Source organism: Manihot esculenta, chromosome 8 (genome assembly GCF_001659605.2).
Source record: "Manihot esculenta cultivar AM560-2 chromosome 8, M.esculenta_v8, whole genome shotgun sequence".
Lineage (NCBI taxonomy): Eukaryota > Viridiplantae > Streptophyta > Magnoliopsida > Malpighiales > Euphorbiaceae > Manihot > Manihot esculenta.
Genome location: NC_035168.2, coordinates 2,280,241 through 2,386,404, shown reverse-complemented (window position 1 = coordinate 2,386,404; position 106,164 = coordinate 2,280,241). Strand labels below are relative to the sequence as shown.

Below are 106,164 nucleotides of genomic sequence, written 5' to 3'. Positions count from 1 at the left end.
GAACATTTGCATGGATGCGGAGGCACATTCAGCCCCCGAACGTGGCCTGGCCAGCCACTATATAAGGGGCACTTAGCCGAAATGGGCGAGCTTTCTCCCATTTTCGGCCACAGCAAGCTTCCGACTTTCCCTTTGCAAACCTAGTGTTCTTCCTCCAAATCCCCACCATTTTTCTTGAGTTTTAAGTTTGCATTGAAGGTTTTGAACTTTTGAAACAAGTTTTGGAGCTTTGGGAACTCAGGAGCTCATCTTCTTGGATCTCCAAGTTTAGGTCGTCTCCCTCTCGATCTTCAAGAGGTAAGAGCCGATCTTAAGCTCCTTATGTGTTTTCAATAAGTTTTATGCTAGATCGATGGGTAGAAATGCATGTTAGGTTATATGTGGAGTTATGGGTTAACCTTGATGTCTTGGACAATGTATGTTGTTTTTGTGTGTTTGAAGTGTTGTAGTTGGGGTATTTGATGTTTTGAGGCCCCTAGGAACTTGTATGCATGTTTTAACTGAGGTATATGCATGATTGGTGAGTTTGGAGGCAAAAATGCATTTGGGAGCCAAGTTTCTGCCCTTCGGCAGAAACCAGGTTCGGCAGCCGAAGGCACTTTCGGCCGCCGAACATGGCTAGTGAGGCAGGCCTTTCGGCTGCCGAAGTTGCCCCCGAAGGGAGACTTTCGTCTCTGTCTGGGACTTTCGGCCGCCGAAGGTGCCGCCGAACATGCATGAGTTTCGTCTCTGTCTGGGAGTTTCGGCCGCCGAAGGTGCCGCCGAACCTGCCTGACTTTCGGCTCTGGAGGGACTTTCGGCCGCCGAACCTGCCGCCGAAAGTGCCCTGTCCAGCCATTTCTTGCATGTTGTTATGTGATTGTTTCATGATGTTTTAGGGGGTTTTTGGGGAGTATATTAGAGTTATGTTTATGTATGTTTGGTCCCTCATTGGAGTCCACCTGTGTAGGTTCGGACCCGAGGAACCGAGGACCCCAGCAGTGAGCCAGCTGCTACAGAGTTTGTCAGAGCTAGCCAGAGGTGAGTGGAATAAACCTTAAGTTTTAAATAAATGAAATATGAATTTTGAGCATGATCCATGCATCATGAATGCCATGAGATATAATAGGTTGCTTGCATTAGTATTCACGAATATGTTGCATTGCATTTATGATGTTAATGTTGATGTGGATTGGTTATTGGATGATCCTTTAGTCCTCATATGATATGATTGATGTTATGGCATGTTATGGTATGGAAGTCCATGTTGTACCCATTCTACGTCCCTGGCACGATGTAAGAGAAAGTCCAGGTTGTACCCATTCTACGTCCCTGGCACAGTTGGTCCATATGATGTGTTATGATAAGGGAAAGACCGGTTGACCCATTCTACGTCCCGGCACAGTTGGACCTATGTAGAGGACTATAGGTGACAATACCATCCGAGATGTGATTTGTTGTGATGTGTTGCATTCCATGAAAGCATAAAATTTTAATATATTGTTTTATACTATTCTGCTCACTGGGCTTTGTAGCTCACCCCTCTCCCCTAACCCCAGATGTGCAGGTACAGGGTAGATCAGAAGGTTAGCCAGAGTTTTGAAGTATGTCTTATGTATGTAATAGTTAGTTTGTGGACATGACAATTGTTGAAATGTAAAAATATTCAGAATGTTATGTAATGAGGTTATTGAGGATAGAGTTGTGCTTGACCATAATATATTGTTAATCCCTTTTGTCTATACATGATCTTATGTTATGATGTTTATGTAAACTAACTCAACACAGGCTGTTTTGCCTTTAAGGCATGATGAGATCCCACAGAGGGACTATGTTATGTATATGTTCAGGGTATGCACAGATTGAGTTAGTTGATGACAGTACGTATGAGGAAAAGTTTTAAATTTTTATGTATGACTGTTGATCATGTATGGGATTAAACAGGTTTACAGGTTACATGTCAGGCTTGCTACGGGTCCCGGCGGCCTTAAGTCGACCCGGATCCTAGCGCCGGTAACGGTCCGATTTTCGGGTCGTTACACACTTTACCTTTCGACCCATAACGAATCACCTCTTTATTGGAGACACCAAGCAATACCCAACCTTCTCCTGAAACTCAACGCGCTTCCACTGCGCTACTCTAATCCTTTCTCTTCTCCCTTCTTCTCTACTAAACTATATTATCTCTAACTCTCAACAGGTAGTACCCGGATCTCAGGTCTATCTTGGAAAACAACCAACTCCTACGAGCTGGTCCAATAGATCACAAATCCGAGGTAAGGGATACCTGCTCTTGGTAGCAACCTTGTTCAACTGTTCTGAGGTCGATACAAAGTCTCGGGGATCCATCCTTCTTTTTCCCAACCACCCTGAAGCAACCCCAAGGTGAGGTACTAAGTCGGATGAAACCCTTACCTACCAACTCCTACAACTCTGCAGGTGCCATCCTGTAGAGAAGAATAGAGATGAACCTGATGCTAGGCATCAATTATATTTCCAAACTCTATCTCTCTAGCAGGTGGTAACCTGATAGCTCGCCTGGGAAAACTTCTAAGAACTCTCTAAACTGAGACTGGTTCCCCGACCTGACTGCTAAACTCTCAACAAGAACTCGAACCCTCTAACAACCCCTCCTACGCACCCTACGAACCTGACAGGCTGATATCGAACCTCTAGGTATCCCTACACTGTCCCCTCAACAAACTACCTCTGACCCATCCTGTCCTCTGAACTTGACTACCTTGTCTCTACAGACCCGGTAGTGCCACGAGTAGAAAAACCCAGTTCATCCCTAGAATGACGTCCAGACAGTCAAGTCTAAGACCTCAAGGTCGGGTGGACGACATCTACCCTCAACTGACACTGAACTGGACCGACAGACTGACTCTGCCACAGATGGATCACACTTGGGTCTACTAACCCAAAGAGGACACTCTAGCCCAGAAGTTATCAACTCAACCCCTCGACGGCTCCTAGAGCAACTAAAGAAAGAGAAATACCAGGGTTCACAAAAACATATACATCAGAACATTCAAAGTGAGCGTACTTGACACTACCGTGTTCGATGTGTTTGCCTCCTGTTGAGCTTGGGTGAAGATCCGAGCTGAAGCTGACGGACCTTCTCCACGGGAACCTTCAGAAAGAAAGGCTGACCCTCTCCCTCTACCTCGACTACTGACCTGCAACATGGCTGGAGCTGCTGGCTGAACCGCTCTACCTGAAGTTGTCCGATGGGACTGTGCCAATCAGGGTGCAGTAGGACACTCACATGCTATGTGCCCCTCCTGTCCGCACCTATAACAGCGATGGGTCCCATCCCGACAAACTCCTTTGTGTGGCCTTCCACACCTCATGCATTTTGAACTGCCTGAGCCAGAGCTTGAGCCACCACTAAAACCCAGACTAGCCTTCAAATTCTTCCAAAACTTCTTCCTCTTCCCCCTCAGGGTCCTCCCTCACTTCTTACTTCTTGTGGCGGCTGTACTCAAAGTGGAGGGATCAATCCCTCCTGAACCCGAGATTCTGGAATCCTGAGTCTGAGCATCCTCCTGAGAATCTCCCATACCTTCTTCTGGCACTCTGATTCCCAAACTGATATCCCTTCTCTAAACATCCAACTCTACTTCCCTTATACTAGCTGACATCCTTCTTGGAGCCATTCCTTCTCTGTTCACATCAAAAGACCTTCCAGGGTCTCTTGATGTTCCCCATCTGCTGACTCCCCACAACTGCGCTCTTGGCAGAGCAGGGGGAAAGGTGTCCATACCTTCCCTCTCAGATGGAACTCCAGTCGATTCCACAGATTGACGAGTGCCTCGCATTCTGGCTCCTCAGAAGAACAACACACAAGCATACAAACAATCATTAGCATCATACAGTTCAGGTGGAAACACATGAACCTACATACATATCATATCATACATATCATAATATTAATGCACATGCATAGAATCATGACATTTCACATCATCAATCAAGACAGGACTCAACATCCTATCCTAGTGGATATGATTTTGCCTATTGTGCTTGCCCTTCTATAACATCTATGAGCCCGACACACTATAGGTCCGACCATATGAACCTAGGGCTCTGATACCACTCTGTAACGACCCGAGAATCCGGACCGCTACCGGCGCTAGGATCCAGATCGGCTTAAGGCCGCCGGGACCCGTAGCAAGCCTAACATACATCCTGTTACCTGGTAAAATCCCATACATGATCAAACATTAACATAAAAACTTAAACATCTGATGTATATACCGAGCTTGACCTGTATGCTACATAACTGGAAACATAAAGAACCCCCTACTAGAGCCCTCAACAAAAGCTCTAGCTGGGTCAACATAACATACGTCAAGCTAGGATCACATCCGATGAACCAAAACCTAACTTGTGCATGCATCAAACCATAAGCATAAGACCTCCACTAGAGTCCTCATCAAATACTCTAGCGTGGTAAACAACATATGTCATCAGTTTGGTTCAAACTCAACTCAACATTTAAACATTACATACATCATGTACTAAAAAGGGATTAACCAAGCCTTAGGGCCAAGCACAATACTAATCCATAACATAACTCTGCTTTACGTTAAATTACATTACATTTCATTATCTTACAATACATTATATCAATTTACATTACATGTCCACACTAAAACACTAATCTATTACATAAGCATAACATTACCCTTGACGTCTTCCTGGACTAACTCTGACCTGCAAACCTGGGGTTAGGGGAGATGGGTGAGCTAAAAAGCCCAGTGAGTAGAAACAATAAAAACAGTTCATTAATTACATGTTGTCATGAAATGCGTCACAGCACAGACAATTCACATCACGGATTGGACATGACCTCAAAACTCCCTCTGTCGGCGCCCGGCCCCCAAAGGAGCTCACACAGGACTTTCAATCACATAACATGGTGCCCGACCCTAAAAGGGCTCACACAGGACTTACCCAACATAGTGCCCGGCCCCCCTAAAGGAGCTCACACAGGACTTTCAATCATGACAGATCTATGGGCTATTGAAGTCGCCTTGGTCCATCCACATCAACAGTAAATAATGCAATGTGTCATATTCGTGAAACTAGTGCAATCAACCTATTACATAAAAACATGATGCATGAACATACTTTAGGCATTTGATTTAATTTAAAAACATAAGGTTCAGTTCTACTCACCTCTGGCAAACGCTGGACTGACTCTGCAACAGCTAACACTGCTGGCCTCCTCGGTCCCTCGGGTCCGATCCTACACAGGTGGACTCGAATGAGGTGCCAAACACACTCTAAACAACTCATAAACAACTCCCCAAAAACTCCCCCTCAAACATCCTCAAAACATGCATAGAAAACAACCATGAAAGGGCTGGACAGGGCACTTTCGGCGGTCGAAGGTCCCTTCCAGAACCGAAAGCCATGCAGGTTCGGGGGCACTTTCGACGGCCGAAAGTCCTTCCAGAGCCGAAAGTCTGGCACCTTCGGCGGTAGGTTCAGCGGCCGAAGCCTCTCAAAGATCCGAAAGTCCTGGCCTTCGAGGGCACGTTAGGCGGCCAAAGCTGCCTTCCATTCAGGTTTCGGCGGCCGAACATACTTTCGGCGGCCGAACCTGATCCCCTCTGAACAGCAGGTCCGAATCTGTCACAAGCTAAACCAACCTCCAAACCACCCAAAACCTCACATGCTCTCACCCAAACATGCAAACACACTCCCACATGCATATAGGGGCATAAACCAACTTAAACCCCCAACACAAACATCACATAACATACATTGGGCATAAAACCCACATAAACCCTAACATGCATATCTACCCATACTCAAGCATTAAAAATTCTTTAAACTTACTTAAAACTTCATTAAACTTAAAGGGAAGCAAAGATCTACACTTACCTCTTGAAGATCGAGGGTTGGTGCGATCCCTAACTTGAAGATATGGAGAATCCAAGCTCCAAGGATCTCCAAGCTCCAAAACTTTGATCTAAGCTTTAAAACTCTTCAAAACAACCATAAAACTTATAAAAACCTTGGGAGATTGAAAGAAATACATGAAATCGACCAAAGGAGGACATGAACACACCTGAGCTCGAGAATGGGGAGAAAACTCGCCCATTTTCGGTCTGAGGGCCTTTTATAGGTGGCCGGTTAAACTTCCTTCGGCGGCCAAAGCTACTGCCAAAACTTCACCACGTTCAGCGGCCGAACTTGGGGTTCGGCGGCCGAAAGGAAGCTACCTTCGGAAGCCTAACGTGCCTCCTAAACTCTCCCATGTTCGGCGGCCAAACTTAAGGTTCGGCAGCCGAACCTGGTTTCTGCCCTCAAGACTTTCAGAGGCCTAAAACACTCCCAAAACAGCCTTATGTTCGGCTCGGCGGCCGAACCTGGGTCCTTCCTCCTTGGCCTATTTTTTTTCAAAACTCAATTCCTTTTTCATTTAAAACCATAAAATCATGTGAAAACATTTTAAAAACACATTTTACCCCTCTAGAAGACCCTGGCATCTTCAAAAATTTCAGATTCCAACGGAGATTCCGTCGGAAGGTAGGGATTCTGATGCCGGAATCTAGCCGGGTATTACAGAGGTAGTGTAAATGAAGCCATTGACTAACTCTTTGGATATAGAGTTCAAAATCCAGGATGTGATAATGAAGTCACATCACTTCTAGTATTCATAGGAATCAGATCCTCTATCGAGCAAAGTAATAGTGCCTTCTATGAATTCTAGTTTCTATTTGGCCCCTAGGACTATCCTAATGGCTCTATACCAAGATCTAAAATTAGTTCCTACTAGAGGAGCATATACTAAAACCATACCTGGATGGTCTGAAGATTGGAAGAGTTAGAGGATCTCCAAGATTTTGAGTCTCGATCTGAGCTTTGTCCTTCACCTCCGTGTTTTTGCCCTCTTTATTGGTATTTCCTCGTTTCGCCATCATCGACAAAATCTACTTATTTTAAAGGCAAAGACTTTAGATCTGGTAAAGAGACAACCGATTTGAGGAGAAGGAAGAACGTCAACAAGATCTGCTTGACATTCAAGCCAGATTTAGCGTGCAATCAGCAATGAGATCTGCTTAGCGTATAAGCCAGATCTTGGTGTAAAAGCGTTAATTTTGAAGGAAAGATGGTCGAAGATCAGCGGAGGAAATGGGAAAGAATAGAAACTCTAACCCGCTCTGATACCATGAAGAGAGAATGAGAAAGAAACATGTCTGGTTTTATTCAAGATTGTAATGAAAATACAAGAGTTGGTTCGAGAGCCGTTCAAGAAGGACTTATATAATCCTACAGCGCACACGTGAAGTAAGACACATGAAAACTAAGATAAAATACAAAACAGTTCCTGCTTATTTGGTTCAAAAAGACAAACATGTCCATGAGATACATAAATACAAAATACAATAAAAAAATATTATTTAGTATATATTCTCTACAGAATCCTCCTATCCTAATTAGTTCAGTTTGATCTATCTCTTAAAATAATTTTGATTAGTTTTGTTTTTTTAAAATTTAAAATATTACTATAAAAACAGGTTTAAAATAGCGGCAATAAATTATTATCTTATATACTTTAATTGTAGTTATAGATTAATAATAACAGTGTGAAAACAACACATCTACTACCGCTGATGAATATACGATTGCATATTTTTTTTGATAAAAATATGACTAAATTATAATTTTATTAAAATATATTATTATATATAATAAAAAAATTAATTTTCTTTATTATAATTTTAAATTGCTATGTAATGATCGCTCTTTTCCTACCTGCAGTCTCCCGTTGCAGCAATTTTTTCCCCTGAAGAGGGAAGAAGAAGAAGAAGCAGAAGAATTATCATAAGTCATTTGAGTAAAGATCCAAAAACCAGGCCACCAAACTCTCAATCTTATAACAGACACTGACAAATGTTCCTCTCTAAAATTCTATTCTATTGCCACCTTTTGCGCCTAGTGAGACTCAAGAGCTCATATCTCCACTCTCTCCATATATATTTAAAGCAGACTGTCACTTGTTTCACAGCTCAGAACAAAAAAAAAACAACAAAATGACAATGTCACAGAATCTGCTAGTGCTGTGCTTCAGTCTCTGCCTTGTAGTTTCACTTGCTCATGTCTATAGTGACACTGAAAGAAAGGTACCATTATATTCAGTTTCATGGAAATGTCTTGTCTTTTAGGATTTGATTGAGGTTTAATATTTTTTTGTAAGTCATGTATTTTGATGCATGGACTTCTTACGATGAACTTTCAGCCATACATTGTCTATATGGGAGACCTGCCTGGTGCCGGAATTTCAGTCGCCGAGGAACACCACAACTTGCTTTTGTCGGCAATCGGAGAGTATTGACCATATTCTTTTATCATCACCTCAATATATTATTAGTTTGAGTTTGACATCATAAACATTCGACTCTTATAAAACCTTAACAATAAAAAATGAAGATAAGTTTTTTTGCTCCGCAATTTTTCTAATAAAGGTATTTTCAGTTGATTTCATAATTGAAACAACTGAATTTTTTATTCATTAATATATATTAGCCATAATTAAATTTTTTAATCATATGTTCTGGCTTGTATGTTTTTTTCTCCCCAAAGCAGAGCGTACAAGTTTTTTCCATTAAACGACATCGTGAAGCTTTCCACCAATATTTATATATATGTATATATGAATTTCTACCCATCTTTTTTCATGACAAAAACAATTCACAGAAACAAGTCTAAATTGGATATGCTATCAATATTCTTCTTTTTTTTTTCTTTTGTTTCCAGTGAGTCTATAGCCAGAGAATCCAAAATACACAGCTATGGAAAGAGCTTCAATGGGTTTGCAGCCAGACTATTACCTCATGAAGTGGAAAGACTACAAGGTATGTGTGTGTTTATATGTATAATTTTACAAAAAACATATTCTTTTTTTTGGTTCAATCACTCTGAGGAAACTCGAACTTGAGACCACACAGCTTTTTGATAACTCGGACACTAAAAATACACTTCAAATGTTAATGGCCTTGGTATGCACATGCAGAGGAAGAGAGTGTGGTGTCGGTGTTTAAAAACGCTAGGAACAAACTTCACACGACAAGATCATGGGATTTTCTAGGAATGAAACAAACAATAAACAGAAGACACAAAACGGAGAGCAGCATCATCGTGGGTTTGCTGGATACTGGTAAGAAAATTGCACTCTTCCTGTAATGGTGGAAGAATACAAGAATTCCTGACAGCATCTGATAGATTCACCATTTTTTTTATTAACCCTTTCATTTCTTTTGCTTCAGGAATTTATGTGGAGTCTCCCAGCTTCAATGATCACGGCTATGGACCTCCCCCTAGTAAATGGAAAGGAAAATGTGCAGTAGGAGCAAACTTCACAGGCTGCAATAAGTATTAACCTTTTTCTATTTTGACATAAACATTTAGGAATATTTCTCTTCCGGTGAAAAGGGTTCAAGAATTATAGTTTGTATCTTACTAAAAAAATTAATTCCAAACATACCCTTTCAAACATACCAATATATCTTAAGTAAATTGCAACGTATTTTTGTTTTTGGATGAGAGATTTGGAGTTTGAATCCAGTCGAATCCAATTGTTCTTTAAAAAACTATCAATTGGTTTTGGCTCAATGTTTCATGCCTAAGTAATTATAGGTACTTAAGATTGAAGAAAAACCTACAACAGTAGGACTCGTCCTCTAAGGCTTACAGAAATTACAGGAACAAGTTTTGAGTAATTCCCTAAGAATAACAACTTTCAATTTCTCTATCATGGGATTTTAATGGTGAACCCTTAAATTTCTGATATGAGCAGCAAGGTAATTGGTGCAAAATACTACCACCTGGAAAAAACGGATCCAGGACAACAAAGTCCAGCAGATGATGACGGCCATGGCACGCACACTTCCTCCATCGCAGCTGGTGTTGCCGTGAATGGTGCAAGCTTATATGGTATAGCAAACGGAACAGCCCGCGGCGGCGTCCCATCAGCCCGCATTGCCATGTACAAAGTCTGCTGGGAAGGAGGCTGTTCAGACATGGACTTATTAGCTGGTTTTGATGATGCAATTGCTGATGGAGTAGACATATTATCAGTTTCAATTGGAGGATTTAGCAGGAATTATTTTGAGGACCCGATTAGCATTGGATCATTTCATGCCATGAAGAAGGGGATATTGACTTCATGTTCAGCTGGGAACAACGGGCCTCAGTTATCAACTGTGGAAAATGTTGCACCATGGATCATGACAGTGGCTGCTTCTAGCATAGATAGGCAGTTCATTACTTCACTCAAACTTGGCAATGGCATGAAAGCTTCTGTAAGTTGTTTCATTTGTATGTAAATTTGCAGACATAGTCTGTACTAATATATATATATATATATATATATATATAACTGGGTTTTGGTTGGTAGGGAAAACTTGCAATCAACACATTTTCACCAAAGAAGAAGATTTACCCTTTAACCAATGGCGCTCATGCAACTAATGTTACTTTTGGTTTCTATGGGAATATCAGGTATTTGCATACTTCAACAAATTTTAAGAGTACCTCTAACTTATGCAAATTGTAGATATTCTTATGTTTTCTCTCTTCGTTCCATACTTTTATCTCTATTAATTATGTGACTTCAATTGATTTTAAATATATTTATAATTAAAAAGTTTCATTCTGCGATCCAAATGATACATAAAATTTGAGTTACCGGTACATAAAATTTGAGTTACCGTTTGAATCTTGTATTGTAAGAGAATATAAATAATTGTATTTTTTAATTTTATATTATATGAGATTTCGAAAAACAGACTGAAAGCGGTATTTTGAAATCATACTAAAATTAGGACTTTAATAGTTTTAAGAGATTGTATTATATTTTTTCATTATAGTAAAATTTTAATTCTTTTTACATACGGCGATAGAGAGAATGTGCGCCTAATATTATGCGTTTGTTTGGAACACATTCTTTTTAAGGAGAAATTTTATATAATTTGAGTGTTACCCACTTGTTTCTTTCCCATATTTTCACTTGGAGTTCCTAATTGAATGCTGATGACATTGGTGGTATAGTGCTTGTGCTTCCGGGACGCTAGGAATGGACAAAGTGAAGGGAAGAATTGTGTACTGTCGTGGGGACAATGGCCAAGATTACACCATTAGACAGCTAAACGGAGCTGGACTAATCATATCTGTAGATTCACAAACAGACATCGCTTTCAGCACTCTAGTACCAGCTACTAGTGTCAACCTCAAGGAAGGCCACAAGATAGATCACTACATTAACACAACCAAGTATGTTCTTGATTCACCCCTAATCACATTCTTCTCAATGAATTACATGTTTTTTTAATTGAAATCTATGGTTGTAATGAATCAATATTTGCAGGAATCCTCAGGCTGTTATCTACAAGACCAAAACTGCCAAAATTCGTGCTCCTGCTTTGGCATCTTTCTCATCCAGAGGACCTCAATTACTCAGCCTCAACATCCTCAAGGTTGGTCATATTATCTTTTTTTTAAATAAAGAAAAAATTTTATTCATATATCAGAGTAAACAGACCCAGACCAAGGTACTTACATGCTAAGAGAAGAAATCTGATCTGATACAGCTAAAATAAGACCAAAATAGAGCAATCCAGTTTAAAGAGAAGAAAGAAACCATAGCAACTATAACAAACCCAAAACCATAAACAAAACTGGAGGTCGAAATAACAATATAAACAAAACAAGAGACCCAAGATATCCATGCCACAAAGTGATTCTTTCTCATGATTCCTTTCTTTGCCAGAGCATTAGCTACCCAATTAGTTTCACATGGAATCTACTTGCTTCATTAAAAGCCCAAATATCTCTCATGGACGCCAGAATGCTCAGTGCCTTTTCTATGGCTAGAAATTCAGCCACATTAGAATCCACCTGCACAATAAAACAAGAGAAAATGCAAAGAAAAACACCATTACTATCTCTTAAGACTCCTCCATTTGCAGCATGTCCAGGTTTGTCTTTGACCGATCCATTTACATTCCATTAGAACCTCACAGTTCCATTGCTTGAGATTCTACCAAAGAAGTTTAATTACCATTGTTAACTGCAAATTATCTTCCTCTAGTATTGCATGTATAACGGTGATATCATACAATTTCTCAACATGAGGCTAAAAGTTTGTATTGGACAGCCTGATCTGACTGCGCCAGGGCTAGACATATTAGCTGCCTACTCTAAATTGGTAACAATAACGGGGGAGCCAGGTGACGATAGATACTCCACATTCAACATTATATCAGGAACATCTATGTCTTGCCCTCATGCTTCTGCAGCTGCAGCCTATGTCAAGAGCTTCCACCCTGACTGGTCGCCAGCTGCAATCAAGTCAGCTCTAATGACTACAGCCACGCCCTTGAAAATCAAAGATGAATTTTCAGACTTGGGATCAGGATCAGGCCAAATTAACCCAATAAAGGCAGTTCATCCAGGCCTCATCTATGACAATTCACTAAGTTTCTACCTTAGTTTCCTATGCAAGGAAGGCTACAATGCCACAACCATTGGTCTACTAATTGGTGGCAAGAAAAAGTACAATTGCTCAGACTATAAACCTGCACGAGGCACCGATGGCCTCAACTACCCAACCATGCATGCACAGCTCAAAACTGCTGACTCCAGTATTTCGGCGGTATTCTATCGGACGGTGACTGAAGTGGGGCCTGGAAAATCAGTGTATAAAGCAACTGTGACAGCTCCAAATGGCCTTTCAGTCAAAGTTATACCAGAGACTTTAACATTCACTAGAGTGCACGAAAAGCAAAATTTCAAGGTTATAGTGAAGGGTGGTCCTATGGCAGAGGGAACAGATGTCCTATCAGCTTCGCTTGAGTGGAAGGATTCTGAGCACAGTGTCAAGAGCCCTATTATTGTCTGTAAACCCACATATCTTTAGGTTTCTTTGTTTTTTCAGTGATTTCCAGTAGGCTCAATTTATGACTTTGCGAACTAGCTAGATTGCCAAATTTCCAAGTAGTATCTGTTAGGCGTAATAACATTTTTCTTAACATTTCTCCAGTGCCAAAGTTTATATATACACGTTGCCAATTTAATGTTCCTTTTTTGAAATGAATCTTGAAGAAGAGAGAAAAGATAGTGTTCTAGGCACAAGGATAGTTTATCCGGTCTAAATTGATTCAAATAACTTTTGAACTTACCCTTTAAAAGCGCAAAATGATTAACTCAAATTATTTAGTAATATTATACTAGCTATTATATATAATTTGAATTTTTCGTATCTGTCGATGTAGTATTCTTTCTGCAAGTGATGAGTTTCACACAAATAAGAATATTATATAGTTTATTTTAGAGATTGGTGACTCACTCAGTAGTAACTTAAGCATTGGATGTTAATCAGTAATGAAAATACCAAGATTCGACCTTCTGGTCTCTTCCTTCCATGTGATTACAGTTTTGGATAGCTAATAGAGGTTTCATAAATTGCGGCAATTTTAAAAAGAAATTGCAAAATTAAATCCCTTTACAATTAAGTGCTGCTATTTAAAAAAAATGTTGCTTTACCCATATTTCAATAATGTTGATCTTATTCTTATATTTAATTTTTATTTATTTCAATAATAAAATAAATTAGTATATAAAACCAGTTATACATTCAAATGTAGATAAAAAAAAATTAGTATTTTTTTATTAGTAAGATAAGATTATATCAATTTTAACTTGTATCCAAATAAGAGTTATAGCTAGAAATTGATGGGTTAGCATCTCTATCTTATATGTTTGCAATGTTAATATTAAAGTTCAAAAAAATCTTATTATGAAAAAAATAAGATATTTCTGAATTTAACTAAAAACACTTGCCATCAAATCAAATGGTGACTAATTAGAAGAGATGCTGACTAACAGAAAAAAATGATGAGTCATGAGTCTTGAGGGACCCATAGGCAATGTATAGTCTCAAGTGTGACCCACATGTACATTTGATGGTGCTTAAGTATAGATGGTGAAGGACAAGGCAGCATTTGTAAATTGATTTCTAGGTCGACAGGGAACCATAAGACATGGCTGTGATCCATCTCCATGATGTGGTTTTGTCTTTGTGGTTTGTATACTTTCAAAAGGAAAATAAGAAAAGTCTTATCGGCACCCATTTCATTATAAACTCAAGAAATATACAGATGATTTATATTTTTTATAAAAGTATATTCTATTGACAATTAATACTAGCTCATTTGAAAAATAAAAACATGTTAAGGGAATTTTTAGCAAGAAAATTATGCTAAAGTTCAAATTAAAGTTATATGATCTCAATAAAATTATTTTTAAATGATATTATTTAAATTGCAATTATCTCACACTTTATGAATTTTTTTATAATTAATGATTATAAATTATTAATAAGAATTAATAATGTTAAACGTGTAGATTATGAAAATTGAATTTCATCTTATAATATAGCCAAAATAATTAAAATTCCTGTTTAGGATAAATTTTCTTTACAAGTTTAATTGGGGCTAAAAAGGAAGAGAATTTAAAAGGAAATTATGTAAATATACAGAGAAAAGGAAAACGAAAGAATTGCTATTTTATTCACTAAATTTCTAAAATTATACCATTATTTTTATTTTCAGTTTTATTTTTTAAATTTATCATTTAAATTTTTTTGCAAAAAATAAGAATAAAAAAGGCAAACTTTATTTAATAGGGGGCAATTTTTTTTTTCTTCAAAGTTAAAGCAAAAGTAAGGGGGAAATTGCCCCATATCTATGATATGACTTCACCACTGTAAATTACAATTTTTTAAAAAAATAATAATAAAATTGAGAAGGGGGCTATATTGGGAATTGGGATTTATAACACCCACTCTTCAGATTAATTTAATATTATTTAAATAGAAATATATTAATTTAATATACAATATTTTAAAAAATAAAATATTATTTTAAAAATGATACTTTTTATTTTTACTTTTTAATTTCAATTTTAATTTTTTTCAAACGGGAAGGGGACAAGGCAACTCCAATGGAGTACTTTTTTTTTTTTTTTAATTTATGTTCTTTTACTTTCTTTTTCTTTTCTTTAATGAAATCTTAGAACCCACTTGATGCTCACATGAATCTTCATGTGTTATGTGCATCTCTATATATCTCATTGCATCCCATGTAAAACACATCCCCACTTGATCAACCTCTCTCTCAATTCCCTCTTCAAAACTTTGAAAAATTAATCTATGGCATTGCCTGCTCTCAAAGCACAGCTCCAATACTCTGTACAATCCATGTTTGATGAGGTATTTATACACATTTATCCTTTTTTATTTATTTTAGTTTCTGGATTTTTGTTAAATTTTGTTTTATGGGTTTATTATTGTAGGGATTATTGGATGGTCAGTTTGCTCAAATTCAAGCCTTGCAAGATGAATCCAATCCCAATTTTATTTCTGAAGTTATCACCTCCTTCTGCAATGATGCTGAAAAGATCATCACAGAATTGAACAAACATCTGTAATCTCCAAATTAGGGTTTTAGTAAAATCGTTTTTTTTTATTTTGTCATGAGTACATCTTGTCATTTATATTTTCAGGACTAATGAGCAAAATGTGGACTTTTTCAAGCTAGAATCCCGTGTTCATCAGCTAAAAGGAAGTAGCTCAAGGTAATTAATTAATTACTGAATTTGTGCATTTGCTTGATCATTGGTTGAATTTTGCATTGAATATTTAATTTCTGTTGTTTGATCTCCCAGCATTGGAGCACGAAGATTGAAACTTGCTTGTGCTGATCTTCTACAGGCTTTCGATTGCAAAAACAAGGGAGGGTAAGAATTAAGAGTTATGAGTATTACAGTTATTTTTAAAACTGTGAGATTTTAAATTCAGACAAAATTAAATAATAAGACCAAATTTCCTTGTAGGTGCCTGGAAGCTTTAAACATAATCACCCGAGAATATTGCCTCATTGGAGCCAAATTTCAGACATTAATTCAGGTAATAGAGACTTTTAATAAATTAAGGAAAATTTGCGTCAAACATCATAAGTGCATATTGCTTTTTGTCTCAGATTTTTAGTTTAGCAAAAAGTAATTAAGAAAAAGTAAAGTTTCAGTATTTTAAGTTCTTTTTCTTTTTCTGTGATGCATAATTAGTGTATTACCTAGATACCCTACATGCACTGATAAGAGAAAACATAGCTCCACATCATAAATTATAATTATTAGGTGCTCATGGGTCTCAGTCTCAAGGAACATGAGACACACCTGTCGGGATCCATCAGTATGAATATTGTGGAGCACAGCGAATAATTTTCCCAGAGAAGAGAAGAGTGATCCGCCAATTTCTTGGGGCAATTTGTTCTTGTTTTCTTTCTATTTGGAGATATATTACTAAATAACAAGAGTTTTCTATGTGGGTTTTATGCCTTGTATTGGTGATGCAGCTAGAGAAGAGAATCTTAGCCATTGAGAGCAACCAACAGCAACAGGATAGCTACCAGGCCACTGGATCCATATAAGGAATCTCATAAACATCGTCAACTTAATTTTGTGATATGAGTGATGTTTTGGTTTTGATTTTACAGTGATTTGATTCTTATTTTTGCAATAAATATTACAGGAATGATATATAGTTGTGAGATGTTTTTTCTGAGTATTCAATATAATCAAATTTTATTTGTGATATATGTATATTAAATTCGAGTAGAGTTTGATACCTATAACCAAGTTTAGTTTTGATACACTCCCAACTAGATTAGTTAATGAAGTGTGCATGCATCAGTTTTAATATCTTTGTCGAATTTAAACCTTAAAAAGATAAAGTTTATAAACAAAAAAATATTAAATTTAAGTAATCTTGTCGTAAATCAATTAAATAAAAGATATTAAATTCTACCAAAGTTTATAAAAAGTAATGAGAGAGAGTTTTGTGGAAAGTGTAACTATATAAACCAACTTATGTAAGATATAAAGAAAAATTATAATTTTTATTAAGATGTATTAAAGTGTGATAGAAACGAAGCAATGCGATGCCATGTCTTAATAGAGTATTACACTTTTTTTTTAATTTTATAGAGTGCAAAATCATTGAGAACATATTATGTGGGGCATTTAAGCTATAGCTTCGGTTGAATTTTTTTCTTTTTTGTTACAGGATTTAATTAATTATTATCATTACAAGATTTTTGTTGCGACTTAAGCCGGACAATTGGCATTATGACTCGACAGAGTAAAACCATATTGTCTACCTCGGAACCAAAATCTTGATTATTGACAACCATGACAAGACGGTTGTGCCAATGAAATTTAATAATTTTCAATGCAGTGGATTAGAACAGCAATTTAGTAACAATGAAACGCAAGCGGATGCAACCAAGATGATGTTACTACTTATTTAGCATTCCAGAAAGGCTGAAGTGACAAAGAACATACTAGCTACTTACATCCATTGAGCATCCACTAGGCAAAAAGCATTGTAAGGAAATTTAACACTTCTCATCGCCAGTAGGGATATCTGCTGTGGATTGTGTTGTAGGTGATGCCAGACCCGCGATCAGCCTGTAGGAAGACGGCGTAGGTGGATTTCTTGGAGATAGGTTAACAAATTCTAAAGCTTGTTGTCTAAGTTCTACCGGGTAGTCAGCAACGCACCCGATTCTTGGTCCAGCTCCTGTTGACCATTTGAGTGAAAGCTGATGGCCCAGTTGGTAAGATTTTGCTGCCTTCTTAGAATTGATTCTATGCAAGATAGCCTTCTGTGGTACTTCAGCTCTTGGGCTTCGAAGACCACCAGATAAAGTCCTTTTGTATTCTCCTTTGGTTTCATTTTGTCCAATTTGAGATACTTCTGTTGCAGAATCTTTCTCTTCGCTGACAATATCAGGTTCAGGAGGCTTTAACTTGCTTAAAACTTCAAGCATCATCCCACTTGCAACGGATTTGCCATCAACATAGACATCAGAATCTTCATTGGCCTTGTTTATCTGAAAAAATAGATCCAATGGCGTACGGTCAGGAAAATGCTAGTGGTTTGCTTTTCAATAATGAATAATTAAGCCACTATTGGGGAAATGCCACTGAGATAACATCAAAAGCTTATGGTCCAAGCACAACAAAGACAACCAACATGACCTTGACCGATCACCTTGAGAACAGTGGGATATGTGGTGTTCCGATAGCCAGAATTTCCCTTGATTTTTAAGTCCTCAAATTTCAGACTACACAGGGACAAGAGAGTTACCTGGACCTCATCAAGGTTCACGCCATTATCCTGGAGAAGGGATAAAAATCTGTCAAAGCTATCTTCTGTTGGCCGGTAGTGTCCACTGTATGGAGAAATGGACTGCAAAGCCAAAAGTGTCAATTCAGATGCTACAGATCAAGTTTATTTACTAAAACCTTTAACTGAAATACACACGAGATAGAAAATCAGATCCTCCATCTAGTGAACATGAAGTGTTTGTTAGTAATGAAAACATGAAGTCCATCGGCTGAGCATATATGGACAGATCATGGAAATTATAGGGCATCTAATTTAGCTCATGCAAAATTCAACTCCCTAAGATAGTTCCAGGCCTATTCACATTCAATGTAGTATCACTATAGCACCAACAGATATAATTATTCTCCAACCGTTTAGAAAGTGAAAAAAGCATGCCAAAATAAGCCACTGGGCTGTCACTATTGAAAAACAGCATCCTGCCAGTATGTCAGAGTTTCATTCCACATGAACCCCACTATACCATCTGCAACAAAGTGGAGTTTAGATTACTCATCAACTTCTGGTGAGGATTAATCTGAAATTGGGAAATTACATTTTATTGTTCTACAAACTCAAGAATCAATTCCCAACAAGAAATGAACTAGCATATATGATCTATAGAAGTTTTAAGAAGGATAGATTGGATAGATTCTTGAAGTAGGAATCAATAGTAATCCATGTTATACTGGAAGAATTAAGTTGAAAGCAATCCAATGTCCATACAGTACAGCTATTGGATCTAAGTACTTATCCATAGTAATCCATTTGACTTAAGTACTTATCCATCCACTGATCCCTTGTAAACCATACCTTAAGAATTCCATTCTCTACCATTAATCTTCCAGCAGCTAATGTAGAACCCCCTGCCAAGAAGCTTGAATGATGGAAAAGTCCTTTCTTTTTCTGGAAGAAATTGGAAACACATTAATTTTTCAGGAATAAGCAACATTGTGCAATTAAAAGAGAAATGCATGACAAGGCATGTTCCTGTTTTTAACCCCTTACCTCACCAGCATACACCCTCTTAGATGTGCTCATAACAAATATCCACTTAGTTCCTTTTGATCCCTTGGATGTATCAAGGAGATCCCCAGTTTGCTTGTGTGTAATTTTTCCTTCGACAACAATATACTCATAATGTACTCTCTCTTGCTGGTTTGCAACCAAGTTGAAAAGGAACAGAAGTAAAAAGAAGATAAAAGACAGCAAGTTAGGAACTAATTTCAGCAATGTCATAATAAGATAAATGTTTGAGAATTGCAGTTGACTGGCAACACATACAGGTCCTAGATACTTAATGCATTGTTGCCGAAGCTTAGATCTTGGGCATTCTTTGAGATCAAGTTCTTTACCATCTCCTATGTCCAACCTGCATAGAGTAACAGAAAACAACACCTTCAGCAACTGTTTGTCAACATTAAAATAAGTTATAATTGCAAAAAAATCAATCTCTTCTTTTTTTCTTTTTTTTTTTTTTTTTGAGCAGACACAAATAAATCAATTTAATATAAAAAGAAATTGAGCAAAATGGGAGATTTTGTCTGGTTTGGGTGCAAAGTTTGGGGCTTATCAATTATCCTTGAACTTGTTTTATAAGCGGTAAGCCTTCAAACACCTTGGAGGCCAGCTTCACGCTATGCCTCACCCACCATAAAAGGGGGGAAATGAAACTCAAATTCATTTTACCAAGAAAACAAGAAAGAAAATTGTAAGTTTCACTGTCTAGAAAGAAAGCAAGATCTGCCTACCAGTAAAAAAATGGTTGACCAGAATTTGTATTACACCACTCTTCGTAGTATATATGCAAGCTATGCCCATAACGATGCCTTGGATCAATCTACACATGGCATATTCCGGAAAAAGTGGAAAGAAAACATCAGGGTTCAGAAAAAAATATTGCAGATTCAAACTTCATTCCAAGAAGAATATAATAATATATTCAACATAAATAACTCAAAAAAAAAAAAAAGTGGGTAAAAGGCGTATAATTACAGCTTCAATCCAATGCTGAAAAGCCAATTTTTGCGCTTTAGCATCTTTCGATAGTCCCTTGCCCACCTGCCAACGATAAGTTCAGTCTTCACAAATAGTACCCATCTCATATCAAAGACAAAACTTGCTTTTCTTTACTTATATCATGTCTATAAAGGTTTCAGACCTTTATGCGAACAAATAAGAAACCAAAAAAAAAAAAAAAACAAGAACAGCTACCTTGGAAGCATTCAAAGTAACACGATTCCACCTAGAAGCTGCAGTTTCTGGTTTAAAGAAATTGAAAAACGAAATTGTGCTGTGGTTCAATCTCGCAAAGTCTATCGCTTGCCACCTTTGAATTCACCACAAACACTAATTAATCTGATAAAATCTATTTAAAAAAACCACTAATTAATCTGATAAAAAATAAATAAAAAGAGGACATTTGGTCACGTACCAGAGCTCTTCCACCACCACTGCGGAGTCGGCTAACCTGCGCCTGGTGCGATAACTGCGGTACACCTTCTGCAGCTTCACAGCCGCACTATCAGTGCATGGGCCTTCTGACACTTTCGCCACTGGCAAATTTCCGGTGGGATCCTTCAGGACACCACCCTCATCAGTCAACACCGGCATTTCAAATTCCTTGCATTCCCGATCACCGGACTCCATAGACTGATGACCATCGATTTTTAGAGAATCCACCGCCAGCGGCAGGTCAGGAGAATCGGTGACTAGGAAATCAGTAGAAATGTCCATTTTATAATGGAAAGGAGAAGCTAAAGCATGGGTTTCAACCTCCATATTTGAAGAACACGAGACTATATAGTCTAGTATTGGCTGGCTTTGCAAGAATGAGAGAGAACCCAAGATTTCGAAACGATAAACAGAAAAGAGAGTGAAAATTAGAGAGACAAAAAAGGGGAATCGAGAAGAGGAGAGAGAGTTCAGAGTTGTTTGCTGGGTTGGATTCTGGGAATTCGATACATATATATGGTAGTATTGGTTGCTCGTTTCCTACTCGTGAGTTTCCCGGGAAATTTTTATTTTATTTTATTTTATTTATTTCCACAGAGTAGGAAGAGACGCGCTTTTGAAAGAAAATAGCTTCACTCGCTGCTTTTTGCCATGCGAGCAAGTACCGAAGTCTGTCCGTTCAGCCAATTATTTATTTTTTAGTTAAAATTACTTTTTAGTCCCTGAAGTTTAACGTAATTAATACTTCTGTCTCTCTATTTTAGCAACCCAACACTTAAGTCCCTCACTTTCTCTTCTGTCCAAATTCGTAGTCCCTCCGTCCATTTAAACCGTTTAGTCGAAGAAGAAAAAGAAGTTGCAGAAAGGGTAGGAAGAAGAAGAAGTTGCAGAAAGGGTAGGAAGAAGAAGAAGTTGCAGAAAGAGTAGGAAAAAGAAGAAGTTGCAGAAAGGGTAGGAAGAAGAAGAAGAAAAAGTTGCAGAAATGGTAAAAAGAAGAAAAAGAAAAAGAAAAAGAAGAAAAAGAGGCATTTGGGTTTGAGTTTTATGATTTTGAAATAGCGAAATTTTTAGTGAGGGTTAATTTTATCAATTCACGTATCCCAAAAGACTATTTTAAACGGAATAACTACGAATTTGGACGGAAGAGAAAGTGAGGGACTTAAGTGTTAGGTCGTTAAAATAGAGAGACAGAAGTATTAATTACGTTAAATTTCAAAAATTAAAAAGTAATTTTTTCTATTTTTTACGTGTTACAAAATTTATTTACTTCTCTTCCGAGTGAATCTGGCCAGTAATAAATTAAGGGTTTACTGTTTCCTTCTCTTGTATTCAATGAAGGTAGAGTTGTCATCCTCAAAAGTGTTGATGGTGTTGAAAAGCTAGTTTCTTCTCTTGACATGGTGTCGAGGGAAGCTTCTGGGTGGATTTCTTGACTCAACTGGAGAATTTTTTTTCTTTTTTCTTTTTTCATACAGGCCTGGTTTATACGAGAGTTTTGGTTTTTATCTCAAATAGTGTAATTTTGTCAGCCAATGAAAAATATATATAGTAATAGATGTGATTGTTGTTGACTTTGGTTTGTGGCTACTATCCACTGCTTCAGTTTGCAATTTGAATTTGAGTCCTTAAACTTGGCATATTGAATTTTGTTAATTTACCTTTGAAATAAATTAATATTTAAAATTTATTTTAGCTTTAATTTCACTACTTTATTAATTAAATTAATCATTGCTTAAATAAAATTACGATAATATAAAATAGTATTTAAATAAATTTAATTAATTTTCTATATGTAATTATTAATATTTTGTAAATTATTATGATATAAGAAAAGTAACTTTGTTTATGCAAATTAAATCTTGTCTATTACATAATATTTAACCAATTAGTTTTTTTACATTTAAATTTATTTATTTAAATTTGAATCTTTAATAAAGGAAATAAAAGAAACCGAATCTTTATTAAGTTGAGTTTTGAATAGTTTTTTTTTAAAAAATATTTATAATTTTAATTATTCATGATTTATATTCATATATTTAATCTAGTAGGATTTAAATAAATTTGAAAAGTTTCAGATTCTACTCTTCCAATCTCCGATCTCTATTTTTTAAAAAAAATAATTTATGATTTAAAAATAATAAATTTAAAATTAAAATTTTAATTAAACTAATAAATTCATTCATAAACTTATAAATAAATAAAATTTCAAATTTTAACATGATAAATATTTATAAATTTAAATTTAACTCAATTAAATGAGTTCAAGAATAATTTAAATTGACTTATTTAAAAAATAAATTGAATGAAATTAAATTTTATCAAACTCAACCTCAAATATCTTAAGCAGCAACTTGATTCATTTGTCAATGTAGTGTGATATTGGCAGAAGCTTCGAAAAAAAAAACTTGTTTAATAAAAAAAAAAGAAATTAAGATATTGGTAGAAGGTAAATGAGGGGGCACATAGACAAGAGCTAGAATTCAATTTTGGCAGGTGGCTTCGTGAATCACATGTGAGGCGCTTTTTGAATGGCATGGCTATGAGAAGCGGTTTTCTTTTATTCTTTTTTTGTTTTTTCCTCGTTTCTTTGCGAATTTCTTTTATGCTATGTTTGAATGTGTGAAAGAATATAGAAGAATCGAGATGATCATGGTAAAAATAAAAAAAAATTAAGATTATTATTTTAAAAAATACAAAATAAAAGAATAATTTATTTTACCTTTTTTTTAAGAAGTTGGAGAAAAATAAAACAATTAATTGATGAATTATCAAAATGAAACATCTCTCATGTATGTGATGGAGAAAAAAACAGCATTAAGCACACCGGTGCGTGGAGCACTGAATAGCCTCTCGTGTATGTGATGGAGAAAAAAAAAAAGCATTAAGCACACGCGCCGGTACGTGCGAATTGTTGTGTGTACATAAAGTCATGCCTGACAGTTACCAGGTCTCTCCACGTATGCGTCCACCTCACGCGCGAATTTTTCAAGCACTTGCAAAAAAACGAAGTGATCCTGTCTTTTTTGAGTCAATAAGATATTAAAATATCTTATTGACTTGCTAATATTTAAATTTAAAATGTATATTGAGTCAATAAATCAATATTATTTAATTATAATATAGTTATTGAAGAAACAAAGTGTTTCTATTTTAATTTATATAATATATTATAACACAGTTATTGTTTTATAAATAATTTTTTCTTTTAATTTCAAGCATTATCTATACATATTAACATGAAGTGATAATATTTATTATTTTTATACAAAAATACTATAAAGATATATGTAACTGTAATCTAATAAATACTAAAAAATAATTTTACATATAAAAGATAATTAATTGAATATAAAAGATAATCATAAAATAAATAAAGTATAATTTAGAAATAAATTTAATTTTTTTAAGCTGTATTTTAAATTTTAATGAAATAAAACATTGTAAAAAACAAAGAGGAATATGAGTGAGAAATGGGAAGAAGTGAATCCCGCATCGTTTGCGGTCCGAGGCAAAAATGCCTCCTTGGTAGCAGGCATTTCACTCCTCAGTATTCTACTCATCGCCCCGAGGTCAATACCACGTTGCTTTCATGGGCGGAATTTGGAAGAAGAGAAATTACCGCGTACCATCTTCGATCCTATCGAGAAATTATAGAATTATTTTTCAACACAAATAGCTATGTAAAATAATAAATTAATAATATAAGTTTAATATTATAATAATTAAATAATTTTTTACAAAATTAAAAAGAATAAATTATCATCATATCCATATTTTCAAATAATCTATTTTTTCTGCAGATTTGTTAGCTTCTCATACTAATGCGGTTACTTGGGATTTGATGCTGGACAGTCTCTTATATAAAAGAAAAAAAATTAAAAAAATATTGCAACAGTGGCTATCCAAAAATTGAATGTTTTAAAATATGAATTTATGCAAAGTGTTTATGCGTTTTTGACTCATTACGTATGATTTTTTAAAAATATTAATTATCAATTGATTAATTTTTTTAATATGAATTGTCTGTGTTTACATATAAAACATTTTCGTATGGAAACTTGTGGAAAATTATGGCCTTCATGATTTTCCAAGAGCTCAATAGTGTAAGATACAAAGTCCCCACACAGAATAGACAGGAAATCTCACGTGATTTGGTCTTCCTTCTTAAGTCTTTTTTTTTTTTTTTTTTTAGTAAAAAAATGATTTTGTTTTTAATAATTTTGAATATTAACTTATTAAAGTTGTCAGTGTTGACTGAAAACTGAAGGAATTGCAAAAGCAAGGAAAGCATAATTATTTATTAGCCGGTGAAAGTTCCATTAAAAAGGACTCAACCCATAAGTATACATATTATAATCTAAATTAAATCTGAAAGTCGAAAACTCTTAAACACTCTACTTATATTTCATATACAAAAATTTTAGAAACAAATAAAATAAAAATTATATTTACTTAAGTCACTGTTGCTTTCTCTTTTAAAATGATATTAAATTATTTTCATATTTCATTAAAAAATAATGACATATAAAATAAAAAAAAAAGTCTAAAAACAACCGAATAACCTTAAATCTCAAATAAAATATGAATTATCGTTATTTACATCATTGTTGCTTAATTTTTTTAGAATGAAATTGAACTATTTTCATATTTCCTGAAAAATAACAACGTATAAAATCAAGAGAGAAAATTTAAAAAAAATATAATAGCTCCAAATTTCGATAAGGTGAAAATTTTAGAAACACATCCACAACGCTTCATCATCTCTTGTGTTACATGCAAATAAATCAACGAAGAATCAGATAAATTCATCATATAGAAAACAAGTCACGATTAAATCGCTGAGTTTGAGCGTATGGATATACAAAGCTAAAATTTAATAAACAAATATCATTATGGCTAAGAGAAGAATTAACAACATCATAAACAATCGAAAAGGGGTGATGAGCCAACTCATTAGCAGATTTAAGCCTTAATTAGAGTCACCATTGATAATGTAAAAATCTAGTAAAAGATCTCAAGAGATATCCATCCTTAAAAAAATAGATCCTTTGCAGAATTACAAAACACTATATAAAGGATCTGATCATCATTTATCGGTGGTTAAACAGACACAATCAGTCAATTTGTTATCTATATGCAAAAAGGTTAAAATCAAGAAAAATAAAGAAAACGAAAAAAAAAACAATTGATTTAACCAAAATCTTATGATCTCCACTAAATCTACTAAAAAACAAAATAAAAAAAATGAAAATGGGAGAGAGGAATTCACTCTTTGGACAATCAAAAGGAGAGGTTTTGGTTTTGACATGATTCATTCAATTTAATAAAAAAATCATTGTATAAGTTTTCATTTATTAATGTTTAAAGTGAAGAATTTCGCTTTCATCCAAAATTAAATTAATTAAAACTAATCTAATTCAATTCTAACTGCTGTTATCTAAATCTTAATTTAATAATTTGTAATTTAATTTTAATTTAAACTAATTAATACTTGGCCATACCTTATGATTTTTTTTATAAATTGTAAAATTATTTATGAGAATAAAAAATAAATCAACGTATTTTAAAATTTGTCTTATCACTTCGTATTCTTCGTATTTCTTATATATTAAATGAAAAACAAGTTTCACAAGCCTTTATTTTTTTATTACAAGTATTGTTCCAAAAACGACAACAAAATTGGTAATTTATGACACCATTACGCTAGCAAGTTTGTTGCCACTCGTTGTTTTCGTTTTCCACTATTCCCTTTCAGATGAGTCTCATTTAATTTTTTTTATAGAAAAATTCATTTTTAAGTATATAATAAATTGGGTGGAGATAAAATTTTCTCATATTAAAAGTTCAGTATTTGTTTTTTAATAAATTTAAATTATTAGTAAGTGTACGAATAATTGAATAAGTGTAAATGTTTTCAAAATCAAATGATGCGTTAAGATTTCTTTTTTAAATAAAAAATATTGTCTGTAAATAGAAACTTAAAATTAATTAAAAATATTAACTTAACTACTGGCTGAACATATCATATAATTTTGAGTGTATTCTTTTAATATTTTACTAAGAATATGTGAACAATATTAACTAAATTGAATAAAATTAAAAATTTTTTGATTTGGTTTAATTTAATTTATCAGTTTTATTTTTTTGAATTTTGAATTTTTTATTATTATCAGTAGAAATGGTATAATTTTATTATTTTTTCTGTTATATATCTGCTAGACAGCAGACCTAAGAGGTCCTCTTAAATTTTAAATGTCGTGTTAATGAATATATAAAAAAAATGTAAATTTTGTCTCTCTAAATTAAATATTAAATATTAAATATTACGTCCCTCGTTGTTCGCAGATCACATTTTATAAATGTTTATAAAATTAGTAAAAATTAGTTATCAATCAATTGAATTGGGTGGTTAAAAAAATTGATTTAATTTGATTTTTCAATTATAACTATTTATTTCTTTGTCTTTTTTTTCTTATGTTTTAAATGTTTTTTATGTTCTTGAATGGATAAATATTTTATTTTAAAATAATCGGAAAATACCAAGTCCATGATCATCATGTGCATGCAAGATTTGGTAGTTGATTGATGGATAGAGTCAACAAAGACCATTTCATTTATTTATTTTTTTAAAAAAGTGATGATCAAATGATAAGCATGGAATATAAATATAAACAACAGAATTTGTAGCATTTAACATTTTCAGATAAAAGCAAACTTAAAAAGGGAAGTAACTAATTTAGTTTATTTGATTTAAAATTAAATAAATTAAAAATTAAAATTTTAGTGTTTATAAAAATTAAATTAAAATAATTTTAATTAAAAATTAAATTGAATTAAATCGATTTAATTTAATTTAATTTGATTCTATTCAATGTAATTGATTTGAATTTTTATAAATTTTTATTTTTTATAATTTATTTTTAATATTTTAAAATTTAATTAAAATATTTTAATTTTAATATAATATAATCTCTCTATATTATTGAAAATAATAAATTAATTGATTTAATTTATTTTTTTAAATTTTTTTATCAAAATCAAACCGAATTAAAATAATTAAAATTTTTAAAATTAAAAATAAAATTAAAATAAATAAAAATTTAAACTGAATTTTTAAATTAATTTAATTTGATATTTTTTTAATTTGAGTAGAATAGCACACAATCCTACCAAAAGGACACATCATGACTTTGTGCAATGGCCATATACAGTAGCAAAGCATAGGGCCATGAAAGAAAGCTCTTTGAACTAAATGAAGCCTTAAGTTGGGTTGATTCCTGATGATCTGAGATCCAAATGAATAGGATTTTACAAGGGTTTTGTATTACTGAATAAGGCTTGAGTTTCCTGAGGAGGGGACTCCTCTTTTATACATTGTCTTGCTTGCGGGTGACGTGTAAAGGTCTCTCCAGAATTGGGCCACGCGTCTCTGCCATGCGGATTCGGAGGTACTAGGGTATCAGCCGCCTGCTCCATGTGTAACGGCCTCTGATTCTCCTCGTGCGTATGTTCAAGCGGATCTGCCAGGCTGTCTGGTGAATATTATTCCGGATCCTGGGCTGGGCTGAGAGTTGGGCCGGATGCTAAGCCTGGGTGGAGAGGGTCTGCTTCGTCCGGGCCGGGCCAGCTTGAGTGAGGAAGATGGGCCGAGCCCGGCCTTGAAGGTTGGATGAGCCAGGCTTGTTATGCATATCAGGTGTGTGGACCCCTACATCGTGGGCCTCGGGCTGTGGTCAAGCCCCTGGTCCGGGGTGAAGGAATCCAGCGGTCATCAATTGCCCCTTCACCTTCTCGGCAGTTATTGCTCCAACTGCCGAGGGGGTGAATACCAAGAACTATTATGATCGCGTCTGTTCGGGTTCAGGTACCTTAATAACATCCTTTCATCTTTCAGTCGTTGCGCAGTTTCTGAATTCTATCTGCTCTTTCCTCTTTCTGTCTTTTCTCTATTTTTCTTGTCCTCTGCCGCCTTTACTTTCTTGTCATCATTATCTGGACATCTCCTTTCTTTCCTTTTCTGTGAATATCTTTTAAAAATCTGACGCCATTAGCTTAGAGTCTAGTGTAGCTCTGTCCCGTGCTAAGTCTTCAGGCTCCGAGTATATATCAGCGCCAGCTTTTATTCATTCTTGAGCCTTCTGTTGAGGCGAGAAATTTTTGTTTTATCTGTGGCAGGTTTATCCGACGCCTTCTTCAAACAGATTGCCTTGTGCCCTAGAGGTTTGCCTTGATTGTGCTCTTATCATCTCAAGAGAGAACTGTTTCTGACTTGTCCCTGTTTTGAAACTTTTTGCCGTTCCTGAGATAAATATGGGTCAGTTCAAAATTCTTGAAAATTTGATGTTACCTCTAAGGCGTCTGAAGGGTGCATTGAAGATCCTTCGGGTATGGCAAGCGAAGGGCGGGACCATCCAGCAAGCTGTTGAAACTGCTTTACCCAGGTCGTCTGGCCGGCCTCCTCCTCTGCTTGTTGTCCGGGCTCCAGAGAAGTTCTGGACTGTTGAGGGGTTGGATCTAACTTCGCCTTTTTCCATAGAGAAACAGGGAATTTCCTCGATGCCCCTGTTGTCCTCTTTTGATATAAATGGGAGTGGCGCCGGCGCTCAGCTTGTTGTTCTTTTTGGTGTGAAGTACCAGTATTATTATTCCCTTTGGTGTGAAGTACCAGTATTACGTGAGACTGGGATCTGCTGCACTCAGTCAGGTCTCCAGCGATTTTTTTGAATGTGTACTTCGCGATCTCTTCGGGATCATAGCCTCGAAGACTTATGTTTTTCATGTGTGGTGCACGGCCGGCATACCATATCTGAGCTTGTTCGAATGTACCGTGCATCACATTTGGGTAACCGGACGTTCGCCCGGGGGAACAGTGAGAAATGCTTATGGGAATCAACTTGTTCAGTTCCCCTGTAATAGCGAGACAGATCTTGGCCTTTTCTGAAAAACTCTCATTCCGAGCTACGAGAAGTCCTCCGAGCTGAAGACTAGAATAGTAGGGTAGGTGATAGTCGTAGATGAGGAAGTATCTGGATATGTAAATTCTTTAAGGATAGTCTTTCATCCCGTAGTGTAGGCCTTTGTAACGTGCTGTAATGTGCTTTTCTTTTAATGAAGCTCTTGTTCTGCTCTTATGCTTAAGCTGTTCTTCTTTTATCATGTGTGAAATACTTTAGATTGCTCGCCTTATAATTTTAACCAACTGAGCTCTGTCCTGCTTTTTCCCGAGCTAATCTAACCTATCTGCGAGCTCTGATGAGTTGAACTCCGGATCCACTTAGTCAACTAGGCTTCCAAGTTTTCAAACTGGACTGTCTGACCGACCTGTGAGCTCAGTCTTTACTTCGATGAATTGAGCTTTGAGTCTCCTTCATCCGTCCGGGCTCTCAGGTCATGTTGTCCGAGCTGAACTGACCGACCTGAGAGTTCTGTCTTTGCTTAGTGAAATGAGCTCTGAGTTTCCTTTAGCTGGCCGAGCTCTCAAGTCATGCTGTCTGAGCTGGACTAATCCGACCTCTGAGCTCGGCTTCTGATGAGTTGAACTCTAAGCTCTCAGTTTTGTATGACTCCGAGGTGCTTTTGGCGCTTCTTTCCGATCTCCCACCCTTTGTTTAGTAGCGGTAAATCAAATCTTATAACTTTTTAAGTGATGCGCAAGTCTGACCTTTATCATGCTCCCATTTGCTTGTACTTTTGAGTCTTTTCATAACTTGCCCCTCTGTTTCCTCGGCATTTATCATAGGGATGGTAAAGTAGTAGGCTAAGTTGCTCTGACTGATGAGTTGGGCCTGTATTATGTGGGTGGCGAATGGGCTTTTAAATGATGGACTGTCATTATATACTTGGCCCTTGATAGATGTAGAGAAGCCCAGCGATCATCCTTTTGCCCCTTTACCGTCTCGCCGGTTATTTCCTAACCGTCGAGAGGGTAAATTTCGAGAACAATTAATGATCGCACCGCTCCAAGACAAAACTGTTCAGTATCAACGCTTTGCCTCGTAATAGCCTTTCTTTCTTTCTTTTTGAATTCCTTCTGTCCTTTGAAGAACTAGCTCTTGGTTGCTCTCTGTCTTCCTGCAATTCCTTCTACGTCTCTTTTTTCATCCCATCGTGTTCTCAGGTACGCTTCCTTGTTCTTCTATGGCAAGTTTAAAGCTTCCTGATGTTTTTGACCTTGAGTCGCATATTACCCCTTCCAACATAACTAATCACATTTCCCGGAGGCTTTTAGATACTCCGTTGTATCTTATTCGAGCACCTCTTCCAAATGAGAGGATAGTTCTTCCTTACCCTCGCCCTCCTGGTTTAGTGGATCCTCAAGAGGTTCGTAGCATAGTGTTTTTCCTGAAGCAGAGAGAATTTGGTCTACCGCTTCCTTTTACCCCTTTCTTTGTTGAGGTTTTTGAATATTTTGGGGTAACTCCTCGAATGTTATCCCCAAATTCCATTTTATTCATGTCCTGTTTCGAGTCTATCTGTCTGGGTTGGGGTTTCGCCCCTACGGCCTGTCTGTTTGTCACTTTTTTTCGCCTGGTTAGGGCGAAGCAAAACTTCTATTACTTTTCCCCCCGTAATGGGTTGTCTCTTCTTACGGGCTACAAGGATTCTATAAAGGGATGGGTAGAGAATTTCCTTGTGGCGGAGTTGAAATTAGGGTCCTGCCGATCGTGGGATGTGGACCTGAGGTGGGGGGAGATCTTTCCGGGCTGCAATGATCTGCCCGAATTGAGTCCTATTGAGCAGGTCGGGCTGCTTCGACTGACTTCCGTTGAGAGGAAGTATGATGTCGAGAAGTGTATGTTTGCATCAAACCTTAGGGATATCCAGGACACGGGTATAGTACTTTGTCCGGTTATTCTGTTTTTTTCTTTGCTCATAATATCAGGAAGTATGCTGACTCTTTATAACTTCTTGTTTTTTGCAGCTTCTGAGGTTAGAATGGAGGGCATCAAATTCCCCAAGAATTTTGACCTGTCTCGGGAGAACATGCATGCAATTTTTGACGCCTTTGGGGATGGGCGTTCTGTAACTCAGACTAATGGCCAAACGGAAGTCACTAATAGAGCTATCCTTCGAGGATTAAAGAAGCGGTTGGATGGCGCAAAGGAAAATTGGGCAGAAAAACTCAATAGCACTCTATGGGCACTCCGAACTACTCCCAGAGCGCCCACTCAAGAAACCCCGTTTGCACTTGCTTACGGCACAGAGGCTGTAGTCCCAGTTGAGTTGCAGATCCCCACTCATCGAGTTCAATTCGTTAGTGAGAACGCTAATGGGGACAAATTAAGGAGCAACCTAGATGCTCTTGAGGAAGTTAGGGAAGAAGCCCAAGTCCGAACTGCTGCTTATCAACAACGAGCGGCAAGATATTACAATCAAAAGGTCAGAGAAAGAAGCTTGAAGGTGGGAGACCTGACTTTAAGAAACCTGGAAGCTACAGGAAAAAGAGCAGCCGCAGGCAAGCTAGCACCAACCTGGGAAGGTCCATTCAAGGTGACAAAAGTGGTTAAGCCCGGGGTATACCGAATCGAAGATATGCAAGGAAACCCCGAGCCCCACGCTTGGAACATCCAGCACCTAAAAAGGTATTTCCCCTGAAATATTTGTAAAGAAAAACATTGTATTTTGACAAAAATGAATAAATGAAAATTGTTTATACAATGTGATTATCTTTATAAAAAAACATTTTCCATGAAAAAGAAAAAACAGGGCTCAAAAAGACCCCTTGAAAACAAGACCTCAGTAAGGCACAAAAACCAGCTGAGATGACGAAGCCAATGAGCCTGAATCTTACAAAAACAACCGGCGAGGCCCCGAGGTCGTCCCAGAAATTCAAAGAAAACCAGGATCCCGTAAGATCTCCTGCAAAAACAACCGGCGAGGCCGCGAGGTCGTCCCGGAAATTCAAAGAAAACCAAGATCCCGTAAGATCTCCTGCAAAAATAACCGGCGAGGCCCCGAGGTCGTCCCGGAAATTCAAAGAAAAATAGGATCCCGTAAGATCTCCTGCAGACAAAAATAACCGGCGAGGCCCCGAGGTCGTCCCGGAAATTCAAAGAAAACCAGGATCCCATAAGATCTCCTGCAAAAACAACCGGCGAGGCCCCGAGGTCGTCCCGGAAATTCAAAGAAAAACAGGATCCCGTAAGATCTCCTGCAGACAAAAACAACCGGCGAGGCCCCGAGGTCGTCCCGGAAATTCAAAGAAAAACAGGATCCCGTAAGATCTCCTGAAGTCAGAAACAACCGGCGAGGCCCCGAGGTCGTCCCGGAAATTCAAAGAAAAACAGGATCCCGTAAGATCTCCTGCAGACAAAAATAACCGGCGAGGCCCCGAGGTCGTCCCGGAAATTCAAAGAAAAACAGGATCCCGTAAGATCTCCTGAAGTCAGAAACAACCGGCGAGGCCCCGAGGTCGTCCCGAAAATTCAAAGAAAAACAGGATCCCGTAAGATCTCCTGCAGACAAAAACAACCGGCGAGGCCCCGAGGTCGTCCCGGAAATTCAAAGAAAAACAGGATCCCGTAAGATCTCCTGAAGTCAAAAACAACCGGCGAGGCCCCGAGGTCGTCCCGAAAATTCAAAGCAAAACAGGATCCCGTAAGATCTCCTGGAAACACAAAACAACCGGCAAGGCCTTGAGGCCACCCCGACTCAGCCAGGATCTCGTAAGATCTCTGAAAAACGAACACGGCTGGTGAAGGACTTAAGAGCCTCCTAAAAATATAAAATTTTTTCCATACAAGGACAACTCACAAAAACATAGTTCCGACCTCATAAAAACAGAGAGGCCCGGAGCTAAGGTTCCGACCTACTATAAAAGGCGCGAGGTGTAATAGCTATCGAAGTGCCGAGGACGAGCTCCCAGCTCGGATAAACTCATCTCCGCAAAAATTCAAAGTGCGAAAGAAAAAGGCCGAGTTTCCAGTTCGGATAGTCAGGTTTCGACCTATGGAAAAGGTACAAGGCCTAATAAGCTAAAGAAGCCCCGACCTCGAAAAAAAAAAAAAAAAAGGGGGGGGGGGGCCGAGCTCCCAGCTCGGAAAGACTTATATTCTTACGACACTCAAGGTCGAGCTCCCAGCTCGGGCTGATGTTAGCAAAGGCCCAAGACCGAGCTCTCAACTCGGGTAGACTTATATCCTTAAAGGATCCAGATACGAAGGCCAAAGAGAACGGCCGAGCTCCCTCCATAACAGGACTCATAAATGAAGATATCCTTAGAAGGATAAAAAAGGCTATAATCAAAGCCTAAATCAGTTTATCTGAAACAAATATACGAAGTCACAGCGCAGAAAGCAGGACTAAAAGCCAAAAACTGACATGATAGTTGTCATTAAAAAGGTACGAGACTTGATCTCCCAAATCATCAGCTAAGAGCTGAGCTCGCAACTTAAGCTTAATTCAGAGCTTCTGAAGGAAAATATATAGTTTACATCACAAATACGAAGAGTAGAGATAAATATCAAGAAATATGAAAAATAAGAAAGAAACCAATATTGCATTACTGACTATTACAATTTATTTCTCTGGCGAGGAAGGAGGATAAATAGTCCTTAAAGGACTTACATCAGTAAGTACACCCTCGCCTGCATTATCTCTATTTACAGCCATCCCCGAAGGAAGCTCGGTGTCCCTGGGGCCAGAGCTCTCAACATTAATAGTAGGGGCCACTTCTGACCTAGGGTGGAGGCCGTCTTTCTCAGAATCAAGATCATCTTCCTCCGACCCTACCTCAGATTCCTCTGACGAAGACTCAGATGGCCGGTCTATGTTCCTCCGAGAATCTCCTCGGGGCAAAGGGCAATCATCCTCCCCGTATAGCACTGACTCGCCATCTGAGTCCACTTCGCGCCTCCGAAGCTCGGCCAAAGGAACATCAGGAGCCTGTCTAGCTTCTCTTAAACCGCGATTGTAGCCAGTTACATACATGCGGTAGGCCTTATCAAGGATAGCCTTTTTCATCTCACCAGAAGCTTTATACTCATCAAGGTGTTCTTCACAAGCCTCAGCCACAAATTCCTTAAACTCAGAAGAGTCTTTGTAGTCCTGAAGATGAGCTTCACAGGCCTGATCAATTTTAACCTTCAGCTCATCAGACTCCTGATACTCCGCTATATACTGTTCACGCTTCAGCTGAGCCTTCCCTTCCGCATACTTTACCACCTCAAGCAGGGCTAAACATTTACGTTCCAAAGCCCTGACTTCATTCTTCAGCTGTTGTTGGCGAAGGTTGAACTCTTCAGCCGATGAAGACAGATCTTTGATACGTTCAGAACTTGTGCCCAATTCCTGCTCAAGGACCTCCACCCGGGCTAGGGCACTTTCCTTCTGAGCCTTCACCTCACTCAGGTGAGCTCGAAGCCCCTCAAAATCAGCCTTTAAGGCCTCATGTTGGCACTGGACCTCAGCCCTTTGGCTTACAGCCTCATCCCTCTCCTGAAGGGCCGTCGTCATAGAGGACAGCTGTTTTACAACCTCTACACAACGAGTTTCCACTTCAGCGGCCCTCTCATCAGACTCCTGGAGAACTCTGCGAGTACGAGATAGCTCTGACTCCAGGGATTTGCTATGCTCTGCCGCCTCAACTGCTTTGTCCTCAGCTCTTTTAGAGGCCTCCAGGGCAGAATGCAACTCCACTCGGAGAGACTAGATCTGCTCCCGGGCGGCTGCCAGGTGGCCCCTCGCGTCGCTGGTGGCAGTCAGGTTCTCATCACGACGCGCTTCCTCGATCCGGCGGTCCACGGACTCCCGGAGAGAGAGATCACGGGCATCCACCTCCATAACCAGGCCTAACACCTAGTACGGAAGAACAATTGTCAAGAAAAGAAACAAAGCAAACTCACAGAAAGGTGAAAAAATAACTTACCATCAGCAGCATTTCTCCAATCGTGGATCCGAGCTCCTCACGAGAGCGAGATTGGAAGGACACCTGCTCCTTGGTAGAACTGGCCAAGTGACCAGTCAGGGCCAGAAGACGAGGATCCGAACCCTCTGTTATCCCGCCGAACATCCGTTCCCGGAGAAGTGCGGCAACAGCGGAGGCCGGAGACTCCGAGGAAATGCTTGACAGGTCCAGAATGTTGTCAGTAGGGGACGACGAAGGAACAGCAGAAACACCCTTCCCTTTCCCAATGGGAGGAAGAGGTGGGGAAGGACCCACAGCAGTCCGGGATTTTTTCCGAGCAGGAGATGGGACAGGCGTTCCAGAAGGGGTCGGACGCTTGCCCCCAGTCTTTGAGGGGACACCCTCAGATCCCTCAGGCTCAGTCCTCACAGGGGCAGGGGCACCTTCACCAGAAACCTCCGGGCTTTGATCCTCCAGGAGGACGATCTCCATCCCTGTCCTAGAGATCTCCTTATCTTCAACAGGGGACTTAAATTTCCCCCCTAACACCTCCTCAGTAGAATGGACAGCACCCTGCCCCACTTGTTCAGTAGCTTGGGTCTGCTCCACAACAGCTAGGGAAGTTTCCCTCACGACCTCTGAGGAGGCTGGAACGGACCTAGACCCTTCAGCAGGCGTCGAGGTTGAGCTCGACCCACCATGACTAGATGGCCGAGCTGATTTAATGCTGCGAGAGCTCGGCTTGGAAGTCCGAGAAGAGGCTTTGACAGGAGGTCGGCTGATCTTCTTGGAAGAAGCGGCCTGTGCCAGCTCTGCAGCAATCTCAGTTACAGAACGCCCATCCCCAAAGGCGTCGCCAATTGATGATCTGAGATCCAAATGAATAGGGTTTTACAAGGGTTTTGTATTACTGAATAAGGCTTGAGTTTCCTGAGGAGGGGACTCCTCTTTTATACATTGTCTTGCTTGCTGGTGACGTGTAAAGGTCTCTCCAGGATTGGGCCACGCGTCTCTGCCATGCGGATTCGGAGGTACTAGGGTATCAGTCGCCTGCTCCATGCGTAACGGCCTCTGATTCTCCTCGTGCGTACGTTCAAGCGGATCTGCCAGGCTGTCTGGTGAATATTATTCCGGATCCTGGGTTGGGCTGAGAGTTGGGCCGGATGCTAAGCCTGGGTGGAGAGGGTCTGCTTCGTGCGGACCGGGCCAGCTTGAGTGAGGAAGATGGGCCGAGCCCGGCCTTGAAGGTTGGATGAGCCAGGCTTGTTATGCATATCAGGTGTGTGGACCCCTACATCGTGGGCCTCGGGCTGTGGTCAAGCCCCTGGTCCGGGGTGAAGGAATCCAGCGGTCATCAATTCCAATTTTCTTAATAAAGACTTGACAGGACAAGAAAAGAAAAGAAAAGAAAAGAGGGAGCATGAATAAACAAGATAAAGGAAAAAAGACAAAGCCAGAAAAGCTGCAAGAGGCAACATATAATAATAATGTTATCTAACAGTCTCTTTAAAAGAGCATTTAATACAGGGAAAAGGATTGTTGTTTATGAAATAGGACATAATAGTGAGTCACTCCCAGTGTGATTCAAACCATTTATTAATGTAAATTAGGTAAAGAAAGAAAAATTATTTGGCATCAACTCTTTTTTTTTTTAATGCACAAGATATCTCCTGGAGATTATCCATATGGGTATAAGAAGAGAGAGAAAATTTTAAAAAGAAAATAAAAAACTTTGGGAAATTGTCATATTCACTTTGAAAAAGGGTTACAAGTGGTCATGACAAGCATATATCTCCATGAGATATATTAAAAAATTTAAAAAAATTGTGAAGGTACATTAAAAATAATTAATTAATTTTATGTAAAAAATAATTATAGAGGGCAAGTCTGGTCAATGCATAAATGCACAACAAGGCAGATGCAGCTCATAAATATGAATTTAATGAGATCAAACATATGTCTTCTCCTTGTTTCATTCGGTCACTAACTCATTTATGATGAATCAAAGAGTTTGTGGTTCTCAATTGCTCTTCCTCATTTCACCAAAATTTTCCTTTTTTTTTTAAAAAAAAAAAAGAGAAAATTTCTGAAAATTCCAATTTAATGTCGGTATGCCCACAAATTTATAAATCTCAGTCCACAAAATGTGAAAGGGCAGAATAAAGGGACTGATGCTCTGCTTGAACATTCCACATATGGGCCAGCTATCTATTAGACTCATTTTAGCCCAACCCATAGTGTTAGCCAGCTATCTAATAGACCCACAAATTTATAAATCTCAGTCCACAAAAAGAAAAAACTTGAATTTTGCTCCAACCGACCGCTAACCCGTTTTTGCACATTTCGCCGGTCCAACCAAAAACCCTAACTCTTTATATGCATTGCCTTCTCCTACTTCAGTTCCACTACTGGTGCAATTCGTTGTTGACCTCTCCTCCTTCCAGTGCTGCAGATCCAGAGCCTCCACTGTACTCTCTCTCCCTCTCAATCTCTCTCTCACCATATGAATTTATGGTTTATTGAATCTTATTTGGGATATATGCAGGCAGAGATGAAGGTGGTTGCTGCATATTTGCTGGCCTTGCTGGGAGGAAACCTCCCCCTCCGCCGAGCATATCAAAGATATCCTCAGTTCTGGTACCTTATTTCCTTAATTTAAATTCACATGCATTGGTATCTACTTGTATGTAGGAACAATTTATTGTACTCGGCACCTTTAAAGGTTCATGTTTTACTTAATTTTTGCTTTGCAGCGTAGTAGGTAATGAATTGGATTCAGCTCTTGTTTTGTGATTTTGCTCTTCAAAACTCTCTTTTATGGCTATGTTATTTTTGGGAATTCCACTAGCAAATTCTCTATGATTTGGTGACTGGTAGCCAGCGTGTTTAGTCTATCTTTTGTTTAGTGCTAATCTATAGAATATTTTGAACCCAACTTTAAGTTGCATAACTTGTGAATGATTATTGCAATGGCAAGAACATAAGGCTATGTTGTGTACACCGTAAAATTGAATCAAAATTTTTTACTAAAATTTAATATATTACATTGTATTACGGCATTGTAAAATAAGTTTTTTTTTTTTTTTTACTTTGGTCATTGCAAGAACCCACAAGAGCAATACTTATTCATATGACAAAAACTGATCTTTATTGAATTTTAGAAACTGCGTGTAGGTTTAATTCACTAATGGTTTATGATTTAAGGATGTTGCACATGGCAAAGTATGTTGGAACTATGTTCATTATTTGTTCTGCTCTTGTGCTGACAACCATTTTTTATAGAAAGAAATATGGTTGAATTATTTTTAGTATGTTAAAATGTCTCATTTGGATGCAGTTGAAGCTGATCTTGATGACGATAGGATTAAATTTCTTCTTTCAGAAGTTAAGGGTAAGGATATAACAGAACTTATTGCTGCTGGTCGGAAGCAGTTGGCATCAGTGCCTTCTGCTGGTGGTGTTGCTGTTGCCTCTGCAGCACCTGGTGGTGCTGCTGCTGCTGCCGCTGCTCCAGCTGCAGCTGAGGCAAAGAAGGAAGAAAAAGTGGAGGAGAAAGAGGAGTCAGATGAGGTGAGCCTTTGCTTTGCAGATCCATATTAAAATAGTAGTCTAGTTTTTCCTAGGATTGAACTGCTTGTTTCAAGTTTCCCTTAAAGTATGTGCATTTCATTAAATGATTACCTGGAGGTTGATTTCTTCCATTTGGAGATTTAATAGCATTTACAGCAAAAAGAATGAATCGTCTAATTTGATTTTTTTTCCCCTGATTTGTAGGATATGGGCTTCAGTCTGTTCGACTAAATAGTTTATTTGATTTTATAACAATGCAGATCACTTTCTTCCTGATTTGGAGATTTTAGCTAGGCATTTAATTGCTTCTCATTTTGGTGTAATGCTTGAATCATATGTTTTGATAGATGAAATTTTCCATGAATCTATAACGAAGTGGAATTTTGTTGGGCGAATGATATTGTTTTAACTTTGCTATAAATGGGATTCAATTATATGCTTGAAGATAATATTTTGCCAAGATGTGATTAAGAGGATAATTGGGAAGATCTCACTTGGGATTACTGTTTTAAGTCCCTGAAATGGCTATAGTGCAGTTTTTCATCCAGTTGGCGGAGCCAACGGCGGATGAGTTAAGGGCATTAGGATCCTGTCTGTTGGTAAAGCATATTTCAGTTTTGATTGAAAAATCAAGTTGATGCGATTTAATTTAATTTTTTTCAGTTCAATTTTTTTAAAAAAATAAATTGGCACAGTTTTGGTTGGTATTTTTTAGAGTTTCAGTTTTTTTTTATGGGGTTTTATAATTAAAATTAGAATGTTAAAAGTAATTGGATCAAATGGAAGCTATATATACACAGTGATCCTTTATAAATTTCAGTGTCACATTCCTACTGACCTAATCTTTTCACGACTACTCACCTAATCTAGATTTGATTAATCATTGAAATTGCTAGATTTTGCCTGAACAATTAACTTGTGTTGATTTATTTCATTTGATGGATTTTGTATTATTTGTTAAAATTATTAGTTTCTATTTTGATTATTGAAATTGCTTTTGAAGAGATTTGATCTTATTACAAGTCAAGGGTGGTTTTATTTGTTCTGTTTGTGTTATGTTGGATTGGGGAGAATTTCTTATTCTGCAAGCTACTTGATTATTGAAATTGAAATGGATGAATCGAACGAAATCAAATTAATTTATTTGAATTTGATTAAATTCTTAAATTAATTTGATTTTTAACTAACCTAACCCATCTGACAGTCAAAAAAAGAAATACGCAACATGCGTCTAGGCTTTCAAAGTCTCTTGTATGAAAAAACAAAGCCCACTATCATCATTAAGGCCCACACTCACATCGCTCCTATTTTAAGGATTTTTTTTTTAACTAAATAAAATCGATTGGTAATTATTATTTACGTATAGAATAAGAAAATGAAACATTATTTTAAAAAATTTGCAACATTTCAGAGCTTATAATATTTTAAGCAGCATAAAGGCTTCCGTATCCCTTCTAAAAAGAAAAAGGAAAAGAAAAAGAGACTTCCAAAGTCGAATCGGACAATGGGGAAAAAAAAATTATTGACAACATTTTGCAAAAATTCGCAATTGTAAAGAATAATTACCATTCCAAACCTTGGAAATAAAAAATAAAACAAATAACCATCCCAGAAAGGCAATCCTGCGTTCTGTACATAGCCACTAAAAGCAGAATGACAACAGCAAGAATATCCTCAAAAGTAAATTACAGAATTGAAATGGAAAAACACGCAGCAGTGCCACAACGTAGACTCATAGGGAGATGTTGCGCAAGGAAATAATCAAATGTTACAGGCAAAGGAAAGACCTTCCTTTGTGAGCTGATCCAAATTCTGAATTGAAGGCTGGACTCTCGCAACTTTAGCAATAGCCTTGTTTTCATCAGGACTTCCACCTTCCAGAAATGCTCCAACAACCTTTCCGTCTTTGATCCAGTATGATCCAAACTTTGGCTTTGGTGCTTTTGGATCACTGTCCCCAAAGAACACCGACTCACCAACATTGTCACCATAGAATTGCCAGGACAGCTCAAAGGCACGAGAGTAGAAGTATGGAAGGTAGTCATACTCATCAATTGTTTTCCCTTCCTCGCTTGATTTAATGGCCTACAGGAAAACAGAAAATGCAATAAACACCTTAGTGATGCAGATACCGATACCCCAAAAAAAAAGAGAGTAAGAATTATTTTCATATTTACAGAAAGGTTAGGGACAATTTCAGTGTTAATTGGGGGAAACGAAACACACCTTCACAGCCTGCTCAGCTGATTTGCGGGCATGGTCAACGTGTTCAACTCTTCTCAGCTCATTGTACAATTTCAAAGGAAAAGTAGCAACATCACCAACGGCATACACATCAGGAACACTTGTTCTGAAAAATGCATCGGTCTGCAAGCAAGCAAGTTGTTTAATACGTTATTGTAGAGTTTGGTCACTAACCCATGAACCAAATGAGGGGTCCAAAGTTGTACTAACCTTTATTCCACCTTTCTCCTCTTCAACCTGCCCTTTGTATAATGCTGTAAGTGGCCTTCCACCAACACCAACAACGACAATGTCAGCTTCCAATACTCTACCATCCTTAAGTTTCACCTCCTTTACCTGACAAAAGCGCAGCAAAACTTCAACTCACTTCTAGTCCAATAAATATATCACTGCCAAGATTACCAGCTGATCTTATGGTTGACTTCTTACCTCCCCATTTGAATCGGCAGTAAACCCAGCAGCAACTGTTCCCTTGATAATGTTGATTCCTTTATTAGCATAATAACCCTCATAGAAAGCAGCTAATTCGGCAGTAAAAAGACGAGGCACTGCGTGGACAATATTTATATTAGCAGACCGCGGATGTACTCTAAACAACCAAAAAGAGACAGCATTTCACTGATTATGTTGTATTAATTAGTAGAGAATAAAGTAAATCAACTTACTGCACCATGGTTCAGGATAAACCATTGTGACATCAATATTATTAATTCTCAGTGCTGCACTAAGCTCAAGACCGATGTATCCTCCTCCCACGATTACAGCTTTCCCATCTTTCTTTGCCTTAATTACTTCTACAAGCTTATCAGCATCATCAATTTCTCTCAAGTAGAATATATTCTTGGAATCAGCTCCTTGGACGCCAAAATCTGTCAATCTTATAACCTACAACAAAGCAATAAAGTAAACCAACGTTCACAGGAAGCTTGCGCAAAAGATGGCGAGTGATTAAAGGGATAATCCATCGAACATGAAACTTACAGTGGAACCTGTTGCAATAATCAAAATCTGATACTTGAAGGTTTCTCCTGCTGCACTTGTTAGAGTCTTGGTAGCAAGATCTGCTTTGACTATTTCTGTGCTAAGGATCAACTCTATTCCTGCGATTATCAAGCCCAGAGAGCAATGTTACAGAAAATAAATAGGAAGCAGCAAAAATAAATGAGTAACACAAAATTGGGAATTATCATTTCAGCTACTTTTCTGTCTGGTGGACAAAATTTATCATACATATTATGCAAGATGAGTAATCACCTTTCTCTTTGTACCACTCAGGAGCCAGCCTCTCCCCTCCACTTCCAACACAGACATGGAATCCTGGAAGCCTTGCAGTTCCTACATGAAAATTCTCATGATCAAAATCTATATTATGCACAAAATAGGAAAATTCAGTTGGACCAGTTCAATATCAACAGAAATCTATTGGAGGGGTTACAGGAACTATAATTCTTAATTGGACAATATACATAAACAGGCAAAATGATTTACCTTCAGGGAAAAGATATGCCTTGCTAAGTGCAGGACGTTCATAAGGAGCCACCTGCAGCAACAGAAAAATTATGTCCATTGATAAATAACATAGCAGAAATAACATCATTAAAGCTATAAATACTAATCGCAATAGCAGAACCATGAATAGGTAAAAAAGAATCCAGTAAACTTAATAGCTGTGTCTATGGATGGCTTTTGACTTCTCTTCCTCGAAAATGACTATAATCAAAATGCAACCATCAGTAGCTTGTGCCCACTTAAAAAACACAAAGTCTTGTATAACTATTAAAATTATTTTCTTAAAAAAAAAAAAAGTTGAAATAATTTTTCATTTTAACCATGAAGGAGATCAAACATTACCGCTACACTGTCCTTGAACAATTTTTGCAAATTGATGAATTAATTAACAGAAACTCAAGTTCTGGGTACAAAAAACCAAATGAAAAATCTACGGATTGTTTGACTTTCCAAAATACCAAGTCATTAACAGAACAATTTGCATCCGAATTTTAAAATCATCTGGTTTCATTCTTGTAGAAATAATTAAAAAACCAAATCAAGCCACATGAATGCAATGATCCGATATGATTTCAATTGAATGCAGTAAAGAGCATACCGCTTCCTTGGAGATGATTGCCAATTCACCTGACTTAACCCCCTGGTTGCCAAACTCCCTTGCTGCATATCCCTACAGTGTCGAAGTATTAATGCTCATAAGAAAAAGGAGCTAGTGATTCATTTCCAGCGAATAAATGACTCTTATTGAATAGCGTACTGCATCTTCGCTAGTCAGTCTGGAGCAATTATTCAGTGCATTTCATATATTAAAAAATAATGCACTTTGCTCTTAAACACAGCGGTCCACTTTAAATTGTGGATGGTGGACCCACATGAGAGAGTGGATTACATTCTAATGTACCCAGTATATTATGTAATTCACATCCATTATATTTAGAAAGATTCCTTGCTTTAATCTTTTAATTAAATTATCGAAGCACAATAACAGAAGTTCAAGAGGTTCAAATTTCCTTCTCCCTTCTCCTCTTCGGCTTCTCACCAGCTAGATCAACTCAACAACGCTTTGATAATCTGAATTATGATTAATTCTAAGACGATCTAACTTGTAACTGAAGCTCAAAACGAAACAAATTTCAATGTTAACACTTGTCAAGTCAATCCATAAACAAACAAAGATTCAGTTGGATCGTCATCATATAACCGAAACAAGATATACGTTTCAGTAGATCAACGAGCAGAAAATCAACAGCAACATCAACAAGCAAGCAAACAATCAACAGTAGATCACACCAGAATCACATCGTTAACAAAAATTTCAACAAACAAACTGAAAAGGATAAGAGAACTGATCGAACTAGAGACTCACAGCGGCTACGCCACCACCAACGATCACGTACTTGAAGCTCTTCTCCGCCATTAGATTAGTTGGTCCTCTACTCTCTTTCTCTCTCTGGTGCTTTCACTGCGCGTCCTGTAACTGAAATAATATAAAGCAGAAGCTTAGTGATTGGTTAGATATATTTATAGGGCGATTAATTCCCGATTGGTTGACCATCTGGACGCGTGGATTATTTGTTACGTTTAACGTTATGGTGCACCCTATGAGACACGTGGCGAGTCATTCGCGGTCCTTCACGTGCCATTGTTTATCTGCTACTGCACCGGATCGCGAGACAGGTCAATGTCCTTAGTTTCCTTGCTTTTTTTAAAAAAATAAATATGTTTTCAAAATAATTTTCATGCGCTAAAGTTATTCTTTTTCGTTTTCAGTGATCTCTCGTAAATTACATTAAATTTACTAAATGATTAACTAGTTTATTTTATTGATTTATAAATTAAAAGTATATTTTAATTATTAAAAAAATAGAGCAGCAATATATTGACCAAAGTATGCGCTTACGTCTTTATTAGAACTAAATTGCAAGGATTATGAAAAATAAAATAAAATTCGAATAAAAGTGTTTTGTGAAATGAATCTGGACACCTTAACCAGGTTCAAACACTTTTAATCCACTATTCTTGTTAATTATAATATATAGCTTAATACTTTTTTATTTTTAATTTTGGGATTTTTTAAATAAATCACATTTAATATATGATTACAATATTATACTGTTTTTATTTTTTAATTTATCTTTGAATGAGCAAAATATTTTTAAAATATTAATTAAATTTATCGTATTTATATAACTATTTTTTTTAAGAGTAAAATTAACAAAATTTCTATATTGTATAAATTATAATTCTTTAATTTTTTTTATTAAGAAATTCGTTAGTTGACTTAAAATATTTATATAATTTAATTCATCTAATTAAAATTAAAATATGTTAATTAATCGTTTATTTAATAGAGAAAATTAAAAAAATTTAATTTTATATAATATCAAAATGTTATAATTAACTAATTTTAAAATAGAAATAAATTAATAAATTTTTAAATAATTTAAATATCTGATAATAATTGTTTCTTTAATTAATATTTTCAGGTTGATGATTTTCGAATAGTTAATTCATAATAATTTTTTTTAAAAGTCAATTGATCTATTTTCTTATGTCAACTGGCTCCATTATGGACGAAAAACGATCTGTTCACATTGCACCTAATTATTCGATTCACATGCGGCCCATGTTAATTTGTTTATATTGACGAGAGAAAAGAAGAGAAGGAATAAAGTTTTCATTTTTTTTTTTAATGTGTTATTTGAATGTGGGGAAATTTGAAAAATGAAAGAGTAAATTTTTTATTATTAAAAATTTTAAATTTATAAAAAGGACGAAATGTTGCATCTTAAGTTATAATTATAATTTATTTAAAGGAATAATTTTATAAAATAATTTATTTAAAAATTAAAATATCAAATTAAATTAAATTAAATTAAATTCGAATTATCAATTATAATTTTCGTTAAAAAAATTGTAACTGGTATGTAATTCAAAGTTTCAATTCAATTAGAGAATTAGGATCGATTAATTGATCCGGTTTCGAATTTGACGGTCCAAAGTGAACCATGGCTGAGTCAAAGTCGGTATGCTTCCAACTTTATTGTATGTTCGATAAATTAAAAACCAAACAGTTTTTTGTCTTTTTTAGGTTAATTTAAAAAAAAAAAATACTTGTTTTATTTTTATAGGGGCCAGCTCGATGTTCGCATAACTACGACGCTTAGGTAAAGGCTGACGTCATCACGATAGCAAGCTACATTATTATTTAAACCTGCCATATATTTAAATATCTGAATTTTAATTAAAAAAATATATATCTTAAATTTTAAAACGTTTTATCAGATATTTAAATTTTTTTAAATAAAAATTTTTATAAGTTAATATTATTTATTTTAAATAAGAAAATTAATAGAAAATAATTAAATTAAAATAAAATTTTAAAATTTTTTTATTTCAAATAAAGGTAAAGAAAAAAATAATTAACATTATTTAATATCTTAAAAACACTAAATTATATTTTATTGAAGTTTAAAATTTAAAAGAACAAATAGGAGTGAGTATTCGGTCGGTTCGATTTTAAATCGAACCGAATCGAATAAATCGAAAACCAAAATTTTAGTGTTTATGAAAATCGAATCGAATTGATTTTAATCAGAACCCAAATTGAATCGAACCGGTCTGATTCGATTCGATTCGGTTTGATTTCGATTTTTAATAATTTTTTATTTTTTATACTTTATTTTTAATATTTTAAAATTTAATTAAAATATTTTAATTTTAATATGATTTAATTTCTCTATATTATTGAAAAAATATATTATTATCACTAATCGATTCGGTTCGATTTTTTCAATTTTTTTCTGATCAAAATCAAATCGAATAGAAATAACTGAAATTTTTGAAATTAAAAACCAAACCGAACCGAAATATTAAAATTATTTTGATAAAAATAAATAATAAAAAAAAAAACCAAACCCAACCACTCTTAAATATCGTATCCTAAGAAAATGATGATAGTCAAAATTGGTCGCACTTTGAAAAGTGACGTGACAAATAATCAAAATAATTGGTGCAAATTTGACTCCGATTCATATATGACTGTAAAAGTCGTCAAAAAACCTAAAATCTCCTTGATGATTAAGAATGCATCAATGAATTTTAAGACAATAAAACTTAAATTTTGTTTTTTCATATTACAATTTCACATGATTGAACTTTAGAAAGTTTCAATTTTATTGTCTCAATTTCCTATCTTCTATAAAATTAAAAAAAAAAAAACATTTTAAACATAACATTGAATTAAATTTAGCTTTTCGATTTCAGTTCGGCCTTTTTCATCCGTAATTTGACCAATCCCATTATTCAATCCCTAACATGCCCAAGATATAATTTCAACGCTAGAAACTTGAAACTTTACTTTCAAATATTGAGTTTATGCATACAAAATGTTTGATAAAAGTAAAATAATTTGAATATTGACTTTAATAATAAATTTGCAATATTTTTTATACCAAAACTTTTTATGTTGGAACATGATTAAAAAATTCATTTATTTATTTTTATAAATATATATTCATATTTTTTAAAAATTATTTTGATTTAATCTCTATAGATTTATGGAAAATAATTTATATTTAAAAAATAAGATCACTTATTTATTATTATTTTTTAATTTAAAAAATAAAATTTATTAATAAATTTATATATATAAATTTAAAAATCTAAAAAATAATTTTTTTCCTTTAGTTAAATTTTTTCAGTGGCCCAAAATTAGAAAATATAAAAAATATTTTTCTAAAAAATACTTTTCATGAAATAATTTCATTTATTTACAGAAAATAACTTATATTTGAAAAATATTTTTAATAGAAAATATTTTTTCAAAAATATTTTATGTGAAAAATATTTTTTAATAAAATAACTTATTTTTTATTATTTAATTTTAATTTAAAAAATAAAATTTATTAAAAATTTATATATAAAAATTTTAATAAAAATATAAAAGGATAAAAGATGAAATCATTTTGTTTAAAATGGTTTATTTTTTTAATTAAAAAAATATTTTTTATTAATTAATTTTTGTTAAGATTTTAAACACTAAAAAATATAAAAAAAAATTTTTTTTAAATAAATGGAATCTTAATTGTAAAATTATATAAAAAAGAATTGTATGATTCAATTTTACTATACGATTTTACCAACTTCATTCATTTTAGTGATTTTAAAATCAAGTGGAAGGTTGATTTCGAACCAGATTAGTTTTGGGCTTGGATTTATAGTGGATCCAATCCCAATCCTGGCCCGCATGTTTGGACTTAAATTTTGTGTTGAAAACACACAAGAATTAAAGAAACCCAACTAAACACGAGGGCAGTGACCCAAAATCAATAAATAAACAGATTCCAATTCTATTATTTTAAACCAAAGTATCATAATTAAAGAGATAAAATAACAATTAATATCATAAATATTTTTTATTTAATAGAATAAAAAGTGATAGAAAATAATTTAAAAAAGTGGAATGTTTTCACTTTTAATGTGTAGGATTTAGTGAAATTTCGAGTTTCCGTCTATTATTTTTAAAATATTCACTTTCATAATTTTATGACTAATAGATTGCTTTTTAATGAAAAAATATTTTTGAATGCAATTTAATATATAAAAATAAATCCTTAGATTAGATTTGGTAGCAGGCATAACGTCGTGTCGTTCACGTTTTCTTTGTAATTTTCCTGGACGGCATTATTCTATTGCAACTCTAAATAATAATTTCCACGCGCATAAAACCGTAGGAAGAACAACGAGTGTCCATAACGCAGCATGTGAGTGCCGACGATAGAATTTTTTTAAAATGGTCCAACAAAATTCTTTCACAATATAACATGTTTTTTTATTTGTTTTTTAAAAAATATTTTTAAATTAAAAAATAGATTATTCTAATTTATTAAAAAGCCTGTAAAGCTGCAAATATAAATTCATAAGCTGAAAAAGAAAAAGAATTAAAATTTCCTTCGGTTATTTTCCCTTGTACGTAATAAGCTGAAGAAATGGCTTTTGCACATTTACTTTTATAACCTCCCCTCAAAATAAAATAAAATATCTTTATTTTTAATTTGAAATAAAATTTTAATTTCAGAATTAGATTAAATTTGATGATCTGAAATCAAGAAAAATAAGGTTTTACAAGAGTTCTGTAAGTTTAAGGAAAAATTTAGATCTAGAGGGGAGTATTTCTCCTTTTATCTATTTCCTTTTGTCCGTTAGCGACATGTAACAGAATGTATTTCATTGGGTCACATGTCCCTGTCACGTTGATATGGATGTACGAGAAAATCATATCGTTGCCCCATGCATAACGGCCCCTGATTCTCCCGGACGCGCGTGCGAGTGGTCCCACGTGAAGGATGGATAGGTCTCCTTCCTGATTCCGAGCTGGACCGGAAGATATGATATGGGCTGAACCCAGAGATAATTTGTTCGTCGGACTCAAAGAGTTAGGCCGGCCTGATTGAGGAGATTGATGGGAGTCTGGTCTCCAGACTGAGTGGACCGGACTTGATGCATGTACGAGGCTTGAGAGTCTCTAAATAATGGGCTGGTATCGTGGATCTGGCCCCAGATCGAAATAGAAAAATCCAGCGGTCATCAAAATTCAACAACAACAAAAAACTACTGATTGAAAAAAAAAAAATTTCACTTTATAAAAAAAGTAATTTTCAGTCATGAAATTAAATCTGTAATAATAGAGATAAATTATGTATAAATGAGGAAAATAAAATACGTAAATAAATAAATAATTTTGTGAATAACGACACATAGAGCAACTATCCCTTTCGGTTTTGGATATTGAAGTGTGGTGGTGACTGCTATCACATGCATGATGCATCCTTTTGATTATGACAGCCCTCTCCCCGTCTCTCTATTTATTTTTTATACTTTATAAATACAATACAAGATCGGTGGCCCAATCTTGTATTTTCTATTTATTCTCCATTCATCCTAGCCATCGATTTCATTTTTATTCTCTACCCACTCCTCCAATATCCCTCACGTAGCTTCAAACAGAATAAAATGTTTCCATCAAATCAAAATTTTTATCACCACAATAAATATTATAATTTTATTAATACAAAAACTAATATACAGTAACTACTGCTAATAATATATAAAAAAATAGTAATAACAAAAATTAATTATATATATTATTAAAAAATATTTTAAACATTACTGATAATAATTATTTTTAGCAGCAAATATAATTTTATTATAAAATATTTAGATTATAATTTTATAATAGTAATATATAATAATTATATATTTTTAGTAATAAAAACTTTTTGCTATTAATTTTTAGTATTTTTTATTGTTATTAATTTTATTGATAAAAAATAAAAAATACAATTTTTATGATTGAAAGATATATATTATTTTTAAATTTTTTTTACAGTGATTTTTTTTATTTCTAAAAAAAACATTGCACGAGTTAAAGTAATAAAAAAACATTTATGTAGCAGACTCAACTAATTGAGATTAATGATTCGTTGTTATTTGAATTTGCATGATAAACATTTATGTTCTTTTATTTTTATTTAAATTAAATTTCTAAATGGAATGATTTTAAAAAAAAAAACCTTTTTTGTTCATTATAGTCAATTAATTAGAATGAAATTATTGGACATGGCCACATGCAAATAATATAAAGGCCAAACACAAAATTCACATGACAAAGAAGTTTTAAGTCAATATCAATATGCATTGATTTCCTTTTCTAGACATGTCAGCCTCTCTTTTCATCTCGCTTGTGTATAAAATATTACTCTAATAAAATTTAAATTATTTTATTTGTTATTATCAATTGTTTTATTAACAAAAAAAAAAAAATATTTGATGACCGCTGGATTTTTTTACCCCGGACCAGGGGCTTAACCACAGCTAAAGGCCCATAACACAGAGGCCCACGTATCTTATATACCCAACAAGCCTGGCTCATTCAACCTTCAAGACCGGGCTCGGCCCAGCTTCTTCACTCATAACGACCCAGCCCACACGAAGCAGGCTCTCTCCTCTCAAGCCTAGCGTCCGGCCCGACTCTCGGCCCAACCCAGGATCCAGAATAATATTCACCAGACAGCTTGGCAGATCCGCTTAAACGTACGCACGAGGAGAATCAGAGGCCGTTACGCATGGAGCAGGCGGCTGATACCCTAGTACCTCCGAATCCGCATGGCAGAGACGCGTGGCCCAACCCTGGAGAGGCCTTTACACGTCACCAGCAAGCAAGACAATATATAAAAGAGGAGTCCCCTCCTCAGAAAACTTAAGCCCCATTCTGTAATACACAAACCCTTGTAAAACCCTATTCTATTGGATCTCAGATCATCAATTGGCGCCGTCTGTGGGAAACGAAGGAGATCTTTTCATCACCGGAGTTTTCACTTTCAAAACCCACTGAGATCCACGATGGCAAACCACCAAGAAAGTAACCTTAACACCCCAAATGACTTGAGCTCTGCCCAAGAAGGGCAGCAGTTCTCTTTTTCTAGCCCTACAACGCTGAATAACCAAACGCCTATTCCTCTTAATCCCTCGCCAAGCTTGGCAGGGAATACTCCCACCATGATCCTGTCCAACCAGGACATTCAAACTATGGCTCTCCAGCTACAGACTACTGCTCACTGGTTGGGGCAGATAATGCAACAGAGGGGACTTAACACCCCAATGAATACACTCCCAGTGGTGGAAGAACCCAGAACCAATGAGCCCCGACCCACCTCTGACCGCCTCCAAACTAACAGCCATGACGCTAGGGAAGAAGAAGAACCGGAGGCCCGAATCCATGGGAGGAGGGCAAGGGAGTTGATAGAAAATGAGGAGGCGGACAACTATTCCGCCGAAACAACCAGGGAAACGGGAACTGAAACGGAGGAGGAGGAATGCAGCTTGGGCAAAAGCACCAGCCCTGAAGATGAGAAGATGAACCAAAAGCTGAAAAGGTTGAAAGAGCAGCTCCTAGCCGAGCTAGGTAAGAAAGATCAGAGTCAAACCTCCTTGCCTACTTCTTCTCCCTTCTCAAAGTTAATGCAGCAGGAGACCGTTCCCAAGAAGTTTATGATGCCGCCGATGGCGGCCTATAATGGGGCTGGTAACCCGAGAGAGCATGTCATGAACTATAAGACCTTCATGGAGTTGCAAACTCTGTCAGATGCTCTGATGTGCAAGGTGTTCCCAACAACGCTCTCGGGACCAACGAGGGCATGGTTCAATAGCCTGGAGGCCGGAAGCATTAAAAGTTTCGGAGATCTTGCCACCCGCTTCATCAGCCGGTTCGTAGCCGGGGTGCCGGCAGATAGAAAGACGAGCTATCTGGAAACAGTGAGACAAAAAGCTGGTGAATCCCTCAGAGAGTATGTCGCCCGTTTCAATACGGAGGCCCTGCAGATTCCCGAGCTCGACGAAGGAAGGGCGGTAGAGGCCATGCAAAAGGGAACAACCTCTGCCGAGTTCTTTGGTTCACTGAGCAGGAAACCTCCGACCTCACTGGCCGAGTTGATGAAGAGGGCGGAAAAGTATATAAGGCAGGATGACGCCTTAGTAACGAGTAGATTTGCCAAAGGGGTGGCAGGAAAAGAGAAAGCCCCGGAGGAGGGGAGGCCGGAGAAACACGAGAAGAAGCGTGGAAAGAGGCCTGAGCCGTATAAGCAGGCCTGGGAAAGAAGGGATCAAAGGCCTCCTCCTCCTCGGGTTCTTGAACCAAGAGTGCTTCCTCCTTGGGTCCCGGAGAAACCGACTCCATTAAATGCGTCCAGAGCCGAGGTGCTCATGGCTGTCCAGGATAAGGAGTTTCTCCAGTGGCCCAAACCTTTGAAGTCGGAAGCAGACCAACGGAATCCTGACAAGTATTGTCAATATCATCGGACGCATGGCCACGATACCAACAGCTGCTTCCAGTTGATAGCAGAAATCGAGAGGTTGATAAAGAGGGGGCACCTAAAGAATTTTGTGAAGAAATCGGAGGGGCAGAGGCCTCAGCCCGGTTCGGCAGCTCAGACGCCGAGAAGAATTGGAGGTGGTCCAGTGAATGATGGGTCCAGTGGGACCATCAACATGATTGTTGGAGAAACGGGAGGACGGATGAGCCGTCGAGGCAAGAAAAGAAACCGGGAAGGAGAGACCAGCAATGCGAAAGTCATGCAGATCGTTGACCATTCTCCCCTGACCATCACCTTCTCCTCAGAAGATGCTCAGGGTATTCAGATGCCCCATGATGACGCGCTTGGCATTGAAGCCGTCATTCATAATTATCGGGTAAAGAAGGTTTTGGTAGACGACGGGAGCAAGGTCAACCTGCTGCCATACAGAGTGTTCCAGCAGATGGGGATTCCGGAAGAGCAGCTAGTCCGAGACCAGGCACCAATCAAGGGGATCGGAGGAGCACCGGTACTCGTAGAAGGAAAAGTGAAGCTGGCTCTTACCTTGGGAGAAGCGCCCAGAGCTCGCACCCATCATGAGGTGTTTTTGGTGGTCAAGCTCCCGCTGAGTTACAATGCGATTTTGGGGAGACCGGTGTTGTTCAACTTTGAAGCTGTTACTAGCATCAGATATTTGGCACTCAAGTTCCCAACGGAGGAAGGAGTGGGGATAGTACGGGGCAGCCAGGAAGAAGCAAGGGCAGTATACTTGGCCACAGTGACGAAACCGAGCTCAACCGGAGAAGCGCTTGACTCGGAAGTTTTGGAGGTCAGGGATGAGACAAAGGAAGCCCGGACAGAGCCCGTTGGAGAGCTGGAGACCTTCTCCCTATCAGAAGAAGAAGCGAGTAAGGTCTTCAGTCTCAATGCCGGCCTCACCAAAGAACAAAAAGGTGAAGCCATGGCCCTGATCCGAAGTCACTCGCCGACCTTCGCATGGAAGCCCTCGGACATGCCGGGAATTGACCCCAAAGTTATGACACACCAACTGAATGTCCTCCCCGAGGCCAAGCCTGTAAAGCAGAAGAAGAGAGTAGTGGGAAGAGAGAAGCAGCAAGCCACCCGGGAGGAAGTGCAGAAGCTAGAAGAGGCAGATTTTATTAGGGAAGTTATGTACCCGCAGTGGTTGGCAAATCCTGTGTTAGTTAAAAAAGCAAATGGCAAATACAGGATGTGCATAGATTTTACTGACCTGAATAAGGCCTGCCCTAAAGATTGTTACCCCCTCCCTGACATTAATAAAATGGTCGACTCAACGGCCGGATTTGATTATATGTCCTCTTTGGATGCTATGTCTGGTTACCACCAAATCCCAATGGAAAAGACGGATGAGGAGAAAACCTCATTTATAACTGAAGAAGGAACATACTGTTATAGGGCTATGCCCTTTGGGTTAAGAAATGCGGGGGCAACTTATTAGAGGTTGATGAATAAAATTTTCAGAAACCAGATCGGCAGAAACGTGGAAGTGTATGTGGATGACATGGTGGTCAAAAGTTCAACTTTCCAACAACACACGGCAGATTTGAGGGAAGTATTTGAGGTATTAGATCAGTACAGAATGAAGTTGAACCCAGCAAAGTGTGCCTTCTTCATCAGAGGAGGAAAGTTCTTGGGATACATGGTAAGCGGAAAAGGCATCGAGTCCAATCCGGAGAAGGTAGAAGCCATATTAAATATGCCAGAGCCGACCTGTGTAAGGGACGTCCAGAGATTAACTGGGAGAGTAGTGGCGCTTAACCGATTTATGTCGAGGTCGGCAGAAAAGTGTTTGCCATTTTTCAAAAAATTGAGGAAGGTTCCAAATTTTGAATGGACAGAAGACTGCCAAAAAGCCTTCACAGAGCTTAAGGAATACCTCAGCTCGCCTCACGTGCTCAGCAGCCCCATAAAAGGGGAAGAACTCCTGATATACTTGGCAGCCTCAGAGCAAGCAGTCAGCGCAGTACTAGTAAGGGTGGAAGAAGGAGAGCAGAAGCCTGTCTTCTACGTCAGCAAGGTGCTCAGAGATACCGAAGTCAGGTATTCAAACATAGAAAAATCGGCTTATGCCCTGCTGTTGGCAGTCCGGAAATTCAAAGTTTATCTAGAAGGCCACCAAGGAGTTGTGATGACAGATCAACCCCTAAAGAAGATTTTACGCAGGCCAGAAACTTCAGGGCGAATGTTGGCTTGGTCCGTAGAGATCAGCCCCTATTGTTTGGAATACCGACCTCGGACAGCTATAAAATCTCAAGCGCTGGCTGACTTCATAGCAGAATGCTCATTCAATGAGGAGAAGGAAGGATCATCCTCGGAGACACCAAGAAAGGAGGGAGAGGGAGAGCTTTCCCAAGAATTTAGCTGGAAGCTATATGTAGACGGAGCATCAGGCGCTGAGGGCAGTGGCGCTGGAGTAATGCTTAAAGGGCCGGAGGGCTTTAAAGTATGTTATGCTTTACGGATGGAGTTCAAGGCTTCCAACAATATGGCCGAATATGAGGCCTTGGTGAATGGGATGTTGGTAGCCTTGGAAGTAGGGGTAACCGACCTCGAAGTAAATAGCGACTCTCAGTTGGTAATCAACCAGGTGACGGGAGTATATCAGGCTAGGAACCCTATCATGCAGAACTATCTTGATAAAGTCAAAACTATAGAGGCCGAGCTTACGGGTCGGGGAGTTATCGTCAGGTTTCAAAGGATACCTCGGGATGAAAACGAGGAGGCAGACCTGCTTAGTCGGTTGTCTAGAGAAGAACTAGAGCAGCTTCCCGATGAAGTATATATACAGCATGTCCGTACACCTACTTTCAAAAAGGCAAACACGACACTGCAGGTGGAACAGAGCCTAACATGGATAAGTCCTTATCTAAAATACTTAGAGAAGGGTGAGCTCCCTGAAGATAAAGACGAAGCCAGAAAGATAGCAGCTCGAGCTGCCAATTACCAAGTAATAAGGGGAACCTTATACAGAAAAGGGAAGTCCAGCCCATGGCTCCGATGTGTGAGCCCGGAAGAGGCTACGAGGATAATGGAAGAGATATATAGAGGCCTATGTGGAGCTCACGAGGGAGCAGGGACATTAGCCAACAAAATATTCAGGCAAGGATACTATTGGCCCACTGTTAAAAAAGAAGCAGAAGAGTTTGTCCGGAGGTGCGACGTGTGTCAGAGATTTGCTAACGCCATCAGGACCCTTGCCACTCCTCAAGCAAGCATATCCAGTCCATGGCCTTTCTCACAATGGGGAATTGATATCCTGGGACCTTTCCCCAAGACTACGGGGCAAAGGAAATTTGTAGTAGTGGCTGTGGAATACTTCTCGAAATGGCCAGAGGCAGAAGCAATTGCCACAATCACAGCCAGAAAGATGATAGATTTTGTATGGGGGCATATCATCTGCAGATTTGGCATATCCAGAGTGCTTATCTCAGACAACGGCAGACAATTTGACTGCAGCACTTTCAAAACCTTCACGACGAACATGGGCATATGGCATAAGTTCTCCTCTGTGACTCATCCTCAGACTAATGGCCAAACAGAAGTCACTAACAGAGCAATCCTCCAAGGATTAAAGAAGCGGCTGGATGGTGCAAAGGAGAATTGGGCAGAAGAACTCAATAGCATCCTATGGGCACTCCGAACTACTCCAAGAGCACCCACTAAAGAAACACCGTTCGTACTCGCTTACGGCACAGAGGCCGTAGTTCCAGTTGAGTTGCAGATCCCCACTCATCGAGTCCAATTTGTTAGTGAGGACACTAATGGGGACAAGTTAAGAAGCAACCTGGATGCTCTTGAAGAAGTCAGGGAAGAAGCTCAAGTCCGGACTGCTGCTTATCAACAACGAGCGGCACGATATTACAACCAAAAGGTCAGGGAAAGAAGCTTGAAGGTAGGGGACTTGGCCTTGAGAAACCTGGAAGCTACAGGAAAAAGAGCAGCCGCAGGCAAACTAGCACCAACCTGGGAAGGACCTTTCAAGGTAACAAAAGTGGTCAAGCCAGGGGTATACCGAATCGAAGACATGCAAGGAAACCCCGAGCCCCACGCTTGGAACATCCAGCACCTAAAAAGGTATTTTCCTTAAAATATTCGTAAAAAAAAAAAAAAAAAAAAAACCCGTTGTATTTTGACAGACATGAGTAAATAAAAATTGTTTATACAATGTGATCATCTTTATGAATAACGTTCTACATAAAAAGATCCCCTGAAACAAGGCCTCAGTTAGGCACAAAACCAGCTGAGATGACGAAGCGACAGTAAGGCCAATGAGCCTGAATCTTGTACAAAACCCCAAAGTAAGTACCAAAGACAACCGGCGAGGCCCCGAGGTCGTCCTGGAAATTCAAAGAAAATCAGGATCCCGTAAGATCTCCTGGAGTCAAAAACAACCGGCGAGGCCTCGAGGTCGTCCCGGAAATTCAAAGAAAACCAGGATCCCATAAGATCTCCTGGAATCAAAAACAACCGGCGAGGCCCCGAGGTCGTCCCGGAAATTCAAAGAAAACCAGGATCCCGTAAGATCTCCTGGAGTCAAAAACAACCGGCGAGGCCCCGAGGTCGTCCTGAAAATTCAAAGAAAACCAGGATCCCGTAAGATCTCCTGGAATCAAAAAACAACCGGCGAGGCCCCGAGGTCGTCCCGGAAATTCAAAGAAAACCAGGATCCCGTAAGATCTCCTGGAATCAAAAACAACCGGCGAGGCCCCGAGGTCGTCCCGAAAATTCAAAGAAAACCAGGATCCCGTAAAATCTCCTGGAATCAAAAACAACCGGCGAGGCCCCGAGGTCGTCCCGAAAATTCAAAGAAAACCAGGATCCCGTAAGATCTCCTGGAATAAAAAACAACCGGCAAGGCCCCGAGGTCGTCCCGGGAATTCAAAGAAAACCAGGATCCCGTAAGATCTCTTAGAACCCAAAATAGGTCGGTGAAGGACTTAAGAGCCTCCCGAAATGAAAAATTTCCCCACACCATATGCAGGGACAACTTATAAAATCCAATTCCGACCTCAGAAAGAGAAGAGCCCAGAGCTGAAAAAAAAAAAAAAAAAAAAAAAAGAGAGAGACCGAGCTCCCAGCTCGGATAGACTTATCCTCTCAAAACTCAAGGTACGAAGGAAGAGGCCGAACTTCCAGCTCGGATAGTCAGACCTAATAGCTAAAAAAGCGCCGATCTCGAAATAGATGCTAACAATAAAAGTTTAGCTACAAAGCAAGAGACCGAGCTCCCAGCACGGATAGACTTACATCCTCAAAAGCTGAAAGTATAAAAGGCCAATGAAAGAGGCCGAGCTCTCTCCAAAAGGACTCATAAATGAAGACATCCTTAGGAGGATAAAAAGGCTATAATCAAAGCCTAAATCAGTTTATCTGGCACAAATATACAAAGTCACAACCAAGAAAGAAGGACTAAAAGCAAAAAAACAGACATGATAGTCGCCATTAAAAAGGTACGAGATTTGATCTCTCAGACTATCAGCTACGAGCTGAGCTCGCACCTTAAGATTAATTCAGAGCTTATGAATGAAAATATGTAGTTTACATCACAAATACGAAGAGTAGAGATAAATTTCAAGAAATATGAAAAACAAGAATAAAAAAGAAGGAAACTGATATTTCATTAATGACTATTACAATTTATCTCTCCGGCGAGGCAGGAGGATAAATAGTCCTTAAAGGACTTACATCAGTAAGAACACCCTCGCCTGCATTATCTCTATTTACAGCCACCTCTGAAGGAAGCTCGGTGTCCCTTGGGCCAGAGCTCTCAACATTAATAGTAGGGGCAACTTCTGACCCAGGGTGGAGGCTTTCTTTCTCAGAATCAGGGTCATCTTCCTCCGACCCTAGCTCGGATTCCCCTGAAGAAGACTCAGCTGGCCGGTCTATGTTCCTCCGGGAATCTCCTCGGGGCAAAGGGAAATCATCCTCCCCGTATAGCACTGACTCGCCATCTGAGTCCACTTCGCGCTTACGAAGCTTGGCCAAAGGAATATCAGGAGCCTGTCTAGCTTCTCTTAAACCGCGATTGTAGCCAGTTACATACATGCGGAAGGCCTTATCAATGATAGCCTGTTTCATTTCACCAGAAGCTTTATACTCATCAAGATGTTCTTCACAAGCCTCAGCTACAAATTCCTTAAACTCAGAAGAGTCTTTGTAGTCCTGAAGATGAGCTTCACAGGCCTGTTCAATTTTAACCTTCAGCTCATCAGACTCCTGATACTCCGCTATACACTGTTCACGCTTTAGCTGAGCCTTCTCTTCGGCATACTTTACCACCTCGAGCAGGGCTAAACATTTACGTTCCAAAGCCCTGACTTCATTTTTTAGCTGTTGTTGGCGAAGGTTGAACTCTTCAGCCGATGAAGACAGATCTTTGATACGTTCAGAACTTGTGCCCAATTCCTGCTCAAGGACCTCCACCCGGGCTAGGGCACTTTCCCTCTGAGCCCTCACCTCATTCAGGTGAGCTTGAAGCCCTTCAAAATCAGCCTTTAAGGCCTCATATCGGCGCTGGACCTCAGCTTTTTGGCTTACAGCCTCATCCCTCTCCTGAAGGGCCGCTGTCATAGAGGACAGCTGCTTTACAACCTCTACACAACGAGCTTCCACCTCAGCTGCCCTCTCATCAGACTCCTGGAGAACCCTGCGAGTACGAGACAGTTCTGATTCCAGGGATTTGCTATGCTCTGCCGCCTCAGCCGCTCTGTCCCCAGCTCTTTTAGAGGCCTCCAGCGCAGAATGCAACTCCACCTGGAGAGACTGGATCTGCTCCCGGGCGGCTACCAGGTGGCCCCTCGCGTCGCTGGTGGCAGTCAGGTTTTCATCGCGACGCGCTTCCTCGATCCGGCGGTCCACGGACTCCCGGAGAGAGAGGTCACGGGCATCCACCTCCATAAATAGGCCCGACACCTAGTACGGAAGAACAATTGTCAAGAAAAGAAACAAAGCAAACTCAAAGAGAAGTGAAAAAATAACTCACCATCAGAAGCATTTCTCTAATCGTGGATCCGAGCTCCTCACGAGAGCGAGATTGGAAGGACACCTGCTCCTTGGTAGAACTGGCCAAGTGACCAGTCAGGGCCAGAAGACAAGGATCCGAAGCCTCTGTTATTCCGCCGAACATCCGCTCCCGGAGAAGTGCGGCAACAGCAGTGGCCGGAGACTCAGAGGTAATGCCTGACAGGTTCAGAATGTTGTCAGTAGGGGACGACGAAGGAACAGCAGAAACACCCTTCCCCTTCCCAATGGGAGGAAGAGGTGGGGAAGGACCCGCAGCAGTCCTGGATTTCTTCCGAGCAGGAGATGGGGCAGGCGTTCCAGAAGGGGTTGGACGCTTGCCCCCGGTCTTTGATGGGACGCCCTCAGATCCCTCAGGCTCAGTCCTCACGGGGGCAGGGGCACCTTCAGCAGAAACCTCTGGGCTTTGACCCTCTAGGACGATGATCTCCATCCCTATCCCAGAGGTCTCCTTGTCTTCAACAGGGGACTCAGACTTTCCCCCTGACACCCCCTCAGTAGAATGGGCAGCACCCCGCTCCACTTGTTCGGAAACTTGGGTCTGCTCCACAATAGCTAGGGAAGTTTCCCTCACGACCTCTGAGGAGGCTGGAGCAGATCTAGACCCTTCAGCAAGCGACAAAGTTGAGCTCGACCCACCGCGGCTAGATGGCCGAGCTGACTTGGTGCTGCGAGAGCTCGGCTTGGAAGCTCGAGAAGAAGCTTTGACGGGAGGTCGGCTGACCTTCTTGGAGGAAGCAGTCTGAGCCAGCTCCGCAGCAATCTCAGTTACCGAACGCCCATCCCCAAAGGCGTCAAAAATTGCATGCATATTCTCCCGAGACAGGTTAAAGTTCTTGGGGAAATTGATGCCATCCATTTTAACCTCAGAAGCTGCAAATAACAAGAAGTTATAAAGAGTCAGCATATTTTCTGATATTTCGAGCAAAGAAGAAATAGAATAACTGGACAAAGCACTATACCCGTGTCACGGATATCCCTAAGGTTGGAAGCAAACATACACTTTTCGATGTCATACTTCCTCTCAACGGAAGTCAGTCGAAGCAGCCCCACCTGCTCAATAAGACTCAATTGGGGCAAATCGTTACAGCCCGGAAAGATCTCTCCCCACGTTAGATCTACTTCCCACGATCGGCAGGACCCTAATTTCAGCTCCGCCACAAGGAAATTCTTTACCCAGCCCTTTATAGAATCCTTATAACCCGTGAGAAGATATAACCCATTACGGGGGGAAAAGTAATAGAAGTTTTGCTTCGCCCTAACCAGGCGGAAAAAGGTGACAAACAGACAGGCCGTGGGTGTAAAACCCCAACCCAGACAGATACACTCAAAACAAGACATGAATAAAATAGAGTTTGGGGATAACATCCGAGGAGTTACCCCGAAGTATTCGAAGACCTCAATAAAGAAAGGGGAAAAAGGAAATGGCAGACCGAATTCCCTTTGCTTCAGAAAGAACACTATACGGCGATTCTCTTGGGGATCGATCAAACCAGGAGGGGGAGGGTAAGGAAGAACTATCCTCTCATTGGGAAGAGGCGCTCGAACAAGATACAGTGGAGTATCTAAGAGCCTCCGGGAAATAAGCTTAGTTATGTTGGAAGGTGTAATATGCGACTCAAGGTCAAAAACATCAGGAAGCTTTGAACTTGCCATAGAAGAACAAGGAAGCGTACCTGAGAACACGATGGGATGAAAAAACGTAGAAGGAGTTGCAGGAAGACAGAGAGCAGACAAGAGTTAGTTCTTCAAAAGACAGAAGGAATTCAAAAAGAAAGGCAATTATGAGGCAAAGCGTTGATCTGAACAGTTTTGTCTTGGAGCGGCGCGATCATTAATTGTTCTCGAAGTTTACCCTCTCAACGGTTAGGTAATAACCGGCGAGACGGTAAAGGGGCAAAAGGATGATCGTTGGGCTTATCTACATCTATCAAGGGCCAAGTACACGATGACGGCCCATCATTTAAAAGCCCATTCGCCATCCATATAATACAAGCCCAACTCATCAGTCAGAGCAACTTAGCCTACTACTTTACCATCCCTATGGTAAATGCCGAGGAAATAAAGGGGCAAGCCATAAAAGACCCAAAAGTACGAGCAAATGGGAGCATGATAAAGGTCAGACCTACTCATCACTTAAAAAGTTATAAGATTTGACAAAGGCTGTGAGATCGGAAAGAGACGATAAGGGCACCTCGGAATCATACAGAGCTGAGAGCTCAGAAATCAACTCAAGGATTAAAAACCGAGCTCGCAGGTCGAATTAGTCCAGGTCGAAAAATATAACTTGAGAGCTCGGTCGGCTAAAAGAGGCTCAAAGCTCAATACATCAAGTAAAGACCGAGCTCACAGGTCGGTTAATCAAGCTCGGAAAAGTAAACCGACCGTCCCGGTGATTAAGTCGGCCCGGAGCTCGGCTCATCGGCTAAAAGCAAGAGTTCACGAGATATGGTCAGTTCAGCTCGGAAAAAACGAAGCAAAATTTAGTTGGTTAAAGTTATGAAGAAAAGCAGTATCAGTACTTCATCCACGACAGAGAAAGCAGTAGTATGAGTAAAAAACAAGAATTTCATTAAAGGAAAAGTACATTACAGCACGTTACAAAGGCCTACATTACAGAATGGAAGACTACCCTTAAAGGTTTTACATATCTGGATACTTCGTCACCTACGACTATCACCTACCCTACTATTCTAGTCTTCAGTTCGGAAGACTTATCGTAGCTCGGAATGTGAGTTTTTCAGAAAAGGCCAAGATCTATTTCGCTATTATAGGGGAACTGAACAAGTTGATTCCCATAAGCACTTCTCACTGTTCCCCTGGGCAAACGTTCGGTTGCCCAAGTGTGATGCACGGTACATTCAAACAAGCTCAGATATTATATGCCGGCCGTGCACCACACATGAAAAACATAAGTCTTCGGGTTATGGCCCAGAAGAGATCGCGAAGTACACATTCGAAGAAATCGCTGGAGACTTGACTGAGTGCAGCAGATCTCAGTCTCACATAATACTGGTACTTCACATCGAAGGGAGCAATAATACTGGTACTTCACATCAAAAGGAACAATAAGCTGAGCATTTGCGCCACTTCCATTTATATCAAAAGAAGATAACAGGGGGGGAGGTCGACCAGAAGTCCTGGGCGAAGTAGTTTCAGCAACTTGCCGAATGGTCCCACCCATCGACCGCCCTACCAGAAGGATCTCCGAAACAACGTTCAAACTCCTTAGAGGTAACCTTCAATCCTCAAAAATTTTGAATCGACTCATCTTCATCTCAGGTACTGCAAAAGGGTCCCAAAACAGAGATAAGTTAGGATAATCTTCCGTCGAGATGATAAAAGCGAGATTAAAGCAAATTCCTAGGGCAATACAAAAATCCCGCCGGAAGAAGGAAACAGACAGACAAATTCGAAAGAAAAATCCCTTTGCTCCAACAAAATGCCTGGGACTGGTAAGGAGGTGATGTTAATATATATCCGAAAGTTTGTATTTTGCAGGGCAGGGAAGCTGAATTCTCAACTAATGCCGTCAGAGTCCTTAAAAGGTATTCATGGGAAAGGAAAGAAAGGACATGTCCAGACAATGATAACAAGAAAGCAAAGATAGCAGAGAACGCGGAAAGTAAAGAAAAGCCCGAAAGAGGAAAGAGCAGATAGGATTCAGAAACTGCGCAACGACAAAAAGAGGAAAGGGTATTATAAAGACACCTAGACACGAACAGACGCGGCCATAATGGTTCTTGATGTTCACTCCCTCGGCAGTTGGAGCAATAACTCCCGAGAAGGTGAAGGGGCAATTGATGACCGCTGGATTTTTTTACCCCGGACCAGGGGCTTAACCACAGCTAAAGGCCCATAACATAGAGGCCCACGTATCTGATATACCCAACAAGCCTGGCTCATTCAACCTTCAAGACCGGGCTCGGCCCAACTTCTTCACTCATAACGACCCAGCCCACACGAAGCAGGCTCTCTCCTCTCAGGCCTAGCGTCCGGCCCGACTCTCGGCCCAACCCAGGATCCAGAATAATATTCACCAGACAGCCTGGCAGATCCACTTAAACGTACGCACGAGGAGAATCAGAGGCCGTTACGCATGGAGCAGGCGGCTGATACCCTAGTACCTCCGAATCCGCATGGCAGAGACGCGTGGCCCAACCCTGGAGAGGCCTTTACACGTCACCAGCAAGCAAGACAATATATAAAAGAGGAGTTCCCTCCTCAGAAAACTTAAGCCCCATTCTGTAATACACAAACCCTTGTAAAACCCTATTCTATTGGATCTCAGATCATCAATATTCATCTTTTATAGAATAACAAATTTGGGAAAAATAAAATATCAAGTATAGAATTAATTTATACCAAATAATTATCATTATTGTTATGAAAAAATTTTATTTTATGAATTAATTTATACCAAATAATTATTAATTTATATCATATAAATATAAAATTTTATTTTATGAATAATTATTAAAAATTTGATAAATATGAACTGATTTGTTATTATATTATATAAGTATCGGTCAAATTCATTTAAATTGAAATATATAACTGATTGAATCGAAACAAATCAGATCAATTCAATTCAAATTGATTTATCTTCTAATTCAATTTTAAATTAAACGGCTAAATATTCATCCCTATATTTCTCTTACAATAATATAAATAAGTTAAAAGGCTATGGCACATTCAAAGATGATGGCTAAAAACCTAGAGCATGGTTCAAAAGAAAAAATACTATATAATGTAACCAATACATTATATTGTACATGATAAAGTTTAGGATCATCATTGCAGAAATTCTTTTGAATATTTGTCTCCTTGCTTTAATACCCAATCTCCGGGACATCACAAAAGAAAAAGGTAGATGGGTACGTACAAATTAAAACGACACTTCAATTTTATTAATCTTACTCCATTTACAATAACGTAAAAAAGAAAAATAAATGGGATTATTGACTTATTGCTTCGTAATATTGTTCAAATTGAGTATATTTACAGGAAAATAATAAAAATATTTTTTAAAAAAATATTTTTTGTAAAATAAGTGAAACCTAAAATTTAATATTGAAACACCAATAAATTTGATCAAGGGTAACAAAATACTCAAAATCTATCAATAATTTATTTATACAACTTTGTAAAATAGTCTTATTTAATATATTTGAAAAATGAAAATTAAATATTTCAAAATATTTTAGTAATTGTGCAATATGAATAAATTTTGCATTAAAAAAATACAATATATACCTTATCTATTTTTAACTTATTTATACCGTGAAATTTTTTTTTTGAGATGTTAAATCATAAAATAAATACCCTTGATTATACCTTTTTTTTTTCAGAAGTATAGAAGGATTGAAAATTGGGAGGATCGATTTAACACCAATTCCCTCTATACAAAAATCTAATTATTTTTTTATAAAAATTAATAATATATTGTTAATATATTTAAATATTTATGGGATAATGGAGAAAAATTCCAAAATTTGTAAGTTTTAATAATTCTATCTTGAATAAAAAAATTAATTAGTATAACTATACAAATAAATTTATTTATATTTTTATTGTTAAATGATTCTATTAAAGTTATTTGTTATGTAAGAGAATAATTTAACAACATGATACAAATAAATTCTCATATGAAATTTAAAATATATTAAGTAAAATTTTATTTACAATATAATTAAACTACAAAATTTAATTTTTTTTAATCATTAATCTTAGCCTTAGCCGTTTTGGCTTAAAAAATAAAAGCTAAAGTTAAGTAGGTTTTCTCTCTCTAATTTAAATAAGAGAGAGGAAACTCTTATATTCACTATATTGATTTTTTTTTATTAAAATATAAAAGTTTACATTATAAGCAAAATAGGTTCAAGATCTAAGAATACATGAGGTAAATCAATATTTTAGAGGTTCATATAAAAAAAAAAAAATTAGAAGTTCAAATACATGGAACCCTAAAAATTTAATTTGACCCATGGTTAGGATTCGAAGAAGATCCGAAAAAACCATCCATTAGCGCTCGCTTCTCTCATTCCTCTAGTTGTCTGAGTTTGGGCACACCACTGAAACTGCAAAACACAAATTTTCTTTCAACAATAGCCCATACAAGCTATAACAAATATATTGAATCTTGGAGGAAAAAAGGAATATCAACAAACCCAAGCTAAAAACCAAACTAATGGAATAAGGGAGAGCAAAAGCTAAAGTTAAAAATTCATGCAAATTATCGGAAGTTACAAGCCTATACTTTCAAATTGAGACGATTTCAACCGCTCCATAAAAGATAAAGGTGATGGAGGTGCGCTCCAAGCGACCCACTTGCGTCTTTCAATTAGCCACCGCCTTACCAGTCTTCGCTAGATAGAGAATATAGAGGAGCACGAAATCGATTCAGCCACCAAACTATAATGCATATAGATGAAAATTAAAAAATCAAGTTCCATTTAAACCTCTTCTAACTTGCACACGAAAATCAACTATTAAGAAAACATGAAAAACAAAGCACATCTATCAAAACTCTCTCGTTTTCTCCACTGAATCTACTTATTAAGAAACAAAAGAAAAATAACGAAAAAGAGAGGAAAATTAACTTCGGAACAGTAAGAAGGAAGGCTCCCTCTGTGCATATGAAGCAGAGGGAGCCGACGAGTAGGACAGAGGAAAGGAGCTGTTCTCTTAGGCAAAAAGAAAAAAACAAAAGAAGAGAGATTACATCTCTAAATGAGAACTAGAGAGATTTGAGCGAATACTATATTGATTTAATTTTTAAATAAATTTAAGTTATTATTTAATTTCAAATTATATAAAATTAAATTGAAATTGATATTTAAAAAAAAAATATAAAACTGTCACCAGTACTTCTCAATATTCAATCTGTGAAAGGCCACCTTATTACTTTGTTCTTTTCTTTTCAAGTCCTTCACCTAATTATATGTAGACATCATGTCCTTCAATTATCTTACATGGTTGAGAGAAAGAAGCCAAAATTGGTCAGAGATTATGTGTTCACAATTGATGCAGTACACCTCTTAAATAGCCCTGCCTCTGCCTTGTCTGACAATTTTGTTTTTTGTTTTTTTCGTTTTGGAATTTGAAATAATAATTTGAATGGTAAATTGGCAGAATTTCAATCGCCAAGTAATACGCAGAGTTTTCCCGTAATTAGATTTACTTCATTAAATAAAATTCATAATCAAATCACTTTTATTTTTCTGAAAATCAAGAAATTGTTAAGAATTTCAATTTAATTAATTTTTAGCTTAAAAAATAAAAATCATGTAATTTATTATATGTAATGATTTATTCATAATTCAATTCATATTTTACCATTTTCAAATAAAAAATTAAATTAGTTATTAAAAAAAAAAGAGTTCAAAATTAAGCAATACCAATAAAAGCATGATAACAAATTTAATATTATGACTATAAATAATTTGTATTACAGTATTAATTTTAAAATTAAAATTTTTATTCTATTTATATTGCGTATATATATAATATATATTTAAGTAAATACAGTATAATTTAAATTTAAATTTCCCAATCCCGTATTTAATTAAGATAAATTGAAAAAAAGGTACGAAAAGAAAGTATGATGACAAATAAGTCAATAATGAGAAGCATTAAGTTTTGACAGGTGATTTGGCAGATCCTTTGATTAAACTTAATTAAGGTAGTTGGTTTAATATAAGTAAGTGTCCATCATTGCTAAGCTCCTTCTCCATCATCACATGAAAAACACATCAATCTAACATCATTTCTTTTATTATTGTTATTTTTTTAATTAATTAATTTTTTTTTTCATTTTCCTTCATAAACCATAATGTTACCCACCAACAATTAAGACTTGGTTTCAATGGGAAGAAAATATGATGAGCTATCACATTGCTGTTTCCATAACAAATGATCATAATTTAAAATTATAAAATTAAAAATAATATATTTATATTTTATTTTTTAAAAAATATTAACGATGAAAAAATTGATTTGTATTGAATGAAAAATTTATTAATTGAAGGAATGACTTTACGTATAAAAAAAAGACTAAATTAATAAAATATGATTAATATAATAAACTTTCATTAATTTCTCTTAATATATTATATGTTCATATCATTATATTAAAATTAAATAAATTATAGTATAAAATTATTTTAAAATTAATAAAATTTTATTTTTACTACAGATAAGATTTAGAAGTTATAAAATTATTATTTAAAAAGGTGATATATAATTTAAATGAAATAATAATAGTAATTATTATTATTAATGACATTTTTTTGGTGGTGTTAACTAATTTCTCTTCATTTCCTGTTTCCTTTTCATATTGTCTATTTGTCTACACACGTCTACATCTAACCGCATCTCTCTTTTTTCTCTTACATGAACATCTATGGTGGGTCCCTTTACCACAAAATAATCAGAGCCAGTATACAGAAACAGGAACGCCAGTTTTTTTACCTGCTCCTGCGCTCTCTCTCTCTCTCTCTCCATTTTGGCTTAGCTCTCGCTTCCCTCTCCAATCCTAGGGTTTTTTTTTCCAATTCCAAATCTCATTCATTTTCTCTTTCATTATCAGATTCTCTCCCGTCAATGTGCCTCCACCGCTCTTCTTTCAGGTATTATTCACTATACTTGTTCTCTCGCTCGTCGCTACACTGGTTTCTGCTTTTGCTGCTTTTAATTGTGTTTTTGTGAATGTTAATGAATCTGTTTGCGTTTTCATTCATGAGGATTTCGATCTTCTATTTCAGTTTTTTTTTTGGGAGTGATTTCTGGGACTTGTGGATTCTGATTCACGCAAAAAGAACTGGCCGAAAGTTACCAGTTCTAGTTGCTTTTTCTTTTTCTCTCTGTTTCTTCCACTTTATTTAAGTAAAAAAAGAATGATTTCACTCTTTTTGGAGTGGTTCTGGTTCGTTTTCATTTCCTTGTTCAGTGACTCAATGTGAAATTTTGATAAATGGCAAGTACATGTAGTTAAAATCAGCTCGATCTGCATACTTATTTTTATTTTTTTTCAAATTTTAAAAATTAATCATTTGGTTTAGTTCTACACCTTGAGGGTTTATTTGCTTCAATATAAAGTGGTCTCTGCAAATTTTTGATGCTAGAAAATATATGCATTGATAAGCAAGTGTGTTTCATGAAATATGAATTTTGATTCTCATGATGGAAAAACCTGCGAGTTCAGAAATGAAAAAAGTTATTATTTTCAGAGAAATATATTAGATGAGAATGAAATGCATCTTTTGTTTCTTAATTTTCTGTGCTACTTTGGCGTGCTGTGCCCACCAAAACTGAACACAAAATTAAAAATTCCTTTGGTAATAGACATTCTAGTATTATACCCTTATGTAACGATTGCCTTGTGTTACTGTAATTTTTTGTGAATTTCAGGTTTTGGATGTGGGATTTCAGAGCGAGTGAAAGGAGCTCCCATACTATTCATAGTGTAAGATATATAAAGGAGGTGTAGTATAAACTTGAAGGCTTTATAGAACCTTTTGAACTGCTTCCAAACGAATTTGGTGGGAGTCTGAGTAATGGGGTCATATTCTCGCACTTGTGAAATTGTTGAAGCAAGGGAAGAGCTGAATTCAGCAAAACATTCTAAAAGAACTTTTGAATCTCATTATGGAATAAATGTGGGTGATAATGAAAGGGAGTCACCTGTGCTGAAGATGGGATACAGAAATTCTTTAGAAGATGATATCAATCAACTTTTTGAAGCTATCAGTCTCAAAAACTCATCCAAGGGTCTGATTCTTTCGAGTCAAGCAGGCCCAAGCTCAAGCCCTTTAAGGAAAAGTGCCATGAAAAGGCCAATAACAGTACCTCATTCACCAAGAACTGGAAATTCTGAACAAGTGTCTCTGAAGCAGGCATTAAGGGAGCTTTGCATTTCTAAAGCATCAGAGATGGCTGCTATGAGACGGTTAACAAAGTCGACTGGCTCTCCAGGAGCCTCAGAAGCTGGAAGGATAAAGAGTTTGTATAATTCAGTTGTAGTTGAAACCAGTGGGTCTGACCTTCATGTAGATGAAGGCAAGGGGACTATGGTCGAGATATCCCTGCTTCCTGAAGAAACCAAATCAAATTCTTATGAGAAGATGCTTCATCAGCTTCAGGTGCCTAAGTCATCAAACCAGAGTGCTCATACTTCTTCTCAGTCCCTAATATCCAAGTATCAACACCAAAGTGCTCATTCTTATCCTCGATTTGCTGTTCCAGCAACACAAACTGGTTCTGGCACTGGGACTGCATCTATGGAGGGTGAGATTGCTTCTGCGTCGAGAAAAGTTGGAACTGAAGCACTAAAGTCACCAGACCAAAGCACTTCCTCTTCTCCTAGATTTTCTGTACCAAAAATGCATAATGATATTGGGACCACGTCAATTCAAAATGAGGTTGGTTCTTCAACAAGAAAAGTTGGAAGTCAAGCAACCAAGTCACTTTCCCAGAGTGCTCATTCTTCTAATCGGTCTGCTGTTCCGTTCACAAAAAGTGGTACTGGGACCACATCACTGCAAAATGATATAAATTCTACCTCAACAAAAATTGGAACACAAGCATTGAAGACAGAAGTGGTTCAGAAAGAGAAAAGCATGCCTGCAACTTCCCTATCTTGTTCTGATTCTGTCAATAATACGCCAGATGAAAAAACTGTTTCCACTTCAATAAAAGTAGCAAAAAAAACTTCAACACCTCGAACTGGTCGAAAAGGCAAGTTGTACTCTCTTTCTTCTTCATCTTCAATTAATGGAAACAGAGTAAACAAGTTCACAAGAAATACTCCACGATTAGCAAGACCAGTCATGAGAAACAAGAGTTCTGTTAAGAAAAAAATAAAGCAGAGTGCTGCTTCTACTGCCTGCATTTCTAATGAAGGTAATAACAGCTTGGCTCCTAGCACGGGTCAGTTGGTTTGCCAGAAATGTCAATGTGCTTTAAGGAATGAGACCGAGGATTTAAAGCAAGATTTGTCACCTAGTTTCTCTGCCAGTTTTAGTGCTGAAGTTAGCTCAAACCATGTGAATGCTGGTGCTAGTAAACCAGATTTCAGTTCAAGCAATTCTAATGGAAACAGATCCATTGGGAAGGCAAGGAAGAATACAAAATCAAAAGAGAAGGGGGAGTTTTCCCAAAGCTCGAAGAGTAGCCTTGGTGAGTATAGCACTAGTACGAGCAACAGTGATGAGAGCAATGCAAGCAGGCCTAGTTGTTGCAACAGACCCCATATGTCGAAGGATGTTAGATGGGAAGTTATTCGCCATGTTAAAATGCAGGATAAAGTTTTAAGTTTGAGTCATTTCAACATCTTAAAAAAGCTTGGTTGTGGAGATATAGGGACTGTCTATCTTGCTGAGCTAATTGGTTCAAACTGCCTATTTGCTATAAAGGTTATGGACAATGAATTTTTGGCAAGAAGGAAGAAGATGCCAAGGGCTCAAACAGAAAGAGAGATATTGAGAATGTTAGACCATCCTTTTCTCCCTACACTGTATGCCCAATTCACATCGGATAATCTGTCGTGTTTAGTTATGGAGTACTGTCCAGGTGGGGATCTGCATGTCCTTCGGCAGAAGCAGCCTGGTGGGAGTTTCCCTGAACCAGCAGCCAGGTAGGATACTTAGAAAATGGTTTATTCACTTCTACTGTTCTGATTTCCAGTTGCGAATCATGCATAATCAAGCACATAATACAAAGCATAGTGTGAATGTCGTAAAGAGGACAGACACATAATTAGGATGTTCTAGATTTTGATTTCACTTCTCATTGTGTTAGTTATGATTTCTGAATTTCAAATGTTGAAGGCGATATCAATGGTTGTTTCTGTCATCTTGAGTTGTGACCGAATAGAGTTTGCATGTGCAAAAACTCTTGTCTACTTCATTTAACTGAAGTTTATGAAGCAACAATGTCTTCCATTATCTTTCTGGCATTCCAGTTGTATGGCATAATCTATCAGATGATCAGACTTTTATGCCTTTTACTTTAGGGCTTCCTGCAATTCTCTCCATTTTTAGATACATTTTTACCCAAAAGGATGCGGCTAAGGGATTAGTGTATATTTTCATCTAATATTCAATATAGAGTCTAAACAATCTTTTTTCTGTGGAGCTCATGTGTGAAGTTATATGAAAGTGCTATTTGCCTGGGTTCTTAACGTCAAGTCCTCGTCAGTTTAGCTGAATTTGGAGGTCTACTTCATGACTTAGGGAAGAAATTCAATTTATACTCTTGTTTCTTTTGTGGTCTTAGATGTGAAAATCTGATATGAGAAAAATGTTGGACATTTAATGGAATTTTTTCCCCATGAGAAATGACTGATATTCCTGCTTTTTAGTTGTTCATTTCTCATGTCATATCTCGTTCTTCATGTTAACCTGTTATATGTGTAGGTTTTATGTTGCTGAAGTGCTTCTTGCACTGGAGTACTTGCACATGCTTGGAGTTATCTACCGGGATCTGAAACCAGAGAACATTCTCGTTCGAGAAGATGGCCATATTATGCTTACAGACTTTGACCTCTCACTGAGATGCAGTGTCAGTCCAACTCTTCTGAAATCAACAGATGCTGATCCTGTGAGGATATCCGGTCCATGCACAGAATCTAGCTGCATTCAGCCTTTCTGCATTGAGCCAGCATGTCAAGTTCCATGCTTCAGTCCTAGGTTTTCACCTGCTGTTGCAAAAACAAGGAAGTTAAAAGCTGAAATGGCTTCTCAAATCAGGTCATTGCCTCAGCTTGTGGCTGAACCTACTGATGCACGTTCAAATTCCTTTGTGGGGACCCATGAGTACTTGGCTCCTGAGATTATCAAAGGAAGGGGTCATGGAGCAGCGGTTGATTGGTGGACGTTTGGTATATTTCTCTATGAGCTTTTATATGGTAGATCACCATTTAAAGGTTCTTGTAACGAAGAAACACTAGACAATGTGATTTCACAGAGCCTGAAGTTCCCTGACAGTCCACTTGTTAGTTTTCAGGCGAGGGATCTCATCTGGGGTCTGTTGTCAAAGGATCCTGAGAATCGGTTGGGAACTGAGAAAGGCGCTGCCGAAATCAAGCAACACCCTTTCTTTGAAGGCTTAAATTGGGCACTAATCCGATGTGCCATTCCACCTGAATTACCAGAATCTTATGATTTTGGAGTTTCATGCGAAAATAGCAGCAAGTATTTAGAGTACAAAACTACTGGAGAGCACCTTGAATTTGAGCTGTTCTAAACACGGTCCCCTTCCTTCCCTGTTGTAACTGTAATGGTGCTTGTAATGTAAATTGTTTCAAGAGTTTTGTCAAATAGATGGTATTCGTGATCAAGACATGGCTTAAGGGAGTCGATTATGGTCCGCTGCCTCCAAATTCATGACTGGTAACCCCCTTAAGGCCAGATTTTGTAACATCAAATCATTTATTAAGCAACTCACGCACTTGTACATGCTTTTTCTGTTTTAAGGGTAATCGAGTAGAAAATTAGAAACGTTGCTAATCAAAATCACCTAATCGTTAAATTAGCAACGGGTTTTGGTTTAATAACAGTATTTTGTTTTTAAAGCAAGTTGCAACTAGGAATTCAGTTTGAGCTCAATCAACAAAAAAGATGAACTCTGTTTAAAACAAACTTGCTGTCAAACCATTTATTAAGCAAGTTGCATGTAATATCAAGGCATAGTTTTGTGACTTTGGTTAGCTATTCAAAACGAGGTTACCGAGATGGTCCTTGACTCATGTTGTTGTTTATGCCAAGGAGAAGCGGTGGCTGTGAACCATTTGTTATGCCCATTTTCAAGTTCTGTGTGGAAAACTATGTTGCAAAAATGTGGTAACTCTGGGCTAGAGGAGGGAAGTGAGCTGGTGGACCAAGAAAACAATGGAGAAGAACATGTTAACTTCCATCAGGAGGATAGTTTTTAATGCTACCAAGTACCATCGATTACATTAGGGTCGAAAGAAATAAGCGGAGAAGAAACAAGGGTAGTTCGGTTAGTTGGGGCTTGTGTTCGGATGAAACGAATGCAGGATAGTAGGCACGCTGTGGATTGAAGTTGCTAGACTTTAAATTAACATGTTGGATAAGCTAATTGAAGTCTAGAAAATAAATGGTTTGTGACTTTGTTATTCAAGCCTGTTTAGTATGAATGGAATTGGAAGTCTAATTATGGGTATTCTGTTTTGTGATGTATGGAACAATATGCTGAATGTGTTTTAGTTTTGGGATGTTTTTGGTATGGAAGTGGAATGTAAAATGTTCTATGCCACTATTTATATTCTAAGAAATGCGACTGGATGTACTACGGTGGTTTGTATGGTAGTAAACGAATTAAATTACTCATGAATTATTTGAAATTTAACTCGATAAAAATTCAACTTATTCAATAAAAATTTGACTAGATTCGACTCATTTTCTAAATAAATTAAGTTTGAACTCAATTTAATAAATGAGCCAAACTTAAGTTCTGTAGTATTCGATTCGTTAAGTTTTACGAGTTAACTCGTTAAGAGATTCGCAAGTTTGTTCGTTAAGAGATTTATGAGCAGACTTATTAAGAGGTTCGTGAATAAACTCGTTAAACAAACCGATTAAGATGCTCCGATAAGTTCATTAAGAGTATCGTGAGTAAACTCGTCAAAAAATTCACAAATTAAACTAATTTATAAGGCTTATAAATGTATTTAATAATACTCTTATTCATGAACTTATTAAATATCGCCATTATAGAATATATGTTAATAAAATATAATTATTTCATTTAAAAAAAATAAAATATAATTATTCTATAATTTTATTTTAAATTTATAATAAAAAATAAGTTAATGCTATATGTGGAAACAAATTTAATATACGAGTTAAAAATACATTTTTAATATAAAATAATAAATACTATTAATAAATATTAAGTAATATCATAAATATTTTTTAATTAAAAAATTATAAATATTATATTTTTAATATTTATTTGTATTATTTATTTTTTTTAATTTTTAAATTTAAAAAATTAAATAATATTAAACTATATAATTATTAATTTATATATTTAATGATGTAACTATATTATTAATTTATATATTTATCTTTTACTATATATCTTTTTAAATAAATATTTTATTTTTTAAATTATTAAATTTTTTAATAAATTATTATTATTATTATTATTATTATTACTTTTATATATTTATATATATAAAATATATATTTTATATATGTATTTATATGATTATTTTATATTTAATATTATCTGTTTAATTTTATAAATTAAAAATTTTATATTATTTAAATATAAATCAGTATGATACTATTGAGGAAGTATAATTTAAGTTGATTATACTTATATAATATATTCTATGTAATATTTTATATTTTTATTATATGTATAATATTTTTTTAAAATATAAAATAATTTAATATAAATTATATATTTAAATAAAAATAAAAATAATATATTAATAAATTTTATATAAAAATTTTAATTAAAACTATGTAATTTAAATAAAAACTTCCTCCATTTTTTTCCTTAGCTATATAGATTATTTATATATAAATTTATATATTTATTATATATATTTTAATTAATTTTATATAAAATATAATATAAATATTTAAATAAATAATTATTAAATTTAATATTATATCGTTAATTTTATATTAAATACATTTTATATAATTAATTAAAAGTTTAATAATTAGTATTTAAATAATAAATAAATAAAAATTTTAATATTAAAACCTAAATAATAAAAAATAAAAGGATTTAAATATTAAAATCTAAATGATAAAAAAAATAAAAAGAAAAAAATTTTGATATTATAAATAAATAAATATTGAAACCTAAATAATAAAAAATAAAAAAATTTAAATATTAAAATTTAAATAATAAAAAAATAAAAAGAAAAAAAATTTGATCTTATAAATAAATAAATATTAAAACCTAAATAATAAAAAAATAAATAAAAGAAAAGATTTGACCAATTGTTGTTGCTGGGATTTGAGCTAAAACCTCAATAGTGATCATTTCTTAATCACTGGACCACGAGTCAATTTTAATCTATTTACTATGCCTTATATTATATATAAGCTACTAAGATCATTGCTCCGACTCCATCTCACATCAAAAATTTATAAAGAGAGAGCGTAATTCCTTTATAAAAATTAAAATTTTCTTTCTATTTTAGTTTAAGTTAAGATTTTGATTATAATGAATTTTAATTAAATTATATTTAATTTTAGTAAAGTATATTTTGATTTTTTAATTTAAAAGTTTAAAGTTTAAAATTTAAATTAATTAAATTTAAACGAGCGTTTTAATAAAATTAAATTTTAATTTAAATAAATTGAATTAATTTGAAATTTTAAATCAATTGAATTGATTTATTTAAATAATGAATGAGTTTATTATAAATTAAGTTCGAATATAATAATTTTTTTAGTACAATATCTTTTAACAACGAGCGTTTTAATGAATTTGAGTTTAAATTTTGTTAATAAACTTCTTAATAACCGTTAGGTTTCTTATCATCCCTTATGCTAAGTCAAAGCCCACTAAAGTACATTAGGCCCAGAGCCCGAAACGTCTACAGACAGACCTGCTCGGTAATTCGGGCTCGGATCTGAAATACGTGGCAGGAAGTCAGCCAAGCTCCGGCTTAGTCCTTCTGCCGCCCTTTTTGCACGCGCACTGAGGAGAATTAAATGGCCGCCTGACACAGGTAAGGGGACTGGCACCACTGTATGTACGAATATGCTCGAGATGGATGAATGTCACTATAGCAGAAAAGCCGTCAAGTGTCACTAACAAGACAAAAGAAAAAAGGATAAGAGGGGGAAATCTCAAAAAAATTTTTTAAGTTTTTTCTTTATTATTGTAAACCCTATTTTTTTTTCTGAATCTCAGTACATCACTTCTTAATCAAACTTTTTGAGTTTAAGTTCAAATTTTTTAATTGAGTTTTTTGAGTTTAAGTTTGAATTAGTCTTATTATTATACTAACTAAATTTTTCACGAGTCGAATTTGAATTGGGTTGAATTTAAATCGAGTTTAATTATAATATTTAATTCTCAAATTAAATTTAGTTAAATATTAAAATTCGAATTGAGCTTGAATTTAAATTTTTAAACTTGAATTTTACAAAAATCAGCTCGGTTTAATTATAAAACTAGTGGTTTGAAATGAATAATGCATATTCATTTTATTATCGACAAAAAAAACTCTGTTTAAAATCTATTTAACTTTTTTAATGCTAAAATCTTAGATAGACTGCCCCTATTGACTTTTTATTTCTTTAAAATAACTTTTTTAAATTTTTAAAAAAATTAAAATTTCATTATAAATAAAAAATTAATAAGAAATTTAAATTTTTATAAAATTTTTATTTCAAAAGAAGGTTTATAGTATATATAATGTGGTTTTAGATTCATATCTCATTTCTGTATAATTTCAATTTAATTCCATTCAAACCATTTAATTTGAAAAAATTTAATATTTTTTTAAAAGTAAAAATATTCAGAACTAATAAATTAAAATCAAAATCAAAATCAAAATCAAAATCAAATTCAAATTGATTTAAGATAATTTAATCAAATTTAATTGATTTTGGTCTAATTTTAGTTGAGCCTACTTGCATATCTACATTGCCCTATCCACTACTTTATACAACTTTTGTCCCGTACCTTGCTTTAATAAGGTCATTGCATGTTGAATTTAAGCATTCTTTTGTTTTTTTGAAACGGAAATTTAAGCTTTCTATTAGATGTTTTATCAAAATTCACTATTTAATTTTTATTTTTAAATTGATCAAATTAAATTATTTTTATATTTTATAAAATTTATTAATTTGAGATATTAATTAAAATGAATGTTTAAAATTGTACTGTGTATATATTTCAGTTTAAAATAAATTGCTAATATTTTATTTAATAAAAGAACTTAAAAAAAAATTAGTTTATAAAATATAAATGTATTAATCGAATGGTTTAAAAATTAAAATTACAGAGTTAAATTTTGATATCATATAATGATACGATAATAATTTACCTTGGGATAAAATTGTGAACAATTGTTAAAAACTTCACTCCGGAAAACGAAACAACAGTTAAAATGGGCGCGCTGCTGCGCTGTAGGGAAGTAACAAAGACGATACGTTTTGACACTGGAGCTTTTGCTGCTGTTTTCTCCCCTGCGTTCTTCAATTTGCCCCAACCAAAGGGACCTTGGCCTCCTCCTCCGTCTCGGCAGTATCGTCTTCCAGTGTCCAACGGCCAATTCTAGGTTCTAGCTCATGGCGTCAGAGTCGGATGATGAATTCGTTACTCTCTTATGCACAAACCCCAATGCAGCCGAAGACACAGAAACTTTTATTTCCACAACGGATATCCATAACTGGGAGTTGTCTGCGATCCTCCGCTGCCAAACAGTCAAAATTCAAGCTCATCGCGTCAGGTAAGAGAGTTTCATTTCCTTTTCGGTTATTGTTATTATCTAGAATTAAATGAAATGCAATTATTCGTTGTTATCTTTTCTGTTTCTGATCGTTGCTCGACTTTGTTTTTTATGTTATATTCGCAGGCTTGTTGAGCAGTCTTCTTATTTCCATGGCCTTCTTAGTGGAAGCTTTTGGTAAACTTGAAACTACACTACAATAAACTAAACTTCAGTAATTGAAAATAATTGCTTGTTCTTTTAATTTGCTGTTTATATTTTAGTTTTATAAACACAAGAAACTAGCAATTTTATGTTTTACATTAATTTTGAGAGATTTGAAATTTGTTTAATCAAACCTTTTCTGCTAATTAATGTGTGTTTTTTAGCAGAGAAATTGTCAGAATAATGATAAAATGGAAATGTGAAAACCTAACTCTGTGAACTAATAAAATTACTTAGGTTTCAGGAATTTGTATAAATATATATATATATTGCATTCATTTTTTTGAGGAACTAGATGCTTTAGTAATGGCCAAATTCACTTTTGCATATATATTTATTTGTTTATTATTTAATAGTGGGTTTGTTGCCTTGCTTAGTTCAGTTATTTGTTAATATTTTGTAACAGTGTGGTGTGTCTTTAATGTTTATACCTTTTAAGTTAAAGATACATTTGCATATTGGCTGATCTTTAAATCACTTGTAACTGTTGCAGCGAGTCAAACTTGAGTTGTGTTTCAATCCAGTGGAACATGGAAGTATTTATAAATGTTTTAAAGTGTGTTTATGGCTGCAAAGTGGATATCACATCTAAAACCTTCCTCTCTCTTTTTGAGGTAAATGTTTCCATAGTATAACAGTGTGCTTTGCCTTTGTGCTTTACTCTGCAAAATTAGTCACAATTATTAATACTCAATTTTGTCATGGGAACATAAAGATAGCCTTAAACCTTGAATAAAATATTGCAAACTTTGCTTTCTTCTACTTTTTTTTTGAAGCAACTAGGCAAGATTTATATTTTCAATTGCATAATAAGGTTTTGTTTTTCTTGTTTAACCTCTTACCAATACTTTCTTCAATTTCAAAAAGAAAGAAATAGCAGGGTGGAGTGGAGGAATATGATTCATATAAAGCACTTGAGGAAGTTTTCCCCATTCCATTTATGGATTACTTGTATTGAGTAAATTACCATTCCCCCCTTTTTTATTTAATTAGTTTGTTGAATAAATTTTTATACCAATAAAGACTTAAAGAGGATGAGTTGCTTTTTTGCATGAACTGCATAAAATTATCTGCTTTTTTTTTTTTGAAAAAAATTATTACATAATCTTCTTTTGCATTTTGTAATATTACATTGCTTTATCCTTGAAGTTTGTACTTAAGCAGTTCTGTATTTGTTTCTCAAATAACTTGGAAAACTTTTACATAATGCTTATGCTTCTAAAATTCTTGAATTTCATTTCCAGGCAGCACTTTATTTTGGAGTAGAATCACTTCTATTGACATGTAAAACCTGGTTTTCTGAGGCATCTTCAACCAAGGGGCCTGGGCTGCTTGAAATTCAAGTGGATGATTTAATTCATATTTGGAACTTTGGTTTAGAGCACGGTGAGGTTACATCTGACATTTCAAGTTAGGCAGAAAAGTTCAGAGATGCAAACTCAAGCTATTTACTTTTTCATGTTTGGTATAAATACTATGGCATCCACTCTAACTGATAAATTCATAATATGTTGCAGCAAATGATTTTATTCCAGAATTATGTGCGAGCTATCTAGCAAGAAATTTCGTATGTGCTTAACTTTCATTTTACTTTTAATGGTCACATGGTGAATTCAGCTTGATCATGTGCTGAAAGTTTCTGTATTATCAAATTGTTGGTTCTATAGTTAATGATGTATGGTAACATGCCATTTCACTTTTTATGAGCTTAGAACCTACAAGGAGGTGAAAAAAAAATACATTCACTCACACAAGCACGCATACAGATTGAAAGATAGATGCATGGCTTTTTCAATGCTCAAGCTGCAGCTGGGATTGAAAGTACTAATTTCAAACTAGAGTTGTATTTCTAGTTGCTGAGTAAAATTCCATACAAAATAGAATGAATTTCTCTCTATGTGCTTTTAAATTTTCTTTTCAAAGCTTTTACTGGGGCTAAATAAATTCCTCCATTTTTAAAGCTTTTGAATTTCTAATTGTTATCAGCAAGCGCAATGCAGATTGTATCTCTCATAATATTCTACCAACTTTATTTAAAAGGCTATATAATTGGCCCCTTTCATACTCGGGACCATTTGCTGTAGTTATGTTTAAAAATTTGAACCTGATTCTAATATACTGATGAATGTGGGTTGCTGATTTGCATATGCTTGGTTTTTTAATATACTAAAATTTCACAGAGTTGTATAATTGTATTTTAGTAACTGAATCAAAAAGCAAGCGGAATTGTATGAATGTCTCATTTCATGTGCTTGTGGTATTTCTTTTTGAAGTTTTTGTTGGAGCTAAATAAATTCCTCTAGTTGGTGTTAATATTCTATTGACTTTAATTTAAAGGCTGTACAGTTGCTCTCTTTCATATTTGAGACCATTTTGCTGAAATTATTTGTTTCAAATGTGAAGTTGCTTCCACCAAGCTGATGAAATGTGGGTTGGCTAATTTGCAGATGCAAGCAATCTCTGGTAAATTTTTTGGAGATGTTCCTTATAATTTGTTATTTCATTGCATAAAGCATCCTGATTTGACAGTATACAGGTGAATAAGATATCTTTTATATTTCCTGAAATAACTCTCATTATCTGTTGGGTTTCTGATTTTAGTTATTTTTCGCAGTGAGATGCATCTTGCTGATGCCCTTTTAGTTTGGCTCACTGCAAATACGGAACGGTTGGAACCTTTGAGCAAAGCTGAAGATGATTGTACTGGCATTTTAAACCAGGTATTGATTAGTGTTTTCACATTTATATTGAGGGCCTAATGTTGGAGATATATGAGGTTACCATAATAATAAGTGTTACAACTAAAAAAACTCATGTAACATGTATTCTTTTGCATAAATTATTGTCCAAAAAATTTAACAAAGAATGAATACAGATGAGCTTAATGAGAAAAAGTATGTATTGTATAACAAATTTGACATAGCCTAGGCAGTTGCTGCAGTTTTATGTGAGCTGAAAAGAAAAAATCAGTTTCCCACTGTACCTTCACATTCAATTGAAAGCAGGATAAAACTATTGTTTTAATTTAATAATTTTCATGGAGCAAGCTATGAAGCAAGTGTGTGATTATCCTCATGCTCAATCTTAGGCAACTTCACTTGTTATCTTTTCTTGCCAACATATTAGCCTAAATCTCAGTTGCTTCTTGTTAATTTAGTAACTTTTTCCATTATATTGTTAAACAGCTCAGGATTAGTCTTTTGCCCTTGTGGTTTGCTGCAGGTATGACTAAATTTTATGCATAATGCTTCAAATTTTATCCTTTGAAATTCCTTTTCCATTTATTAATTTATTTATAACCACTGATATTAATCGAGTTGCATAATATTTTAGGGAAAAGAAGGTCATGCTATTTTACAGAACTTGCTGAGAAAAGCATGGAGACAATATTTAGACTGCTGAAAATTCCGCCTGCAGACTCAATTGGCATCTTTGACGATGGTGACTTGGATCATCTAAGGATACGGTTGACAGAATATTCTAAGGTATTACTTTGTCTTTTCTAAATGCTCCCGGACATCATCCAGTAATTTTCCCTTTCTTGTTGAGCATTAGTTAAATGGAGCCTTTGAAAAACAATCTGGAGGGGCAAAATTGAAAATTACTCATTGACCACTTCTAATCTATGAAGAAGAAAAAAACCGATCCTTAGAATAATTTATTTTCTCTCCTTAGTTTTCTGTATTTATATGGAAATGCACTTTTTGTGAAGAGAATAAAAATGCAATTCTTCGCTTTTATGAAGTAATAAAAGAAATCTCTAAGTTTTTGAGGTTCTCTTACTGTTCTTTTTCCCTTTTTTTTTTTCCTTTGATTTTTTTTAAGAATTCAGTATGGTGGGAGTTTCATACATATTCAGCTTGCTAGTTGCTACTTGACAAGGTAGTTGAAACATTGGGGTAGGGATGAGAATTATGGAGCTGTTTAACTTATTATGCTACTTTTTTATTTTAATTATTCTTAAAAACCCATTTCTTAATTCTCTTGATTCCTATCTGGTTTAAAATTTGTAAATTGAGTATCCTCCTTTTTGTGGTTTCTTGCTATTTTTCATCTACATTCTAAAGATCATTGCAATCATTCTATTCAGGAAAAAATTGAAAAGACTTCTGAGTGTTAGTTCTTTTATTATGCCAGCAAGTTTATGTCATGCACAGTTTCGCCTCCCATATTATCCTCACAACTGCTTAAATTTTCATTCTCCTGCATGGTAGTTACTGACTGTATGGTATTTACTTGTTGAGCAGAAAGTGAACCTTTCAGGTTGTCCACAAATAACATCAGTGATTCTTCTCCTCTCTTTGCTTCCTAATTCTTATTGTGTGGACTTTATGCTGAGGAAAAGCATTAGACAGTCTTTGATCAACCTTGAACGTCTGAGTGCTAACAGAGATCAATGTGGAAGTGGAATTTTGCATGGTTTGCCACCAATTCTCTCTTTTGAAGGAGTTGAGGAGGTGGATATTTCAAAGTGTCCAAGGCTACATCTTGAATCCACCATTGAGATCTTCTTGAAGTCATTTCCTTCTTTAAGAAAATTAAGAGCAACACATCTTTTGAACTTTAAAACAACCACTTTGCACAAATTAATGCTGAAGTGTCCACGCATTAGTGAAGTTGATTTAACCATTGATATTACTCCGTTGATACCAGCACAAGTGTCAGTTATATCTTCTAGTCCTGTTATAGTGCCACCATTAACAAACAAGTCCTGCTTTGTGGGCAATAACTTCTTGGGCATGGCATCTTATCATTCACAACCATCTGTTTCAAATATCACAAGACTCATATTGGAGGGTAGAAGTGATATTTCTGGTAAGATATCAGCTTTTTTTATTTAATTATTTTCAAATACTTCCTCAATAAACAAATCAAATAATTCTACTAAGAAATGTTAGCATAGCCCATAGGTGGTGTTAGGATTCCATTGTCATAACTCACTATTGCTAAAACTAGACACCTTACAGGTGAAATTGTGTTTTGTTGAATAGGATACTTTTGCAAACTTGAAGTACCAATTGGCCAGTTTGTTATGATGGCTTAAGAACTCCACTATAAAATTCCATTGAAGTTTCATATTCCTTCCTCAAAAAGTTGGCCTTTCATAGTGAATAATTGGTGGTTTTACGCCTGTTTGTTAAAATAAGCTACCTTTTAAATATAAAAATTTGTTATAGATATTTTTACCCACTAGTCAAGCCATTTATACAATTTTAGATAGGTTGCTGGAAAATTTTAGCCAAGTATGATATCACATATTTTTCATAAACCACTGGTGGTGGGTTCTTTTTTTTTTTTCTTTGTATATGATTTATCATTGGCCACATTATTGACTTTTCATTGCAATATTTATGCCAGATTTGGATCTCCAGTATATCACAGGGTTATGTGTTTCTTTAAAGTACATAAATCTTAAAGGTTGTGTTTCGGTAACAGATACTGGCATATCAAATCTCATATGCAGATGTAGTAAACTACACTCAATTTTAGTTTGTGACACGTCTTTTGGGATAAATTCAATTCAAGCTCTCTGCTCTGGTATTACAAGTTTTGGTCCCGCTGCTTCTGACTTGGAAAAGAGATGTTCAGATACATTGGCATTTAAACTTCAAACACTTCATATTGGTGGTTGCATGGGTGAGTTGATGGCTGAAGGGCTTTAACAATTAAGATTCTCTTGGACAAATGCAGTTCATAGATCCTTTTTTTTTCTCTTTTTGGTGCCAGGACACCAGAAGATTTAGGTGAAGTTATTTATGCATTTATTGAACTTATTTGCAGGTGTTGATGAAAGATCCCTATTTGACCTTATGTCTCAAACACAAGCTCTGGTTAGCCTTTGCTTGAGGGGAACTCACGTTGTTGATGATGCTCTTTATCATTTCCCAGGCTCTTCATTGGAGATACTTGATATTTCTAATACAATGGTTAGTGCTCAAAGTTATGAAATATGGTGCTCTCTCTCTAGAAATATGCATACAACTATGTAACAAATTGCTTTCTCAGCAATTGTAAATATTTCATGCTTTAGCTGGTGTAAATTTGAAATATGAGAGATATAAGGCTGGAGTTGGTGCAAGGGACAAGAAATGAGACAAATAGGATAACAATGCCATGTCTTTTGTTTGGTGCATGCATGACAAGACAAATTAATGATACAAAATAATTATTGATATATTATATTGTATATGTAAAATATAATTAATTTACATATAAAATTTTAAAAATATATAAGGTGGAAAATTATAAAATAAATACATTAAGAAAGATTACAAAAGTTATTTTTTTTAAATTTATAGTATTTAAGTAATATAATACTTTTAAATTATTTTTTTAATATGTATGTCATTATCCTTGTTCATGTGGCTGGACAAGCTGTCTCATGAGGAGTGAAGGGACAAAAAAAAGAGTTAGACTGGACAGTGACCAAGAACCACTTCTGTTCTGTCTAATTGATGCACCAAACATAGAATGAAGGAGAATTTTCCTGTTCTATCCGGTTGATTGCTTGGAGGCAGGGGTAAAAATCTGCCTGTAGATGATTCCAACTATGTGATGCTTGCTCTTTCATGGAGTAAACTATAAGTTATTTTACTTGAAATTTCAATTTGAAGGCTCTGTTTCCTGTGTTAATAGACCTTGCAAGTTGCAGCCTTCCAGATAAACATCTTGCGTAGATGTAGTATTAGATCTGAAGTCTTGCCAGTTGTCTTGGTCTTTCTCTTTCTATTTTCTCCATCCTCCTCCTTCCTGCCTTCTGTGGTTGTTTATCTGTGTATTTCTGGTGTCCTGATTAGGTTATCTGTATGAGTATTTGATTTAATAGCCTGCACATGCCTGAGATGGCTTAGTTGTCATCACAAAGATAGTCTTGGCATCGTTAGCTGGAAAAGACTTTAATTGGTGTGTCCTGTCATTACTACTGCTGGTATGGGCTATTAAATGCAGCTGAAGATTCAATTTTGTGTTTATAAGAGAAGTTATTTTGCTTGTATTATTGCAGGTTTCTGGAGATGCTTTAGCTTACATTGTCAATGGAAATCCTGCTTTGAAGTGTTTGAATGCAAGAGGCTGTAAAAATCTGATTCATCAAGGAAGTAATACCAGTGGAACAGAACTTTCTTCCTCATATTCTTGTAGAGATCTCTATACTGTGTTGGGCAAGAAATGCATGCTAGAGGAGATTGCATTTGGTTGGGGATTTTCTTGGTTGTCTTTACTAGCTCTTAGACCTGCAATTATGTCATTAAGGGCAATAAGTGTTGGTTTGGGTGGATCATTGGGTGAAGACGCCCTTAGACTACTTCCTACAACTTGTCCCATGCTGGAGTCATTAATTCTTTGTTTTCAGGTATAACTTCTTAAAGGGTCCTCCAAAAAGATGCTTACTTGTTAATGTGAGTTGAAATACTTCTGAGTGACTCCTATTGTTTATTTGCTTGCCTATGTATGCATAGAGTTTACTGTCAGGAATGAGTATGTAATCCAGTGACTTGTCTCAGATTAGTGAATCAGTTGCAACTTGCGAGTCAAATTATTGCTTGAGTTGAGGCTGGTCTTATTGAATCCTCTCTCTCTCTGGTCGGACAAAGAAATAAGATAACTTTTAGAGTTGGGTAGACGCATTTTTGGAAGCCATTTTGATTATTGATGCTCATTTATCTCTGTTCATGTACTTTTTGACTGTGAAGTAAAAGGAAATTAAAGAAAATTTCATTCATTTGAGAAAACCTTTTAAAGACAGTACATGGTATAGGATGCTGATGTAACTTCTTAGGATACTGATCAAGTGCAGAGAGGCATCCCTCTTTTCTTTGAAATGTTTCTGGTGATATCATTTTTACCATCCTGGGTTAATCTGTTATCATCTTATTCCTCACAATCATTAAATTATGCTCTAAAAATTTATTGCCCTTTATTTTATTGATTTGGCTATCTACAGGTAATCTCTGATGCCATCATCATAAACTTTATGAGATCACTGAGGCACTTGCAGGCATTGTCCCTATGCTACTGTCTTGGTGATGTATCCACATCAAGCTTCAAAAACTCTATCGCAAATCTAAGGAAATTGAGGCTTGAGAGGGTAACTCCTCAGATGACCAACAATGATTTGGTTGTTCTTACTCAGAACTGTGCAAGCTTGGTTGAGTTTTCATTGGTAGGATGCCGGCTTCTCAATTCAGGTTAGCCTCATTAATGCAAAGCATAATGTTCACACTTCTCTGTTTGTTACATGTATTATGTATCGCTGCTTTCCCCTTTTCTTTGTGATGCAAATTGTACTATAGTTAGAGAATTTGGAACAGCTGTTGGAACCTTTTGCTAAGGCTTCAGTTCCTTCAGTTGCTACATTATTGATAGTTTCAACCTGTTATTCATTTGTAGTTCTTCTAAAGAAAATTTATTCATCTTAAGTGTCACAAAGGGTAGGTAACTTGTTTGTACGATTTAATTTTTGTTGTCCCTACAGATTCTCTGCGCCTCATTTCACAGGGATGGCCTGGCTTGATTTCAGTCCATCTTGAGGTTTGTATTTGTCAGTTTCTCTTGGAATCAGATTCATTCCTTTGTAAAAATTCAGAACTTTTTCTTTGTCATAATAAGTGCAACTACAAGCTGAAAGAGTCATCTGGTAAATAGCAATGTCATGGACTTCAGTTTTTGTGCCTTAATGCATCTTATTCGTATAATTTAATATCTTGTCACTTCAGGTTTTGTACCTTAGTTTAGCTTATGCTTGTAATTTGATTTCTTGTAGTAGGGGTATGGTCCCAAGCATTGTTCTTACTATAAAGAATGTACTGAAAGTAGCTTCCACAAATTGAAGCAGAAAGCTTTCTACTTGGTTTTCAAATTTTCATCAAGCATAAAGCATGTGGTGGTGTGAATTCGCAACCTTTAAAGCACTCATTTTCCTTGTCTTTATAGCTGTGCAAGAAAACCCTAAGAGGATGCATGTGAATAAAAATGAAAGGAATAGAAAGCTGAAAGGAGGATTTTTTGTTTTTCATTTTTATTTTTTATTCATGAAGGTGCTTGATAGAACCAAGCATCACCAGATTTATGCTTTTGTTCTATATTCATTCCTTCGCATTAATGATAATTTTCTTAATTTCTCCATGCCCGTTTCTTTCTTTAAATAGACATGAGTGATTTCTTGCATAGGTAGTTGTCTGACATGTCTTACTTTTCTACTTCCTGTCTCCAATGTTTTTTGGTGGTTGTGGCTTATGCTATCTTTTGGTTTCAATTAGTCATAACGACCTTTAAAAAAAAAAAGAATTGCCTTCATTTATATTTCTATATGTTTATTTTGTCATTAGGATTGCGGAGAAGTAACTGCAACTGGAGTTTCTTATTTGTTCAACTGCAGAGCTCTTGAAGATATCTTGTTACGTCATAATGTGAGCCATCTACTAATGGACTTTATTTTTCTGTACCCCCTTCACTGGGATCCAATTTAAGCCAAATCATTGCATTATCATATGGCTTCCAGTTCTCTTCCAACTGGAATGTGAATTCTATCCACTGATCACTTGCTTTAGCATAACTGCATAATGGCCTGTCATGGATGTTGATTATTTGTGCTTTATACTGCTGTTCTGTTGTACCAGAAGTTAAAGGAGCAGAGATAAATGTTGTAAGGTCAGCTTCATGTTAAAAATAAGATGAGAATTGAGAACTATTTAATAATGCTGCTACTTTTTTTAGATCACTTCAAGAGATCATATGTTAGTATAGCCTTTTACATTCTATTATTAATCATCTAGGTTTCATTTGACGATATGAAACCTCATGCTACTAATTTTCTATGGTCAATTCCTGTGTCATAGCATTGTTCTGGGGAACAAAAAAAAATTAACTGCTGTCGGCAGGGAACCTGATCCTAATTCTCTGTTGCAAGCAAATATGATGTAGATTAGAGGCAAAGGCATGAGACTACATCTAGTGAATTGTTATTAATTCGGAATTATAAACTACACAATATGCTTAACCTGCGCTTTAATATGATTATTCAATGGCATAACGAGGATTAAATGTTTGGGGCTACTCTGTATTCTGGCTGATGCCATTTTCATTTCCTTTAACTCAGCAAAAGGGCAGCCCAAGTTCTTGGCTTCTGAGTCAATTCAATTTTCAGCCTCTTGCAAAAGCACACATAAAATTGCACCTGACCTGAATGCGTCGCTTTTGACTTGGAATCTTACTACATTGTGCAGGGCCCGGGGATACCCAGTAGCTTCATTCTTGATGCTGCTTCAAAGGTATTGTCATAGAGATATATCACTGCTTCCTTATGCTGTTGTTCCAATTTTAGTTAGGCTCAGAAGTGGTTGTCAACTAATGCACCCTCTTTAACTCTTATCATACAGATGCCAATGCTCCGACAACTAGCATTGGATTTATGTGATGCATGTGAAGGTGACTTTGACATTCCAAATGTGAGTTGAAATTCTAAATATAAGTTGAGAAATAATTTTTTAGCTTCACCTACTTTAGTATAGTTATCTCAATCTGTGGATGAAGTCTGAACATTTTGCAACCAATTTCCATGACTCCGTGTAATTCGTGGTCCAAAGTACATAATTAGGGAAGACAATTTCAGCTCTTGTGATCATTATGCTCATTTGGGTGTTTTAGAACAGTTTACAGGCCAAACAAAAAAGAAAAAAAAAAACAAGAAGAAGAAGAAGTAACGCAATGTCTCAGAAGTTCTCTCTGTAAGTTGTTATCCCTATGAATCTTAATCAAAGCTCAAATCAGGGCAATTCATAGAAGGCACTCTTCCTCCTGCAAACAGAGAGACATAGAGGAGAAAAGGATCAGGACATGGAAGGTTAAACTGAAAATAAAATAAATAAATAATAAAATAAAGGTTCACTTCTTTAGGGATTAGAAGTATATGCATCTGGATTTCTGCTACAGTGTTCCGTTTTCAATTTTGTCATTGAGATTTCCATTTTTTTCCCCCTCCGAACAGCCCATCATTTTAATATTTGGATTTTGACTCTTGAATATATTTCAGGATGGAAACAGATATTTGTTAAGTATTGTGAAGATAGCGAGATGTAAGTTTCAAAGATCTACAAATATTTACTTCCAGGAGACTCACAGGAGGCCAGTGCACAAGGACACCTTAGTGCTGGTTTGGAACGCTCAAAATCTCAACAGTACAGTGGTCAAGGAAAGAATTTGAGTGTAATGGAACCATAGCAGATTCTCTCACATTCGTCTGTCAGGTAATGGGTTCTCAGCGGTGGAATTTCAATGTTCTTTGAGCTTTGAAGCCTGGAACCTGTTGATCCCAGTAAATGTTAGTTTCGTGTATTTTGTGGAACTTCCTGTACTAATATGACCTATTTTTATCTCTGTAGGTGTAAACCAGGGCCTGTATAAGCAGGATAGATATCACTTGGCTTAGCACCAGAGACCTCGCAAAGTAAGAGGGTGATTGGTCGAGCTTGTCAAACTAATTTATAAGCTCTAAAATTTATAAACTAGTTTGACCAATTAAATTGTTATAGTATTTTTTATTAAAAATTTAAAATTATAATATGTATTCTCAATTAATGAAAAAATAATTTATATATATTTTTAATAATTTTCATAATAAATATGCTTATAAGTTATTTTTAATCAAACATTTCAATTTTTATGTATCATATATAAATAACTGTAATAACTTAAAATTTAAAAGTCCTTATAAGTTCAAGTTAGCTTATAAGCACTTAATGTTTATAAGCTAAATTTCATAAACCAAGGGCAAATACTCTTTGCCCTAATGGTCTAATTAAATGAAAGAAAATTAATAGATTTTTTTGATAGTGATGCATCCGGTTTTTCCCCCAAAAAAACTCTTCTAATAACTTTCAACCTAATCTTTCTAAAAAAGTGCCTACAATATTTTGTGTTTACTGGCTAAATTTTTAACACAAAAGCATCCACGTAAACTGTTCCAGGTTGGTTATAGGCATATGTCATCTGTCTTTTTATGACGTTGTAATTTCACAGTTCTCGTAAGATTTCCTTTCAGTGTGCTTTGGTTTTGCTGGTATTTTAAGAAAAGAAATATAGGGCGTAATGGCGCATTACTAGTACTAAAATCTGTAATTGTTTCAAGTTAAAACAGTTGCATAGGAAACTTGAGAATTCCATCTTTAAATAATAATAATAATAATTTATAAATAAATTTGCTATGCGTATACTCAATTTGTAAGCCTTCAAAAATAAAATACCAAAATGATTAAAAATTTAATAATAAATAATATATTTTAATTAATTACATCATCTTCCATCTGGAATGGTTTCAGGAATTGAATCCATCAAAAGATTGGGAAGTTCCTGTATTCTTATTTTGAAAACAAAATTTAAAAATATGAATATCTAGATTTAGAATTCTAATTATATTGGAATCACTAATGTATAGTTTTACCTCCATTTGAATGTTTTGGACTTAAACGGTAAAATTCAGAGGGTGTTTGTCTAAAATTAAGCTTATTTGTTTCTAATTAATATTTTTTGGATTTATAATTTAAGTTTATTAGAAAAAGAAAAGAAAAAAATGGGGAATATTTTTTCATTTTGGTGCTAATAACTAATAAGCTAGTTGTTAAATACTTTATCATGCTATTTAATTTAATTTTTAAAATATTAATACAAATATTATTTAATACAGCTTTAATAATTTTAATAATAAATTTACTTATAAAATTTTCCTACTTATCTTTATAGAAACCTTAACTAAATTCACTATTATTTAAATTTAATTTTTAAGCACTAAGGGATCGGCACTCTTAGAAAACAGAAATTGTTTTATTAGAACAATTGAAAACAATAACTTTCTATAATCAAAATTATAATAAAACCTCTCATATAAGTAAAAGAATTATTTAGAAAAAAATATTTGTTTATAATAACAAAATTATTGTATTATTATGAATAATTAAATGACACATTTAATTAAGAATATTACTAATTTTAAATATATTTTAGGATAATGATGTATTACTAATTATTAAAAGATAAAAAAAATAAACAGGTAAACGCATTTTTTATAATTTTTTTCATTTTTCTTTTGAAAAATATATAGATGTTTTTTTTTTTAAAGACCACCCCTCTGTTGCGTCGCGTTTTATATTCAGGCTGGATAGCCGACGCGCCGCTTTTCTTCTTAAGCGACGTCGTTGCTGGCCGTACTTCCGCCTTTGCTATAACAAGGATTCGCCTTTTCTAGCCCTTTCTTTCTCTTCCTCGGTCCTCGCTTCCGTAGTCCTTCACCGGTACTGGTACGTCTCTCTCGCTCTCCGTCTTCTCTACAATTAAACGATTGACAAAAAAAAAAAAAGGAACACCAATCCCTAACCATTGCTTGCTCAATTTCTTTAGGTCTCGATCATATTGCCTGAAATTGTGTGTTCATATCGTTCTTTCTTCGCTCTCATTTTAAATTTGAAGGTATATTCATTTTTTAAATTTATTTTTATCTTCGTTCAGATTCTTTATATTTTATTAGAGGATTGCGGTTTCTATGGTTAATTTCTGTAGACATTTGTCTATGAAATTTAGTTTACGGCATGCGTTCGTTTAGAAGTTGAATATATCTAACTGAAGATGAAAATCCTACGATTTCCCTATGCTCGATCCTTTTTGTGCATCACTTTTTATTATTATAAATAAAAGGTTGTGGCCTCCAATTTGGCGATTCCTGCCTTGTAAATTGTCAAGCAGCAGCTTAGTAAAATAGCTTCAGCATCGTATGCAACTGAGCTTGGCTGTGTCTTTGCAAACGCATTAGGCATATAATGATTATTGTTGGTTTTAAATTTGCCCAGAGATGTTATCTGAGTCTTTGCCTTTTCTGTTGCATGTTAAGACGTACTTATATCTTGTACTATTTGGGATTAACCCATTGAATACTTGTACTAAAATTAAAACCTGTTGAATACCTCAACTTGTAAAAATCATAACAATTAAATGAATATTAGTCATGTCTTGTAAAAAAAATACAAGAACAAAAAAAGGAATGGTAGCACTTATTGCTAATTGTATTCTAAATTTTAGTGATTGTGATATAAAAATTTTTATGAAATGATAAAGTTATTCTTGTCTGATAGAATTTAACTTATTTTATAAAAATATGGACTACCTGAAATTAAAAAACAGAGTATAATCAACAATATGTGGTACCATGTTTTATGTTTTGGTAAGATATGACTAATTTGTGTTAAATTGTTGTTATATGATAAGTTTAGTTATTTCATAGGTTTTGATTTTAGTTCAGCTTTTCAATAGGTTAATCCAAGTAATATTGGGTGTGAGCATGTATTTAGCCAAAGTTAAAAAAAAGAAGGCAAAACCTATTTCCATGCCCTGGGTTTTTCAAATTTTGTTATAGATCCTCTATTCTCCAATGCTTTGCCATTGAACCTACTAATTTTCCAATTTGCGGACTTTGCAGACTTATTCATTAGCATAAATTAAAAGAAAAAAAGGAAATTTGTTTTGTTTTAATAAATTTCTGAATTGACAGACTTCAAGCACATGCGCTCAATAGACAATTTTGAATCAAGGGCTTGAAAAATGTACTCTTCCTGAAAATGATAAATTATGTGGTGGGTTATACTTGGCATAGGATTTGTGGCACGACCATCAAGTGAAACCCCATATGAAAATATTGTATGCAGGACATTGCCAAAACATTAGCTAATTGACAACATAAATTAGATTATTTATCCAAACTGGTTTGTATATAACTTGGATTATAGGATTTTATTTCCAGAGAAGGATATGTGGTAATTCTCAATAATGCATGCAGGGATATGCAAACATGCCAACTTTTAACTGATCTTTCCTCTACTGTTGCCAGGAGTGCGACTTCTACGATAATGTTCTTTATGTTTCCTTTTAAAAACAATGAAACTGTGTAGATCTAATAGATGGTTTTCTTTTATAATTTGCTTAGGAAGGAAGGGAGTGGGAAGGCTTTTCTTTTCCTTTTTTTTTTTTTTTAATGAATTGAATGGCATTTAAAAAGAAAATGATGTAGCTGTTTTGATGTATAAAAGGAAAATGCCGAAGGTTAAGACGAATCGTGTCAAGTACCCTGAGGGTTGGGAGTTGATCGAGCCTACTTTACGTGAACTACAAGCAAAGATGAGAGAAGGTTAGTGTTTTGCACAGTAAAATACATTGCATGTTCTTTCTTATCTCATTTGTTGAGATCTGTAAATCTGACAGTGATGCATCTTTATTATTTGCACAGCTGAGAATGACACGCATGATGGCAAAAGAAAATGCGAAGCTTTGTGGCCAATTTTTAAGATAGCACATCAAAAGAGCCGCTACATTTTTGACCTTTACCATCGTAGGAAGGAAATATCCAAGGAATTATATGAGTTCTGTTTGGACCAAGGTTATGCTGATCGTAATCTTATTGCAAAGTGGAAGAAGGTTAGACTTACAACTTTCTCCATTAAAGCTGAAACTTTTGGAGATTTTAAGCTTTGGTGGCTTTTTGCATGATTGTGGCTTAGCAACCCTTTTTTTTTTCTTTTTCTGTTTTGCTTTTTTGGGGAGAGTGAAAATATCTTATAGAACACAGTTGCATGAGAGTTTTACGGTAACTAAACGAAAAGCGATAAATAATTTCGAATTGTGTGATTAATTGCAGAAATTAAGTTAAATTATAGTTTAAGCATGGGGAAAGGAACTTATTTATAAAACTAGATACATTCTCTTTCTGTTGATTATAAAAAAGGTGGTGATTATAGAACAATGACATTGGTTTGTTTCTCAATTGCAGCCGGGTTATGAGCGTCTTTGTTGCTTAAGATGCATGCAACCACGGGATCACAACTTTGCAACTACATGTGTGTGCCGAGTGCCCAAGAACCTGAGGGAGGAGAAGGTCATAGAATGCGTCCATTGCGGTTGCAGGGGCTGTGCAAGTGGGGATTGATTGATTTCATTTTCCCTTTGCATGCAGGAGATGCCAAGTTGCCTTGTACTATTTTCATTATTGAACTGGACTATGTTCAGGTTTTAGTGTTACCATTTGGAGAGGCCTAACTTGAGTTGTGATATTTAGACCTTTTCTATGAAAAAGGAATAGTTCTCTTGTGTAGTGTCTAACGGATCTTTTATACTTGCCGAAAATGTTATGTAATTGAGCAAGTTGGAGAGTTACTGTGTAATTGACTATTTGTTTATGTTTTTTTAGCAAATTTAGCGTTTAATTTTATGTAAAATTGATGACTTTTTCAAATTGACTGAAAATGTTGAAATGGACTGCAAAATATGAGGTGGAATTTAATTCTCAATCAAAATGCAATTTAAAAATAAAAAAGAAATTAGCCGTTTTGGGGTCACAAATAATTGTAGTTTCATTGATAGGGAGAGTACAGCATATCAAATGATCATCGCTTGTGGAGAAAAATTAATCTGACCATATCACTGAAAACCCTCGCTGTAAACTTCTGGATCTGCCAATCAAACCCACCAAAATACATGTGATCCTGTATGGAGAGGGAGAGCGCGTGAGAGACCCAGCAAGAAAGAAAGGGATGTCTCTCTCGTCTATAAAGGATGCTCATAACAATAGAGATCTTAAAAGAAAAAAAATCTGACGGGCTAACAAGCTACACTTAAAGGCCCAAGGCCCAAACAAAGAATGCAAGCTTGCTGGAGAAGAACAAAAGACTCAGGGATGTCGCCGAAGAGACCTCACACTGAGAAAGTGCAACTGGTCACCAATAGATAGACAAAATGTCTGAAGAAAAGGACCAAAACCCATTGAGCTCTTAGAAACCAGAATTCAGACTTCAATATCTCAATAAAACCATACAGCCAAGGTCGTCGTCAGGCCAAGAGAAGAGACGTAGAACAAGTCCAAACGGCGTCCCCATGCACCTAATAGGTCCGCTTTCCAGAAGGATGAAAATATAACTAAAGACCTCGAGATGCTCCACATCAACACTAAAACACAACCCTCACATGGCAGAGATAGATCTAAGAACATACTAAATAACAACAAGACAAACGATCCAGCAGCGGCCTCTAGTGATAGATCTGGCGTCGCTTGCAGAGGAGACTGAGGAAACCAGCAGATCTCTCAAAGATTTCTCCTCAAGATAGACTTCGGATCTGCAAAACAAAAGTCAAGCAAGAACTATAAACAAGCACGAACTAAACACTTAGATCTACCAAGACCTCACACAAAAATATTCTATCAGGTAAAACAATACTCAGAAACATGCATGGAAGACAAGCCCACCTATGAAAGTACTGATCTTAGAAAAATTAAGAAGAAATAAAAACTAAAAATATTTACAGTTCTACCCGGTGAGGGAGGGGTTAACCCACAAACCGGGTAGAGGAGGACGCCCTCATATGCCCAGAAGGAATGGAGGGAAGCCGAACGGCGCCGGCAAAGGGAGGAGACTTAGCTCCAAGAAGAAAGAAAGAACCAGAGGAAAGAACTCTCTCCAAGGGGAGTGAGAGAGAGAGAGGGAGGAGTGTTAAAATATCTTGGTACATGGAGGAAATTTCTTACTTGTATTTTAAATTAAGCTGTCGAATTAACAGAATGTTGACTACATTAAATTTATAAACGCTGCTAGATTAGCTTATTTAAGCAGCTTTTTCCCCTCAATTTTCTCTGAATGCTGAACTAGAGCCCCACCTTTAAAGCTTAAAAAAGGAAAATCAACCATCTCTATTAGGGCTCATCGTCTTCCTCAACAGAAACTAGAAGCTATTTACACATAAATGTCAGACCCAACCTCCATCACCACCACCGCCAAGCCCAGAGTGGTCATTTGCATAGGTGATATCCATGGCTACCTCGCAAAGCTACAAAACCTCTGGTCCAATCTCCAATCCGTAATCAACCCAGAAGATTTTAGCTCTGCTCTGGTCATTTTTTTGGGGGATTACTGTGATCGTGGCCCAGATACCAAGAAAGTCATAGATTTCTTGATAAATTTACCTTCATCCTATCCAAATCAGAAGCATGTTTTTCTCTCTGGAAATCACGACCTTGCTTTTGCCGCTTTTCTGGGAGTTTTGCCGGAGCCCGGAAACGGGGCGTCGTTTAAGGAGGGATGGAAGGAATACGAAGTGAACGAGGAACGAGAAGGGTGGTATAAGGGAGTTGGGTACGAGAATATGCATCTGCAAGGGAGGATGTGGGCTGGGACTACTAAAGATCGGTTTGATTCTAAAGGGATAGAGTTTATGGGGTCTGTGTATGATGCTGAACCTACATTTGAGTCCTATGGAGTCCCTCACGGGTCTGCTGGTATGTGACTGCTTTTGCTTGCTTTCTGATGGTAAATTGAGTCTTTCAACTATTTCTCTTTTTAATTTTATTTGTTATGATGGTACTGGTGCTTTGATTGTGGTGTTACTTCTGTTATTTAATGGCACATGGACTTTACAGATCAGTTGATGTGATTTTGTTTTGCCTTCATTTTCAAGTTGAGTTGCGTATAACGTTAAATTATTTTTTTTGCATGAAAGTAACTTTTACTTTGTATCAAACTAACTGTAGAATGTGTCTGCGTTTGAATCCTTTTGTTTTGTTCAATTAAATTAGCAGATACTAATTGGGTTCTTATGTAAAATCGGACTGATTTTCACATGCTTTTTCAAAATTGAGATGGAATTGTTTGTAATTAATGTTGTAATAAATGATGTATTGAGTGAATAAATATTGCATGCAGATTTAATGAAGGTGGTTCCTGATGAACACATGAAGTTTCTGGCTGATCTGGTCTGGATCCATGAAGTGGCAAGGCTTGTTTCCCTTGGTTTTCTCATCTTTTAGAACTTTGATCAATGATAAGCATCTGACTACTTTTGTGATATGGATTGCGAAAAAGATGAATCTATTGGTTGATTGTATATTCTCTAAATTGTCTGTGATTTCATCTGGTTTCTAAGAGCAAATGCTGAAGATTACCGTGTGGGTAATATGCAATTATTTCCAGGAAAATGTATGTATAGAGAGTGAAGAAGGAATGAAGCACTGCAAATTGATTGCTGTGCATGCGGGTTTAGAGGAAGGGACAAACGTGGAAGAACAGCTGAAATTTTTGAGAGCCAAAGACACCAGATTGCCCAAGGTAGAAGCTCTTAGCGGGAGGAAAAGTGTGTGGAACATCCCAAAGGTGATGGTTCATTTGCCTTCTGTTAAACATCCTTCAACTTTGCGACAAATCCAGTGACTTCTACGTCTTTATTTTAGCTATCCTTCTGATGTGAAATTTAACTGAAGTGTAGATTTCGGTGTCTGATGCATTACAGGAATTAACTGAGAAGCCAACCATTGTGGTTAGTGGTCATCATGGGAAACTTCATGTTGAAGGTCTTAGATTGATTATTGATGAAGGTGGCGGACTAGAGAATAATCCAGTGGCTGCTATTGTGCTTCCCTCAATGGAGCTTGTCCGAGATACCGACAACTTGACAAAGTAACTTTAATTTTGTTGTAGATTGTATAATAACGTTGCCTTGACTTGATATTTTCCGAAACTTACCATCTTTTATGGAATCACTTTTACTTCTGTAATCATTCTAGTAATCGTTGGATACTAATGCTCTCTGCAGTGAATGGTGCATTCGCAGCATGTCTTATTCTCTTACCCTTGTGATATTTGCTTATTGTGTTTACAACATCTTTTGTAATAAAGATGAAAACAAGATGTATAAACTTTGCAATTGATTAGTTATTTGCTTTTGGAAGTAATATTTTAGCAATATTTGACTGCCTACGTAAGGCAAATATGCCATAAATAAGGTATTTTTTTTATTCAAATGGATTTACTTCCCATGAAATAACTATCAAAGAAGAAATGCCTTAAAAATGTCAACCAAAACGGTCAATTTTAAAGTGAAGGTGGTGTCCAGAGCAAGTATTGCAGGGTGAGGGTAAATGTATGATTGAGGATTGGTTTTCTTGGATCTCTCAGAGGGTGGGACAAGGCAAGATTAAGCCTGCGTTTTGACGGAACTGGAATGTTCCCTTTGGCGTCCGAAGCTTGAGTGGAGGAACATTATTTTGGAGAAATTATGCTGGAATCAAAATGCTTAATTGCATTATTTTGGAGAAATTATGCTGGAATCAAAATGCTTAATTGCAGTAATGCTCGCCCTCGAGCATGGTTTGAGTGGAGGAGCTTTACTTCCCATGAACCCTTATGTTATGTTGCTCAATATTGATGGAGGCAGTGCCGTGATTGCGCGATTGCGGCAGATAAATTTTAGCATGCAGTGGATAGGATTTGTGTGGTTTGATTAATTTGTGTTGGCTTTTGAATTCGGGTGGATTGATTAATTTGTGTTGGCTTTTGAATTTGGGTTAGACCGATGGTGGTTATGGGTTGGATTTGAATTTGTTGTAGGCTGTATTTTGAGTTGGTTTTCTTAAATTACATATTTTGGGCCTCTTGGCTTTTAAATGCAATGTAATTTGCATGTTAATTTTTTTTTGCTTTGAAACAAAGTTAGGACCATAAATTAAATTCATAAAAATATAAATGATGATAAATTAGTTTTTATTTTGGTAAGCACTTGCAGAAAAGCAGATTTTTCCGATTTATTTCTCTCAATACTGAACTGTCCCAGAAAAAATCAACCATCTCTATTGGGGCTCATCGTCTTCATCAACCGAAATTAGAAGCTATTTTTGCATATAAATGGCAGACCCAAACTCCACCACCGCCGCCAAACCCAGAGTGGTTATTTGCATAGGTGATATCCATGGCTACCTCGCAAAGCTACAAAACCTCTGGTCCAATCTCCAATCCGTAATCAACCCAGAAGAGTTTAGCTCTGCTCTGGTCATTTTTTTGGGTGATTACTGTGACCGTGGTCCAGATACCAAGAAAGTAATAGATTTCTTGTTAAATTTACCCTCAGCCTATCCAAATCAGAAGCATGTGTTTCTCTCTGGAAATCACGACCTTGCTTTCGCCGCTTTTCTGGGAGTTTTGCCGGAGCCCGGAAACGGGGCGTCGTTTAAGGAGGGATGGAAGGAATATGAAGTGAACGAGGAACGAGAAGGGTGGTATAAGGGAGCTGGGTACGAGAACATGTATCTGCAAGGGAGGAGGTGGGCTGGGACTATTAAAGTTCGGTTTAATGCTACTAAAGGGACAGAGTATAAGGGTTCTATCTATGATGCTGGACCTACATTTGAATCCTATGGAGTCCCTCATGGGTCTGCTGGTATGTGACTGATTTTGCTTGCTTTCTGATGGTAAATTGAGTCGGATTCTTGTTGTTTTTTTCTTTTTAATTTTACTTGTTATGATATTAATGGTGCTTTGGTTATGTTGTTAATTCTGTGGCAAATGGACTTTACATATCAGTTGATGTGATTTTGAGCAATCAAATTAGGAATTTTATTTGGCCTTCGTTTTCAAGTTGAGTTGGGTTATTGTGTTTGAACTTCTGGCTCTTGTGCATTACTTTATTGCTCTTCCTTTTTCTTTTGACTGGAATTTGATGATTGATATATTATGCATTTTAATACACAGACACACTCACACATATATGAGGATCCAGGATGATGAAAGATGCACCTTAACTGAGCCTATTAGAACAGTTTGGCAGGCTCAATTATTTAGTTTTAATTTTAATCTTTAAATAAAACACCAAATGCAGTTCAGCTTCACTTGTGCACGGTATTGTATCTAGAGATCAAGAGAGATGCATACAGTGTTAGAAGAGGAAGATGGGGAACAACATTATCAAAGGAAGATGGAAGAGGTCCTTGAAGTCAAATCCTTTAGGGGTTTTATCAGTGCATAACTCAAGTATCTTTCTCCCAATCTCTCTTTCCTATGTCTATTTATTATTCAATTTCTTTTTGGGCTGAGAATTGAATTTGGATATTTAACTTGATTCAATTTTCTCCGACACTTTTTTGTGTTTATTTGCTGTTAGGGCTTGAATGATATTGGATGGAAGAAAACATAATAATAATAGTAAATGCCAATTGAAGAACACTTTTTTCTTTATAAAGCACACTGGCACTATGAATTTCACTTTTTGGAGACTTCCTATCTTAATGGTGAAGCTTTTAGTTTATTTATTGTATAACTATAAAATTATTTGGCAAAAAGCTGAAGCAAAGAAGATGCTATGTTTCTTGAAAAATGGAACTTTTTTTCTTCCACCATTTTCAAAACTCTTCCTTCACCTGGATTCTTAATTTTCTTTTTCCTTTTTCCCCTTTTCCCCTAATCTTACCTTAGAATTTTGTTGATAGCACAAAAAGAATTTTTTTTTAGCCAGCTTTTGCATCATTTACGCTCCTTTTATCGGTCTTGGCATTTGTAAGTAATGGTTGTCTGAAAATTTTTCATGTAATAATAATAATAATAAAAAAACTTATTGCAACATCAAAATTAAGGTTCAAAGGACAAACATATACCTTTTAGTGCATATCTGTCTCTGGGAAATGTAATCTATAAATTCAAAAGTTTTTTTTTTTTAAAAAAAATTTATATTGAGCAAGTAGAAGTCCAGAAAATGAAGTAAGGATTTTAAGCATAAGGTAGCAGTGAAATTTAGAGATTTGAGTGGAGAAGGGAACGGACAATCAAAGCAGTTCAGACAGAAGCATTTGAAATGGTATTTTGCTTAAGATCACTAAAGAAGCTAAAAAGGTAAAAACGATACTTTCAATGTCCTTTGGTATATTAGTGTGGTTTTAAAAAGCACTGGCTGAGAAGCATTTACATCTCTCAATACTGAACACAGTGTGAATCTTTGAAAATAAAAACCAACAACCCTTGTTAGGGCTCATCCTCTTCCTCAACATAAACTAGAAGCTATATATGCATATAAATGTCAGACCAAACTACACCAGCCCCACTGCCAAATCCAGAGTGATCATTTGCGAAGATGACATCCATGGCTACCTCGCCAGGCTTCAAAATTTGGTCCAATCTCCAAACCATAATCAACCCAGAAGATTTTAGCTGTCATCTTTTTGGGTGATTCCTGTTACTGTGGCTCAGATACCAAGGAAGTCATAGATTTCTTGATAAAATTACCTTCAGCCCATCCAAATCAGAAGCATGTGTTTCTCTCTGGAAATTATGATCTTGCTTTTGCTGCTTTTCCGGGGATTTTGTTGGAGCTCAAAGATGGGGTGCCCTTCAAGGAGTGATAGGAGTTTGAAGAGAATGAGGAACGAGAAGGATAGTGTAAGGGAGTTAGGTAATAGGTACAAGAGTATGTATCTGCAAGGAGGATGTGGGCTAGGACTACTAGAATTTTGTCTAATGCTTCTAAAGGGACCGAAGTGCTTATGATGCTGGACTAGTGTTACCTAGTTCGTAATTATTTTTGGTTCAAGGAACCAGTATTGGTACAGGATTAGTTACTTCCCTAGGTACAGGCTACTTTGGGGTTAGACTTAGTTAAAACACAATCTGGGAGCATTATGTTAGATGACATCGATTTGGATCGTTAAATTAATACATGCTGTATATATGTATGTACGTATGCTTGACGTTTGAATGTTGAAGGTTACAACAGATTTATATGCTTCACTGGTGGCATTTTTTGAGCAGTAATAATGGAAGATAACTATGTTTATTGAATGTATAATGCTTTTCAATAAATTTTACCTTGTTAGAATGTAATTTGGATTTTAAAATTTAAGTAATAAAATACAACTTTAATAGGAAAACAAGAAACCTATTCTAATTAATTTAACTTGGTTGATAAGTTGTAGAGTTTTAGGCAAACTAAACGCCATAGATCACTATTTGATTTCCTATTCAAGCAGAATCAATTTATCAAATAGAGAAAATTTGGACTGGTAATTTTCACATTCTAGCATGCAAATGTACCGTGTTCGCGGTCATGTGTTCTAGAAGTCATTTGGAGGCTGCTTTTGCTTGCTTTTCATCAAGTCTTTCAGTTATTCTATGTGCCATGGATTCTTCTTCTTCTTGTTCTTTCTCCTTTTTGTTGGATGATGGTAATGGTGCTTCGACTGTGAGAGTTTTTCATTTATTGCTATTGCAGTCTACAGAACAGTTGATGTGATTTTGAGCAATCAAATTAGGAACTTTATTTGTCATTCATTTTCAATGTGAAATGGTTCTTGTATTTGAACTGGTGCATTATTTTATTGCTGCTCTTTCTCTTAGTGGTGGAATTTGATGTTTGAGATATTAGTTTAATTCTTGATTTATTAATTTTGAAGCTACTAAATTGTGCTTAGGTGTGCACTATGGTCACTTGGTTTCATGTACGTTAAAATTGTTTTGTTACAAAAAATAACATGATTTAACATTATTTACAATTTACCTCTTGAGATTTTGTAATATGAGAGATTTTTTCATAAACTGGATTATTATGGAAAATTTATTAACTTAATGGAAAAAAAAGGTAAAACTTTTAATTTTTAAAAAAAAGATGATAATTTTTAAAAATTCAATAGATAAAGCTTATGTGGCAAATTTATTAAATTTATAAATATAAATTTTTGCTGTCCTGCACTTATAGGTTATACTAAGTGTAGTTTTACTCATCAATTATAGAAAATATTAAAATAATATTAATATCTTAAATTTTTTCTATGAAGTTTTATAGTTTAAACTAAAATTAGAAATTTAAATGAAGCATGCTATATTTTATTGGATTATTATTTTTAACCAATATTTTACTTAGTATTACTATAAAATATTGTGTTTTTTTTTTCTCTTTTGAATCTTTGTTTTTTTATGTTTAGCAAGTTTTTCATAATTAATTACTTTATATAAAAGGACATCATTTTACAGAAATATTGTGAGGCATGTTCTAAAATTGTGTTAAATCATCTTATTTGTCACAACATCCTTTGTTTGAAACTGTTTTATTCCTTATGTTTTGTTCAATTAAATTGATAGAAAGCAATTAGGTTCTTGTGTAAAATAGGAATAATTTTCACATGCTTTTTTTCAAAATTGAGATGGAATTGTTTGTAACTAACATTGTGCCAAATGATGTATCGACTGAATAAATATTGCATGCAGATCTAATGAAGGTGGTTCCTGATGAACACAAGAGGTTTCTGGCTGATTTGGTTTGGGTCCATGAAGAGGCAAGAATTGTTTTCCTTGGATTTGTCATCTTTTAGAACTTTGATCAATGATGAGCATATGACCACTGTTATGATATGGACTGCCAAAAAGAAACAGAACCTAGTGGTTCGATTGTATAATCTTGGCATTGTCATGATCAGTGATTTCTAAATTTTCTGTGATTTCATTTGCATTATAAGAGCAAATGTTGAAGATTAATGTGTATTGGTGATATGCAATTTTTTCCAGGAAAATGTATGTATAGAGAGTGAAGAAGGAATTAAGCACTGTAAATTGATTGCTGTGCATGCGGGATTAGAGAAAGCGAAAAATGTGGAAGAACAACTGAAATTTTTGAAAGCTAAAGACACCAGAGTGCCCAAGGTAGAAGCTCTTAGTGGGAGGAAAAATGTGTGGGATATCCCAAAGGTGATGCTTCATTTGCCTTGTGTTAAACATCCTTCAACTTTGCGACAAATCTGGTGATTTTTACATCTTTATTATAGCTATCCTTCTGATGTGAATTTAAACTGAAGTGTAGATTTCGGTGTCTGATGCATTACAGGAATTAACTGAAAAGCCAACCATTGTGGTTAGTGGTCATCATGGGAAACTTCATATTGAAGGTCTTAGATTGATTATTGATGAAGGTGGTGGACTGGAGAATAATCCAGTGGCTGCTATTGTGCTTCCCTCAATGAAGCTTGTCCGAGATACCGACGACTTGACAAAGTAACTTAAATTTTGTGGTAGATTATGTGATAACATTGCCTTGATTTGATACTTTTCGAAACTTAGCCAAAGGTATTTATCTGTTCATGGAGTTTGATACTTACTAGCTTTGATGGATGCATTCACTTGTTATAATCGTTCTGGTATTCTTTCGATATTATTGCTCTCTGCATATCTATTCGCAGCATGAATTTACCATTAGAACAGTTGATCCCCGTTAAAACAAATAATATTGTCGAACATGGTCAATGTCATTGTACCTGAGATAAAATAGCATATATGCTATATTCTTTTTTTTTTTCAAATAGCAACGGGTATATTCTTTCGGTGAAAACCTTATGGCTGAGCATCATTCTCCCGAGCTGTCAATTCTCGGTCTCCACTTGGTGTGCTAATAATTGCTGAGCCTCAGCTGTGTCTTGTTTGCTTCTATGCTGTCCCATCGGATTTTCCTTATTTTTTTAAAGTAATTATGTTTTATTTTATTTTTAAATATTTATCTTTATCACGAGATAATATTTTTTAAACTTATTATTTTTTAATATAAAATTAAAAAAATAAGAACTCAAATCGAAATCTATTAGAAAAATTATATACCTTTAACCACTTAATTAAATCAGATTAAATATTAATAATCTTATTTCTAAATCAATAAAAATTATTAATCTTTGTTAATAAAATTTATGTATAAAAAGACAAATGGTGTTAATGATGTTATTAAAATAAAACATGATTTTATCTTTTTAACAAAGAATTTTTTTTAGTGATTAAATGTCATTTTCTTTAAAGTTGTTGAACTTCCTTTTTTTATTAAAAAAATATTTTTAATTACTATTTTTAAGTATAGGAAATATGTTTTTAAAAAATTGTTTTCAAAAAACAAATGGAACCGAGTATTATTCATTACAAATGTTTTACTAATACTATTTTAACTAAAATAAGCTTGGAAATTGAATAAAACTAATCTATTTGGTTTGATTTGATTTATTAAAAAACTCAAACAATAAATATAATTAAATTATAGTTGAATTAGAATTAGATTTGAACCTGAATATTAAAAACTGAGGAGCTTTGATCTTTCTAAATTTTGAATTAAAATTATTAATTTTAAATTAAAATTGATTTGGCGGAATTTTTATTCATAATTTATATTACTATTAAAATTTAACCGTTAAATATAAATTATGATTATTATTGATAACATATGATTGATTATAACAGATATAATTGGATAGTAAAATTAATTAATATATATGACTAATATGAGTTATATTATATTATTTATTTTATTATTAATTTATTATATAATATATGAAAATTAAAGTGTATCTTTACCGTGTAATTATTTTGTATATATTTTATTATATAAAATTTACATTAAAATCAATTTAATTATTTGTATGATATTTCTTATGTTATTTATTACTTCTTACAATTATAAATAATTATTGATTTAATAAATAATTCATAAACACGAAAATTTTTTGTAATTAATAAATTTTAAAAGAATAATATTAATTATTAATTCGATTAACAAACATTGGAACTTTTTAATAATGAAGCCAATGAATTGATATACGATTGATATCAGTAATTGATTTACAAATTTACGAAATATATACAAATTAATTACCTAAAATGCTAAACCAAACATCATTTAAATTAAAAAATTTAAAAGACTTCACGGAAATAAGAAATGGGCAATAAATTAATTAATAAATTTTTTTATAATATAAAAATTAAATAGTATTTTTCATATTATATTATATTATATTAATTAAATAATAATCCCTTAAAATTAATTAGATATGGACGACGGATAGCTGTGTAACAAAAAGATGGAAAAAGAAAAACATTAGCAAAAGGGCCTTTTCTCACCTTTCATTCCTAATCTTTTGTGCAGTCGCCAATACAGCAGCTGCACT

General features: G+C 35.8%; 9 protein-coding genes, 2 long non-coding RNA genes and 1 pseudogene across 27 annotated transcripts; 8 read left to right on the top strand and 4 right to left on the bottom strand.

The window, feature by feature from the left end:
- The first annotated feature begins 8,700 nt into the window (after positions 1-8,700).
- Positions 8,701-13,034, top strand: LOC110621766 (subtilisin-like protease SBT4.15). The gene is made up of 8 exons (XM_021766057.2): positions 8,701-8,852; positions 9,011-9,154; positions 9,264-9,369; positions 9,794-10,298; positions 10,394-10,497; positions 11,047-11,268; positions 11,363-11,471; positions 12,152-13,034. Exons 1-8 carry the CDS (start codon positions 8,714-8,716, stop codon positions 12,911-12,913), a joined length of 2,091 nt encoding a protein of 696 aa, XP_021621749.2. The 5' UTR covers positions 8,701-8,713; the 3' UTR covers positions 12,914-13,034.
- A 2,076-nt stretch (positions 13,035-15,110) lies between these two features.
- On the top strand, positions 15,111-16,648 carry LOC110619964 (histidine-containing phosphotransfer protein 1). The gene is made up of 6 exons (XM_021763483.2): positions 15,111-15,265; positions 15,349-15,479; positions 15,559-15,630; positions 15,721-15,792; positions 15,889-15,961; positions 16,410-16,648. The coding sequence occupies exons 1-6, from the start codon at positions 15,206-15,208 to the stop codon at positions 16,482-16,484; spliced, it is 483 nt and encodes a 160-aa protein (XP_021619175.1). The 5' UTR covers positions 15,111-15,205; the 3' UTR covers positions 16,485-16,648.
- Positions 16,649-17,332: 684 nt separating this feature from the next.
- On the bottom strand, positions 17,333-21,187 carry LOC110620285 (IQ domain-containing protein IQM3). The gene is made up of 9 exons (XM_021763968.2): positions 20,658-21,187; positions 20,438-20,552; positions 20,219-20,284; positions 19,975-20,063; positions 19,508-19,595; positions 19,232-19,378; positions 19,037-19,129; positions 18,206-18,307; positions 17,333-17,948 (listed from the first exon to the last, which is right to left on the bottom strand). The coding sequence occupies exons 1-9, from the start codon at positions 21,002-21,004 to the stop codon at positions 17,451-17,453; spliced, it is 1,545 nt and encodes a 514-aa protein (XP_021619660.1). The 5' UTR covers positions 21,005-21,187; the 3' UTR covers positions 17,333-17,450.
- Positions 21,188-38,073: 16,886 nt separating this feature from the next.
- Positions 38,074-39,487, top strand: LOC110621122 (annotated as a pseudogene).
- A 1,154-nt stretch (positions 39,488-40,641) lies between these two features.
- LOC110621121 (monodehydroascorbate reductase) lies at positions 40,642-44,366 on the bottom strand. Its single transcript, XM_021765201.2, has 10 exons — positions 44,212-44,366; positions 43,444-43,515; positions 42,825-42,876; positions 42,591-42,671; positions 42,318-42,436; positions 42,002-42,221; positions 41,766-41,884; positions 41,547-41,672; positions 41,319-41,459; positions 40,642-41,177 (listed from the first exon to the last, which is right to left on the bottom strand). The coding sequence occupies exons 1-10, from the start codon at positions 44,260-44,262 to the stop codon at positions 40,854-40,856; spliced, it is 1,305 nt and encodes a 434-aa protein (XP_021620893.1). The 5' UTR covers positions 44,263-44,366; the 3' UTR covers positions 40,642-40,853.
- A 21,285-nt stretch (positions 44,367-65,651) lies between these two features.
- LOC110621175 lies at positions 65,652-66,508 on the bottom strand. Its single transcript, XR_002488928.2, has 2 exons — positions 66,021-66,508; positions 65,652-65,841 (listed from the first exon to the last, which is right to left on the bottom strand). It is a non-coding gene; the product is annotated as an uncharacterized LOC110621175 (long non-coding RNA).
- Positions 66,509-68,217: 1,709 nt separating this feature from the next.
- On the top strand, positions 68,218-73,218 carry LOC110621174 (protein kinase G11A). Its single transcript, XM_021765318.2, has 3 exons — positions 68,218-68,391; positions 69,173-71,396; positions 72,178-73,218. The coding sequence occupies exons 2-3, from the start codon at positions 69,319-69,321 to the stop codon at positions 73,004-73,006; spliced, it is 2,907 nt and encodes a 968-aa protein (XP_021621010.1). The 5' UTR covers positions 68,218-68,391; positions 69,173-69,318; the 3' UTR covers positions 73,007-73,218.
- Positions 73,219-77,856: 4,638 nt separating this feature from the next.
- LOC110621132 (BTB/POZ domain-containing protein FBL11) lies at positions 77,857-90,059 on the top strand. 11 transcript variants are annotated; one of them, XM_021765225.2, is made up of 20 exons: positions 77,858-78,215; positions 78,342-78,392; positions 78,913-79,033; positions 79,664-79,805; positions 79,937-79,986; positions 80,867-80,955; positions 81,034-81,139; positions 81,605-81,641; positions 81,753-81,904; positions 82,667-83,234; positions 83,856-84,056; positions 84,201-84,346; positions 85,423-85,770; positions 86,362-86,605; positions 86,893-86,948; positions 87,746-87,826; positions 88,643-88,687; positions 88,796-88,864; positions 89,449-89,662; positions 89,798-90,059. In XM_021765225.2, the coding sequence occupies exons 1-19, from the start codon at positions 78,055-78,057 to the stop codon at positions 89,617-89,619; spliced, it is 2,838 nt and encodes a 945-aa protein (XP_021620917.1). In that variant the 5' UTR covers positions 77,858-78,054; the 3' UTR covers positions 89,620-89,662; positions 89,798-90,059. The 11 variants fall into 11 exon arrangements, 8 of the variants coding, with proteins under 8 accessions (XP_021620917.1, XP_021620915.1, XP_021620918.1 ...); XM_021765223.2 differs by having other exon boundaries at positions 83,778-84,056; XR_002488923.2 differs by lacking the exon at positions 89,798-90,059 and having other exon boundaries at positions 77,857-78,215; positions 83,778-84,056; positions 88,516-88,687; positions 89,449-89,483.
- A 1,469-nt stretch (positions 90,060-91,528) lies between these two features.
- LOC110621041 (protein BUD31 homolog 1) lies at positions 91,529-94,669 on the top strand. Of its 2 annotated transcripts, XM_021765067.2 has the most exons (5): positions 91,529-91,708; positions 91,809-91,877; positions 93,488-93,585; positions 93,685-93,872; positions 94,225-94,669. In XM_021765067.2, exons 3-5 carry the CDS (start codon positions 93,492-93,494, stop codon positions 94,378-94,380), a joined length of 438 nt encoding a protein of 145 aa, XP_021620759.1. In that variant the 5' UTR covers positions 91,529-91,708; positions 91,809-91,877; positions 93,488-93,491; the 3' UTR covers positions 94,381-94,669. The 2 variants fall into 2 exon arrangements, with proteins under 2 accessions (XP_021620759.1, XP_021620760.1); XM_021765068.2 differs by lacking the exon at positions 91,809-91,877.
- A 109-nt stretch (positions 94,670-94,778) lies between these two features.
- Positions 94,779-95,945, bottom strand: LOC110621042. Its single transcript, XR_002488900.2, has 2 exons — positions 95,695-95,945; positions 94,779-95,564 (listed from the first exon to the last, which is right to left on the bottom strand). It is a non-coding gene; the product is annotated as an uncharacterized LOC110621042 (long non-coding RNA).
- A 21-nt stretch (positions 95,946-95,966) lies between these two features.
- On the top strand, positions 95,967-98,884 carry LOC110621039 (tyrosine-protein phosphatase RLPH2). 5 transcript variants are annotated; one of them, XR_002488899.2, is made up of 6 exons: positions 95,967-96,720; positions 97,145-97,212; positions 97,412-97,591; positions 97,704-97,894; positions 98,351-98,489; positions 98,533-98,884. XR_002488899.2 is itself a non-coding variant. In XM_021765064.2 (5 exons), the coding sequence occupies exons 1-5, from the start codon at positions 96,189-96,191 to the stop codon at positions 98,361-98,363; spliced, it is 960 nt and encodes a 319-aa protein (XP_021620756.1). In that variant the 5' UTR covers positions 95,967-96,188; the 3' UTR covers positions 98,364-98,884. The 5 variants fall into 5 exon arrangements, 4 of the variants coding, with proteins under 4 accessions (XP_021620756.1, XP_021620754.1, XP_021620757.1 ...); XM_021765064.2 differs by having other exon boundaries at positions 97,728-97,894; positions 98,351-98,884; XM_021765062.2 differs by having other exon boundaries at positions 98,351-98,884.
- A 15-nt stretch (positions 98,885-98,899) lies between these two features.
- Positions 98,900-104,396, top strand: LOC110621040 (tyrosine-protein phosphatase RLPH2-like). Of its 2 annotated transcripts, none has more exons than XM_021765066.2 (4): positions 98,900-99,650; positions 103,460-103,527; positions 103,757-103,936; positions 104,073-104,396. In XM_021765066.2, exons 1-4 carry the CDS (start codon positions 99,119-99,121, stop codon positions 104,241-104,243), a joined length of 951 nt encoding a protein of 316 aa, XP_021620758.1. In that variant the 5' UTR covers positions 98,900-99,118; the 3' UTR covers positions 104,244-104,396. The 2 variants fall into 2 exon arrangements, with proteins under 2 accessions (XP_021620758.1, XP_043815262.1); XM_043959327.1 differs by having other exon boundaries at positions 103,757-103,989; positions 104,073-104,216.
- Positions 104,397-106,164: the final 1,768 nt, after the last annotated feature.

Bases quoted from the DNA above. Each gene is read 5' to 3' on its own strand.
- LOC110621766 (XM_021766057.2), top strand. From the start codon at position 8,714: ATGCTATCAATATTCTTCTTTTTTTTTTCTTTTGTTTCCAGTGAGTCT. The intron at 8,853-9,010 runs GTATGTGTGTGT...ATGCACATGCAG, and splicing joins TGAAGTGGAAAGACTACAAG to AGGAAGAGAGTGTGGTGTCG. The intron at 11,269-11,362 runs GTATGTTCTTGA...CAATATTTGCAG, and splicing joins CACTACATTAACACAACCAA to GAATCCTCAGGCTGTTATCT.
- LOC110619964 (XM_021763483.2), top strand. From the start codon at position 15,206: ATGGCATTGCCTGCTCTCAAAGCACAGCTCCAATACTCTGTACAATCC. The intron at 15,480-15,558 runs GTAATCTCCAAA...TTATATTTTCAG, and splicing joins ACAGAATTGAACAAACATCT to GACTAATGAGCAAAATGTGG. The intron at 15,793-15,888 runs GTAAGAATTAAG...ATTTCCTTGTAG, and splicing joins GATTGCAAAAACAAGGGAGG to GTGCCTGGAAGCTTTAAACA.
- LOC110620285 (XM_021763968.2), bottom strand. From the start codon at position 21,004: ATGGAGGTTGAAACCCATGCTTTAGCTTCTCCTTTCCATTATAAAATG. The intron at 20,553-20,657 runs GTACGTGACCAA...GTGAATTCAAAG, and splicing joins GTGGTGGTGGAAGAGCTCTG to GTGGCAAGCGATAGACTTTG. The intron at 19,596-19,974 runs GTAGGCAGATCT...TACTCTATGCAG, and splicing joins GGTCAACCATTTTTTTACTG to GTTGGACATAGGAGATGGTA.
- LOC110621121 (XM_021765201.2), bottom strand. From the start codon at position 44,262: ATGGCGGAGAAGAGCTTCAAGTACGTGATCGTTGGTGGTGGCGTAGCC. The intron at 43,516-44,211 runs GTGAGTCTCTAG...TCGACACTGTAG, and splicing joins TTGGTGGTGGCGTAGCCGCT to GGATATGCAGCAAGGGAGTT. The intron at 41,885-42,001 runs GTAAGTTGATTT...TTGTCCACGCAG, and splicing joins TTATCCTGAACCATGGTGCA to TGCCTCGTCTTTTTACTGCC.
- LOC110621174 (XM_021765318.2), top strand. From the start codon at position 69,319: ATGGGGTCATATTCTCGCACTTGTGAAATTGTTGAAGCAAGGGAAGAG. The intron at 71,397-72,177 runs GTAGGATACTTA...TTATATGTGTAG, and splicing joins TTCCCTGAACCAGCAGCCAG to GTTTTATGTTGCTGAAGTGC.
- LOC110621132 (XM_021765223.2), top strand. From the start codon at position 78,055: ATGGCGTCAGAGTCGGATGATGAATTCGTTACTCTCTTATGCACAAAC. The intron at 86,949-87,745 runs GTTTGTATTTGT...TTTTGTCATTAG, and splicing joins TGATTTCAGTCCATCTTGAG to GATTGCGGAGAAGTAACTGC. The intron at 87,827-88,642 runs GTGAGCCATCTA...TACATTGTGCAG, and splicing joins ATATCTTGTTACGTCATAAT to GGCCCGGGGATACCCAGTAG.
- LOC110621041 (XM_021765068.2), top strand. From the start codon at position 93,492: ATGCCGAAGGTTAAGACGAATCGTGTCAAGTACCCTGAGGGTTGGGAG. The intron at 93,586-93,684 runs GTTAGTGTTTTG...TTATTTGCACAG, and splicing joins ACAAGCAAAGATGAGAGAAG to CTGAGAATGACACGCATGAT. The intron at 93,873-94,224 runs GTTAGACTTACA...TCTCAATTGCAG, and splicing joins TTATTGCAAAGTGGAAGAAG to CCGGGTTATGAGCGTCTTTG.
- LOC110621039 (XM_021765062.2), top strand. From the start codon at position 96,189: ATGTCAGACCCAACCTCCATCACCACCACCGCCAAGCCCAGAGTGGTC. The intron at 96,721-97,144 runs GTATGTGACTGC...TATTGCATGCAG, and splicing joins AGTCCCTCACGGGTCTGCTG to ATTTAATGAAGGTGGTTCCT. The intron at 97,213-97,411 runs GCAAGGCTTGTT...AATTATTTCCAG, and splicing joins TGGTCTGGATCCATGAAGTG to GAAAATGTATGTATAGAGAG.
- LOC110621040 (XM_021765066.2), top strand. From the start codon at position 99,119: ATGGCAGACCCAAACTCCACCACCGCCGCCAAACCCAGAGTGGTTATT. The intron at 103,528-103,756 runs GCAAGAATTGTT...AATTTTTTCCAG, and splicing joins TGGTTTGGGTCCATGAAGAG to GAAAATGTATGTATAGAGAG. The intron at 103,937-104,072 runs GTGATGCTTCAT...GATGCATTACAG, and splicing joins ATGTGTGGGATATCCCAAAG to GAATTAACTGAAAAGCCAAC.